Consider the following 138,038-nt stretch of genomic DNA (forward strand, 5'->3'; position numbering starts at 1 on the left):
AAGAAAAGATGTGAGAGGAGAAAAAGAAAAAAATATGGGTCAGGAAAGTCTAGGAGTTTTGGAGAGAATGAAGGAATGATGAATTCCTTGAAGGTCTTTCAGGCAGAGACTGGACAACCATTTATGAGGTATGTTATAGTAGAGATTCCCTTCATGTATGACTAAATGTGGTACCTTCCAGTTCTCAAATTCTGGGATTTCTGTAGCATAGGGAACTTCTACACATCAGTTGGAACCCTTATGTCAGCTTTATGAGAGGACATTGAGTAGAGTATCACAAAATAGACAGGCATGGAGGAGTCTTATTAGGGGTGTGCTAGAGTCAGCTTGAACCAACTCAAGCAAGACAATTATTACATTTTCGGGATGTGTTTACACCTCATAAATGGCAAATGCTAAACAAATAATTAAATAAATAAGGCATGATTGATGGCTTGTTGGTTGTCTAAAATTAAGAATGTGATAGGGGAAATATTCATAATTCTAATTAATTTTTTTTTAATTTTAATATTATTTTATTTGGTCGTTTTCATACATTATTCACTGAAAACAAAGATCGTTTTCTTTTCCTCCCCTCCCCCCCCCCCCCCCCCCCCCCCCCCCCGCCTTTCCCTCTCCCATAGCCGACGCATGATTCCACTGGTTATCACATGTGTTCTTGACTCGAACCCATTTCCCTGTTGTTGGAGTTTGCATTATAGTGTTCATTTAGAGTCTCTCCTCAGTCTTATCTCCTCCAACCCTGTGGTCAAGCAGTTGCTTTTCAGCGGTGTTTTTACTCCCACAGTTTATCCTCTGCTTGTGGGTAGTATTTTTTTTTAGATCCCTGCAGATTGTTCAGGGAAATTGCATTGATACTTATGGAGAAGTCCATCACCTTCGATTGTACCACAATGTATCAGTCTCTGTGTATAATGTTTTCCTTGTTCTGCTCCTTTCGCTCTGCATCACTTCCTGGAGGTTGTTCCAGTTCACATGGAATTCCTCCACTTTATTATTCCTTTTAGCACAATAGTATTCCATCACCAACATATACCACAATTTGTTCAGCCATTCCCCAATTGAGGGGCATCCCCTCATTTTCCAATTTTTGGCCACCACAAAGAGCGCAGCTATGAATATTTTTGTACAAGTCTTTTTGTCCATTATCTCTTTGGGGTACAAGCCCAGCAGTGCTATGGCTGGATCAAAGGGCAGACAGTCTTTTATCGCCCTTTGGGCATAGTTCCAAATTGCCCTCCAGAATGGTTGGATCAATTCACAACTCCACCAGCAATGAATTAATGTCCCCACTTTGCCACATCCCCTCCAGCATTCATTACTTTGCATAGCTGTCATGTTAGCCAATCTGCTAGGTGTGAGATGATACCTCAGAGTTGTTTTGATTTGCATCTCTCTGATTATAAGAGATGTAGAGCACTTTTTCATGTGCTTATTAATAGTTTTGATTTCTTTGGCTGAGAATTGCCTGTTCATGTCCCTTGCCCATTTGTCAATTGGAGAATGGCTTGATTTTTTGTACAATTGATTTAGTTCTTTATAAATTTTAGTAATTAAACCCTTGTCAGAGGTTTTTATGAAGATTGTTTCCCAATTTGTTGCTACCCTTCTGATTTTGGTTACATTGGTTTTGTTTGTACAAAAACTTTTTAATTTGATGTAATCCAGATTATTTATTTTGCATTTTGTAATTCTTTCTAATTCTTGCTTGGTTTTGAAGTATTTCCCTTCCCAAAGGTCTGACATGTATACTATTCTGTGTTCGCCTAATTTTCTTATAGTTTCCTTCTTTATGTTCAAGTCATTCATCCATTTTGAATTTATCTTGGTGTAGGGTGTGAGGTGTTGATCTAAGCCTAATCTTTCCCACACTGTCCTCCAATTTTCCCAACAGTTTTTATGAAATAGTGGGTTTTTGTCCCAAAAGCTGGGATCTTTGGGTGTGTCATATACTGTCTTGCTGAGGTTGCTTGCCCCCAGTCTATTCCACTGATCCTCCTTTCTGTCTCTTAGCCAGTACCAAATTGTTTTGATGACCGCTGCTTTATAATATAGTCTGAGATCTGGGACTGCAAGACCCCCTTCCTTTGTATTTTTTTTTTCATTAATTCCCTGGGTATCCTTGATCTTTTGTTCTTCCAAATGAACTTTGTTATGTTTTTTTCTAAATCAGTAAAAAAAATTTTTGGGAGTTCCATGGGTATGGCACTGAATAGATAGATGAGTTTGGGTAGGATGGTCATTTTTATTATATTGGCTCGTCCTACCCATGAGCAGTTAATGTTCTTCCAATTGTTCAAGTCTAGTTTTAGTTGTGTGGAAAGTGTTTTGTAGTTGTGTTCATATAGATCCTGTGTTTGTCTCGGGAGATAGATTCCTAAGTATTTTATTTTGTCTTGGGTAATTTTGAATGGGATTTCTCTTTCTAGTTCTTGCTGCTGAGCTGTGTTGGAATTATATAGAAATGCTGATGACTTATGTGGGTTTATTTTGTATCCTGCAACTTTGCTAAAGTTGTTGATTATTTCAATTAGCTTTTTTGTTGAATCTCTAGGATTCTTTAAGTAGACCATCATGTCATCTGCAAAGAGTGATAATTTGGTCTCCTCCTTGCCTATTTTGATGCCTTCAATTTCTTTTTCTTCTCTAATTGCTACTGCTAGTGTTTCTAATACAATGTCAAATAATAGAGGTGATAATGGGCATCCTTGTTTCACTCCTGATCTTAATGGGAATGCATCTAGTTTATCCCCATTGCAGATGATATTAGCTGATGGTTTTAGATATATACTGTTTATTATTTTTAGGAATGACCCTTCTATTCCTATGCTTTCTAGTGTTTTTAGTAGGAATGGGTGTTGTATTTTATCAAAGGCTTTTTCTGCATCTATTGAGATAATCATGTGATTCTTGTTGGTTTGCTTGTTGATGTGGTCAATTATGTGGATAGTTTTCCTAATGTTGAACCAGCCCTGCATCCCTGGTATGAATCCTACTTGATCATGGTGGATGACCCTTCTAATCACTTGCTGGAGTCTTTTTGCTAGTATCCTATTTAAGATTTTTGCATCTATATTCATTAGGGAGATTGGCCTATAGTTTTCTTTCTCTGTTTTTGGCCTGCCTGGCTTTGGAATTAGTACCATGCTTGTGTCATAAAAGGAGTTTGGTAGGACTCCCTCTTTGCTTATTATGTCGAATAGTTTGTATAATATTGGGGTTAACTGTTCTCTGAATGTTTGATAGAATTCACTGGTGAATCCATCAGGCCCTGGGGATTTTTTCTTAGGCAGTTCTTTGATGGCTTGATGGATTTCAATTTCTGATATGGGATTATTTAAGAAAACTATTTCTTCTTCTGTTAGTCTAGGCAATTTATATTTTTGTAAATATTCATCCATATCACCTAGATTGGTAAATTTATTGCCATATAGTTGGGCAAAGTAGTTTTTAATGATTGCCTTAATTTCCTCTTCATTTGAGGTGAGATCCCCCTTTTCATCCTTGATGCTATTAATTTGCCTTTCTTCTTTCCTTTTTTTAATTAAATTAACCAGTACTTTGTCTATTTTGTCTGTTTTTTCAAAGTACCAGCTTCTAGTCTTGTTTATTAGCTCAATAGTTCTGTCACTTTCTATTTTATTAATTTCTCCCTTAATTTTTAGGATCTCTAGTATGGTTTTCTTCTGGGGGTTTTTAATTTGTTCATTCTCAAGTTTTTTGATTTGCATTTCCAATTCCTTGGTCTCTGTCCTCCCTAATTTGTTAATATATGCACTCAGGGATATGAATTTTCCTCTAAGTACTGCCTTGGCTGCATCCCATAAGGTTTGAAAGGATGTTTCGCCGTTGTCATTTTCTTCAACGAAATTGTTAATTGTTTCTATGATTTCTTCTCTAACTATCTGATTTTGGAGTATCATGTTATTTAATTTCCAATTAATTTTTGATTTGGGTCTCCATGTACCCTTGCCGATCAATATTTTAATTGCCTTGTGATCTGAAAAGGCTGCAGTTAATATTTCTGCTTTTCTGCATTTAAGTGCCATGTTTCTATGACCTAGTGTATGATCTATTTTTGTGAATGTGCCATGTGGTGCTGAAAAGAAGGTGTATTCTTTTTTGTCCCTATTTATTTTTCTCCATATGTCTATTAATTCTAATTTTTCTAAGATTTCATTCACCTCTTTTACCTCTTTCTTATTTATTTTTTGATTTGATTTATCTAAATTTGATAGTGGTTGGTTCAAGTCTCCCACTAATATGGTTTTACTGTCTAATTCCTCCTTCAATTCTCCTAGTTTCTCTATTAAAAATTTGGATGCTATACCATTTGGTGCATACATGTTGATTAGTGATATTTCCTCATTGTCTATATTTCCTTTTAGCAGAATATATTTACCTTCCCTGTCCCTTTTGATCAGGTCTATTTGTACTTTGGCTTTGTCAGATATCATGATTGCAACTCCTGCCTTCTTTCTATCGGTTGAGGCCCAAAAGGTCTTACTCCAACCTTTAATTCTAACCTTGTGAGTGTCAACCCGTCTCATATGTGTTTCTTGAAGACAACATATGGTAGGGTTTTGTGTTCTAATCCATTCTGCTATTTGTCTACGTTTTATGGGTGAGTTCATCCCATTCACGTTCAAAGTTATGATTGTTATTTGTGGATTCGCTGGCATTTTGATGTCTTCCCCTAGTTCTGACCTTTCTTCTTTAGCTTTCTCCTTTTGAACCAGTGATTTACTTTAGGTCAGTCCCCCTAGTCCCCTCCCTTGAGATGCTTCCCTTTCTAGCCCCTCCCTTTTTATGCTCCCTTCCCCTCCCCCCTCTCCTTCCCTCCCTTTTTGTACTCCCTCCCCCCTCCCCCTCCTTAATTTTCCTTTCTTTCTTGCCCTAATGGATAAGATAGAATTCAGGATCCCACTGGATCTAGCTGTTCTTCCCTCTCAGATTTGATTTCACTGAGAGTAAGGTTTAAGTACTTCCACTTCACGCTCTCTTCCTCTCCTTCTCATATGAGAGTTCTTCCCCTCCCCTTCCCATGTGTATCTTTATATGGGAAAGTTTATTCTATTGATTCCCCCCCTATTTCTTGAAGTTAATCTTAGTATTATCACGGTTCCCCCCTCCCTTTTCCTTTTTTTGCCCCAACTTTCCCCAAATCTTCTTAATGCCCCAATCTTTCCCTATGCATGTTTCTTCTAACTACTCTTATGATGATACAATTTATGAGAGTTACACAAAACATTTTCCCCACATATTAATATATATAATTAGATGTAAATGTAGTCCTTATAGAAGAGAGTTTGACTTAAAGAGAAAGATAAGATTTATCTCCTTTTCCCTTTCTTTCATATTTACCTTTTCATGTTTCTCTTGCTTTCTGTGCTTGGATATCGAACTTTCCACAGAGCTCTGGTCTTTTCTTAGCAAATGCTTGGAAATCTTCTATTTTGTTGAATGCCCATACTTTCCCCTGGAAGTATATAGTCAGTTTTGCTGGGTAGTTGATTCTTGGTTGGAGACCCAGCTCTCTTGCCTTTCTAAATATCGTGTTCCATGCTTTGCGGTCTCTTAGTGTGTTAGCCGCTAAGTCGTGTGTGATCCTTATGGGAGCCCCCTTATATCTGAAGCTCTTCTTCTTGGCTTCTTGTAGGATTTTCTCCTTTACTTGGAAGCTCTTGAATTTGGCAATTACATTCCTAGGCGTTGTCTTTTGGGGATTTAGTATAGAAGGTGTTCTATGAATCCTTTCTATTTCTATTTTGCCCCCTTGCTCCAGAACGTGGGGGCAATTTTCTTTTATAATCTCCTCTAGAATAAAATCCAATTTGTTGTTTACCTCTGGTTTTTCTGGGAGACCGATGATACGGAGATTTTCTCGTCTTCCTCTGTTCTCCAGGTCCGTGACCTTCTCAGTGAGATATTTTATGTTTTCTTCCAATTCATTAATTGTTTGGGTTTGCTTTATTGATTCTTGCTGTTTTATCATCTCACTTTCTTCTAGGTGCTTGATTCTGGTCATTAGGGACTGGATTTGCTTTTCAGCCTTGTCTGCCCTTGTATTGGATGCTTCGAGTTCTTTTTCCAATTGAGCAGTCTTATCTGTCAGACAGCTGATCTCTTTCTCCCATTTTTCTTTCCAGAAGGTTTCCATCTTTTGGATAAGTTCCAGTTTGAGATCTTCCAGAGCTTGTTGATAGTTTCCATTTTGGGAGGCGTGTTCTGAATTTTTTTGGATTTCCTCCTGATTCTCCTCTTTTCCTTGGGTACTTCCACCATAAAAGTTTTCAATAGTCACTTTTTTCCCTTTCTTCCTGGAGGCTTGATTTTGGGCCATGTGAGCCATCCCTTTGGTGGTTTTATTTCCCTTTCCTTTTTGGTCTGGGGTCTGGGTTATAAGAGTGGTTTTTCTGTGAATTTAGGTTGCTTCAGACTAGTTCTTCCCAGCCTCCGAGCCCAGGTATTCAGCTGAGCCCAGGTATTCAGCTCCGCCCAGATAATCAGCGCGCCTTGTTCAGCGCAGCCCGCCCGAAGTCCGCTGGCTTCTCCAGTGAAAGCGCCCTGAGACGTTTTTTCCTGGCAGTCCCTAGATCCCAAGGACCCTGGAGTGCCCCCCCAGACAGAGACGCTCCCCACTCACTCGCTGTCCCGGTAAGCGCTCAGGTAGCTCACTCTGGTTTAGTGGGGGAGGTGGGGTGGGGGAAGGGCGGCTCAGTTCACTTTTCTGTGCAAGCTTTTCCTTCTTATTTTAGTGTGGAAATGTTCAAGCCCCACGTACCTTTGCCTCTGTGGGGTACTGGGGAGTCCTTCTGTTCCTCCAAAGGTGATTTTATGCTCCTTTGATGTAGTCTATTTCGTTCGGTGCTGGGGAGAGAAAGCGTGCCGCGTCTAGATTGCAGCCATGATTACCCGGAAGTCAATTCTAATTAAATTTAAAAGTACATTTTTGTTAAATTTTTACCAATTCATGGGTTGTCTTGATCTGTATTATTTGAAGAGGCATTAGCATCAATGAGATCATGGATCCTTTGAAATTTGAGAGGGAACTCTCTACATCATTGGATGTCTTGGGTCTAGAAAGATGCCTAACAAATAAAAATGGTAAGATACTCATCACAGGTCATATAAGCTGTCAAATCAACAAATATTTGTTAAACTAGTAAATGTTAGAAGCAAGATTTTAGCCTGGGTCTTCCTAACTCAAAAGACCAACATGTTATCCACTACCCCTCACTGCCTCCAACATTTAATAGAAAATTTACAATGTTTTACATCCTTTATCTCACTTGGACTCACAAGAACCCTATGAGGTGCATTTTTTTTATTTTATTTAGTCAATTTAGAACATTATTCCTTGGTTACAAGAATCATATTCTTTCCCTCCCTCCCCTCCTCCACCCCTTCCCATAGCTCACGCGCAATTCCACTGGGTTTTATATGTATCCTTAATCAGAACATGTTGTTGATGTTTGCACTGGGGTGATCATTTAGAGTCTACATCCCCAGCCATATCCCCACCAACCTTCTGTGTTTCTATTCCCACAGTGTTTCCTCTGGATGTGGATAGTGTTCTTTCTCATAAGTCCCTCAGAATAGTCCTGGATCATTGCATTGCTGCTAGTAGAGAAGTCCATTACATTCAATTGTACCACAGTGTATTAGTCTCTGTGTACAATGTTCTCCTGGTTCTGCTCCTTTCACTCTGCATCAATTCCTGGAGGTTGTTCCAATTCACATGAAATTCCTCCTGTTCATTATTCCTTTGAGCACAATAATATTCCATCACCAATATATACCACAATTTGTTCAGTCATTCCCCAGTCGAAGGGCACTATGAGGTACATTATACAGTACAGGAGAGTTTAGGTGTAAAATACCTGGGAAACTGAGACAGCTTGAACAAACTTCATTGCTACTCCAAAAGAGGAAGAGGAACAACTGCTAGTCTTGAATAGTCTCAGTGTGTGGTGATGCTCACAATGTGGGGAAGGCAGAGGTCAGGAAGGATGGGGTGGTGACCATCCTGCAGGCAAAAGCCCAGATCCCCTCACGGCTCATCTCCATATGGAATATGAAGCAAAAACCCAGTAAGACACCAATGAGAGACTGGCTGCCCTATTATCTACAGGACCAGTAAAATGAGAGTTTTTCTAAATTATCTAAGATGGAGGAGTCTCATCCTCTATCCTCAGGTACCATCAAAATTAATTCATATTAGTGTTGCTGTCATTTACTTTATTATAGTTGTAGCTATGGTTTCCTGGGTTCCCAGTGCATAAAGCATTGCTTTGGAGATAATGAGCAGATGGTACCCCTAGAATTCACTAGTTGATGATATCTTTTAAACTTGACCTAAAGATATCATCTTTTAAACTTGACCTTGGGAGAATTATAGGAGAGAGAAATCAGAAGAAAATTTTGTTTTCCATCTTGTGTCCCATGGGTGGTGCAAGGTCAAGAGCTACATCTGGTACTACTATGCCTGCTGCCCTGAGCTGCCCCACCTTCTAAGCTTCTGGTGGGCTGCTGTTATGAGAAAGAACAATTGGAGGTGTCAAAGTCAAATGAAAAGAGACTGCTGAGAGCTAAGAATGATGATTGGTGAGACACTGGAAACACATGAAAAAGAGGCAACAGTTCATTGGATAGGAAGAAGTCAGTTAATTATGCTGCCAACAGATCACCTTAATTCTCTCTCCCCTTTTGGGAAAGAGAAAGGAAATCGAATTCAGATGAGCTGGACAGCAAATAGATATCTATTTCCTCACCTAGAATGGATTCAGGAAGATAGGGAAATGACCTGGCTCAGGCCAGGTCCCACCACCCTTCACTCATGGCTCATGATGCTATCTGTCTGATACCTCACCTCTGATTGTTCTGTTTAGTAATAGCTGTCCACCCAGGTAGATAGAGCATCAGGCCTAGAGTCAGGAGGATGGGGTTCAAATCTGGTCTCACATACTTCCAAGCTGTATGACCCTGGGAAAGTCACTTAATCCTGTTTGCCTAGCCCTTGTCCTTCTGTCTTAAAGTAGTTACTTGGACAGAAAGTAAAAAATAATAGCCCACCAAAGACTCAGTTGGAAGGATCAGAGGAAGAAGCATTCAGGAGATCTGGTGTACCCCTTTGACCCAAGTTATTTTTGTGTCACGAGAGGGAGAACAAATTCCCTTCCCCCCAACTTTCTCTCCCAATAAATCAAATACAAAAGATGTCACCAACTAACTTATGAACTGTAGGATAGTTTCTCTTTGGATCTATTGTCATCAAAGCAATGTTATACAAGGAACTAGGATGCCCAGATCTACATTATTCCAGGGACCAAAAATTTTGAAATCTCTTGCAAAATCAGCCCAAGATCCTTGAAATCTATAATTTTATCGTATAAATCAAAAGAACCAGCTATGCTTAAAAACACCAAGGTAATAAATTATCCCTGAGTCTCAGGTAGTCATCCCACAATAACAGCGATGAACTGTACCTATCTTCTAACAGGTCTCCCCACCTCTACCCCTAATTATCTACCCCTTCTAATCCATTATTTTTTAACTGTCTAACAGGTCTCCCCACCTCTACCCCTAATTATCTACCCCCTCTAATCCATTATTTTTTAAACCAATACCTGCCATCTTAGAATCAATAATGTGTATTGATTCCAAGGCAAAAGAACAATAAGGGCTAGTGTCTTAGTATCACTTCTAAGACAAAAGAACAGCAAGGACTAGACAGTTGGGGTTAAGAGACTTGCCTCTGAGGCCAAATTTGAACACAGGATCTCCCATTTCTAGGCCTGGTTTTCAATCCATTGAGCCAACTATCTACCCCTAATCCACTACTTTTAAAGCCACCAGAAAAAGCTACCTTCATAATTAATCATGTCATGTCGCTCCTCTGCCTCTCAATCTTCTGTTGTTCCCAACCAAGTAAAATTCAAATTTCTTTGCCTGGCATTCAAGCCTCTACAGAGTATGGCACCATAGCCCTTTCCTGCCTTATTACTATCATACACAATCTTGTTTAGGCAAACTAGATTACTCCCTTGCCCCTCCAGCCCAGAACATGCTTTATAGTAAATCCTTGAATCCTTCCTTCTCCTTCACCTGTTGAGTTTCTATCCATACTTTAAAATCCAAGTCAAAATGGAGCCTCTTCTATGAAAACTTCTCTATCCCTCCCCCACCCTACCCTTGGTTGGCAATAACCTTCTTTCTGAGAATTTGCATGGCATGTTTTGCAATCCACTGATGTCCCTCTGGGGTGGACTAGGTGAGCCAAGGCAAATCTTAATGTGCCAGGAGCCCTCTCCCGCTGATGGGGCTGCCCACGATCTAGTCTCTCATGGCCAGGAGTGGATGTCCCTTCTCTGGGTACTCCCAGGTGCCAGATCTGTGCCTGCTACTCCTCCCCCCTCCTGTTTCTCATTTTCTTGCCACTTACTCTCCCTATGCAACTTCCAAAAGACTCCAGTGCTGGAAGATGGAAAGCTGTCTAATTTAGTGGATTGATCACCAGGCGATTTGGGACTACTCTACAAGACCCTCTTCCATATTTCTCCTGACCCTTTCTGTTTAATGGAGCCCTGTTCCTGTTAGGGTTAGGCAGACTGTCTGCCCTCCTCCTGCCTGCTCCCAAGAGCCCTCTCCAGAGCCTGTCCGTCCATTCCTTCCTGGAAATTCCGGCAAATTGAAGTCGAGTAAAGGAAAAATTAATTAGACATTTTTCCCCTTTGACTCCTCTGTCCATTTTGTTTTCTCTGGATCTGTCAGTAGCACATGACGTGGGGATCTGGTTAATACGAGCAAGGAAAACAAAAAAGCAAGTTTAAATTTTAAAAGGCTGTGCCTCTGATTGCCAGTCCTTAAACTCCACCCCCAGGCCTTCATGTTGAAATGCAGGATGAGGAGAACAAATTCCAATTAAGAAGATGTTTTTTTAGCTAAGAAGACAAGGCTGAAAAGATTATTCTGCAGATCGGCTAACAAGAAATAAAAGGAAAATGAAAAATGGTAAAGATGTGGAAAAATAGAAACACTAAAGTACTGTTGGTGGAGTTGGGAACTGGTACAACCATTCTAAAGAACCATTTGGAACCCTTCCCAAAGTGCTATAAAACTGTATATACCCCTTGACCCAGAAACACACTACTAGGTCCATATATTTCCCAAAGAGATAAGAGGAAAAGGATCCATATATACAAAAATATTTGTATTTGGAGACAAAGAATTATAAAGTGAGATGATATCCATCAGTTGGGGAATGACTAAACAAGTTAAGTTGTGATGAGATACCATTATGCTGTAAGAAATTGTAAACCTCAAAATTTCTCAGACTTATGAACGTTAGGGGTTTCCCCCATTGGGGAATCTTCTACTTAAAAAAATTCCCTAGCAAATGATGAGAACTCTACTTAAGTGTGAGGGCTCCTAGCTATGGGAGTGTCCCTGCTCCACCCTACTTAAGACTGCTTTAGGACAGAAAAACGGCTTGCTAAACAATGAAAGTACTTTGATCCATGCTTATGGAAGGGGCAGGAAGTTCTTTGAGTCATGACTGTTTTAGAATTGATACAATGGGATACTAAGTACCTATAAAGGTGGGGCAACTTGTAAACTACTTAAACCTAAAAGGGTGATAACTTATTCAGAGGTTTTTTCTAATGAAATTTGTGGACACAGCAGCATTTTTTTCTGACTTACTAAAGAGATTAAAACTACTCAGCTGTGAATTCAAAATGGGCAGTCTTTTGGAAACATCTACAGTGACTGTTAGATGTAAGGACTTAGGGGAGGTGATAGAGGAAATTTTGCCCTTAAAAATAAGAGCTTGGATCTCATTCAAGATCTCAATTTCTGACTCTCATTCTGAAGGAGAGTTTCTTGAGGAGCTCCTCTGAGGAGCTCTGTCCCTCTGGGGTAGGAGCTCTGGAGGCTCTTGAGAGAGGCCCTTTGAAACAATCTCTGGCTGGAAGACTCTTTGAGGAAGGATGCTGGCCTGGTGTCACTAGTGTCCTTGTTTAGTCAGACCTTGTGGTGAGTGTTAAAAAACTGACTGATTTCTCTTTTAAGACTCAGGTCTAGGCCATATTGGCTTGAGGCCCTTCATACTTATTCCTTTCTTACTCTCTCTCTCTTTCTTTGATTACTCATTGTATTGTTAATTAAAATCTCTATAAAACCCAATTGACTTGGGTATTTGAATAATTGGGAATATTTCCCTGGTGACCACCTTATATTTGATTTTAAAACCCAAGACACTGTAGTGAAACATATTTCTGTGGTCAAATTTATTCACCCTCTCTTATATCTATCACAATTTATATCTTCCACTATTTTAATCACTACAGTTTAAGACCTTAACCATTTTAAATCTCACAAAATGACAAAGGGGATGCTTTCAGAAAAACTTGGGAAGACTTATATAAGCTGATGCAAAGTCAGCAGAACTAGGAGAATGTGGAATACAGTAACAGTAACATTGCAACTATAAAAGACTTAATTAACTACTTTGATCAATAAAATTCCAAAGGACTAATGTTGAAAAATGCTAACTACTTCCATAAAAAGAAATGATGAACTCCAAGTGAAGATTAAAGCTTTTTTTTCCACTTTATTTTCTTGGATTTTTTTTCTGCAACATGGCTAATATAGAAATGTTTTGCATGACTTCCTTTGTAAAATGAATATCATAGTTCTTGCTTTCTAGTAGGTGGAGAAAAGGAAAGCATTGGGAACTAAAAGTTGATTAGGTAGGTAGATAGATAGATAGATAGATAGATAGATAGATAGATAGATGGATAGATGGACAGATGATGACAGATAGATGGCTAGACAAATAGAGGTAGATAGGTAGATAAACAATAGGCAGATGACAGACAGATAGATAGATAGATAGATAGATAGATAGATAGATAGATAGGTAGGTAGGTAGGTAGGTAGGTAGGTAGATTAACAGGTTTATTCTGTATTTTAGAATAAGGGGAAGGGTTTGACTAAAAGAAATTCTTCACACTCCTGAAGGACTTATGGGAAAGAAAACTAACCACATTGAGAGAAATAACTATGGGAGTAGAAATGCAAAAGAACTTATGACATCACTTATCACATGTATATATGGGTATGTGATTTGAGGATTAGGCTTTAAAAAAATCACTCCATAGCAAAAATGAATAATATGGAAATAGGTATCAAGTGATAACATTTGTACAACCCAGTGAAATTGCTTGTCAACTCTGGGATGAGGGAGGGAAGAGGTGAGGGAAAGAAAATGAATTGTGTAAACTTGGAAAAATATTTTAAAATAAAATTAAAAAAAAATTTAAATAAAAAAATTCCTTCACAAAATTTTAATGTTCTGAGTAATGTTTAGTTGTGATTTTTTTTGTTGTTAAGTTTTAGTTTCTTTAGTATGATGAATGAAAATAATGTCCTTTATAATTAAATATAAGAAATGTACACTCTTTTAAAATAAAAAAATTAAAAGCCTATGGTGCATGCCCTATCAAAATACATATTACATATTTGTTCATTTATATTTAAAATTATCTTTTTGTGTCTTGTGCCCTACTAAACTATAAGAGACAGAAGAACAAGAATTCTCTTATTCCAATTTTGCATAGCTGCCAGTGCTTAGCACAGTACTCTGCACACAGTAGGCAAATTATTACATATTCTATAAATTAATGAAATTATAAATTATAATTGTTGTTGTTCAGCCATGTCCAACTCTTCATAATCCCATTTGAGGTTTTCTTAGCAAAGATACTGGGTGCTCATTTTACATATGAGAAAACTAAGGCAAACAGGGTTAAGTGACTCACCAGGATCACACAGCAAGTGAGTATCTGAAGCAGGATTTGAACTGTGTTCTATCCACTGTGCCACCTAGCTGCCCCAAAGCACTCCCTAAGTAGAAGTGGCTATTGCTACTGTTATACTCTGCAGATAGTCCAGCTTACACTTGGTTTGGAACCCAGAAGATCAAGTGAAATCCCTCATCTGACACTTACTCGACTGGACCCAAGCTAGTCACAATCTCAGCAGAACTCAGGTAACTTCTTTGGATCAATCTACTAAGTCACAGATGAGAATAATGGTGATGGAAATTTCCATCAGGAACCAAAGCATAGATCTTAAATATGTATTCCTTAGTAAGCAACTCACCAGCAGCAGATAGCCTGAGAAAGCATTGTAAGCAAATGTTGGATAATAAAAAGGAAAATGTCCTGTACAAAAAAATTATCAGAAATGATCTCCAAAAGGAATAATTTACCCAGATAATTAAGAGAAGGAATTCTCCCATTTCTCTCCTCCTCCACTACCCTTTTCTGCTCATAAAACTGCTCCCTGGTTTTTCCTCTGCCCTCCCAAGAGAAATGGTGATGGGAGGCAAATATTGACCCTGCTCAGACATTGTGGGGCCATCTGACGTTGTTCAGGCTCCCTGCCAGTTTTTCCCAGAAGCCTTGGCTGTGTTTGGTGTAAATAAAGGTGGGACATATATTGTGAACTCTGACAGGACCTGTGAGTTGAGTTGAATTCTGATCTTTTGAAGTAATGAGATGAACATATTTTCTATTTCCTTCTTTCCCCCTTGGTTTTAGAGGGGAAGAAGTGAGGTAACCAAATATTGTGGAAAGATCACACCCAATTAATTGAAAGACAGTCAAGAATTGAAAAAATGGACCAGAGAATCCAGATGGTAGCATCCAAAAATCAGGCATAGGCCTAGGAGTATTCTGAGAAAGAAGCCTGTGTTCTCCCACAAAGGCCATCACATGGGTGCTTTCTAGATTAATAATTATGATCACATAAGAAAATTGAGTTGCCATTTGGTCTGGGACCAGTTAAAATGATTTTACACAAACTCCTAATATAACTTTAACCTGCTATGTCATTCATGAGTTCATATATTCTCTTTAAACTTGTGAATAATCTCTTAAAATGCACTCTTGTGCTCTGGTGTATATAGAAACAGAGTAGAAGGGAAAGAAGGAAATGAGGGCTAGGATTGAGAACCCTGATTTACTGGAGGCAAGTGGAGATGTACAGTAAAGAGTAAATAAGACGCCAGAATGGCAGGTCTCCAACCTTCCTTGAGAGAGACTGATAGAATGTGGTGTCACACTTCTGTTCCGGCAGGTATACAAAAAAGGGAAATGCCAATCAGAGATGCCAGAGCCAAGGCTAACTCTTCAGCCTTCCCATTGTACTTCTTGTCTTCCTCCAGCCTCAGCCTCAGGGAATAAGCTAATAATACTTTCCTCTCTACGCCAGCCCCAACCAGTACATCTCTGAAGATGATATTGAAGTGGAGAGAGTGGGGAGTACTGGAAAGCAGGAGAAAGTAAATATGATCAGTAACTTTTGCCCACTGTGCCAAGGCCCCTCCCTGCAAGCCCTCTGGGACACCTCTTACTTCTTCCTAATCTCCAGCCTTTTCTCTCTCACACATAGCCTCACCCCTCTCTCCCCAATAGGACAGGAAGGTCTGGGAGAAGTTCCCAAACATACATTAGCTCTGGGCCTAAAGGAAGAGAGGAACAGCTCCATCCAGACCTTCACTGTGAATAATTCATGAGCCTCTGCCTAAGGGCCCTAGTCTGGGAATCAGCTTTCCCTAGGATGTGGAAGGAGTCACCTCCATCCTTCTGCCACATCCCTTAGAAAAAGGTGAAGGGTCCAAGATCAAAGATGGGGAGCAGCTGTAGCTGCTGAAGTGGGGAAAAGTCAAAATTTATTTTATACGATTTTTAATATAGAATTTGCCTCCCCCAAGTTTCTAAGAAGACTTCCTGAGTCCTTTTTTCAGCTAATGTTTGTTAGGGAAGATGACTACCATCAATTAAACCTGTTAAAATGGTCTGCTATCGATCAGGGCCTTTTCATTAGGGTACCATTTCCAATTGAATTCTAACAACACCCAATAGGAAGAGAATCTAAGCTCCACTTTGTTGAAAGGCAGACCAAGTCCTCTCTTAAAATATAAAACTGAATAGATCCCTGGAGGTAATTTTACAAATGAGGAAAGTATCCAAGGGACAATAAGTTAGGATAAGAACCTAAATCAAATAGCAACCCTCCTCACCTCTACTTTTTGGATTTCCAGGCTTCCTTCTAGACCCAGCTCAACTACTACCTTCTCCATGGAGTCTTTTCACTGCTCTCCCCCAAACCCAGCACCCCATTATTAATCCTCACCTTGCCCTTTGATTACTTTGTATATACCACCAAAAGAATGTAAGTTCCTTGATGGCAGGAAATATTTTATTTTTTGTCTAACTCCAGTGCCTAACACAATGCCTGGCACATAGTAGGCATATAATAGATGCTAAATGAATTGGTGAATATATGGATAAAATTGTGCATTATTTCTCAACATACATTAATTAGTATCAGTAATCTTAGACTGGCAACTTCCTATAGAAAAATGAGAGCAAGTTAAATGCCCTTCATAAGAAAGATATTAATCTCTCCTTATGGAAACTAGAGAAATCTCCCTCCCCAAGCAACTTTATATACATTATACATAAATATACCTTTAATTCACTCTTTTCTAATGTGGCCAAAACCCCCCTTTTTCTCCCCTTTTTCTAATTCCCATGGAATAGTTTCCCATTTCCCACAGGAAAGGTCTTAAAACTTACAGTTATAATTTTGACTCCCTGTCCCAAATGTTTCAGCCTAAAAGGCCTTGGACTTGTCTAAATTCTGACTCAACTTCGAAACTGCAAACTTAAGAAATGCTCCCATGGGTTTGAGAGCACTGGGAAATTTAAGGAGGATGGGACAAGATAAAGAAAATATAACATCTACAGACATTGTATTACATACAGGTGGTGGGCAACAAGAAGAGAAGCATTGTGTTACATTCCTATAAATTCGTATTTCATGTGAATATCTTTGAACCCTGGCTTTGGACCAACCACTCAGAGCAGTGCCCCCCCTCCCCTCCCTAATAAAGGCCACATTTTCTCTGCAAGCATCTAACTAAGTCTTCTGTCTGCTCATTAGAGTGATTTCTGGGGGTGCTAGACCCTCCCAAAATTCCACTCCACACAGAAGGAATCCCAAGGATTCTGGAGTTCAACCTGGTTCCTTGTTCTCAAGTGGATGTGCCTTCTGTCAAAAAGAGGGATGTATTTTTGGGTAAATGAATACATAGAGTATGGCTCAAGGGTACCAGCCTGGGCAACCATTATCATTGGTCCATCCTTGAGATCACCTGGTACAAATCTCTTTTTTTTTTTTAGATAAGAAAACAGAACCCCAGAGCAGTTGACCTGTCCAAGGTCACTTTTCCCTATGGGAAAGTACCAGTGTGGTAAGGTTCACCCCAAGGTGTTCACGCACACCCAGCTTTTATGTCCATCTGTGGGTGGGTGTGCTGTGAGGGTATCCGAGGTCCTGGCCAGAGCCTCTGAGGGCAGGTGCCAGGGAGAAATAAGGGCTTATGATTCAGTACTTTCATTCTGATGCGCTGGTTACCATGGCAACAGGACTACATCCCCTCCAGCTGCCTGTGAGGATAAGTGGAAACATGAGCAAGGGAGCAAAGAAGTCAGGGAAACAGGGCACGCCAGGCTTCTCCAAACACATTTCTCTTCTGATCAAAAATAGTAAGTCAGGGCTTCCTCCCACCCTCACTTGTGCTGAGTAGTTGGGGGCCCCAGAGCTTCCTGGGGGCTCCCAGGTCTCACCTCAGAAGGACATCTAGGGAAATTTGCCCATTTCCCCTCTTTTGATTTGATGAATGCAGACACATGTTATTTGAAATAAATCAGTGTCAAACGCCTGTATCTAACTAAAGCTGTCATCTTGCCATTCCAAGCAACAAAATAAAATCCTTGTCATTTACACACGCATACACACTCACACACTCTCACAAGGTACCAGCCACTCAAATGCCCTGGGAACTCCAAATTCAGCATTTGTACTATGAGGGCATGTAAGGTCCTCCCCAGAGCTTCCCTTGGAAAGACATAAGACTATGAGATTTAATAAATCTTCTGGACTGGGGCAGGGAGTCCTTCATGCCTGGAATATACTCCATCCTCATCTGTGAGGGCTCAGGTCAGATGCCTCCTCTTCTGTGTAATGTTTTCCCTGATCCCTCTTTCTTGCCCCCCGTGTCTTCTCCCTCCTTAAAATCTTCCTCAAGAACTTTGATGAGATCTCTCCCTTTACCCCCCCATCACTTACTTACTCCACCCCACCCCTTCCTAAAGGAATTTAAACTCCTTGAGGGCAAGAATTATGTTTTTATTTTTTTCTTTCTATCCTGGTACCTAGGAGCCCTTAATAAATGGAACTTTTTTTTAAAGAATTATAACTTTTTGTTTTTTCTATCTTCAGAAACTGGCTAGTGGCCGTTAATAATTTTTTTAAGAAACATCTTTTTTTTTTTCATTTCCATTCTCAGTTACCTAGGAGCCCTTAATAATTTTTTTTTTAGAATTATATCTTTTTTTTTTACTAACCTCAACCTGGTACCTAATAGGCCTTAATAATTTGTTTTAGAAATATATATTTTTTTTCTTTCTATCCTCAGTACCTGGTACCTAGTAGGCCTTAATAAAAATTTTTTAGAATTATACCTTTTTGTTCTTTTCTATCCTCAGTACCTGGTATCCAGTAACCCTTAATTTTTTTTTAAGAATTATATCTTTTTTTTCTCTTTCTGTCCTCAGGACCTGGTGCCTAGTAGGCCTTAATTTTTTTTTTAAGAATTATACCTTTTTGTTCTTTCTGTCCTCAGTACCTGGTACCTTAGTACCTTAATAAATGGTTTTGTTTTTTTAAATCCTTACCTTCCATCTTAGAATCAATCCTACACATTGTTTCCAAAGCAAAAGAGCAGTAAGGGCTAGGCAATGAGGTTTCAGTGACTTGCTCAGGCACACAACTAGGAAGTGTCTAAGGCCAAATTTGAACCCAGGACCTCTAGTGTCTGGGCCTGACTCTCAATATACTGAGCCATGTAATTGCCCCCAATATATGCTTTTTGCAACAAAATGAATTGAACTGGGTTAGGTCGGGTTGAATGTGGAAGTGTAGACACTCCTACTCCAGAGCAGAGCTAGGGATAGAGCGAATTGCCAGGACACGGGTACAGAGAGAGGGTAGGGCGGGCCAAGGAAGAAGTAGCAAGAGCCCACCTGGGTGCGCGGCCTGCCAGCAGAGGGAGCCCATGCATGGCCCACACTCCATTGCCATGCCACTTCCGGGAAAATAACACCTCCTCCCCCACTACTTCTCTGAGACTTTAACTTTGAAGCCTGGAAGTTGGGGAGGGGCCTAACCCCCAGGAGGTCAGCCCAGCTAGGAGGCTAGTATTTCCTTTGCTTAGTGAGAAAGGCCTTTCTTTCGCTCAAGGGATGCTTAGAACCCTCCTGAAAACCACCTGCGCTCAGACCCTGAAATCCATCAGAACGAACGCCAGCACTACTACGATGTCCAGAAGCAATCGGCTCCTGTTACAAGACAAAGTGGCCCTGGTCACCGCCTCCACCGAAGGGTGAGTGAGCGCCTTCCAGGGCAATCCGGGGAAACCGAGGCCCAGAGTTGCTGGGGCCTCCTTCCGCAAGATGGCCTCTGGGTGGTGATCTTTCCCCTGCTGGCTGATAGCAGGGCTTAGATTGTTTGGGGGTCCCAGGCAGGAGGGGAGTGACCCACCGTAGGCAGGACCGTGATCACAGCTAGGAGGAGGACTGGGACTCAGGGCCTGGGGACCTTAGGTTCTGGCTCATCTGTGCCCCCTCCACGGCCTGCCCACGGGGCATTAGTAATTATGAGCCCTCCCTCCCCCTGTCAGGACCTTTTACCCATTTACTGTTCCTCGCCTTTAGGGACTTTGGCTCGCAGGTTCCTGCTGATTTTACATTTTTCCTGACTCAATCTGTCACTCCACAAGAAACGCCTTGGGGGCTGTTACTGACTCAATTTCCTCTTGGCACCCTCTGCACCCAGCAGAGTGGCTGGAGTCGGGGTTTCTTAAGTGTTTGTTGATTGCTTGATCTTTAACCCTAACCATAGGCACAACCCACTTTGAATCCTATAAACCAAATCCTACCCTATGCTCAATTTCTCAGGCTGCCTCTTTCTATGACAATTCTCCTGGTACCCCAATTTTATAAATGTATATAAATAAATAAAAGGCTACGTGACATAGAAGAATGTTGGACTTAAAATCAGGAAAACCTGAGTTTGAATACTGCCTGGGGAACTAACTGGGTGACCCTGGACAAATCATTTAATTATTGTCATCTTCGGTTGTGAGAAGATAACATATAGAGCTATTTCCAAGCCTTAAAGTGCTATATAAATGCTAATTATTATTATAGCCCCTCCATTTCTGTCCTTTATTGTCACCCCTGATTTAAGAAAATAATTTGCCTCCCTAAAATAAGTAACTAGTGCCAATACTGCCTGCAGTAAAATGTTCCTTTTGTGCCACCCCAAGTCAAGGAATTCAAGCATCTCCTTGGCAAGGCTTGAAAATTGTACCCCCATGGGTTACTGTCCCCCAGAAGCAGGCCTGCACTATAACAACACATTTAAAATATGTGCATATATAAAAATATCATTAAAAACTATTCCATATATTTTTTAAACTATCCCATATAAGACCTAGATTCAAATCTAGCCTCAAACTCTTCCTAGCTATGTGACCCTGCCCAAGTCACTTAACCCCAATGATCTAAGCTCTTCTTAATGTTTGTCTGCCTTGAAATCCACACTTATTATTGATTCTTTTTTATTTTTAATTTTTACCAGATTAAAAGTCTATACACTTTTTAAGTTTCATTTTCTGATTTTGTAATCCACGTTTTCTCTTTCTCTCCCACCCTTCTTCCCTCCCCAAGAAAAGGGAGTAATATGACATAGGTTGTACATATATTATCATATAACACATATTTCTCTGTTTATCATGTTGTGAAAAAAGACACATATTGCTTATTCTAGAGAAAAATTCATGGAGGAAATCAAGTGAAGAATAGTATTTGCAATCTGCCTTCAGACTTCATCTGCTCCTTCTTTGGCAGTGGGTTGCCTTTTCCATCATGAGTCTCTTGGAGTTTTCCTGGATCTTGCCTTGTTAATAATACTTACATCATTCACAATTGATCATCATATATAATTGCTGTTACTGTGTACAGTGTTCTCCTGGTTCTGCTTATTTCACTTTGCATCGCTTCATAGAAGTCTTTCCAGGGTTTTTTTTTTGTGTGTGTGATCATTTTGTTTGTTGTTTTTTATGGCACAATAGCATTCCAATACAATCATATACTACAACTTGTTCAGCCTAGTTGATGGACATCCTTCAGTTTCCAGTTCTTTGCCACCACAAAAAGAGCTGATATAAATATCTTAGAATATATAGTTTCTGTTCCTTTTTCCTTTATCACCTTAGAAAATAAACCTAATAGTGGTATTTCTGGGTCCAAAGGCATACATAGTTTTATAATTCTTTGAGAATAATTCTATTCTGCTCCAGAATGGCTGGCTCAGTTCACAGTTCCATGAACAATGTACAAATGTCCTCATTTTTCCACATCCCCTCCAACATTTGTCATTTTTAGTCTTTCATTATTTTAGTCAATTTGACAGATGTGAGATGATATCTTAGAGTTGTTTTGATTTGCATTTCTCTAATCAATAATGATTATTTTTCATATAATTATAATAGTTTTGATTTCTTTGATCCACAAACTGTTCATATCTTTTAACCATTTATCAATTAGTTGGAAAATTACTTATATTCTTATATATGTGACAAAGTTCTCTATATATTTTAGATAAAAGTTCTCTATCCAAGAAACTGTCAATAAAATTTTTTCCCAACTTTTTGCTTTCCTTCTAAACTTGGCTACATTAGTTTTATTTGTATCCAAAAATTTTAATTTAATATATTCAAAATTATCCATTTAATTTTCACAATACTTTTATCTTATTTATTAATAAGTATTAGTATTGATTCTAAGACAGAAAGCACAGATTTTTTAAAAAATTATCCCATATTGCAACATCCAAGAGAACATTATATACAGCTATAGAATTAATATTTGAAGAATAACTTGCCAATGTCCCTCTCTAGAGAATGAACCAAAAATGGAAACATGAAAGACACAATCTATATATATATGGATCTTTTTGTCACCTTCTGTGCTTTGGGGAGGAAATAGGGGTTGAGATATTTGGGAATAAATTCTATGAAATAACTAAAAAATTTTTAAAGTCCCTAAAGGTAGGGACCTTGACTACTCCTAGCATCAGAGATTCACTTCCCTTTGCCCCTCTCTTCTCCCCTTTCCTGTCTGAGTGACAGCAGTCCCGATTGTAATGCCCCATTTAATGGCTACCTGCTTCCCTCCCTTCCGGACTCCATGTTCCCAAACTATCAGACGCTACATCGACTCTCCTGGGGTTGTGGATGACATCAAAATTGAGCTAAAGGCTGATTTCATCTACATTTGGGAATTTAATGGATAAAACAAGCACTCTTAAGGGTTATTCAAGGGAATCTAAGAAAACAGTGAAGATGTCCCTACATCTTTCTGACTGGCCAGCCTCTAATGCTTTATTGATTTATTTATTATTATTGATGCTCCAATGAGTGGTGACTTATCTGTGGGGTTCCCAATTTCCTTCCATTTTTCTTCTACGTCTTCTCATGTGTTGGTCCTCGCTACTAACCCACGATAAGTGAGACTGAGGAGTCCCTGTGTTGGGATGTTTCCCAAGCATCTGTGTAGATTTTCATTCAAGTCCCAAGCATCCCCAGAGCCCAACTGGAAAGGAATCTGGGCAGTGATGATAGATGGTGCTGATTTCGATGGAAAGCTATGTACCTGACCTTCAACTATGGAGCTCAGACCTCCATTTCCCTTCCCTGCACAGCAGGTACAGAGATGATATATTAAACCTGTACAGAATAGGGGTTCTTAACATTTTTTGTGTCATGTATTCTTTTGGCAGTCTGCTGAAGCTGGTGAAGAAGAAGGATCCCATCTTCTCAAAATAATGTTTTAAGTATTTTTTTATTATTTTTATTTTTATAATATTATACATTTAAATATATTTAATTTAATTTAAATATATTTAAATAAAATAATTATTAAATTATTTTTAAAATAATTTCTAAATAATTAAGAGAAATGCTCATTTTTGTTACATTTAGTGGAAATAAAGATGTCCCCCCCCTTTTTTTTTCTCAAGAGATTCCCTGACCTTCTGAAATCTATCCATGGATGCCTTGGGCAGCCCATAGATTCCTGTGATGAAGGATCTCTGGTGTAGAAGGAAGAAGATTCCTGAAGGGCAAGCCTTAACCCAAAAAGTGAACGACATCTCAGGCTAGTTCAGAAGATATTGGGGAGAAAAAGGGTCTGTGTGACATCTCCTCAAAGGACACCAAAGCTGTGCCCTGCCCTCCACTTACTGCCTCTCTCCTTATTCCTGACTTCTCTGGGCTTTGGAGTCCTCTCTCTGGGCAGGATCCAATGAAACAGGATTCCAGTTCTTATCTCAGGCTCAAACTGGGACCAAGCCAAGGGACTTGGCCAGGCTGGATTGGAACTAGGACAGCATTTTCCTCTGTCTACCCTCAGGATCGGCTTTGCCATCGCTCAGCGTCTGGCCCGTGACGGGGCCCATGTGATTGTGAGCAGCCGAAAGCAACAGAATGTGGATCGTGCTGTGGCAGAGCTCCAGAAGGAAGGGCTGAGTGTGAGGGGCACCGTGTGCCACGTGGCAAAGGCCGAGGATCGTAAACGACTGGTAAACACGGTGAGCAAAGTAGGGACCAAGATCAGGGAGAGGGGGGAGTTCCCTTTTCCTAAAGGACTCCTTACTTCAAGTCCAACAGAGGATTACTGAAATGTGTAGTCCAAATCCTTTCCCCCATGTAAAGCCTATCAGTTTGAACCCCCTGGGTTCAAATATGAACATGGACATTTCCTAGCTGTGTGACCCTGGCCAAGTCACTTAACCTCAAATACCTACCCCTTACCAATCTTCTGCCTTGGAACCAATACTTAGTAATGATTCTAAGCCATAAAGTAAGAATTTTTTTAAAAAATCTGAAGTCTTTTAAGGCCATACTGTCTATTTATCTTAAGGAATTCAGGGTAGCTTGAAATCAACAACCCTCATTGGTAGTTTCTATTTAGCTTTTTTTTTTATTCCAGCAGAACACCTCTTTGATTTTAACTGCTTGCTTGTACCTTAGAGGAAAACATGCACACCTTTAAATTAATACTTCTAAAGAGGAATCTGAGCATTTGCTGTCATCCTCTCCACTTTTAGAAAAAAATAATGAGAAATCTGATCACAGCAACTGACATAGAGGATTATGATGATAGGAATTCACATTTCTATATCCCTAGACAGTTTTCCTTACAACACTGGGAGGTAGGAAGTATAAATATAATTATCCCATTTCACAGATGAGGAAACTAAGTCTCAGAGAAGCAACCAAAGTCTTGTACCATAACCAGTATAATTGGTCCCAAAATTCAACATTCAAAATCCAAAATGGATTTTCCTAATCAGCTATCTCCCTGATAGCCAGTTTTCAAGTTATTCCAACTCCTCCTCTGAACAGACCTCTAGAAATTAACTACTAATTTTTACAAGTCTTAAACTGTCCAAAAAGTTAAATGGCTGATTGAGAATAAATCAGCATGCCTTGCCATTAATATTTACTTTTTCTATAAAACATAAATCTTTAGCAGAATCAAAAGGCAACAGTTACTAATTACTGTATTTTAAAATGCTAGTTTTCCAGCCTGGCTTTTTCTAGACAATTCACTCAAAGCATCCTTATTTTTTCCCCTTGACATACATTTTAAACCACATTTAAACAATTGTATCACTGTCTTAAAGCCCAAGCTAAATAGTGGCCTTAGACATGTCAAGAGGATGTCAGATTCTGAGGGACTTATGAGAAATAACACCACACATATCCAGAGAAGGAAATGTGGGAATAGAAACACAGAAGAAAAACACATGATCGCATGGTTTGATGGAGATGTGATTGGGGATTTTGACTTTAAATGATCACTCTATTGCAAATATTAATAATATGGAAATAGGTCTTGATCAATGACACATGTAAAACCCAGTGGAATTGCTCATCAGCTCCAAGAGGGAGGAGGGAGAAGGGAAGGGAAAGAACATGAATCATGTAATGATGGAAAAATATTCTAAATTAATTAAATTTTTAAAGATTTTTTAATAACATAAATGTTTGATAGGATTCACCCTTGGAAAAAAGGAGGATGTCAGGACTTTGAAGTAAAAAAGTTCAGTAGGTCATTGAAGATCAATTGGTGAACAGGACTAGACACAGAAATGTGAGAATCTGTAGTATACTGATAGTTGAGCTTTAGAGAATGGATGAAATCTCAAGACAATAAAATATTAAGAGAAAAGAGCAGAAAGTCAGAGACTGAGTTTTTAAGGTCACAGGAGAAGAAAGGAAAAATTAATTAATTGATCTGGCCCCCTTTATGAGAGGCAGATTCCTACACTACCCTTTGTGGTCCTGAGGTATCTTGAGGGAATTGTGGGATATCTTTTCTCTGCTCCATTGGCTTAAACCTCCAGTGACTGTGTTGCCCTCATTGATGGAAGTCAGCAATTAGATTCCCAGCTACTTAAACATCTATTGGCCTTTACAAAAGGGTATTCACTTCAAAGATGTAGCAAGAACAAAAAAACATCACCACCATCACCATCATCATCAGGAAATTCTTGCCTATACCTTCTTAGTCTCTAGAGAGAATCTGCTCTAACTCAATTCCTATATAGCTTTGGTCCCACCTAATTCTCCACCAAAGGAAAATGTCAGCTATGACTGGGTTGAGGTCCCAAAGACCATTCCTTGGGTAATCAATGCTGCGCCAGACATTCAAACACTCTCCATATTCTAGAATGCTGGGGTGTTGGGTCGCCCTCTGGATCTCTCAAAATTCAAAAGTTCACAGACTCCACTTCCTTCACTTAGAATAAGAAAGAACAAACAGATCAAGGACCAACACTCTCATAGAGCATAACTACAGTTATATACTATTTCTGAGGGGGAAAGATTCCATAGCTTTTCCTACAACAGTAATTTTCCACTTGCCATGAACAAAGGAATCACCAAATGAGCAAAACAAAGCCTCCTCTTACCCCCCAGTTAACCCACCAGAACCAATTCTAGAATGTCTACAAGTGCTCCATCATTTGTCAAAGGTATTTAATAGGATCATGACTCCAGGAGGCAAATTAACCAGATTTTTCATGTGGGAAAAGTGGTACCACCTGAGCAAATTGATTGGATCTGCATACACACCAACCTCTGGCAATAAGTGAAACCCCCAAAATGTCAAGGAGGCAAAAGAAGCTAAAAAAAGTGATAATTTTGAACTCTTTATTATAGTTTGATGAAGTACTTTTGTGTAATTTTACAAAAACTAAGGGAAGAGTATTAAGAGCAAGGTAGTGTGGTACAGTAGATAAAGGACTGGCCTTGGAGTCAAGACTAACACATATTGACTGTAATCCTGGGAAAGTCATGTAACTTCTGGTTATGACAGTCAACTTACTAATACTCTAATGATAAGTAGCTGATCTCCATTCATGAAAGGAGTTTCCCACTGAACATCCCTAACTTTACTTTTTTTTTTTAACTTTTATTTACTTAGTTAATTTAGAATATTTTTCCATGGTTACAAGATCCTTGTTCTTTCCCTCTCCTCCCCCAACCCCCTCCCATAGCTGACCCACAATTCCACTTAGTTTTACATGTGTCATTGATCAAGACCTATTTCCATATTCTTGATATTTGCACTAAGGTGATCTTTTAGAGTCTACATCCCCAATCATATTCCCATCGGCCCATGAGATCAAGCAGTTGTTTTTCTTCTGTGTTTCTGTTCCCACAGTTCTTCCTCTGAATGTGGATAGTGTTCTTTCTCAAAAGTCCCTCAGAATTATCCTTGATCATTGCATTGCTACTAGTAGAGACGTCCATTACATTCGATTGTACCACAGTGTATCAATCTCTGTGTACAATGTTCTCTTGGTTCTGCTTCTTTCATTCTGCATCAATTCCTGGAGGTCATTCCAGTTCCCATGGAATTCCTCCAGTTCATTATTCCTTTGAGCACAATAATATTCCATCACCAACAGATACCACAATTTCTTCAGCCATTCCCCAATTGGAGGGCATCCTCTCATTTTCCAATTTTTTGCTATCACAAAAAGTGCAGCTATGAATTTCCTTGTACAAGTCCTTTTCCTTATTATCTCTTTGGGGTACAAACCCAGCAGTGCTATGAATGGATAAAAGGACAGACAGTCTTTTAGCACCTTTTCGGCATAGTTCCAAATTGCCTTCCAGAATGGTTGGATCAATTCATAACTCCACCAGCAATGTATTAATGTCCCAATTTTACCACATCCCCTCCAACATTCATTACTTTCCTTTGTTATCATGTTAGCTAGGTGTGAGGTGATACCTCAGAGTTGTTTTGATTTGCATTTCTCTGATTATAAGAAATTTAGAATACTTTTTCATGTGCTTATTAATAGTTTTGATTTATCTGAAAATTGCCTATTTATGTTCCTTGCCCATTTATCAATTGGGGAATGGCTTGATTTTTTGTACAATTGATTTGGCTCCTTATAAATTTGAGTAATTAGACCTTTGTCAGAGGTTTTTGTTGTAAAGATTGTTTCCCAATTTGTTGCTTCCCTTCTAATTTTGGTTGCATTGGTTTTGTTTGTACAAAAAAACTTTTTAATTTAATGTAATGAAAATTATTTATTTTACATTTTGTAATTTTTTTCTAACTCTTGCTTGGTCTTAAAATCTTTACTTTCCCAAAGATCTGATAAGTATACTATTCTGTGTTCACCTAATTTACTTATAGTTTCCTTCTTTATATTCAAGTTATTCACCCATTCTGAGTTTATCTTGGTAGAGGGTGTGAGATGTTGATCTCTCCCATACTGTTTTCCAAATTTCCCAGCAGTTTTTGTTAAATATTGTATTTTTGTCCCAAAAGCTGGGATCTTTGGGTTTATCATAGACTGTCTTGCTGAGGTCACTTACCCCAAGTCAATTCCACTGATCCTCCCTCCTGTCTCTTAGTGCCATATTGTTTTGATGACCACTGCTTTATAGTACATTTTAAGATCTGGTACTGCTAGGCCACCTTCCTTCACATATTTTTTCATTATTTCCCTTGATATTCCTGATCTTTTGTTCTTCCAAATGAACTTTGTTATGGTTTTTTTCTAATTCAGTAAAAAAAGTTTCCATGGAACTGAATAAGTAAATTAATTTGGGTAGGATTGTCATTTTTATTATGTTAGCTCATCCTACCCATGAGCAATTAATGTTTTTCCAATTATTTACATCTAGTTTTAATTGTGTGGAAAGTGTTTTGTAGTTGTGTTCTTATAGTTCCTGTGTTTGTCTTGGCAGATAGATTCCTAAGTATTTTATATTGTGTAGGGTGGTTTTAAATGGAATTTCTCTTGCTGCTGTGCTGGAAATATATAGAAATGGTGATGATTTATGTGGGTTTATTTTGTATCCTGCAACTTTGCTAAAATTGTTGATTATTTCCACTAGCTTTTTAGTTGATTCTCTAGGATTCTTTAAGTAGACCTAACTTGGTCTCCTCATTACCTATTTTAATACCCTCAATTTCTTTTTCTTCTCCAATTGCTACTGCTAGTGTTTCTAGTGCAATGTTAAATAATAGAGGTGATAAAAAAAAAATAATAGAGGTGATAATGGGCATCCTTGTTTCACTCCTGATCTTATTGAGAAGGCTTCTAATTTATCCCCATTGCAAGTGATACTTGCTGATGGTTTTAAATATATACTGTTTATTATTTTTAGGAAAGTCCCTTCTATTCCTATACGTTCTAGTGTTTTCAATAGGAATGGGTGTTGTATTTTGTCAAAGGCTTTTTCTGTATCTATTGAAATAATCATGTGGTTTTTGTTGGTCTGCTTGTTGATATGGTCAATTATGTGAATGGTTTTCCTAATATTAAACCATCCTTGCATTCCTGATATAAATCCCACCTGATCATAGTGAATAACCCTCATGATAACTTGCTGGAGTTTTTTTGCTAGTATTTTATTTAAGATTTTTGCATCTATGTTCATTAAGATTGGTCTGTAGTTTTCTTTCTCTGTTTTTGATCTACCTGGCTTTAGAATCAGTACCATATTTGTGTCATAAAATGAATTTGGTAAAATTCCTTCTTTGCTTATAATGTCAAATAGTTTATATAATATTGGGATTAGTTGTTCTTTGAATGTTTGATAGAATTCACTTGTGAATACATCAGGCCCTGGGGGTTTTTTCTTAGGGAATTCTTTGATGGCTTGTTCAATTTCTTTTTCTAGGCAATTTATATTTTTGTAAATATTCATCCATATCACCTAGACTGCCATATTTATTACCATATAATCCTAACTTTACCCTTATTGCTTACTTGTACCACATTGCTTTTCCAGGCTCTAGAGTACTATGGAGGTATTGATATTCTGGTCTCTAATGCTGCTGTTAATCCCTTCTTTGGAAAACTGTTGGATGCCACTGAAGAGGTGTGGGACAAGGTGAGAAAAGGACCAGAGAGGTGAGCCTTGAAAATGTTCTATTTTACCAAGGACAAGTTCAGTCCTTTTCAGAACAGGTAGTTCATCTAAAGATCAGGAGACTAAATATTATCCCAGAAGACCCCACTACCCCTGTCTGCCCTTGCGCTTATTTCTTTATATCACTCCTTAGTTTTTTCCCTTTTCAGTTATCTGTCCCTAACTTCTTGTGCCTTCCTCCCCAAACTTGACTTCAACATCCTTCTAAATAGCCAGCCTGCCTATGCTATAGACACATCAGAGACTTGTATTTGAGGCAATTACAAAATAAAGGAACTTTACATTTCATCAGAATAAGGATTTCCTCTTTAGGGAATCCTTCCAAAGGAGATCTATTGCCATGTTGGAGCAAAAAAAAAAAAATCCATTAGTATAAATGTATAAGCTAGTATAAAAACCCATTAGTATAAATCCCTACACAACTTTATTTAAATTGAACCTGTCAAAGATGCAGGGTTGACTTAGCAGATAAGTCCTGAGGAGATACCTGACAGACAGGCTCAGGGAGTGTCAGAGGGTAGATTGGAATCGAGATGGTCCTAGCCCAACACTCTATACAATACCCCAAATATATCATTTGGAAGATAATATAATCAGTGTATATAACATGTCATTCAGCTAACAGACCCACGGCTGTCCCCTTCCAGTACCAGAATTGAACATACTTTTTGATAACTTGTAAAATAATTCTTGATTCTGGTAAGATGATCCAAATTGTATCACTTTGGAATATCACATCATTTGTTAAAATAAATACATAGATAGATAGATAGATAGATAGATAGATAGATAGATAGATAGATAAATGAAACAAAAAAAAGAAAGAATGCTTTTTTTTAAACCTAGGGAAGTTAGTATATTCAAGGAGAGCACAGATAGATATATAGATATATAGATATAGATATATACCCAACCCACTGTGCCAGCAATATTTGTATAGTATACTAATGCATATAATTTCAATAATGTTTCCTCTGATAAATTCCATGTGCCTACTTTTCTGCAATTACAAGGTTGTTAATTAAAATATTGCTGTTTGTTTAGTCAAATTAGCATTCCCACCAGAATTAGGAATACTAAATTGTTCATAATCTCCCTTCTTGCTCTGAATTTCAGTGATTTTCTCTTGTTGTAGTCGAGGTAAACTAAAACACTGGTGTTTCATAAGTATGAAATTTTGTTTTTTCAATGGCTCAGCTCCTATATAATCTTCTTTGAGAAAAGGAGATTAATTTAATATGTAACACGTGTTCAAGACAGTTTTGAAATCAATTTGGAAGCCAAGTAGTTGTGCCAGACTTTCATAGGATCATAGATTTAGAGTTGAATGGGAACTTCAAGGTTATCTGGTCCAACCCCCTCATTTTATAGATGGAAAGATTAAGGTCTAGAGAGATTCTAACAACTTGCCCAAGGTCATTCCAGGAGTAAGAAAGAAAACTGAGATTTGATCCCAGATCCTCTAACTCCAAATTCAGCATTTCAACACCATACAGCCTATTACCTGTTTTTTTTTTAATAAATGGAATAGAAGCATTTGCCAGAATCTGTTATCACAATTCCTATCACTATGTTTTCCCTTCATAATCCCACTTTCCAGAAAATGTGGCCAGAAAAACATGAGAGTTACTCCACTTCCCATTCCCAAAGGTCACATAAGTGCTAGAATAACCTCAGGACACTGAGCCACCCCTGAGAAGTCCACTTTTCCTATATGGAGTCACCCGAGTGGCTCCACTCAGTCTACTCATTTCTACATCATGGTACAATGGAAAGAATAATGAATTTGGAGTCAGAGGACTTGGATTCAAGTCCCAACTCTTTCACTTACTACTTAGTTGACATTGGACAAGTCACTTAAATTCTCCTCTTCTGTAAAATAAAGGGTTTGGACTAGATGACCTCTACAGTTCTCTCTTGCTCCAAGTCTAAGAGCCTATAAACAAGGGCGCCATGATAGTCATTGGGCAATGGCAAAGACAAAAAACAACACAATCCCTTCCTACAAGATGCTTCCATTCTGCTGATTACATGGCATCCCCAATCAGAAGGCTCACAGAGATGCCAGGCAAATTCCCTGATAGTTTCGGCCACTCAGGTCTGCTCTGGTCAAAAACACCACCAACCCTGACCTTGTCTCTAGAGCCAGAGAGAGCAGGGTTTTATGCCCATTTTGCTGGCCCTAACCCTTATCCAGTGACCCATCACTCTGTCTTTCTTCACATTTCTTCCCAGCATTGATTCTCCCCATCTTGGTTTCAGATTCTGGATATTAATGTGAAGTCTGCAGCCTTGCTGGTGAATGTGGTGGTGCCGGAGATGGTGAAACGGGGGTACAAAGGGTCAAAGGGGACCTGTGTGGTGGTGGAGAATTGGAGTTGGAGTGGGAGTGAAGGACGCCCCTCATGCTTTTGAGAGGAAAAAAAATAAGGGTAGGCGTCTCTAACATGAGAATGCAACAACAGCCTCATTGTTTATTCCAGAGGTGGCTCAGTGGTGTTTGTGTCTTCCATTGCTGCCTACTCACCCTTTCAGGTAAGTCCCTTCTCTCTTTAGTATCTGGTCTCTATCTCCTGTTACCCAGCTTTTTTTTTTTTTTACGGAAACCCTTACTTTTTGTCTTGGAATTGATCCTAAGCGTCATTTCCAAGGCAGAAGAACACTAAGGCCTGTGTAATTGAGGCTAAGAGACTCATCTAGGGTCACACAACTAAGAAGTGTCTGAAGCCAGATTTGAATCCCAGACCTCCCATCTCCAGGCCTGGCCTTCTATCTACTACACCATGTACCTACCCCAATAATATTAAATTTTAAAACTAAGTCAATATGTAGCAAGTGGAATCTGAATGTACAGCTTAGTAACTTAAGTTTGAGTTTGATACCCCTGGTTCAGCCCACTCCTCTATCTTTTCTATAAGAATTGCAGGAGCTATTTTTTCAAATGCTTTGTTAAATTTCATTAAACTATACCTATAGCAGTCCTTTGATTTACCAATCTAGTAACCCTATCTTGAAGGAACTATTTCAATTTTACAGTTGAGGAGCTGAAGCAGACAGTGGCTAAGCAACTTGCCCAGGGTTACATATTTTTTAAGTGTCTGATGCTGGATTTGAACTCAGGCCTCGAGATGCCTAGAGAAGGAAAGTAGATTAGTCTAAATTGACTTGTTCTTGGTGAAAACATATTCTTCGTGTGACCTATACTTCCTATACTAGATACCATTCCTTTAATAATATGTTCTAGAAATTTCCAGTTATCAAAGTCAAGCCCACTGTCCTTATTTTTCAGACTCTTCCATCTTCTCTTTTTGAAAATTAGGACAATATGTGTCCTTTGTGAGTCTTATAACATCTCTTCTATTCTCCATGGCCTTTTTTTTGCTGTTGTTATTGATGACTTCTTTTTATTATGTCATCATAGTTATCTCAAGTATTCCTCTCACCTCCTCCTAGAAAACCATCCCATTAAAAAAATTGTGATGGCTTTTTTAAGAGAAAAAATAACCAGTATAACTGATTAATAAATTGGAAAAAGTTTTAAAACCTTTTTAATGTGCAATTTCTGTGGCCCTCCTACTTCTACCAACGGTAGAAGTTGGGAGGTATCTTCTATCTATCTCTTCATTCAAGTCCTGGTTGATCTTTAGAATTTTATTACATTCACTCTTTTGGTATATAGGTGTTCTTTCCATTATTGAGTGCAGTAGGACCTCATTTTAATTGAATTCAACACACATATGAATTCTGGTACCTACAATTATCAATCAGAAAAATATGTAAAATAAAAGTTTTTAATTACATGCTAAATCCACACTATTTTCTGAAGAGGCATAGTCTTAAAACAGTCCACCCATTCACACTCCATTCTCCTCTGAGAAGCATTAGTGTGAGTCATTGCATTGTTTTACATCAAACATACACGTCAGAACAGTGCTTCTCTGTTTCATTAATGCTATTTAGTTATTAATAATGGCCCCAAAGTATAAGAATAGTGATGCTGGTATCTCTGAAAAGCCTAAGAAAAGTTGTAAAGTGCCTTGATATGTTCATGTAAGAAGTATTTATCAAATAATGAGGTTTGCTATTCTGTACAATTTTCAGCTTACATGAAGGGTCTTGTTACTCATTGGTTATATAAAACAAGAACCTACTATATGCTGTTTTCTTGTCTCTGCTTACTTCATTCACTCTAAAGCTGTACCTAGAGATCTTTCCCTGCTTCTCCAAATTCATCACACATCATCTGTTATAACGCAGTAATATTCCATTACATTCATGTACCACAATTTATTTAACTGTTCCCAAATTGATGGGAATCTACTTTGTTTCCAATTCTTAGCTATCACAAGAAATGCTGCTATAAACATTTTGGGTATATGGGGATTATCTTCTTATCAATAGCTTCCTTGGGGTATAAGTTCAGTAATGGAGTTTCTGGTTCAAACAGACTGATTATTTAGTCACTTTATTTGCAAAATTCTGAATTGTTTTCCAAAATTGTTATACCACTTCATAGATCCTTCCTTTAATTGTTCTAATGATGATAATGTTCTGAGAGGTTTATATGTATCCTCCCCCTATAAGAATGTGAACAGATTAACTTTGTTTATTCCCTTATGTTTTCTCCTTTGTGTTTTTTTATGCTCTTTGAGGCTTCTATTTCAGTGTCAAATTTTCTATTAAGTTTGGTCTTTTTATCAGAATACTTGAAAATCTTCTATTTCATTTAATGTATTTTCCCCTGCGATATTATGCTCAGTTTTGCTGGATAAGTTATTCTTGGCTGTAATACTAAATCCTTTGCCTTCTGGAATATCATATTCCAAGCCCTCCACTTCTTTATTGTGATGGCTGCTAAATCTTGTGTGATCCTGACTATGGTTCCTTGGTATTTGAAGTCTTCCTTTCTGGATGCAACTGCTCCTCTCCAACCTGCAACTGAACAGTGGGCAAGAGCTGCCACTTAGTACCTGTTCCTTTTCCCAGAAGTAGTTCAGAGATTCCCTGGAGTGCCTTTTTGTCTTGGTATTCAGTTTTAGTCCCCTTATCATTTCTGGGCCCTATGTTCTCCACAGCTTGTAGGCACTGCTGAAGCCCCAATCTCTGTTTCTATTGTCTCTGCTACCCCTACACTGTACTGGCTAGCCTCCACCCCATTGTCCACAGACATCTCTCTGTCCTCATAAGCTGCTCTGGACTGGAAAAATCATTTGCTATGACCTTTTCTTGACTTTCTTAATCAGATTTCAGTATGGAACATTTCCTAGATTGTTACAGAAGTATCATGGGTGAGCTAGGCAAAAAAGACTGACTCTCTGCTATCTTGTTTCCACTTCCTTGCTTTTGATTTGAGTTAGACTTTTTTTTTATATTTTAAAAAAGATCTCTCTCTATGCCTCAACTTTATGAGGTTTTTAGTATAAAAGAACGTTGAATTTTGTTAAAGACTTTTTCTGGATCTGTTGAGATGATCATATGGTTTTGGATGTTTGGTATATGATTGTGTTGATTATTTTCCTAATGTTGAACCATCCTTACATCCATGGCATAAATTCTCCTCAGTCATAATGAATGATTACTTGGATAAATCATTACAGTTTGGCATGATTTGGCATGTTCAACTTTTTAGTCAATATTCACTAATGACATTGGCCTATAGTTTTCCTTTTGTGTTTTATCTTTCCCTATTTTAGGTGTTTTAACTATTTTTGTCTCAAAGGGATTTTGGTGGGGTTTCCCTTCTCAATTTTTGAGAATCATTTCAGAAGCATGAGTACCAACCGTTCTTTTAAAAGTCTGATACAATTCTACCTGAGGAATCATCAGGACCAAGAGTTTGTTTCATTTTGTTTTTTCTTTAGCAGTTCCTTTACAGATAGATCTATTTCCTTTTCTGAGACTGGCTTATTTAAAATCTCTATCTGGTCTCCAGATAGTCTGGATATTTTATATTTTTTAAGCTATTCCTCTATTTCTATTGTGTTCTTAGTTTTGTTAGCATGTAATTGTGCATAATATGTTCTGATTGTTCTTATTTTTTCTGGTCTTGTGCTTTCTTTACTCATTTGCTATTTTTTTAGTTGATTTTCTTTTCTCTTTTTAATTAAATTAGCTCAGAGTTTGTCAGTTTTATTAGAATTTTTCAAAGAACAGATTTTAGTTTTATTAATCATTTCTATAGTTTATGTTGCTATTTCCCTGGTTACCTCAAAACCTCCTTTTTGGATCCATGCCTTCCCCAGATACTTGTTGCCACCAGGAGTTCCACCTGCCTCCCTCCCAAGATAGGATAAGTGGATTTTTCAAGCACCAACTCTCCCAGATCACACCCAGACTCCTTTTACAGAAAATCTCTCTTCATTCATAGGAACATTTATCAGCAGGACCCCTTTCCACCACCAAAGCAAGTTCTCCTTCTTTTCCCTCTTTTTCAGTCCTTCCACAGTTCTCCCTATGCACTCCATTGCATGTTCTTTTTTTACTAAGACCACACAGGTCACCTTGCCCTCTTTGCTAGCTTTCATTTTGACCCAAGCACATCACGCATTCCTTTCTACCTTCCTACTTCCCTCCTCTCCTTTCATGCCTCCCAGGTTGTATGATAGACCCACAAAATCCTTGATTCACTGTAGGTAGGATGTCACCAGGTTCTGTCCATAATGCCCTACTTCTGCCTCTTCACTTTGATCTTCACCAGGCTCCCTCCTTCACCCCAGTACCTAAGTGTACATTTTGGGGGGGAAGGGGGAGAAGCTCTTACTAGTCTCTTTGCTATCATTGTTACTGTTGCTTTCATTAACTCCTCCTGAATTCCTGTTATCTGGGATGTTCAAGAAGCAACTAATCTCTTAAATTCTGATTTTCTTTCTAAAATGTTTCTCATATCTATGACTGAATGTCCATTCTCTTTGATTTATGGTTAAACTCAGATTTGCAGGGTAGGTTACCCTCCACTATAGCCTGGGTTCCATTGCTCCTTGGAACATTTTATTCCTTTCCCTCCTGCATTTTCCTGTGAGTCTTCATGAATGATTTTGTTATTCAGATTTCCTTTCTTTTGCATTTGAAAGTCTTTCTCCTGGATGCTTGTAGTTTCTGAATTGGCTTATTAAATTTAACTTATTTGTTTTAAGAGTCTGCAGCCTTGGGGATTTTCTGGAGGTGACCACTGAATTCTTTCAAATGGTATTTCATTTTCTCTATTCTGAAGTTCTGGGCTGTTCTCTTGAATTATTTTTTCTTTATGACCTTTAAGTTCTTTGTCTTATCTAAGAGACCTGTAATCCTTAAATTGTCTCTGTGTATCCTGTCTTCAAGATCAGTATGTTTTCCTTGCCTAGTGCACATATTTTCTTTTAACATTGTTGATGTTTTTATTTTCTTCTTCTGGATTGTCCTTCCCTTTTATATATTTGCATTCCCAATCTATTACTCTCTTACTTCTTCTGGTAGACTCTTTCTTTTTGAACCACTCAGGAACTGCGCGTTATATTCCTATGTTCTCCTCACGTTCCACAGAGCAGTAGTCTGTGTCATCTCGCCCATTTGGTTGCCGAGTACTTTCTTCTGGCCCAGTGGAGTACAGTAGAGTCCTCCTCCCCACCCCTCACTCTCCAACACACACACACACACACACACACACACACACACACACACACACACACACAATGTCTTGCCCTGCTTCCCCTGTTCCTCAGTTTTCACGATGTTGTTAAAGGGTTCACTGCCCATGAGCCTAAGCAGTTATCTGCTAAAGCCAATGTTGACCTGAAAAGCACAGAACTACCAATATAGTTATAATAAGGGTCTTTAATTGAAGCAGACAGATTAATCTGAGAAGACACACAGAACCACAGCCCCGGCACTTCCAATGAAATATAGAAATCGGGGAGCTTAAAACAGCTTTTAGGAGAGAAGGAAGGGCAGCAGCCTGGTAGCATGAACTCCCTGCCCAGCCAGAGACAGGTCATTGAGAGGTACTTGAGGGCCAATTGTCGGTGCCTGAGAGTGAATCTCCAGTTCTTCAGATTTGATTGTCTTCTTTCAAATTCAGTCCTCTGGTGCCAGGCAATTCAGCCAACTCAGTCTTTTGAGTTCCTTGTTTTAACCTTTGGGAGAGTCAGTAATGGGATTCACTAAAATTATGTAGTGACTTCCCTGGTGGTCAGAGAGATTCTGCCATTGACCCTAAGGAGGTGCTCTAGAGTCTTATAAATTTTAAAAATTAATATTCAATACTTCAAGTACTATATTTAATAAGATTTATTAATATTTAACTTGAAGCAAAAAGAAAATAAAAGGCTAGAGAAACAGATAGAGCTCACTAGCCTCCCACATGGAAAAAAGAGCAAAAGGGAGGAGCCCCCAACTATATACAAAGGACCATGTGATATGGTGGAGAGAGGAGAGGAATTCTGGGAAATACTGAAATGCTTCAGGGTGATGAAGTCCAAGGGTTCAAAATTCTAACTATACAGTCTGTTGTGCTGCTTTAGGTCCAGTGTCGCAGACCAAACAAGGAACAAAGGCAGTGTATCCGGGAGGGCCAAAGTAAGGCCATCTATCTGCTCACCAAAGGTGGGAGTTAGGGCCAATGTACAAATAACCTCCCAGGGCACTCCCCATGGCAAGTAGGCCTCACTAAGAATGGCTGGATTTGACAATCAGCTGCCTGGAGGCACTCTCCTTTCAGCAAACAGGTTTTACAAAAGAAAAAGATGCCCTGTTTTCCATAGTCCATCCTATAGTGATCAGTGCCCTCCAGAAAAATTTCCTTTGCAATAGGTGGACTCCTTGCTGGAAAAGAAAACTGGAGAAATCTATAACCAGATTCTCAAAAGGAACCATTGACTCTTTGGGGTTTTGTTATGCACACATATAAGCCTAGCCACAACCTGCTCACAATATTATGATCTGATAGTCTTTAAAATCATTCGATATTGGTGCTTAGAACAGCAGTGAAAGATAACTTCATTTGCCATCTTTTAACAGCAATTCTACACTACAATAAATACATAATAATTTCCCCACAAACTTAGAAAAGCACCCTGGACAATATGTTCTAAATCTCCAATTTAACAGATATTAAATTTAAATTACAATAGCCCTTACTACAACAACAACAAAAACATAACTGATTTGAAACTTTCCTACTGTAGTTAGATGAGCTTTTTCTCTTCTGACTTTCCTAGTTCTCAGGTTGAAGCATTTGCCAACCTTAAAAATGAATCTCATAGAGAAATCTCTCGGGAGAGGAGACCAGACACAAGGGAAACATTGGGCCAATTTCTATAGCTGGCCCATGCTGAAGGGCATCCAATGGACTAAGTAAGGAAGAGCAAAGAGGATAAATAGCCATGTTTGGCATCTTCTGAGACTTGGTAAAGTCCTTCCCATCTGGCTGCAAAGTGTCCCTGAACATGTGTCTTTTCCAATAGATTTGTTCTCCGAGTTCCAGCTGTAAGGCAGACTGGTGGAGTGGTCCCTAGAAAATAAGAGGAACAATACAAACCTGAGGATTGGGGGTGATAAGCTTGAATGGCTAACATGTTGCAGTGGATTTCACATAGTGGAACACTCATCTAAATCCTTACCCACATATATGGGCCAAAACTAGACAGTTTGTGACTTGACACTTAAATTGTCACCAAAAAATTTTCAGTCCTCTAAAGAAAAACTACAAAAGACTTCTAGAAACTCTTCTTTCTCAAATACAGCTTAAAATCCAATCCAACACATACAAAAAGAAGTCATTTGGGTTTAATAACCCTTAAAAGCAAAAAATATTTCTATGTAATGGTTGTACTCTGAAAAATTACATTAGAGGCTCCAAAGAATTAAGGCACAAGGTATAGCCGTTGTTTCTCAGAAGAGCAGAATCCTCCAGGATTCCCACAAAACACAAAGAGTAAAAAGGATTATTAAGGAAAGATTAAGATCATCTCTAAACCAGAATAGAGTAGTCAAAAATAGGATAGCTAACATTTATGAAACAGGGTGAATACAACTATCAGATGGCCATCTAACTTTATTTACAAACAAGCTAATCAGTTAGGCCTTCAAACCCCTTCTGTTGTGTTTAAAATAATGGGAATCTCCCTGGAACCCTCAGTTATTGTAATGGAAAAAATTTGATAACTGAGGAACAATTTGGTTATAAATGACTTACTGGAGAGGTAGTTAAAAAGTATCAGTCAATGGACTCCCCAGTTAGTCCAAAAACCCTGAATACAAAGTAAAGCAAACTATGCCCCCCAAAATTTATCTAATATGTTGAAAAGATCAGTTAGTTAAAACAAAAACAATTAGCCAGGATACAAAATTAAGTAGTCTAATTTCTCTTAAAGTGAAAGGATGCTGGTTAATTATAACCTCCTATGCATATGGAACAATCAATAATTTGTATAGTCTAGTTTCTCATTGGTGAAAAACAATAAGATGGAGGAGAGTACAAGTGGCAGCACAAGATGAAGTCTGTGCTTTCAAAATAAATCTAGTGGGTGCTCCTAATTCTTTCACTAAATTAACTGCATTTTATACATAATCTTTATTTTCCCTCAACTGTTCTCAACTAAAATTAAATCACCATCAATAGAAGTTCTTATTTCTCTGCTTTTTGGACATTTAAAAAAAATCAAAATTACAGTGAAAATGTTGATTTTTTACAAGGGCCACTAACAGCATTCTCTCATCTATAACCCAAAAGTATCTAGGTTTAAAAGAATTTACTATTTTAACAACAGGTATCAAATTCAAGTTAAGTATTTCCATTCACTGTACAAATCAATTAACTAAAGACAATTTAAAACAATGTACTTTAGAGCTACATCATAATTTTCAGTTATTCAACATTATTCTTTACAAAGTCTAATTATCTCAAGTACTTCCTAGGGGCCTACAATTTTCAGCTCTTTGAAGGCATAATGCCTTGCTTTTGGGTTCCACACTATTCTAATTTTATTCATCAGGGACATCTTTGAAATCACATTCTGATTTAGATTTATGACATACTTCACCCAAATCAAAACTGGATTTTACAACTACTAACATCATTGTGTAAAATATTGTAAATTTTCACTTAGCTCCGTCTCACTCTACTGACTTTCCCATAATTTTTCTCTATCTTCAAATCCTTCTCTTTATTTCCTCAAGGGGGATATACTGGGAGTTCAGGAAGGACAGAGAGAGAGACCTGGGATGTGAGGGTCTGCCAAGCTCTTTTCAAAGCTGGTCATTCTCATTTCTCACCTTTCCTCCACTCTCACCTATAGCTCCAAGAAAAGGTCGGATGTGTATCAGCCATGCCCCAAACTTCTCTCACTTTTCCTGAGGCAGAAGCTGCTTACAAGATCATTCAATTAACACCCAAAGTCTTTTATATTCATCACAATTTCTAGTCATTGTAAACAATCTAAAACATATACCTGTTAATCAGAAACACACTGTTTTCTAGACAAGTGATAGCTTAAAAATGTTTAAATGACAGCATTCAGCTCAAAAGAGGAACCATCACTAGTGAGAGCGAGTTTTGTGGTGGGAGAGTGAATGCTGGTTCTTACCCAAAGAATTCCAGCTCGGACCCCTTCATTTTAAGGCATGAAAGTGTTTATTTAAAGATTTACAGATAGTGTAGCCTGCATGATGAAAAAGTCCAAAACATTATTATTATTATTGTTAATAATAATAATATTATAATTTTTATAATTATAATATAATATTATATATTATTATTAATGGGTCTTAGGAATTGCCTTTGACAATTCTCTTCTGTCCCTCAGATTATTCTTCCTATGAATGATGGGGGGCGGGGGGGGTTTCTAAGAAAAGGGGCAGGAAAAGAGGAAGGAGACATTCTCAGGGATTGAAGTATTTCCCTAATCATAAAGATCTTTTCTTTAAAGATCCCCAGCATATATGGGTGATGTGTCCTCCCATGTTCTGTTTACTGGACTTTCAAGGTTGTTTGGATGCTTTAGTGTCTTTTCTCATCCTAGCAAACTTATCAAAGGGAATAAAGTCATAACATCCTTCAAGTTAGCTCCTTATGTCAGACAAGTCATTATCATCTGAGAGTAGCTAGAAAAGCAGCACAGTGATATATACTTTTCTGTTAACTAGTAAAAAGCATAAGATCTAAAAGCACCATTAAAGAAAAAGGATTTCAAAGCGTTTCTGATTTAAAGCACCATTTCCCACTGCCAAACTACATCAATTCTAAAAATGAACAGCACTGTATACAATATTTTCCCCATTCACCAGGTCAGAAACTATAAAGAAAATGCTTAACTATGAGGTTATGAATGTAAGACATATATCTTAGGGCTTTTTTTGACTTTTGAGAATTCTGATACCCTGATAACAAGTTCTATTGTTCTCTGCTGTTGAGGCATCAACAGTTGGTACAATTTTAAACATCAGTGGCTTAACACTTAAAATAGATGGCATTTTAGGTTGCTTTAGAGAAACCTCCATCTAAGTTGATCTTAGAAATACAATAGGAACAAAATCCAGAACTTAAATTCTTTTTTTTTTTTTACCTTCTGTCTTGGAGTCAATACTGTGTATTGGCTCCAAGGCAGAAGAGTGGTAAGGGCTAGGCAATGGGGGTTAAGTGACTTGCCCAGGGTCACACAGCTGGGAAGTGTCTGAGACCAGATTTGAACCTAGGACCTCCCATCTCCAGAACTTAAATTCTTAAACTTTTCTAAACAGACGCTTTATGCAAACCATTATCCCAAAAAAATCTTTAAGTTATACCATTTCATATTATGGGGAACTATCTTTCTATTTATTCTAATTGGGTTTCTTGACTGGGGCCCCTCAAAAGAGGAGGAAGATGGCAGTTGGCGACATATGACTTATATTGTAGCTTAATGCAATTTTGCTTTAGAAAATTAATATTGAATTGTGAAGTCATTTGGAGGTGGGGGAGCAGGTAGGGAGTAGGGGCAAGGTCAGAATGAAACAGCCTGATTCCAAGCTGAGGATACACCAAGTTTCTCCCCCAGACTATCAAAACTGGGTTTGGATCTTGTGTCTTTGTTAAGGAAAAAAGGATTTAGGGCAGGGCTGTCCAGCCATGGTGAACCCTGATTGAGGATAAAATGAGCAGCCATGTAGAACTTACTTAAAAGTACAGTGGTCTTGTCACTTGACAGAATGTGCTGACATTTTCCAGGTCCCAGCAAGGACACATCCTTTTTGTAATGAAATAATAAGGGAGGAATTAGAGTCTCTAAGTCCATCTCTTCAGTGGCTATTTACCAATTAGATGTCTGGGATGTCCAGGGGTGGGACTAAGTGGTGAATTCACCAGGGGGTTATAGACAGGGGGTTTGGGGGATCTCTTTTTTTATTGTAGAGAGTCAACTGACTAGTAAAGGATGTCTTGACCAGTCAATTAATAAATTTAAAATTAAGAAATACCACCTCCTGAGAATTTCAAGTCTTATAGTCACCAAACCTCAAAAGGGATTTGAACTTCATTTTTTTCCCCCCACTATACATTTCACTCCAAGATATTGGGCCCAGGAGTAGGCCATTTTTTCCAGAAGAAGTGACTTTTCTATGGGGTAAAAAAACAAATTGGAAGTTTCCAGTTCCTGATGACTATGATTAAGTGTGCAGCAACTTTGGGTGGGGTTCATATTCAGTGCATCATTTTATATGTCATTTCTTTGTGAGCAAGCTTCTTACATGTTTATATGTTTTTCAGTAACTTGGTTTTTCTTTTCATTAGAAAGGAAAAAGTATGTTTAAAAAAAAAGAGTATAAACTTAGTTTTAACCCTCATTTACTAAACAAACCAAGCACTGGGTCTCTGGATAGCTGTCCAGCCAAATCACATAATCCCTTGGTAGGGACCAGGAAAGGAGATTGAAAATCTTTTAAAAAGGGGGATTTCCCGAGACTATAACTCAAAAGAAAAGCAGTTGTTTGACGGTTTTTTGTTTTGTTTTGTTTTGTTTTTAAGGGCAATGGGAGTAGTACATAGTAAGAATTCTGTTCCATGAAGAACACTGTTTTTTTTTTTTTTTGCAGTAGTGACATATATTCTTGTCCAGTGGACTTAGGACTTGGTGCCTAAAGGAGAGCTAAGGGCTAAAGAGCACATGAAAGTCTCTCTTTCCTGTACAGTTCTTATAGCTAGCTTTTTATTTATTCTTACTCCTTTAATTTGGCAGCTTCCTTTTGGAGATCATGGATTTTATTCTCAGCCTCCCAATCTACTGTTTTCAAATTTTTACCATTCTCTGGAAGAAAGGATAGCTCTAACTCAGATTGTCAGCTGGTTAACTCAAGGAGCCATTGGTTAAAGGCTTCCCATTCAAGGCTCTCAATCTTGAAGCCAGTGGAGTTTAGAATGGAAGTCCAAAAAGGCAATTTTTTTCATGATCAAAAGAACTCCATTTTGGCCAACAGTATCCGGGGTCAGACTTGGTTAAATTCTGCCAATTACCTAAGCATGTGCCAGCATCTGGTTTGTAATCTAAAAACATATATCAGACAGCTATCTTCTCAGCATGACAGACCCTGAAATTACCTGTGGGTCTTTTAACAGACCTCAAATTAAAGAACCAATCAAAACTCCAGCCAAATAGACTTTCTGAGTTCAGAATTCCAGAGTTCACTCACCTACCCAAGCTGACTTGCCAAGTGGGATCTGTACTGGAATTCCATGAGTTCCTGCCTGCCATGAATCCAATGGTCAATCCAGTAGGCAGCCTGGTGAGACTTTGAAATCTTGCTGGAACTCCCAAATATATCAATCTGAAAAACACAGAACTAGCAAATTATAATAAGGGTCTTTAATGAAAGCAGACTGAGTAACCTGGGATAACACACAGAACTACAGTCCTGGGTATTTCAATAAATTATGGAAAGCAGAGTGTTTAAATAGATTTTAGGAAAGGGGGGAGACCAAAATCCTGACAGTTTAAGTTCACTGACTAGTTCAAGGCTAGGGTGATTGAAAGGTATTTAAGAGCTGGTTGTTTTTTTGAGGCTAGAAGATTGACAGGTATTTGAGAGTTGGTTGTCTTTACCTAGGGTGATTAAGAGTGGATGTCCAAGTCACTCAGATTTGATTTTTTTTTAAATCAGTCCTCTGGGGCAGAAGGGTATTTGGCCGAGCTAGGTGAAACTGATTCATAATTACTTCAGCCAATTCAGTCTTTTGAGTTCTTTGTTTTAACCTTCAGTGGGACAGTCAGTAATGGGATTAAATAAAATATCACCTAATAAAAAATTGAGCAGCCTTACCTTCTCTCCAATTGTTATCATCATCTCCCTTCTTTGGTCATCTTTTCGCCAATGTAACTAAAAAATTAGAATAAAAAAACTTTTCTTCATTTTTAGTTTTCCTCACCAGCCTAAGTTCATTTTATGTTCTAGTGCACCTAAGCACTGTTCTCACAAGGATATCTTACTTTTGCATTCATCCTCCATTACCTCTCTAGCTTAAATTTTCTCTACATGCCTTCTTTTTAAAATCTAAATTGGTCAGGGAGTTCCCTGTGCATCCACATTGGTCTCCTTAGACAACTAATCCCTCCTCCTCAGAGAACTTATTTCTTTTTATATCTTCAGGATTTCATTCCTGAGTTTCTTAGCCTTCCTCAGCTATCTTCTCCTATAGAATTTGAGTATATGTAATTCTAAAAATGGTTCTCTGAATACTTTTAGAATCCACTGTCTAAAAATTTGGGAAATATGCTATGTAAGTCTGACTCTCTCTTCTTTCTTTATCACAACTATATAAATGAAGTGGTCATTTCTCCACAAAGTTCCCATCCCTATTACTTAGCAGTCAGTTCCTCCATGTTGGCAAAAATTAATTCCAGAATAGCAGTTCTATTCATGGATTCCTCCAAATTAGTTATTTCCCTGCTTGCTGCAGAGATAGAGCTCTCAGATAATTGGTAGATATCCAAAAAAAAGTGAAATCTTTTATCCATACTATACAATGCCTCTATGTCAAGCTTATGTTATATTTCCCAAGTTCCTCATCTGTTTATTCCTTCTGTCCAATTGGCCTACATATGCCAATATGCCAACAACAATATCATTTCAGGGGGGCAGCTAGGTAGCTCAGTGGATTGAGAGCCAGGCCTAGAGATGGGAGGTCCTGGGTTCAAATGTGGCCTAACTGTGTGAGCAAGTCACTTAACCCCCATTGCCTAGGCCCTTACCACTTTTTTGCCTTGGAGACAATACACAGTATTGACTCCAAGATTTTGGAAGGTAAGGGTTTTAAAAAAGAAGAAGAAGAAGCTAGGGGAGAGGGAGTGTCTCAGCTCAGCTCAGCTCAAAGTCACCTTCCTTCAGCACTATAGGAATACAAGGGGGAAAGGCCTGGGGTGTCCAGAGGAAACCCTGAATCCCATGCCAACAGGAGCATACATTATCTTAATATTTATTACAGGTATCTCCCACATCTCAGGGGTGAGGGGCGTGGTACCTCCACAATCTGGAAAAAACACGTAAAATTTTTGGCCCTCCATCGTACTGGAGAATGTCTGATTTATTTTTATGGAGTGTTTACAGTAAAAGAAATTAGTTTATATTTAAGGTATTAAAAGATAAAATATGTTGACATTACATAATACTATACATATATTTTATGCATTTCTGAGTTTCTAAACTTTTTTTGTCATCTACTGACCTTCTCATTTTACCTGTGACTTTCACAAAACTCCAAAAAAATCCCATTTAATTTCTTATGCTGTCTCATGATATATCAAAACTGAGATGGGAAAAGTCATGGTGTGGAAGGAATACCTATACTTCACCACTACCACCTCTGTTGCCTGTCATGGTCCTTTTGAATAAGAGAAGACCTACCAGAGTCATATTTCAGTCATGATATCTCTCCCAGCAAGTCTCAAAGATCTCAGTTTAACACAAAGGTTATTATGTTAAAAGAGTGTAAGGATCCCATTCCCCCCTCCCTCAGAAAACTCAGAAATGAAAAACAACAACCAACCACCACATTTTCCCCTTCTATCCTTCTAGTACCTGGGCTCCTATAATGTCAGCAAAACAGCCCTTCTGGGACTCACCAAGAATTATGCTTCTGAGTTGGAACCAAAAGGCATTCGGGTGAACTGCCTAGCACCAGGCCTCATCAAGACCAACTTCAGTTCTCTTGTAAGGATGGGTAAGATGGAGGGAAAGGAGAGGTGCAGAGTTCCTAACGAGGTTCTTCCTCCTTTCTAGAGCAATGGTCATTTTCTTGTATGAGGAGATGGGAGAGGAGAGCCAATGTGTTGTTTTTTTTTTAAGTTCCTCAATTTCTTGCCTAATAGCCTGGCTTTCCCAATATACTTTTCCTATACTATCCCTCCCCTGCCTCTCTAGTGTGGTATATGGGGTGAAAACAGCGATCAAAGACTCCATCCCCATCTCTTTTGTGTCCCCTTTAGGAATAACACCTGTAACTGTGTTTGTTTCCTCAAATGGAGTGACTAGCTAGAAAGTGGGCCGGAGAAATGAATTTAAAATAGGAGAGCAAAAAAAAAGCCAGGTGCAACAAATAGAAAAGGGGAGAAAAAGGTTCGGGTAATGTTGCACCCCATTTCTAATCCCAACTCAATTTGGTAAAAACCAAAGCCTTTCCCTCTGTGGCCTTCATTTCCTTCTCTTGGAAAAAAGCAATGTCAGCGAATGTCTCATTTCCCAACAGCTCTGGAAAGATGAATCTAGTGAGAACACCTCTAAGAATGTCATGAAGATATCCAGGTGAGGATCTTCATTTGGTGTGTGAGGAGAAGTCCTGCAAGGGGCTGCTCACCCAGACAACCCAGATGTATCACAGAGTATCAAGAAAGTGCTGACACTATTCCCATTGGGCTACTGCAAACAGGCCCGGTAGAGATGTTTGATAAAAAAATTTGATAAATGGTTGTTGAACTCCTTTTATGCCATGACCAAACAAATTTCTATTATATTTAGCTAGGTATGTTTCTTATTCGCTCCCTCCCACTGGATTGTAAGATCCTTGAGGGCAGGAATCACATCATATGTACCTTTAGCTCTACCTTACCTATTATAATTAAGAAATGTTTACTAAATGAAACATTTTGGGAGCAGATAAATATATAGTAACGGCAGAGGTTATTGGTGTGTCATTCTATGAACAATAAATTAGTTTCTTTTTTTCTTTCTTTTTTGTTTTTAAAAACCCTTATCTTACATCTTACAATCGATACTATGTACTGGTTCCAAAGCAGAAGAGTAGTAAGGGCTAGGCAATGGGGGTAAAGTGATTTGCCCAGGGTCATACAGTTAGGAAGCATCTGAGGTCAAAATTCAAACCCAAGACCTTCTATCTATAGGACATGATTCCCAATCCATTGAGTCACCTAAGTGAATTTCTATAGGAAAAAAAAACTGCTTATAAACTAAATTGAATCAAATCAAAACATATTTTGAGCATATAGGGGAATTCTACTACTTGAAGGAAGCTCTCAGTATAACCTTATAATGAAGAGAAGAAGATTTTTGGATTACAAGTAATTACCACCACTACTCTCCTAATTTATAGGTCATGTAACTTTAAGTTTTTTCATATTGAGTTTTCTTAAAGAATCATCATCATTTTCTAGCAGCAAGGCAGTGTGGTAGAATAGTAAAATGTCAGAAAACATGGGTTTAAGTCCCACCTCGACCCCATATTCACTTACTTGCTTCTGAGCAAGAAATTTGGCCTCTTAATTCCTTAAGCCACCCTCTAAAACTTTAAGTTACAAGGTGTTTGCTCTCTGTGTTGGGAGAGGGGATTTCCTCACTTACAACTTGTATTCACCAATAAATTCACAGAACAGGTCTGAACACAATCCAAATAATTTTATCATATTACTCCAATAATTCTTCAGTAGCTTATGATTTCATCAGTGTGAGTTCACCCTCCACATTGCCTATTATAATTTCTCTATGACATAGTAGGTGGTCTCTGAGAGTTACTGTGACCAAAATATTCATCACTTTTAGGCCAATCTGCTGAGGAGCCTGAATTTAGTTAGGCTGGTTCTCAGGGGACAGATGCACCGTCTGCCACCTAGTCTGTACTTGAATCTTATTCCAGCTTGGTAAGACCTCCTGGAGTTTGTATTCCTTTTAAAGAACTCTGGCACTTCCAGCTATATGGCCCTTGGCAACTCATTTAACCCCACTTGCTTAGCCCTTGCCCTTCTGTCTTAGTTCTTACTAGGACAGAAAGTAAGGGTTTAAAAAAAAAGAAAAGGAAAGAAAAACTCAGGGTCACCAGGATGAAGAATCCACTTTAGCAGAATTGTTATTGCTATTATTATTATTATATAAACACATAAAAAACCTATGATTTCATCAATATAGGAATATTCCTGGCGTGAAGCCTCTCTGCACCAAAAAAGATGGTCATCTTGTCCATATAATTTAGTATATAAATCCTACGGAGTTGCTCAAAACAAGAAGAGATTATGACATGATCAATATCCTATAACTATTGTCACATTGGTTCTGAATCTAGATCTTCCAAATTGGAAATCTGCATATATCATAGTGTCTTCAATAGTATAGTAGAATATTGTTCCCTAAGTGTTTCTTTTTTTTTCTGAACCCTTTCAGATAGTTATGGGGGAGGGAACAAGGTGGGCTGGTATCTAGAGTATATTTGCTACCTGTTCATAACAAATGTTATTTGCTTTGGGCAATTGACCAGAAATAGTTGAGTCAAAGCTCCCAGCCCACTTTGATTATGTAAGATGCTAATATTTGAATTGTAATTACTCTTATTATAATTATGTTCATGATTATTCCCCAGGCTGGGTGAGCCACATGAATGTGCAGGCATTGTGTCCTTCCTGTGCTCACCGGATGCTGGCTACATCACAGGGGAAACAATAGTTGTGGCTGGAGGTTCTCCTTCTCGTCTTTGATCAGCCTGGAGAGAATCCCTTTAGAAGCCAGCAGCTATCTAGAATGAAGAGGGGACTCAAGGTTGCAACTGGAATCTGTGTTCAGAGGCTCCTCTCCTCTTACTCTGCCCAACCCACTGACTTCCGTGGACTAAAAAAAAAAAAATTAAAATTAGCCTGTGTGAAGAGGCAACTAGGGATCTCTGTTTGCCAAGCATGGGAATAAAAGCCATCCCTAAGGATGTCTGTCCTGTATAAAAACTACGTGAAACACAAAGGTAGAACTGAACTACTCATTTTTCTAGCCTTAATTGACAAATCTACTTTTTACAAAACTTAGCCCAGCTGGAGGGAAGAGGGGTGAGGACTGAAACCAGGACCCGGCCAAGCAAGAGAAGGGAGACAGAAACACAGAAGGGAGGGAGGGAGGAGGGAAAGGCCCAGGGCAGATCTCCAGTTTCTGTGCCATTAGAAATAAAATTAACTTGCAAATAACATGCAAATGACCCTGTTGGTTTTTTAGCTGGTTGATTCGTCTTTTGGGGAATAAAAGAAAGGAATGCTTTTTTTCCCCCTTGGGCAAGGCAGAGAGCCTCCCAATGGCAGTTACACCTCCTTACTGGAAGGTGGGGGGGGGGGGGGGTGCCTCTCAGGCAAGTGTGATGCTAAAGCGGTGGAAGTGCCAAGCTGAGAGCCAGGGAAGACGAAGGTGCCACGGGAATTTCCTGGGGCGCTACTCTTAGCAGGCACACACAGGTGGGGATGTGTCGGATCAGTCCAAAAGAGAGAAAAAGGGAAGACGGAAACCCCTTCCCACTCTCTACTCCCCAGCGATGAGAGGCTGGGAGCTTTACTAGTTCATACTGAAACCTGAGCCTGGCCCGGCCCTAAGGCTCCCACGTGGGTCAATGTGGGATGAGTTGGAGGGGTGGCCCACCCATGGCGTCAGTCTTGGGGGAGGGGTACAGGAAGAATGACCTGGGAAGAAATAGAGACAGTCCAGGCCCAGAGAACAAAAGAAAGAGTGTTGAGCTTGCAACCCAGAAGAAGGGGGCTGGGACTGGCGGCCAGCAGCAGACGGTAGGCGGTGCAAGGTCCGAGGTCTGCAGCCGACCCCAAACCCGGCGAGCTCTGGGCATTGTATTAAAGAGATCCGCGGAAGCTAGACACGCGCCTGGACCGACCGCTCGCCCGCGAAGACCCTGTGCGCATGCTCAATCCGGCTCCTCGTGGGGCTGGGAGGGAGACCCGGCATCGTCGAGGGGGAGGGGGAAAGGAGGAGGGAGGAGGGCTGTTCTGCTCGCGCAGCCGCCCCTGACTGTGAGCGAGGCTCAGCGGCTGCTGCAGCGCTAGCTGCCGGGGCCCTGCCGGAGCCGAGTCTAGCATGTGCCGCGGCTCCCGGGCAGCGGCGGCGGCGGCGGCGGCGGCGGCGGCAGCGGCAGCGGCGGCTCCTCTGCAGCAGCAGCAGCCGCCATGGCCAAGCCCAGCGCAGAGCTCACCCGCGAGCTGCAAGGTACGAGGGCGGGCGCTGCGGGCTCAGGAAAAGCCCCGTCCTGGAGCATCCCCGTCCCGGTGCATTTATCTCCCCAGTACATCCCTGCCCCGGGTGCATCCCCTCCCGCGTGCATCCCTCTCTTCCGTGCATCCTAGTTCTGGTGCAACCCGCAGCTCCATGCATTGCAACCCCAGTGCATCGCTGTTTCCAGTGCATCCTCTCCCCCCGCCTCCCCATCTTCCCTCCTCCCCGACCGACCGGTGTTTCACCCCAGTCTGTACCTCCTTGTCCCCGGGCCGCCCAGCCCCGCCCCGCCCCTCCGTGACAGGTGCAGCTCCTTGCGTTCCCCTATTGGGCCCATCCAGAGCTCTGGTGGTTGACCGGTCCCTCGGTCCATCCCTGGGGTTTTCTAGCTTTAAAACTCCCCTTCTCAGCCGCCCCGGCCGGGTCCGCCTGGGCTGATAGAGGGAGCTGCCCCTGGTGCTGACTGCTGCGTCTACCTCTACATCCTTTGCCCTGCCCCACCCGGACTCCAGTAGAGCCCCTGGGATCGGTGTGGGAGGGGGCAGTGCCGGGGCGGAGAGGGTCGTAGAAGAGAAAGCAGAGAAGAGGCACGGTTGAATTAAATTCTACTTCCTCAGCGACCACAGTGCCCACCACCAATTTCCTGTCCCCTGCCCTTCCCCCACATGAAGCCCTTCCTTGTGAGTATGATTTCCCAGATTGCCCCCAAAGTGAACAGCAGCCTTCCGTCCCGTCCCTCAACCCTCTGGATCACCGGCCCAAGGATAGGACATGTGCGGGGAGATCCAACCAGGGTCATGTATACCCCTGGCAAAACACTGAAGGCTAACCCAAACAGGAAGGCATAGAGACCCACCGTACCCATGCACACTCGCCCCCACCTACACACGCACGCAGAGCGGAAAGGCATGGGACTTGGATGTGCACTCACACAGGCACTGCCTTACTTTGTAGCTTCCTCTATGGAGTAACCCAAACTGATTTCCTTTTTTTGTATCTCCATAATATTTCCCTAGCACATACTCATACCCACCACCCACTGTCAAGCAGTCACACTGACACCTTCAGTTAACATGCACTGGTGCTAACACAAATGTGAAGCAGTGGCTGTATCCTCATACCAGAGCCGTCCTAGGGACACACTACCCCCTCATAGACACAGAGTAACATTGACTCATTGTTGTATGCCATGAATACTGTTTAACACTGGTTGGAAAAAGCTTCACACCCTCAGAAGTGCACAGACACACACCCCCACACACTGACAGTCTCACTCTCTCTCTCTCTCTCTCTCACACACACACACACACACACACACACACACACACACACACACACACACATGCACGCACACACACACGCGCACACATATACGCACCCCTCAAGGATCTCCAGTTGCCCAAGTTTGCTGGGAGATACAGGCCAATCCTGATACCAAAGAAAAGAGTTACTCAGGGAAGGAGTCAGTTCTTTGCCTCTCTCTGTCTCTGGGGTTTCCGGTCTCAGGTCTTCTTTCTCCCTCTCATCTGCTGCCTTTGTCTTTGTTTCACTTTTTCTGAGAGCCCAAGGGAAGGGGACGTGTGCCACCCCAAGCAGCACTCTCACCCCATCTCTCTCCTGTCACCACCACCGCCACAGAAAGCATCCGGAGGTGCCTGAGTCGAGGAGCTGTGCACCAGCAGCACCGGGTGAAACTGGAGACCAAGCCCAAGAAGTATGAAGACCGAGTGCTGGTGAGAGGGCAAGGCTGGTCACACGGGGTCCAGGATGGGTGAAGAAGGATCAGGGACAAGACTAAACTTAGGGGGCAACTGGGTTGCTCAGTGGATTGAGAGCCAGGCCTAGAGATGGGAGGTCCTAGGTTCAAATCTGGCCTCAGACACTTCCCAGCTGGGTGACCCTGGGCAAGTCACTTAACCCCCATTGCCTAGCCCTTACCACTCCTCTGGCTTGGAACCAATACACAGTATTGATTCCAAAACAAGAAGAAGGAGGAGGAGGAGGAGAAGAAGACTAAACTTACATTTAATAACAAGAATCTCCACCTTCCCCTCTGCTACTAGAATGGTCCTGTAAGCCTACAGACGATAAACCTACATCCCAGATTTTTACTCAGTTACAAAAAGCAGTTCTTTTATCCATTTGTACAGTAGTCCTCAGAATACTAAATATGAAGTAAAAGCAACATCATATCAACTTGCCCAGGAGTGTTTCTACCTGAACTCAATAGACAAAGATCAGAAGGAAAAGATTAGTTTAAAAGATGAAAGGGAAAAGGCTAGTTCAATTAATGACAATGATAATAAAGGAAATGGGGAGCTGGAACTCATGAGAAGTGAGGGAGACCAGAACTCAGGGAGGATTGTAGGGGTGGCTTCCTTCAACAAACCAACCCTCTCATCTCTCCTTTCTAGGCCCTGACTGCCTGGAGACTTCATCTCTTCCCTCTGAAAGTCCCAGCTAAGGTGAGTCGGAAGAGCTGAGCAGAATAGGGCCAGATCCCAAAGCTCTCCTTCTAGACCAGCCCATATCTTTGACCTGAACTGAGCTGCATCCATCCTTCCCCCCATCCCAGGTGGAGAGCTCTTTCAATGTCCTAGAGATCCGAACCTTTAGCACCCTCAACCAGAATCAGGTAAGAGCAGGGAATAAAATTCACTGGGGCTGTGGAAGCATAAGGAGTATTTTTGTTACCCTTAGTATTCAAATAGGCAATAGATATTTTCTAAACACCTACAATGTACCAGGATCTGTGCTAAACTCTGAGAATACAAAGAAAAGCACAAACACAATACCCAGCCTTGGAGGCCCCCAATCTAATGGGGGAAGACAACATGACAACCACCTTGTGTGCATAAGATGTATTCACCAGGGGGCAGCTGGGTAGCTCAGTGGATTGAGAGCCAGGCCTAGAGATGGGAGGTCCTGGGTTCAAATCTGGCCTCAGACACTTCTCAGCTGGGTGACCCTGAGCAAGTCACTTGACCCCATTGCCTAGCCCTTACCACTCTTCTGCCTTGGAGCCAATACACAGTATTCATTCCAAGACGTAAGGTAAGAGTTTAAAAAAAAAGTGTATTCACACCGCATAGTGTGTCATGGGAGAGACTAGGAAAATCATCTTACAGAAAGTAGAATTTGACCTGAGCCTTGAAAGATACTTGGGAGAAGGGAAAGCATTACCCCACGGGGGACAGTCAGTGAAAAGGAGCCAGGAGATGGAGCGTAGCATTTGTACAGTATGTAGAGGGAAGTAAGGTCTAAAAAGAAGACCTGACCAGGTTGTGAAGGGCTTTAAAATCCAACCTAGGAGTTTCTGTTTGATCCTGGAGATCCTGAAATACAAAGCAGGGTGCCCTGAGGTGGGAGCTGAATTTGAGGGTCTGCCACCGTGTCTCTCTCCACAGATCCTAGTGGAGACAGAGCGCGGTACGGTGAGCATGCGACTACCATCAGCAGAGAGCGTGGAGCAGGTGACCCGGCATGTGAGCACAGCCCTAGCCAAGGTCTGCCCGGGCCCTGGGTGAGTCACAGCGCCAAGAAGGCTCCCATGCTGTCAGGACAAAGCAGAGGGATGTGGATCACAGGGGAAAGTGGGGATGGGAGACTTCTTTCCTATAGTAGGGATGCTAAAGCTGGGGTTTGCAAGGAATTAAAGAAAACTCTCTCAACTGGGCTGTGCACATCACTTCCCCAGGTGCCTGATCCGGCGTGGAAACCCTGAGACCCCTGAGGGGCCCCGGGACACATCCCCCAACTCTGAGACCTCCACGTCCACCACCCACAGTGTCTGTGGTGAGCATGAGACACCCTCCCCCCCAACCAAAGAGACCACTGACCCTAAACCCAGCTTTGTCCCTGATCTTAGGCATCCCAGCCCATCCCTGGCAGCAGCAGGACTGCACGCAGAACACTGTGCAGGGCCCAAAGACGAGGAGACTCGATCACTCACTGCCCTTGAGGGGTCATCAGTTTTTAATTTTGGCTCATTATTATGGATCACGTTACAGAATAATTTTCTTATAATGAGCAGCTTCTTATATAACTCAACAAATATTTATTAAGGGCCTACATGATGCTAAGCTGTTGTTCAGTCTTTTTTTCAGTCGTGTTTGATTCTTCTTTACCCAATTTGGAGTTTTCTTGACAGAGTGGAGTCATTTTCCATTTCTTTCTCCAGCTCATTTTACAGATGAGGAAACTGAGGCCAACACGGTTAAGTGATTTGCCCAGGGTTACACAGCTAGAGTCTGAGGCTCGATATGACCTCAGGAAGAGGAGTCTTCCTGACTCCCAGGCCAGCACTATCGACTCCACCATACTATGTTACGTGCTGGGAATAAAAAGACAAAAATCAAAGTATTTTGATTGTATTGGCCTTCAGGGAACTTACATCCTACTGATGTAATGGAAAAGACTGAGGAGAGACTTGGGCTAGATTCCTGTCTCTGGTATGTATTCCCTGTGAGTTGCTAGGCAAATCACTTACCTTCATATAAGCCTCAATTTCTTTATCTAAAAAATTAGAATCATATTGGTAATAGAACATACTTCATGAAAGGCAGCACATCAGAATAGAGTCATCCTTAGATTCAAGAAGACCTGGGTTCAAGTTTTAATTCTGGGACATACTGGCTATGTGATTGAGGATAAATCAGTTAATCTCTTGGTGCCCCAGATGACTAAGACTATTAAGGCATTCAGTTAACAAGCATTTATTAAGGGGCAGCTGGGTGGCACAGTGGATAGAGCACCAGGTTGGAGTCAAGAAGGCCTGGGTGGCCCTGGACAAGTCATTTAACCCTGATTGCCCAGTCCTTGCTACTCTTCTGTCTTAGAACTAGATACTAAGACAGAAAGTAAGGATTTTAAAAATAATGATAATAAGCATTTATTAAGTGCCAAGCACTGTACTAATCCAGGGAAATACAAAGAAAAGCAAAAGACAGAGCCTGTACCAGGGTGGTGGCAGTATCAGAAGAAAGGGGATGTATTAAAGAGATTACAAAGTTGAAATCGAGGTCTTGAAAACAGCTTGAATATGAGGAGTGAGAGATAGTGTCAGGAGTCCAGAATGATACCCAAGTTGTGAGCCTTGAGGATGGAGGGGATGGTGGCATCCTCCACTGTACTAGAGGAGTTTGGGACAGGGAAGCACTTAAGAGTAAGGACTGAAGAGTTCAGCTTTGGACATCTTCAATTCACTCTACATGCAGTCTGAGTCAATAACAGTTGGAGATGTAAGACTGGAGGTCAGCAGAGAGATGGGGGCTGGATAGATAGATCTGAGAATCATCAGCATAAAGAGATAATAAGAAGTCCATGGGAGCTGATGTGATCACCAAATTAAATAGTATGAACGAAGGAGAGAAGGTTCAATACAAAATGCTGCAGGACACCCAGTTAGTGGGCATGACTTGGATAGAGAATTCCACAAAGGAAATTGAAGAGTGGTCAGAAAAGTAGCAGGGGAATCAGGTGGAGAGTGGTGTCCCAAAAACCTAGAGAGAAAAGAGCATTAAGGAGAGGAGGGCGATCACACGGGTGAAAGGCAAAAGAGGAGCCAAGAAGAATGAGGTTTGAGAAAAGGCCATTCACTAGATTTGACCTTAGGAGATCATTGGTAAATTCTGAGAGAGCTGCTTTGGTTGAGTGATGAGGTCAGAAGCCAGATTTGCAGAGAATTAAGAAGAGAGAGGAAAGGAAGTGGAGATACTTGTAGTAGAAGGCCTCAAATAGTTGCCACATAATTATCACTACTGGGAACTGACTACACCAGTGAAATCATAGCCCTATGCAAAAGCAAACAAGGGATGAGGTCGAAATAATATAATAGAGAGAGAGTGCTTGGCAAGCCAGTAGTATCAACCATTATTACTTTCATGATCCTATAAGGTATGGAGGGAGGTACACATTTTAATATTTAATATAAATAGTATATTAATGGCAAACTGAGGCTCTTCAAGATTAAATAATTTCCCCAAGGTCACCAGCTGGAGAGATGAGGCATAGACATGACTTTAGAGCTGAAAGGGGCCTTAGACGTTATCTCATCAGCCTCACCTTAGAGTGGAGAGGATTGAAACTTGGGCGTGTAGAATAGATTGGTCAGTTTCCTGCCTATGTAGTGGGGTGTATAGGATATTCAGAGAGGTCTAGTGCCCCTTTTCAGGGCTGCTCATCTACTTTTAGCATCCATCCGTCACCCAACTCTCACCTGTGGCTCTAAGAAGCAGTAGAATGCATAGCAGCTTCACCTCAGTAAACCTGTCTCGGCAGATGGGTGGAACCACATTGAGGGTAACAACAAGCCTCAAACCCCTCAATAAATTAGGGGCATGTCTGTCCTGAGCATAAGAAGACTTCCATCAGGGCAGAAGAGGCAGATGAGAACAGTTTATTCCAATGACCATGAAGGCAGTTGAAGTAGGGAGCTGTGAAGTACTTAGAGCTTAGTCACTCATCGAAAATACCAAGATCATCTCCTGCATCCTGGACAATCGCCCTGACTTTTGTCTTGACATTGGACTTCAATGACCTAATTTATACTCCAGTCAAGACATCATTCTGTGATATCATTGGCCCTCTTCAAATTAAAAGAAAAGGGGGGCAGGTGGGTAGCTCAGATTGAGATCCAGGCCTAGGGATGGGAGGTCCTAGGTTCAAATCTGGCCTCAGACACTTCCCAGCTGTGTGACCCTGGGCAAGTCACTTGACCCCCATTGCCTAGCCCTTCCCATTCTTCTGCCTTGGAACCAATACACAGTATTGACTCCAAGAAGGAAGGTAAGGGTTTTTTTTTTTTTTAATGAAAAGAAAAGGAAGGCCTATATATTAAATAGGCATAGGATGGGTACTCACTCTATCCCTACACCAGGGTGATGGCAGCACCAAGGGAGAGAAGAGAATTCATGCACTTTGGGTAAGCTTCAGGTGAGGAACTTCCTTGGTCCATAGAGGTCTGCATTTTTCTTGTAGTATTAAATCTGTCCGAGTTGCCTTCCTCTGTCAGTATTTGTTGTTGTTCAATCACATCTGAATCCCAATTGTCCATGGGGTTTTCTTGGCAAAGATACTAGAACTATCTACCATTTCCTTCTCCAAAGGATTAAGATAAATAGTGACTTACCTAGGGTTACCTAGCTAGTAAGTGTCCAAAGTCAGATTTGAACTCAGGTCTTCCTTACTCTGGGCCCAGCACTCTATTCACTGAGCTTCCTATCTGCATCCTCTCTTGGCATTTTTCCTGCAATTTAGAAACTGTCAGATTTGCCTAGAGCTCCCCCAGCCAGTAAAAAGAGTCAGGACTGGAATAAGTCTTTCTGGCTTTGAGACCAGTTGTCTGTATTCAAACCTTTTCCGATTTGTATTCCAAATGCATCGTTCTTTCCTTTACATCACGCTGCTGTCCTTGACCTTGACCCCTGACTCCACTTCTCATCGGGAACCAACAAACCTCCCACTCCCCGAAGGTGGCTTCTCCGAGACCTACGCGGCTCTGTGTGACTACAACGGACTGCACTGCCGAGAGGAGGTGCAGTGGGTAAGTTGGGCTCCACTGGTTTCCAGATGTAAGAAGGTTTGGTGTGTTGATGGGATCGAGGAACTAAGAAGGAGGGAAAGGGAAAGGAACTGGGAGGCTGAGACAGGAATCGAGAGAGAGTCAGGGTCCGTCTCTTTTAGGATGTGGACACGATCTACCATGCAGAGGACAACCGTGAGTTCAATCTTTTGGACTTCAGCCACTTGGAGAGCCGGTAAGCAGGTGGGGCAGCAGGGGGCGAGAATGGCCAGCCCCCATCTCTACATCCATTCCCCCTTTCCTCCTTAAGCTTTGCTGCTTCTCCCTGCCTGTGTCTTCTTCCTAGAAATTCAAAACCTGCCTCCGCCTTGACTCCAACATTTCCAGTTACCCCCTTCCATCCCATCCAGGCTTCCTGCATTTCTCTAATTCCCCAGCCAACTTCTCCTGCCACCTTCTCCAGCCAGTCTATCCATCTCCCCCACTAGGGATCTGGCCCTGATGGTGGCAGCTCTCGCTTACAACCAGTGGTTTACCAAACTCCACTGCAAGGATCTACGCTTGGTAGGCACCAGGAGGGGCCAATAGGCGGGAGGGGAAAGGGAAAACTGTCCCTCCCAGGCCTTACCCTGGCATCCTCCTCTTTCAGGGCTCAGAGGTTCTGGAACAGGTGCTACACACCCTGAGCAAGTCGGGGAGCCTAGAAGAGCTGGTGCTAGACAATGCTGGCCTCAAGACGTGAGTCTCTGGAGGCTGGGAGCAGCTTCCTCCAAGCAGGAGCACTCCCAGAGCTCTAATTCTAGAACTGTGGAATGTGGGATCTGGAGGGGTCTATCCTCCGGTGGTGCGGCCCCTTCCCATTTTACAAATGAAGAAACTAAGCCCCAAGGAGGCTGAGTGACTGTTGACTGGTCACACACCTAGCCAGTGAAACTCACATCTCCCGATTCCCAGTCCAATGCTATTCCTGCTATGCTCTGGCAGCAGACTGCTCTCTTGCATATGATTTGCATATAATTAATGCCAAATTGAGTGGCTGTGTCCCTGCCGGGCTCCTTTGTGCCTAACCTTTATTGTGTCTGATTACACTCCTTGTTTAGTCACTTTTAACTCTTGGTGACCCCGTTTGGGGTTTTCTTGACAAAGATACTAGAGTCGTTTGCTGTTTCCTTCTCCCGCTCATTTTACAGATGAGGGAACTGAGACAAACACGTTAAATGGCTTGCCCCAGGTCACCCAGCTAGTAAGTGGCTGAGACCAGATTTGAACTCAGGAAGATAACTCCTGACTCAAGCTTAGGACTATCCACTACCCTACCTGGCTGCCCCTGGTTGCTCTCTCCCAGACAAACATTCCTAGTTGGGTTTTATGTTGGTATTTGCAGCCTGAACTGCAGCCCTGCAAGGCACTGTGCCCGGGCTAAGCCTCCTGTGGGGCCCTGCTCCTTCTCGGATACCCAGATTTTCCAAGACGGACCCCTGGTGGGAAGCCCTCAGCCCCAGAAGGCAGGATCAGTGATCCAGCCTGTACCAGAAGCAGCGAGGTCACCAGGAGGGTTGGGAACCAGGATCAGGGAGGGGACAGGAGATGCCGTTAGGGAAGGGGTCAGAGTGAGCCATGAGTAATCCCAGCACAAGATAAAACCTTTCTTCTTTTTTCCCTGAAGGGACTTTGCCCAGAAACTGGCTGGGGTCTTTGGGGAGAATGGGAACTGTGTGCTACATGCCCTGACTCTATCCCACAATCCCATCGAGGACAAAGGTGAGAGTGGGAAAGCTGAATCCCCTTGGAAATCCCCAAATCAGACCCTAGTCCCAGCCCAGATCCTCATTCTAACTCAGTTTGAGCCCTAATTCTAATGCTAACCACTATATCCTTGACCCTAGCCCTAAATCCACCCTCCATCCTCATGCATCCGATCCTCAAGGGGATCCTTTGTCTCCTCTCTTAGGTCTTCTCAGTCTAAGCCAGCAGCTCCTTTGCTTCCCCACAGGCCTTACCAAATTGTGCCTGTCTAAGACTGCCATCTCCCCTCGAGGTACTGACTCTCTGAGGTCGTTACAGGGCTGGGGGGAGTGGGTTCCTCAAGTTACTAAGCCCCCAAGACCTTTATGAGACTAACTCAGCACCCCCCCAACCCCTGCTTCTTGGAGTATTAAATCTCTGGTCCCTCGGAAGAAGAAGAAAAGGAAACATGGCCACCTTTACAGTTAGGGAGGTGGCATGAAGCTAGCACTCATTTGGGGAGGATAGAGAAGGGGAAAGAGGATGGGAAGGAAAGAGGGAAAATGTACCTGTTGCCTACTGCCCAATGTGCCCAGGGCTCCTAGCGCTGGGCCAGACCTTCGGTGCCAACCCAGCCTTTGCCAGCTCCCTACGCCACCTGGACCTGAGCAAGAACCCAGGGCTGCTCGCTACTGATGAAGCCAATGTGAGTTAAGGTCTAGCCACCCCTCCCCAAGTCCTTTCCTATTTTAATAATAATCACTCACATTGACGTTTATAGGTTTACAAAAGTGCCTTCCTCAAAACAGTTCTGTAAGGTGGGTAGTACAAGTCACAGTATCCCCATTTTGCAAATGAGGACACAGAAGTCCAGCAAGATTACTTGTCTTGCTCCAAGTCACCCAGCTATTAAATGTCATCTCTAGAACTTGAATACAGGTCTTCTGACTCGAAGACCAGAGCTCGAGGTATGCTGGGAGCCAATCCCTCCACATACACACACAAAGAAGATAAATCTCTATGCCCAGACCCTTCAGGAAGAGCCTAAAGTGTCTCCCCGCCCACCAGAGATCCGTCACTCACCAAACCGGTCAGGTGGCAGAGATGGACCCTCCTCTGTGCTGTGGTCCCTGGGAAAGGGGGAGCTTGAAGTCTCACGCCAACACCCCTTACCCCTACCTTCCCTCCTTTGCTCGTGTCCCAGGTCCTGTACAGTTTCCTGGCTCAGCCTAATGCCCTGGTCCATGTAGATCTGTCTGCGACCGACTGCGCCATTGACTTGGTGAGGAGGACGGCCCGAGAAGGGATTGGGGAGAGTGGAGCCAAGCTAAAGATGGGGAGGGGGAAAGGGTGTGGTTGTGGGAGGGCAGATGAGGAGACCAAGGCTGAGGCCGGCTACCCCAAGGCTCCCTGCTGCTGGAATGAGGGGGCTGGGGAGAGAAATGGGGATAGAGAGTGAATTACGGGGGAGATTGGTGTTTATAAGGGTCTGAAGAGAAGAATGAGGCATAGCAGAAACTATTTTGTAAACATTCCAGGCTCCGTTCTGCGTCAACCTCTCTAGACCTCAGTTTCCTTAGCGTGTAAAATGAGGGACTTGGGCAAAATGACCTTGTAGATCCTTCCCCTTCTACAGCTGTCATTTTATGTTGGAGAGGAGGCCTACAACCAGAGGGCCGGTGGATTCAGTGGGGTTTGGGGACCAGTGAACCAGTAGATTACAGATGGTGGATGAAAGGATTAAAGCTGGGCTCATTTCAAGGGTGCAAGGGCTCCCACGCTAAACTGAGATATCAAGAGAGCCCGGGAATTGGGAGAGGGGCCGGGAAAGAGGCGAGGGTGTGTGCAAGGAAATGGAAAGCAAAACCAGGAACCATTCTGTACTGTGCCCCTCTCCTAGCTGCTGGGTGCCCTGCTCCATGGCTGCTGTTCTCACTTAACCTACCTCAACCTGGCGCGCAACAGCTGCTCCCACAGGTGTCCTCTGGAATAGGGCAGGGTGAAGTCGTGGGGGGTCTGATGGAGGGAAATGTGGGGGCCGGGAGGGGGGGACGTGCCCCCAGCTTGCACACTTATCCGTGCCTCTTTGTTCCTGTCTTCTTGCTGTCCCCGGCTGCCTGCCTTGGTTTTCTAAGCTGCATAATGGGGATAATAATAATACTTATCTCAGGGTTATTGTGAGGATCAAAGGATATAATATTTGTAAAGAGCTTAGAACAGTGCCTGGTGTATATATATACACACACACACACACACACACACACACACACACACAGTAGGTGCTTAGTAAATGCTTGTTCTTTCCCTTCCCCAGCAGGAAGGGCCGAGAGGCTCCGCCAGCCTTCAAGCAGTTTTTCAGCAGCGCTTACACACTGAGCCACGTCAACCTGTCGGCTACACGTCTGCCTCTGGAGGCCCTCAGGTTGGGGCTCTTGGCGTGGGGATCCGGAGCCCCCCTGCCTCCCACCCCCACCCCCCTGACAGCCATTGTTCCCTCGCACACAGGGCACTCCTCCAGGGCCTCTCTCTCAACAGCCACCTCAGTGATCTTCATCTGGACCTGAGCAGCTGCGAGGTGAGCGCCCCAAAGCCCCCGCTCCCCCCTCCCTTCTCTCTGCCCCACTTCTCAGTGATGTCCTGGGACGGATACCCAGAAGCCAGAATACCCAGGTTTGACCACTGGCTCCATGGCTTATTCACCTGGTGACTTACCTCTGACAAATCACTGGATTTCTTGGTGCATCCGTTTCCTCGTCTGTTAAAAAATATATAAAAATAAATTTAAAAAGAGCAGTTTAGGGGGCAGCTGGGTAGCTCAGTGGATGGAGAGCCAGGCCTAGAGATGGGAGGTCCTGGGTTCAAATCTGACCTCAGACACTTCCCAGCTGTGTGACCCTGGGCAAGTCACTTAACCCCCATTGCCTAGCCCTTACCACTCTTCTGCCTTGGAGCCAATACACAGTATTGACTCCAAGATGGAAGGTAAGGGTTTAAAAAAAAAAAAAGAGCAGTTTGGGCAGGCCAGCTTCTATCCCTTGCTGCGGTCCGGGAGACTTTGGTCCCCTTCCTTCTGTCTCACCCTCCATGAGTCCGTCGGCAAACCTTTATTAAGTGACTTTGGTGATGATGGAGCTCTCCTCTCCGACGCGTCCTAGGACTGCCTGTCTAGCCCCGTATCCTCCCCCACCACCGCCGGGCCTTCCCGGTGTCTGCGCCCTTTTCCTGTGGGGTCATTTCTCCGACGCCACTTACTAACTCTTCCCTCGTGGCTCTGAGAGTCTCAGGCTTCCCACCAGGGGGCCGAAGGGGCTGTAGCTTGGGATGCTCCGCTCCCAGTCTGGGGACAGAAGGGGCCTTGGGGCAGCAGGCTGGGTGGGCATGACTCCTTTGGGGCATTGCCCCCGCTCCCCATGATGGAGGCCCAGGCCTCACACACAGGGCTTGGGGACTCATCTTGGTGAGGCCGGTGCTTCCTCCTCCGAGGCTGGCCCGGGCTGGGCCGGGTGGAAGGACCTCGATTCTGCAGGCGGACCCCGAGCCGACAGTCCCGGGACAGCCGTCCCCCGTCCCCTCTCTCCTCCTGCCCCCATGCTTGTTCCTCCGCAGCTCCGGTCGGCAGGAGCCCAGGTCCTCCAGGAGCAGCTCGGGGCCGTCAGCGCCGTGGGGAGCTTGGACCTGTCCGACAATGGTGAGAGGGATCGAGGGCCCACCGAGGCGGTGGAAGGGGCTGGCCCGGCGAGGCAGAGAAATCCCAGAGGCGGAGGGCGCCGTAGTCCCTTCCGCTGACTAGGTCGAGCCAGACACCCAAGCGCCTCCTTGTGATTCTGGCCCAGGGTTCGACTCTGATCTCCTGACATTAGTGCCCGCACTTGGCAAGAACAAGTCCCTCAAGCACTTATTCTTGGGCAAGAACTTCAATGTCAAGGCTAAGTGAGTCATTCGTCCCTTCCCCCTTCCCCAACCCGTGCGCCCCAGTCTAGCCCCTGCTTCTCTGGACCCAGGCATTCCCCAGCCGGCGGGCCGCGCCTCCCCCCAAGACTGCCACGTCGATCTCACCTCCACTTTCTCCCCTCTAGCCTGTGAGGAACTAGAGTAGCGTCATCTATGTATAGCGGTTTGTATACGTCCCACCCCATGTAGTCCTCCCAAGGCCCTTCTCACAGGAGTCGAGGGGTGGCGGCCTCATTTTTATAGATTTGCTGCCAGTCCTACCCCCTCCCTCCTCTGCCCCTCCTCATGGGATTCCCTCCCCCCTTACCCTCTGAGCCCTGATTCTCTCCAGGACCCTGGAAGAAATCCTCCACAAACTGGTGCAGCTGATTCAGGAAGAGGACTGTGTGAGTGACTGGCCCTTGTGGGGGCAGGGGGCCCGGAAGTGGGGGGGGATGGGCGAGAATCTGCCACCAAATCTCCGCACTCACCCCCATACAGTCCCTGCAGTCCCTGTCCGTGGCCGACTCGAGGCTGAAGCTTCGAACCAGCATTCTCATCAACGCCCTGGGCAGCAACACGTGTCTGGCCAAGGTGGATCTGAGTGGCAATGGCATGGAGGACATCGGGGCCAAGATGCTGTCCAAGGCCCTGCAGATCAACTCTTCCCTCCGGTGAGGGCCCCTGACCCTGTGCCTTTGGCACCCCGCTTCTCCCTGCTGCCTTCCCATAAACCCATGTCCCAGACACCCCAGATTCTAGGGCGCCTCATCCCTAGAGCTGCTGAAGAACCTTTGGGGGGAGGAGGGGTTTAACCCTTATCTTCTGTCTTAAAATTAGTACTAAGTATGGATTCCAAGGCAGAAGAGCGGTAAGGGCTAGGCAATGGGGGTTAAGTGACTTGCCCAGGGTCACCCAGCTAGGAAGGGTCTGAGATCAGATTTGAACACAGGTCTTCCCAGCTCCAGGCCTGGCTCTCTATGACAGAATCTTTTTGGATTTATTAAAATCTTATCTTCTATCTTAGAATCAATGCTAAGTATTGGTTCCAAGGCAGAAGAGTGGTAAGGGCTAGGCAATGGGGGTTAAGTGACTTACCCAGGGTCACCCAGCTAGGAAGTGTCTTAAGGCCGGATTTAAACCTACAAACTCCCATCTCTAGGCCTGGCTCTCCATGACAGAATCTTTTCTTCCCAACCCTTAGAGAATCGATTAGTCGGGAATAGGGAACTCCCAAAGGCTTGCAGTGTATCCTCAATATCTACAGCTGAGCCCTGATCACCCTCCCAGAAGCAGGATGACACCCAAACCAGGCCCCCAGAAGTAGGAATGATGAACCCGGTTCCCCACTTCCTCCTCCCCCTATCTCCTACCCCAGGACTATCTTGTGGGACCGGAACAACACTTCAGCCCTGGGTTTTCTGGACATTGCAAGGGCCCTGGAGAGGTGAGTGTGTGCTGACCCCAGACCCCGGGCCTTTCACTTGCTGCTCCTTTGCAGCCTTCCCTGGGTGTCTGAGGATGGGGATGAAGGCAGGGCACTTGGATGGAGAGAAGGAGGGGAGGCCCACAGCGCTTCCCTCCCGGCTCTCCCTACAGCAATCACACACTTCGCTTCATGTCCTTCCCCGTGAGTGACATCTCCCAGGCGTATCGCAATGCCCCAGAGCGCACCGAGGATGTCTGGCAGAAGGTGGGGGACAGGGAGGGTCCTGGGCCAGGAGGCTGGAGTGGGGTGGGCTACAGGAGCCTACCTGCTTAGGTGGCCTCTGCCGCCCACCCCGGGCATCTCTAGATCCAATGGTGCCTTGTCCGGAACAACCACTCACAGACCTGTCCGCAGGAGCAGGCGTTCCGACTGCAGCAAGGCCTCGTCACCAGCAGTGCTGAGCAAGTAAATGCTTCTCTCTGCGGGGCCCAGAGCATGAGGGGGTGCACGAGAGAAGACAAAAGCCTGGGAGGGGAGTACCCACTGAGGTCCCCCAGAGACCTCCAGGCTCCCCTCTCCTAGCTTCATGAATGAGTGATAAGAGCCCTGTTATAGCAGAGCCCTGCAACATGCCCCAGAGGGAGGGCAGAGGCCTCCTGGTCCCTGTGGAGTTGGGGGGCCAGCCAGGGGTTCACTGTGGCTCACTCACTCCCCCCGTCCTACCCTATGCCTCCCTGACACCCCCCTGCTGGGCCCTGGCCCAGATGCTACAGCGGCTATGCGGGCGAGTCCAGGAGGAGGTACGGGCACTGCGGTTATGCCCCCTGGAGCCAGTACAAGATGAGCTGCTCTACGCCAGAGACCTCATCAAGGATGCCAAGAACTCCCGGGCTGTGAGCAACCCTATTCTGCACTCCACACCTGGGCCTTTGCCAACTAGCACCAAGCCCCAGACGCTACCATCCACCCCTTCCCCACAGCCCTGGCTCCCAACCCCAGCCTCTTCCAGACCCCACCGGCCCCTCCCCCCCAAAATTGCCAGAGATGGACAGTCAAACCAAAGCCCAAGGAAACATCCGGAGCCAGAAGGTCAGAGACTTCCCCTGTATCCCAGCGATGCCCCCAGCGTCGCTCCCCTCAGAATGTCCTCTCAACCCCGAGTGCTGCTGATGGGAGCAGAGCCAGTTTCTGACCTCCTAACCACATTCGCCTCCCCCAGCTCTTCCCAAGCCTTTATGAGTTGGGCCATGTCCTAGCCAGTGATGGGCCTGTTCGTCAGAGACTGGAGTCAGTGGCCAGTGAGGTATCCAAGGCTGTGGACAAGGAGCTGCAGGTAAGAACTGAGGGAACAAACCATCTAGGACAAAAACTGAGCCTGTTGGAAGGTAGAGCAGGTGTCGTGCTTGCCCGAGGACAGGAAACCCCAGAAATACCCCAGGGGGGCCCCACCATTGAACAAGAAGGTATCCGTCCGGACAACAACAAATATCAGTTGGGAGACCCCGCTGTAAAACTGTATCTGAGACCCTTTCCTGAGCTCTCAGGTCTACACTGTCCACCCTGTCCCTTCTGGGCTTTAGCTTTACACACCCTTCTGAACTCTGAAGTGTTTGGAGGAGGAAGAATAATCAGGTCATCGATTTAGAGCTGGAAGGGACCTTGGAAGTCTTCTAGTCCATCCCACCAGCACCACTGAAAGACTGAGTCATTTATCCATGGTCCCTTGAGTAATTAATATCAAGATTTGAACCCATGTACTCTGATTCCAGAGGTATTTTTCCAGTGTATCATGCAGTTTTCCTCCTTCCTCTCCATCTCTGTCTCTGACTCCTTTCCTCATTTCTCCTATCTCTCCCTTTCTCTCCCCTCTCCTCTCTCCCTGTCTTCTTGACTGACTCTCTCTGTCTCTGGGTCCCTCTCCTCTTCATCTCTGTCTCTGTTTCTCTTCTTCCCTTTCCCTCCTTCTTCCTCCCTCTTCCCTGTCTCCCTCCCTCTCTTCATCTTTGTCTCTCTCTTCCCCCTCTCCCTGTCTGTCTCTTTCTCCCTCCCTCTCTCTTATTCTGCCTCTTTCCCTGTCTCTCCCTCTCCTCTTCATCTCTCTCTGTTTCTCTTCTTCCCTTTCCCTCCTTCTTCCTCCCTCTTCCCTCTCTCCCTCCCTCCCTTTCTCTGTCTTTTGACTCTCCCTCTCTGTCTCCATCTCTCTCCCTCCCTCCTCCTTCCCTCTTTCTCTCTCTATGTCTCTCTCTTTCTCCCTCCTTCCTCCTACTGTCTCCCTTTCTCTGTATCCCTCCCTCCCTCTCTTCATCTTTGTCTCTTTCTTCCCCCTCTCCCTGTCTCTCTTTCTTCCTCCCTCTCTCTTATTCTGCCTCTTTCCCTGTCTCTCCCTCTATTCATTTTTCTCTGTCCCTGTCTCCTCCCCTCTTTCATTGTCTCTTTTCCTGTGTCTCTCTCTCCCTCTATTCATCTCTCTCTTTGTCTCCTCTCTTCTCCTGTCCCTTTCTCTGTCCCCCCTTGTTTCTTTGTCTCTCTCCCTCTTTCTTTCTCCCTCCCTCTCTCTTCCCTCTCTCCCCATCTTCTCTCTAGCCCACACACGAGTAGAGTATCACAGTATTATGTAGTAAAAAGAGCACGGTCCTGAGCTATAGAAGATATATAACCATAGGCGAGTTGCAGCCTAGCTGAGCTGCAGTTTCCCCTCTGTGGACTCTGGCCCTCCTGTCTCCCCACCCCAGGTGATCCTGGAGTCAATGGTCAGCCTGACTCAGGAGCTGTGCCCAGTGGCGATGCGAGTGGCTGAAGGCCACAACAAGATGCTGAGCAGTGTGGCAGAGCGGGTCACCGTGCCCAGGAACTTCATCCGGGGGGCCCTGCTAGAGCAGGCAGGGCAGGACATTCAGAATAAACTGGAGTAAGCTCCTTCGGGGCTTGGGTGAGGGGCTGGGGCAAGGGAGACAAGCACAGCGGGATTAAATAACCAGAACGGAGTACTTAGGGGAGAGGGGGCCCTGGGCTGCTCTTAACAATGAATAATGAATGAGTAAAATCTCCATTAAAAATAATAAATCATTAACTGATTTTAATGTTCCTACCTAAGGCTGGACAGACATTCTAAAAAAAAATGGGCCTGGAAGTTCTAGTGCTGGGTTTTTAGAGCCAGGATCAGTTTCTGTCTTGGCATCTCCCCCTCCATCTACCACCAACTAATTTGACCTTTATCTCCGTAAGGGGTTCAGGGCTAGGGAGACCCCAAGGGGGTCAGAGTGAGGGGAAAGTGGGTGGCTGTGCTGATCTCCCAAGCGTGTCCACAGTGAGGTGAAGCTCTCGGTCGTCACCTACTTGACCAACTCCATTGTGGATGAGATCTTACAGGAGCTGTACCACTCCCATAAGAGCCTGGTAAGGATCTGTGCCCTGGTGGGGGACACCTAGCCTACGTCGTGTCCTGGCCCTGGCCCTATCCCTGCCCTACAATGCCCCATTCACGAACCCCCCACTTCCCTCCCCAGACTTGCTGCCCGCCAACAAGGATCATGGGTAGTGGACTGGTCCCTTGAGATTGACATTCAGAAAAGAACATTTCCCCAGTAAAGGGGGGTCAGCCCTCTGCCTCCCATTCTTCTCCTCCTCAGGCCCGTCATCTGGCCCAGTTGAGGACCCTCTCAGAGCCACCAGGCGGAGGAGGCCCAGGACAAGAAGTGTCCTCCCAGGCCCGGGGCCGGGGCCGCCACGACCATGAAGAGACCACAGACGATGAGCTCGGGACCAACATCGTGAGGCTTCCACAGAACCCTGTGCATCCCCGCCGCCTCTTCTGCCCCTACCAGCTTTGCTCATTTCATCTGGGTGGCTTGCGCCTCCCTCTGGTTCCACTCCCCGTCCATACCAGCAGTTCTCACCTCATCCCATAGCCCCGTCTTTCCCAGGCCCTGGTTTCTGCCCCTAACACACCTCGGACTTGTAGGGAGCGGGGCGGTGGGCAGAGCTCCAAGGAGGCCACGCTTCTGTTCCTACCAGGAGTGGGGGCTCTGAGCGAGGTTTCCCAAGGACCCCAGGACTAACCCTGCCCTTACCCTCAGGATACCATGGCTATCAAAAAACAGAAACGTTGCCGCAAGATCCGGCCAGTCTCTGCCTTCATCAGTGAGTCACTCCCTGCCCTAAGCCGCTTCTTCCCTTCCTGCCCACCACCCTTGTGAGCCCTTTTCTCAAGACCGTCTCTTTCTCTGACCCCTTTTCTTTGGATCTCCACTTTTTTTTGTTTCTTCCTTTCTCCCTAACCATCCAATCTGATTCCCCAACCCCTAGCCTTTCTAACACAGCTATTCCCACAGGTGGGAGTCCGCAGGACATGGAGGGCCAGCTGGGGGGGCTGGGGGTACCCCCAGGCTGGTTCTCAGCCCTAGGGGGCAATCAACCCGCCCCCAGTGGCTCCTGGGAGGGCCTGTCAGAGCTGCCTACCCATGGCTACAAACTGAGGCATCAGACACAAGGACGGCCCAGGCCCCCCAGGACCACCCCCCCAGGGCCTGGCAGGCCCAGCGTGAGTCCCTGGGAGCCTTTCAGGGGAACATGATAGTCTTTAGCAATTTAGTAACTCCAGGCCTAAGCGTTCTGGCATTAAGGCCCCAAATTCCAGAGCCCCCAGCCTCTCTATTTGAAGCCCCCAAGTAATAACCAGAGTAGAAAGTACTCATTCTAACAGATAAGTGTGAGCTACAAGGACCCAAAGATGGAAAACTATTGCCTAGCAGCTAGTAGAAGAAACCAGTTGGGTTGTTTGTTTGTTTTTTCACTTGAAGCAAAAGACAAATAGTAGAATATAGAAATACAGTAGAATACAATAGAATAGAAGATAGTAATATGGTAGAAAGAGCAGTGTATTTAGAGCTGGACCTGGGTTCAGATCCTGGCCCTGCTCCTTCCTGCTTGTGACCTGAGGCATCCCCTCATCCTTCAGGGTCCTCACTGGTAAAATAAAGAAACTGGATTAGATGTTCTTTGAGGTCCCTTCCAGCTTTAGATCTAAAGGCCCTATATCCCATAAACAGGGTGGGGGTGGGGTATGTAGACAAGCTTCCTGGTTTCTTTGGCGCCCAAGAAAGGAGGTTCCTGTGTGAAATGGAAGGCAGGAACTCCTGTTCAAGCTAAGATGATGGTCCCTTTCCCAGCAGGCACCAGGACCTGGGACCCGACAGGAGAATGGGACAGCCACTCGCCTGGATGAGGGGCTTGAGGATTTCTTTAGTCGGAGGGTCATGGATGAAAGTTCCAGGTGTGCCCCCCATGTGGGAAGGGTTAAACTGTCCACGCCATGCCCATAGGCCACTCTGCTCTTCCAAGGCCCCCTCCTAGAGCAGTGCTTTCATACCCGAGCCGTACTATAGGTAACTGAGACGTGTTGGACTAATTTCCCAAAGTCCGAAAGCTAGAATGTGAATTCTGAGAATTATAGTCTCAGGAAGAATTATACATATACATACACACACAGAGAGAAATGAAGTATCAAAATTCTCTATGCCTCAGAACTTCATTGATGGCAAGGGCAGCTGAGCAGCTCAGTGGATAGGTCTCCAGGCCCAGAGACAGGAGATCCTGGGTTCAAATTTGACTTCAGACACTTCTAGTTGTGTGGCCCTGGACAAGTCACTTAGCCCCCATTACCTAGCCCCTACCACTCTTCCACCTTGGAACCAATACTTAGTGATTGTAAGGGATTAAAAAAAAAAAGTTAATTGGCAAGAGCTGGGGCCAAGAAGGAGGGAGAAAGGATCAGGGAAGATGAAGCCATTTTAAAGAAGTCTAGTCTATAAGAAGTATAAAATCTTTGGTAGTAAAAGTTCTGAGGCCTGATTGTTAAAATGCTCTAGAACTTGGTCGGTCACATCCCCCGTGGCTCTTGGGGAGCCATTCCTTACAATTCTCTCAAAATGATTCCCCTCAGAGCCCCCAGCTCTGGGGTAGTTCAGCTCTGTTCTCCTCCCTCCCCCTACTTTCATTCTTTCCCTGAAGCCTTATTCACATTCCCCAGAAGGCTCACAAGCTTAACTGAAAAAGCCTCTACTCAGAAGCCAGAAACAATGAGCAGCCGGACACAGGTAGAGAGCTAAGCAGGAAGTCAGGCCCACAGCATGGGTGGCAGATGACGGTGGAGCGGACCAATAGCTGTCTAATAGAAATACCAGCCAGGCACTTGGGAGTGCTTCAAGGTTTCCCAGGCCCTGGACTCCCCAGCAAAGCCAGTGATACTTGCCTTAAAGGCCTTACGGCGCCCCCCCACAGGTCAGATCACTTCCGGAGGCCTAGGCCAGCTCCTCAGAGAAGACAAGGCCTGAAAACTTGGAGCTGGCTAAGAGGAGTGTCAGAGGAAAATGAAGCCTATTAAGAATAGTCAGTGGGAAGCTAAGAAGCCAAAGGGTCATTTAGTCTCAGGTTCTCTTAAAGGTTATGCTCCCGAGAAAGTCATTCATTACAAGAGGCAAGAAACTACCCAGAGACCTTTAAGTCGCATAGCAGGAAGAACTTCCCAGCAGTAAGGATTTTCAGAGGCCAGACTTAGTACTTGTGAACATTTCATCTGAGAGGCTTGTCTCCCAGATGGTGGGAGTTTGTGGGGTCATTAAATCGACCCACCCATATCTAAGTCCTCCCCTCTCTCCAGCTATCCCCGGACCTTGAGGACAGTGCGCCCTGGCCCGGGTCCTGCAGAGGCCCCGCTGCCCCCTCTCCAGAAGAAGAGACGGCGAGGCCTGTTTCACTTCCGTCGCCCCCGGAGCTTCAAGGGGGAACGGGGACCAGGATCCCCCACCCCTGAGCTCTTCTTGCCCCCACCTCCTCCCCCACCCCCAACTCAGGAGAGCCCTCCTACCCCAGATCCCCCAAGCCTTGGCGATAATTCCACCCCCTGCTGGAGTCCCGAGGAGGAAAGCGGCCCCCTCCCAGGGTTGGGGGGGAGCCGGGGACCCTCCTTCCGAAGAAAGCAGGTAAGATAGAAAGTCCAACCTCTCCCTGCCCTATATACCCATTTGAGAGGCTTTTAACGGAAGAATTCCAGGGACAAAAGGGGGGAGGGGGCAAATGAATGATTCCCTTTTAAGGTAAAAACCAGGGACCTGCTGGGATTGACCAAAGGGCTAGTGAGGAGGGAGGGAACGAAAGAGAGGAGAGAAGGGAAGGGAGAGGAAGAAGGAGAGAGAGGAAAGGGGGGGGAGAGAGAAGGAGGGAGGGACATGGGGAGAGAGAACGACAGGGAAGAGGAAGAGAGAGAGATCTCTGAGGATGCTGATGGACAGCTCCTCCTGGAGAAGTTGGAGTCTAATCCAGAATCAGTGTTGGCAACAAGGGTCTCCCGTACGTAACGGGGCTGGGTTCTTATTCCAGGGCATGGAAGGGGCAGAGCCAGGAGAGGGAGTCCCAGTGTCTGCAGTGATGCAGTCAGCAAGAGTTCATGGTATCGCCCTCCCTGGGATGGGCCGAGCCAAGGGCTGGAGCTTTGATGGGAAGCAGGAGGTAAGAGAGGAATAGGGAACTGGATGGAGGGAAGGGGAGGAATCGTCTCTCTTCTTTCCCTACAGAGTTTGGTGGTCGCCCTGGTGCTGTCCCACTTCTTGTTACCGCTCCCACTCCCTAGCTCTCATTTCAGGGTACAGACACCGACCTGGAGAGCAGCATCCAGCCTTGGCAGAGGCGGAGAGCTTCTGATGATGCAGGTGAAAGAAGAGTTAGCACCACCACCTTTCTCCCCCTCTCCCACACTACCCAGCCTCTTCTGACCCTACCACCTCCTTCCCCCTCCCCGCTGCAGGGCCCGGGGCCTGGAAGCCCCCTCCACCTGCCCAGAGCACCAAGCCGAGTTTCAGCGCCATGCGTCGAGCTGAGGCTACGTGGCACATAGGTACTGGCAGCTTCCTTAGTCGGTCAGCAACATTGGCTGAGCTAGGTGCCAGCCTATGGGTTGGGGAGAAAGCGGAAAACAAAAATTCAAAAAGAATAAAGGGGGCAGCTGGGTGACTCAATGGATTGAAAGCCAGACCTAGAGGCAGGAGGACTTAGATTAAAATTTGAGTTCAGACACTTCCTAGCAGTATGACCCTGGTCAAGTCACTTGACCCCCATTGCCACTCTCTTACTGCTCTTCTGCCTTGGAACCAATAAGCGGTATTGATTCTAAAACAGAAAGTAAGAGTTTAAAAAATTAAAACTAAAAGACATGCCCTTGAAGAGTTTATATAGTCCATAGAGAGGAGGAGGCATAAACACACTCAAAAGACCAGGTCATTTATAAAATACCATATGCACAAAGGTATAAAATTATCTTTACAGAGGGGATATTATAGGGGGCAGCTGGGTAGCTCAGTGGATTGAGAGCCAGGCCCAGAGGTGGGAGGTCCTAGGTTCAAATCTGGCCTCAGACACTTCCCAGCTGGGTGACCCTGGGCAAGTCACTTGACCCCCATTGCCTAGCCCTTACCACTCTTCTGCCTTGGAGCCAATACACAGCATTGATTCCAAGACAGAAGGTCTTTAAAAACAACAACAACAAAGTGGATATTCTAGAACAGAGAGCTTTGGAGATTGAACCATAACACATTCAATACAACAAACAACCTCATATAGCAAACATTTTCTTTGGTCCTTATCCATGCTCTGGTCCCTACAAAGAAAACACTTGATTGGAAGTTTTTGTATGAGAGTTGGAGGAAAGAGAGCCAGAGCCCAGCCTTTGGTCCTCCACACCACTGAGCACCCTTGGGTTTTCCCCACCTCAGACATTTCTCCCAAACCTGCCACCGGAGCTACACCCCTCCCAAGATCCCAGAGTTGGTGTAGTAATTGAGGCAGTCCCCACCTTGGTTCTAGTCCCAGCTCCATCACCCACAATGTTGTTGTCCTTGTTTAGTCATTCTTCTGTTCTGTCTGATTCTTTGTGACCCTGTTTGGGATGGTCTTGGCAAGATACTGGAATAGTTTGCTATTTTCTTCTCCAGCTCATCTGACAGATGAGGAAACAGAGGTGAAATGAAATGACTTGTCCAGGGTCACTCAGCTAGTACATGTCCCAGGGCAGATTTGAACCCAGAAAACAAGTCATTCAGGCACAAATGTTTTATCCACTGCCCCACTAACAGTGTTATCTTTGGCAATGGACTACCTCTGGTCCTCAGGTTTCTCATCTGAGGAGACAGAAGATATCTCATGCCCTTTCCAGTTCCAAAGTCTTATATTTCTGTACTACTTGGGCAGGAAAAGTGGAGGTGGGGCCTTAGATATTGGGAAGGTCAGAGAAGAGGGAATGGTGTGTGATATCCTCCCTCCTTCCCCTACAGGATTCAAAGGGCTTTTGTTCATTGCCTATTTAACTAGTAACTTCGTGGATAATGCATCACCTTCAGCTCCTATGAGCTTGGGCATGATTCCAATGAGGTATTCATTTGAACAGAATTCCACTCTAAGAAAAGGATGCACCTGTCCTAGGGACTTCATTAGAAGAGTCAGGAAGGGTGGTTTTTTTCTGTAATATAAATGCAACTCCATATGTGTATATATATATTTATCCATATCTATATATACATATAGACTGAAGGAATGCAAAGCAAAGAGAGGGACTGATCTAGTCCCACAAATATTTAAGGGTTTACTTAAATGATCTGTAAGATTCCAGGACAATATAGCAAACATTTATTAAAGTGCCTTCTGTGCATAGGCTACTGGACTAGATGTGAAGTTTAGAAAAAATATGGGAGCAGCTGGGTAGCTCAATGGGCTAAGAACCAGGCCTAGAGACAGGAAGTCCTAAGTTCAAATTTGGCCTCAGCCACTTCCTAGCTGTGTGACCTTGGGCAAGTCACTTAACCCCCATTGCCTAGCCCTTATCATTCTTTTGCCTTGGAATCAATATATACTATTGATTCCAAGAGGAAAAGTAAGGGTTTAAAACAAATAAAAATTTAAAAATATATGCAGCTTGTCCTCAAAGATTTTGCAACCTTGTAAGGAGATAAGATGCAAAATAAACAATAATAATATATTACATATACACATAATAAACTAAATTATAAAAATAAACATACAATAGTATATGATAGGGTGCAGCTAGGTGGCTCAGTGGATTGAGAGCTGGGCCTAGCAATGGGAGGCCCTAGGTTCAAATATGACCGAAGATACTTCCTAGCTGTGTGACCCTGGGCAAGTCACTTCAACTCCATTATCTGCCCTTTACCACTCTTCTGCCTTAGAAGCAATACTCAATATTGATTCTAAGACAGAAGATAAGGACTTTATATATATATATATATATATATACATATATATGAATTATAGATGCATTAGAATGATTCAAAACTAAATGCTATGGATCATTTAAGAGGAAAGGTCAGAAACAGCTCCAGGAGATCAGGGAAGGCTTCCTGAAGGAGGGGTCTATGGAAGCAAATCACTGACCACTGCCATATGTTTGATTTGCATCTGTTGAATTCCATAAGAACATCCTTCTTTGGCGTTCCCCATTCCACCATTCCTGCCTTTCATGTGCTCCACCACCATCAGTGACACACAAAGAGGTTAGTGCTCAGAGAGTCATAGACTTAGGGATAGATTTGGGAACTAGAAATGACCTAGCCTAGACCTAATGGCACTGTGCTTGAAGCCAAAAAACCTGGGCTCAGATATTTAGAGATTATAACTCCTCCTGCTAGACTGGAGATCCCTTAAAGGCAAAGTCTTCCTCACTAAAGTTGTTTGTTTCCCAGAGCTAGAACAGTGGATGGCAAAGACAGGCTTTGTTTTACATTTCATTTCTATAACTGTGCAAGTAATTTCATCTTTTTAAACCTCAATTGTTTAATCTGTAGAATAGGAGTAAAAATACTTACCTTATTTTTCCTACACATAGTAGTTATAAGAAAAATGCTTTGGAAGCTATATAAAGCCATAAAAATGTGAGTTGTTAGTATCAGCATCAGCATCGCCATTATTCTATTATGTACCCTTTCCTCTCTCCCACAAACACAGTAGACTAAGATGAGACCAAATTCTTCTGAGTCTGTGATAGAGCTGTATTCCCAACACTCTACCTAGAGGAACAGTCTCCATCCCAGGGATCGGATCGTTTGAAAGTATTTCCAGTTAAGCATCTAAAATAAATCTTTGCACATATTTCTCGAAAGCCCCTGAGGCTGTTCTCCTTCCCTGACCCACATCACTTGTCTTAGGATCAGAAACTGACTAAATCTACCCACAGGGTGTTGACACCCACTGACGTAGAGCGGGCAAGTCCCTCTAGGAAAACCTTACCCCCCACCCACCCCAACCTGGAGGAAGAAAAGGGACAGGAACAATACCAGACTCTCCGTCATTAAGCTGCCCTCCACCACCACCATTACAGCCATTCTCCATGCCTGTTCCTAGGCAGAGCATAAAGCCACTGTGGGAGGAAGGGAAGGCAAGAGAAAAGAGAGAGAAGCAGGGAGAGAGAGAAAGAGCACACTTGAAGCACCTTTCCATAGGCTGTAAACTGGACAGAGGCAAAATGAACAGAACTGCTTGGTATATGTGGTTCTAGAACCAGCAGCCTGGCCAATGGCCCATAGAATTAATAGGAGCTATTTACCTTCTTGAGGGTCTCCCAGTGGTTTCCAGGCTCTCTGGATTTTCCTTGGTAGGTTCTGCCCTGCTAGATTCTGGGGTCCTGACTGAGCCCTGATAGGCTCTGGGGTTCCTGACTGGTTCTAGAGTTTGTGGCTCCAGTGGGAAGGTTATGCACGTGGCCAGTTCCCTTCCTTCCCACTGCATCCAGAATTGGCATATTCCACATAGCCCTTGAGCAGGCACAGGCCCAGGAATGGGGGACTTTGGAGGCAAGGCAAGTAACAGGATGATGCCAGGAGGAAACAGAAGGAATTGGGGGCTGGGGGGTTGGCAAGCTAAATTCCTTAGACCATCTCTGTGTGGAACACGTGTGGGCTTTGAGGAAGCAGCAGGAGTAAATGAATGGCTAAGGAGGAGGGAGAACTAACAGATTCTACCGGCTTCCTCTCTTCTTCCTGTACTCTCCCCGCCCCCCAGCTGAGGAGAGTGCCCCCAGCAACAGCCGGCAGAGCCCCAGCCCAGCCCCCATTGATGTGGAGGGAGAAGAGGGGGTCTTACACTCAGAGAGGGAGATTCCAGCCAGAAGCACCAAGGTATGAGGTGGGGGGACAGAAGATAGTGAGGAACCACCTTGGGATGAATGGGACTGAGGTGTCCCCTGCCTCTCCAGGATCTCCTTGTAGCTCCACGGCCCCCCAAACCTATAGCTGTGCCCCGGGGCCGGAGGCCTCCAGTGGAGGCAGGGAACAGAGAGGAGGCTGAGGCCCCAACTGCCACAAAGCCCAGACAGAGGCTGGGTTCTCATCGAGATCAAGAGGAACCAGAGACCCAAGGTGAAGTATGAACTTAGGGGCAATGGGATCAGCTAAGAGGAGGTGGGAAGATGGAGGGCTGACTCCAACTGGGGGGCCTAGAGGCTCCTTCCCATCTGCTCCAAGAACCTCAAACCTAAAAGAGGAGGAGGGGAGCTCTCGACTTCCATCTTCTGAAGTAGCTGGTTTCTGGCAGGGGGCACCAAGCTAAAGTGGCCTTGAATGGCATTGGGAATGAACCCAGTACCCCTCTGGGGTTTGAACTCTTAATTCAGGACTCCCCACTGTGGGACGAAGAGCAGCCCCATTGAAACCCAAGAGGACTCGGAGAGCACAGTCCTGCGACAAGCTGGAGCCCGACCGGAGCAGGCCCCCTGACCCTCCAGGTTCAGGGGGAGAGGGTGAGTGGGACATGGGAATATCCCTCGGCCCCACGAGCCCTTCTCCTCTACCCTGATCCGGTTGTGCCCATTCTGCCCACCTCTTACCTCGTCTCCCTACCCCTTCCCTCCCAGAAAACTACCCGACCTGTGGCTTGTCTCCCACAGGAACCAGTGAACTCGGAACAGACTGATACTGCCCTCCATGAACCTTCTCCCCCACCCCGACCCTCCCCCTAGCCATGTGCCTAACAGAGACTCAGATGCCCCCTTCCCCCAGCATCCCCAAGCTCCTCCTTCCTGACCCCATAGGGGCAGGGGAGGATGGGGACAGTTGAGGAGAGATCTCCTTAGTGGGAGGGGGATTGTCTCTGTCTCTCCTCCTTTGGTGGTGGGGGGAGGGAGAAGCTTTTTCTCCCTCCTCATGGGTGGGGTTGGGGGGTGGATCTTCGTCCCTCTACCCTGAGGGGGATCTCTCTTCACTTGTACAGAATAAAGAAACCAAAATGACTACCCGCCTCTGAATCTCTCTGCCACCCACTGCCCCCATCACCCTGCTGTCTCATCCCCCTCCCCACAGACACAGTCACCCCAGCTCTGCAGCTGCCCAGCTCTCATCACCATCTCCCTGCTGAGAGAAGACATGGCAAATCAGACAGCCCCTCTCCAATGAGGGGGAAACTTCTGGTGGGGAGGGAGAAAATGGGAAGGATTCAACACCATTACCTGGTACCCTAGCCAATAGGGGCAGGAATCATGCACCATCTGTGCCCTCCCCAAATGGGGGTTTGACAGGAACAGAGGGAGCAGGACTGCTCAACGACAGCCAGACCCACAGGGTGTGGGACAGACAAAGGAAGATAGACGGGCAGAAGCTGTGCCTAATGTGTGGTCTTGGGTACACAGTTGTGGCATCCGAGTGGGGGAAGGATGTAGGGCATGGCCATGCCTGGAGATGTACTGAGTGAGAGGAAGTTGTGTTTTCATGACCTTGTGTGTGTGGCCCATTGGCTGCCATGTTGAAAGCTGGCCTATCCTGGGCCCCTCTACACCTTCAGCAGCAGAGGGTTCTATATTTGGAGCAATATGGGACCTTTAGAGCATTCTAGTCCAGGAATTGGCAAACTACGGCCCCAAACCCATGCCACCACCTGTTTTTTGTACTGCACTAGAGCAAGAATGGTTTTTACTTTTTTAAATAAAGTTCTGGGAAGGAGAAAGATTTGGCCAGTGTCATTGTCTGCTGACCTCTAATCATCCAAACCCCTTGTTTTATAGGTGAGGAAACAGGCTTAGAGAAATTTAAATGACTTGCCCAATGTCTTATAGGTAACAAAGGCTCTTTCCCAAACCAAAGCTCTTTCCCACTATGCTATAGAAGATTCAGTAATTTGGGGCATAAGTTCTGACTGTGTACATATCAGATTCCATTTTGGTTAAATGATAGGTTAGACTAGATAACCTTTAAAGCTCCTTTGGGCTCTGAACCTATTCTCTTCTGCTTCTAAATGGCTCCAGAACAGGCCATTTACCACATTACACTATGCTAGGCTGTGTCACTGAATGAAAGAAAATCACTCATTAAATAATTACTATGTGCCAGGCACTGTGCTGTTATTGAAAATTTGGGGGCTTATCCTGCAGAGGCTTGTCCCTTTATCAATCAATCACAAACTTAAGTTCCATTTCTGCATGTATCAAAGACTTTTCCTTCCTTCCTGTCTTTTTCTTCCTTTTTTCTTTCTTTTTCTTCTCTCTCTTTTTCTTTCTCTCTTTCTCTTTTTCTTTCCTTCCTTCTTCCTTTCTCTTTTAAAATAATTCTAAGACAGAAGGGCAAGGGCTAAGCAAATGGGATTAAGTTGACTTCCCTGTGCCACACAGCTAAGAAGTGTCTAAGTTCATATTTGAACCCAGCTCCTCCTGACTCCATCCACCGTGCCACCTACTGCCCCCAGAGGCTTTCTATGCCCCTGATGGTGTGTAATGAGTGCCTCCATTGATTAGGGATCTATGTTCCCTGGAGTTTTATAGCCCATAGATGTTTCCTCAAACTCTTTGATAGATGGTGGTGGTTATGGGACCTCCCAGGCCCGAAGCCTTCCCCATCCCTGAAATTTACTTCTCTGTATGTAAGGTCTATGTGATGGGAGTCAGAAAGAGAAGGAAGGGAATTTATCAGATGGGTCCGTGGGTCCTCCAGCGTTCCTTCCCATTTTGTGAGCCTGGCCCTTGGTTTTCCATGTCTCCAGCTGGCATCACTATGGGTCCTAGAGTGACTGTATCAACAGATGTACCCTGTACAAAAGTGACCGGGGGGCCGTCACTCATCTATAAAATTGAATTGGTGTGTCATCTGAGGGAGGGCATGTAATCGATCAAAGTCACACGTTGGCCCCTGGAACAAAATAAGGAAAGCACTCTGCAAATCTTAAAATGGTCTCCAAATGGCAGTTCTTCTTCCTGAATGGGCTGTCCGGAGCCTCTCTTATTTATTGCTTGGAGGGTCCCACGGGTGCCCGGGGGATTCTAGGGGTGGCACTCTCTCTGTGGGCCTTGCCTGCGCTCGTCTGTCTGTCCATCCCTGCCTCCGTGCGCCTGCCCCACAGGGTTGAACTGTCATCTGTTCCATCGTGTTTAAGCGAGGGTGACCGTGTGTGTCAGAATATGTGTAAGCTTGAGCGCCGCTGTGCTGATTTCTGTCTCGTTTTATGTGTTTGTCCCTGTGTGTGCCTGCAAATGTCACTGTGATGGGATGTCTAGCTGTGATTGTGTGAGTGTGTGTGTGTGTGTGTGTCCATGTACCCATGGGAGTCCTGGGCTCTCATCAACCCCAGCCCACCCTCCTCCCCAAGCACTGCAGCTCCCTGGGCGGAGGCCCTGCCCCTCCCCTCCCTGTCTGTGGGGGGGGAGCCTGTGCTGCCGGCCCCCCCCCACCCCTCCCCATCCAGGCCCCATAAATAGCAGCAGAGACTGAGCTGGAGCTTCAGCCGGCGCCAGCGGCTGGAGCGGCGAGGGAGCTGGCCGAGCTGCTGAACGGCAAGGCAAGCGAGAGCGAGGGAGGCCCCCCATTATCCAAGACCCCCACAGGTGAGCACCACCCGCACAGGGCCCCCCTGTCCTGATCCAGTCTCCATGGCAATACCTCCCAACCCTCAAAAGGAAGGTTGCCCATCCCTGATTTCATCCTGCTCCATTCCTCCTCCCACCCCACACCCCCTACCTGGAGGGTTAGGTCTGGGGACCCCTCAGAGAGAAGAAACCACAGCCTGGGGAGCAGAAGACCCCAGAGATGGTGGGGAGGTTCAGGCCACCCTGTGCTGGAGCCCAACAACACACCCAGACACTCACACACACACACACACACCCAGGGAGGGAAACACAATCAGGGAGATGGGCGCACGACTGGAAAGTGGGGGGATAGGGAAGAGGGGCTCCCAGCCTTTTATGCCTTACAGAAGATAGACATAGACAGTCCAAAGGGCAGATAGCCCTGGAGTCACCAAGCCATGTGCACCCACAAGAAAATATGCTCAGACACACTCACTTTCTGATACTCTAGTAGAGAGGCACAAAGGAGTGGGGGTGTCACAGGCATCATTGCCCGGAGGCACAAACAGACACAAAAATCATGCACTTCCTCGGTCCCCCACCCCACCCCCTCCTCAGGCCCTGGCATACACCTACCCACTGCCACCCAAAGGTTTGGCACCAGAAGTGGGGAGGTGGGAGAGAGCCGGAGTCCGAGACTGAGTATCAGTGCTGGATAGCAGAGCCTAACTAGTCAGAGCCTAGTGGGCAGGGAGGAGGGGAACCATGGCTCCCCCAAAACCTTGTCGCTAAGAGACAGTGCCAAGGCTGCTGGGAAGTGTGAGAACATCTTGGGGTGGGGGGGTTGGGGAGAGAGAGTTTGTCATAGTAGAAGCTCCTGCCAGGGACAAAGAGAGAGCTTTTTCAATGTGTGTATGTATGGGGCGGGGGGAGATTGGGACCCCAACTTTCCCAATTCACTACTCCCCAGTCCCCCCGAAGGACCCTTGTGAGCTGATATAGGGTTCAGGGGCACAAAAGAAGGGGAAGATCCCCAGATCAAACCTCAGAGCTCAGCCTTGTTCTTTTCCCAGCCATCTGACCCTAGCTCCCCTGAGGACCCTGCCCTTTTTCTTCCCCAACTCTCAGCTCTCCACAAGCGTCAGTAGCCCATTCACTGCCTCTGGCCCAGAACACCCCACCCCAGCTCACTCCTGCCAAGGCTGAGTGCAGCCTCTGGCTCAGAGTCGGGAAATGATCAGAAGGTGCTGAGGCAGCAAAAAGGAGAAATCGATGACCCCACTATCCACCACAGCTGCCAGGACTCCCTTCCCCCTAACAAGGGACACCCAGACCCAGAGGAAGACAAACATAGATGCCTCTGCTCTTAGAGGTAACTGGGAACAAGGGAGTCCTGTCTGTTCCTCAGTTTCCCTTCTTTCCTCTCTCTCTAGGTTCTTATCAGCACCCTGGTTTCAAGAGAGGCTCTGGGACTTGACCTAACTGAGTAAGGATTTGGGGAGCAGGAGGGATGAGAGGCAGAGGGGTTCCCCGTGTTTCCCTGAAACTCAGGAAGGGGTGATGAGGGGCAGTGGGAGGTAGGGCTTGAGAATTCTGCAGAGATGTTCTCTCTCCTCCAAGACCAGAAGAGGGAGGGACAGTCCCGGCTCCGAGCTGGGATCTCTAGATTCCATTCCCCTGAGGATGTGAGTATCCCCTCTGCAGTTTCATGCATGGGGGGCATGGAGAGAGGAGAGATGGCGATATACCCTACGAGCAAGAAAGGGTTTTATATGCCAGGCCATGTGAGGAATAGATAGCAATGTTCAAGACCTTTTTTGAGGGGATGAGAGCTCATTGGAAAATGGGGACCATCCAGTCCAGCACCTGAGAGCCAACATTCAGATGTCTCTGTGATCCCCTGTCCACTTCCCTGGCTCATGCTCCCCATAGGATCATGTCGGAATCTGAGCTTGAATGGGTGCCCGAGCCCCCAGCCATGACCCTAGGGGCTTCCCGAGTGGAACTTCGAGTGTCCTGCCATGGGCTTCTGGACCGAGACACCCTCAGCAAGCCCCACCCCTGTGTCTTGCTCAAGCTCTACTCTGATGAACAGTGGGCAGAGGTAAGAGCTCATCACCCTTGCCCCTACTAGTCTCACATGGCCAGTGGGACTGGCTGGGGTGGTCATCATTTCAGAGAAGTATATAATAACCAAGGAAACTGATAACCATGGAGGCCCATGAAAAACCCCAGAAGGGAATTGGGGAGTGGACAAGATTGCCTCAATAAACTCATAGGATTTTTTTTAGAAATGACATATCTATGACATAACCCCAAAGAGCTATGTGAGAAACCCAGGTGGTTTTCTTTAGAACCCTAACACTAGAAAGCTTTGTGATTACTCTAAAGAATGTATGATAAGGCGAGAACTGAGTGCCCCAGAGAAGATGGGGGTGGGAGAAGTTAGTAATCGCCCAGAAAGATTTATAATAATCCCAAATGACTTTTAAAAATCTGTATTATATAGGATGTCCCAGAAGCCTGAGATGATATGACAACCTCAGAGGATTCTGTGGTTTTTTTAAAGGGTTTTAATCTAATCCATCCTTTTCCCCTTAGAAGCTGTGTGTTTTAACCCTAGGAGTTTTGTGATAACTTTGCAGGGGAGTAACATAACCTGGGAGGTTCAGAGGGCTAGGTGCACAGATGAAAAGTAGGGAAGGTGTGTGATAAACTCGAGAAGATATATAATAAGCCAAAATGACCTTTCTAGAAGTAGAGCAGGGAAATAGTGGGATCCATATGGTCCTTGAACTTTCGTATCCAGCCTAGAGGCAGAGAAGAGACCTGAAAGAAGAAAAACCTTTAGGAATGGGATCGAGCACAAGGAATAGGACAGGGTCTTCAATAGGAGGATGCATTCTGCTGAGGTAACCCCAAGGGTGGAGTTCATTTGCCAGAGAGCTATGTCCTTTTCCCCAGTGCCTCCCTTTCATTTCTTCTTGCCCCCAGATGGAACACACAGAAGTAATAAGGTCTTGCTCCAGCCCAGTCTTCTCCCGAGTGCTGGCCCTGGAATATTTCTTTGAGGAAAAGCAACCACTGCAATTCCATGTCTTTGATGCTGAAGATGGTGCCACCAGCCCTACAAATGACACCTTCCTTGGCTCTGCTGAGTGCACCCTGGGCCAGGTCAGATCCATCACCACCAAGCATCAGCCATTATCATTCCCCAGACCCCCCACCATTCTCCAATCCTAGCCCAACCCCAGATACTCTGATCCTCACTATGTTCCCAACCACATTCTTATTCATGTTATCTCCCCCCCCCACACCTGTGCCCTCCTTCCCATCTTCCTCACTTCCATTCTCCCTGGGATTTCTCTCCTCCCCACTCCCTTACTGCCTGAGTGGGGGAGACCCAGGGGGAGCAGGTTACAGGTGAGGTCCTTGCTTCTCTTCCTAGATTGTATCTCAGACCAAGGTCACCAAGCCACTACTGCTAAAGAATGGAAAGAATGCTGGCAAATCTACCATCACGGTAGGCATCAGCCCCCAACCTTATGAAGTGCCCCCCCAAACCAACCAAGACCCGAAACTCTAGTACCCTGCCTAGAGCAGAGCAGAGCAAAGGACAGTCGTCTTGCCCAACCATCCCCAACTTGGCAAAAACATATCCCAAATAGGAAAGGAAGAAGAGACTATGGTGGGGAGTGGGTGGTCAAGGGGCCCGTTATAAGAGCTGAAATGTCCTGGATGCCTTTTCCTTCATACGCCCAGATCGTGGCAGAAGAGGTATCTGGCACCAATGACTACGTGCAGCTCACCTTCCGAGCCCAGAAGCTGGACAACAAGGTCAGAACTCCCAATACCCCCAGCCCCACCAGACACTTCTCTGCCCAGACAGACCCTGGGATCCTGACTCCCAGCCCCTATCCCTTCTTGCACAGACATAGGCAAGAGTCCCACTCTGCCTTCAAGCTCTGTTTTATTTTTGTCCCTTATCTCCTGCCAACCCTCACACTGGTTCCTACGGGGGGTTCTGCAGGTCAGCTTGTTTCCCTGCTCCCCTAGGATCTGTTCAGCAAGTCGGACCCCTTCATGGAGATCTACAAAACCAACGGGGATCAGAGTGATCAACTGGTCTGGAGGACTGAGGTGATGGAGAGGACAGGGAAGGGTGGGAGGGAAAAGAGAGAGCTTGACCCTGACTTCCCTGGCCTGGATCCCACAGGTGGTGAAGAATAACCTGAGTCCAAGCTGGGAACCCTTCCGCCTGTCCCTCCACTCTCTATGCAGCTGTGATATTCACCGACCTCTCAAAGTAAGGCCAACTTCCTCCATCCCCATCACTGATGGTGTACACACACACACACACACACACACACACACACACACACACACGGCTACTGAGAGGACTTTTTCACAGGCAAAATAGTGAATTAGGTGAAGTGCGCCTTTAGATAACATCTCTTCCCTATCTGCACTTTTTCTTACCCTTCGGTAGCCAACGTTGAGTGTCTTCATGGTCTCTCTTCTTTCCTGTGATCAAAGTTCTCTAGAAAAAGCTTATTGACTAACTAACATGTCAGTGATAAAATGGGAATGTCTGCTATCACAGTTTAAGGCAGTTGCATTTCACGGAGGGAGGTGTTTGCATTTACTCAAAGGAGTGAAGCTCTTTTGGTAGAATTTCAGGCAAGCTGAAACAGGAAATAGAGCACTAGCCTCTGAACCTGGATGATTCTAGGATCAAGTCCTGTCTCGGACAAACACTGGCTCTTTGATATTGGGCAAGCCCAAAGCAATAATTAGCAGGGTTGATGCTGTCCTGAATCAGTAGAGGGAATTCCCTTCCTGGGAGTTCTCTCTGTTAATGAAATCACAGGTCCAGTCCCATCAGGAGTTACTGAGCTGGGAGATGGATGGGGATAGTTTTCATTCAGGAAGGTTTTTCTGTGTCCCAGAAATCTTAGCACACAAACACTAAGGTGAGGCCAGCCCTATCTGGCCTCTAATCCTGTGTACCCCTCTTTCACCAGTTTATGATCTACGACTATGATTCAAATGGGAAGCATGACTTTATTGGAGAGTTCACTAGCACCTTCAACGAGATGCAGGAGGGTACCACCGGGACAGGGCAGGAGGTGATGTGCCAAGATCTATTTCCCAACCACCCTTCCTAGAGATCCCCTCACAGACCTCCCTAAGGTCCTCATGTTTACCTTTCTTGAGAACAGACTCTATGACTGATACAGAGAGCTGAAAGGAGTCACTAGGCATGAATAGTGGAGGGTTTGGAAGGGCAGGATGGGACATCACCAAGAGTTTCATCCTGGGGTCTGGGTTAAAGATAGGGAACATCTCACCCTAAAAGGCTCTCCTGGAGGGAGGCTGGTAACTCTATGGGGATGTAACACTGAGTTGGGGACATTTGCGGGCCCTAGATGCAGTGGGACTGTATCAACCCCAAGTATCGGGACAAGAAGAAGAATTACAAGAACTCTGGGACAGTGACTCTGACTCAGTGCACGGTAAGCCCTGCACCTCAGCCCCAGCTGCACTCCAATCCTGCCTCTTCCCCTGAGCCCAGTATCTCTCTCTGCCATGATCCATACTCTTTTCTCCTCAAACATAGCTTCTTCCTCAGGTTCTTCTCTCCTTGCTCTATGTGACCCTGAGTCAACCCTCCCTAACAGGGTGTTCTCTCCAACTCTGCCCCTATCAGGTGGAGAAGGTGCACACTTTCCTGGACTACATCATGGGTGGCTGCCAGATCAGCTTCACGGTAAGGGGACCCCTCACTAGGTGGACTTGGGAATCTCAGGAGAATAAAGTAAGGGAACACTGAATAGGATCAACTGTTCCAGGGTTCTGGGGAAGGGTAACAAGGGCTGAGCATGGCTAGAGTTCAATCCTGGCCAACATGCAGGGAGTTGGGGATACTAAGGAGGGAGAATCAGAATTGGTGTAAATCAAGAAGAGTGATGACCCATATACAAAGAGACATAAAATCCCTGTAAGAGTACCAGTTGGAGAAAGGCTCCAGGGAGAGGGGCTCCTGTCCTCTGCATACTCCTGCCCTGGAATACTTGTAGGGTAGGGATTAAACTAGATAACTTCTGGATTCACTTCCAACTCTGAAGCTTCTAAATTTAAGAAGACTGGCTACTGGGATAGAGTAAAAAAAAAAAGTTGGATGAGGTGAAAATTTCAAAGCAGATTCCCTTTGGGAAGAAGGGAAATCTCCTAACAAGTAAAGTTGTCCCAAAGTGGAATGGGTTGCTTACAGAAATCTGGAATTCCCCTTTTCAAGACATCTTCAAGAATAAGCAATATTGGGGCAGCTAGGTGGCTTAAAGGATAGAGAGCCAGGTCTAGAGATGGGAGGTACTGGGTTCAAATTTGACCTCAGACACTTCCTAACTGACTAAGTCACTTAATTCCAATTGCCTGGCTCTGACTGCTCTTCTGCCTTAGAACCAATACTTAGTACTTATTCTAAGATGGAAAGTAAAGGTTAAAAAAAAAACAAGCTAGATAAACTCAGAGATTTCTGTACTCAGAGCAGCTCTCTAAGATACCAATTAGCAGAGAAGATGCTGTCCTGAATTAGTTGAGGGAATTTCCTCTTCTGGGAGTTCCCTCTATCAATGAAATCACAGGTCCAGTCCCATCAGGAATTACTGAGCTAGGGGGTAAATGGGGATAGTTTTCATTCAGGAAGGTTTTTCTGTGTCCCCTGAAATCTTAGCCCACAAACACTAAGGTGAGGCCAGCTGTAATTGACCCCTAATCCTATGTACCCCTCACCTTAGGCATTTCTGTTGTGGACCTCTGAAATTCCATGATCATCTTCTCAATCAACTAGACAATAAGGCCCCTGAGGTCAAGAATGTTTTACATTTCTATATCCCTCTCCTGGATCTAGAACTGCCCTAGGCACATAGTAGGTGTTCAATAAATACTTGTTTATTGAGTAAATGTTAAGAGAACATTTATTCCTTTGTTGACACCCCCCAGGTGGCTATTGATTTCACAGCCTCCAATGGGGACCCAAGGAGCAGCCAATCTTTACATTGCCTTAGCCCTAGACAGCCCAACCACTACCTTCAAGCCCTCCGGGCAGTTGGGGGTATCTGCCAGGACTATGACAGGTATGAGAGGGACAGGGGATGGGCAAGGCATGGGGGGGGGGGGGAAGTGTTCAGTCTTTGATGACAGAACTTCCTCTCCATTTGTTACTTCTTTCTCATCTCTCAGTGACAAACGGTTCCCAGCATTTGGTTTTGGGGCCAGGATCCCCCCAAATTTTGAGGTCAGTACCTGGCAAGAAAAGCCGTGTGGGGAGGAACAAAAGGGGATCATGGTGTGTTGGAAATGACATTGTACTTAAGAGTTAGGAGATAGGGATTAAAATTCCAACTTCAGCCAGGTGACCCCAAGCAATTAATCTCTCTGAGCCCTGGTATCTGAATCTTCAAAGTGAGGATAATGAGACTTTTTCACCTAATTCACTTGGGGTTACTCTGAAGAAAATGTTGTGTACAACTTAAACTGCCATGGAAGTAGGGATTACTATTACTATTATTGTCATCACCCTCATGGGCCACCATGTCCTCCACAGGTGTCCCATGACTTTGCCATCAACTTTGATCCTGAAAATGCTGAGTGTGAAGGTAAGAAAGAATTGCTTTGTCCTTGAGTACCCCCAACACATTCCTGTACCCACATATATATACATTCACACATACTGTACTACACTCAGTTTACACATCTGAGTGGCCCCAAATTTCCCCCACTACCAACCTATCTTACCATATGGAAGAATATCAGTCCATATGTTGGAGCTCCATCCTGAGACAAGGGAAACTCTATTTTATCTGGCTATCTGGAAAAACACTCCCCACCACCACCACCTGAGTTCTGACTAACACAACCTCTCAAACCATTTCACTCCAAAATCCCTTCTTATTTCTCTACTCTATCTCTTTCCTTTCTCTCTACCCTGCCCATATGACCCACAGAGATCTCTGGGGTCATTGATTCCTACCGTCGATGTCTACCCCAAATCCAGCTGTATGGCCCTACCAATGTGGCTCCCATCATTAACCGTGTAGCTGGTCCAGCCCAAAAGGAACAAAGCAGCGGAAAGGCTACGGTGAGGAGGATGAGGGGGAGGAATAATTGGGGAGGGAGTAATAGTTAAGAGAATCAATTCCTTTCTACTCTTGAGGGAAGGCTGGGGAAGTATAGGGCATAGATCCCTTCAGGTTATGGAACTGAGAAACATTTGGGGCTAAGGTAGAGAAGGAAGATAATTCTGAATATATCTCTCTCCTTTTCCACTAAGAAATATTCAGTGCTGCTAGTGCTGACAGATGGAGTGGTCACTGACATGGCAGAGACCAGGACAGCCATTGTCAGGGCTTCTCGTCTACCCATGTCCATTATCATTGTGGGTGTGGGGAATGCTGATTTTTCTGACATGCGAATGCTGGATGGCGATGATGGTACTCTCCGATGCCCTCGTGGGGTCCCTGCTGCCCGGGACATTGTTCAGTTTGTGCCCTTTCGTGACTTCAAAGATGTAAGAAAATCATCTTATCCCTTGCCCTCCCTGAATTCTACCTTCCCCACAATAGCTCCTCCCCTAAAAAAAAACTTAGACCCAGTTCTATCATCCCAATCCAAATGCCTCTTAAATTTACTGACCCATCTCCTCCTTCCCTTCATTCCAATTCTAACCCCCTAGATTACACTGTCTTCCCCTCTCCAACACACATGAATTCTCTTGAGTTAGCTCATTCCTCTAGGATGACTTTTAATGCTCACTAGAGTTCTGTGTGGTATCACCCTAACCCCTTTTGCTATCTCAGATCCTTTTTCCATCTTTAGATTCAACATTTATTTATGACTTATTAGGCATAGATCATCCAACCTCCCCCTCTTTCTTTCTCTAAATCTACTAACTAGCTTCCCACACTTTGCTTCTCTCTCCCTTTGACCCCACCTCCTCAGGCACCACCATCAGCTCTAGCTAAATGTGTCCTAGCTGAGGTACCCAAGCAGGTGGTTGAATACTATGCCAGTCAAGGCATTGCTCCTGGAGCACCAAGATCCTGCACCCCAGCAACCACCCCAAGTCCATGACCCTGAGGCCAGAGACTCTGGATACCCCCTTCAACCTCTCAGTGAGTCACAAACATAGTATTGAAAGGGGTAACTTGGGAATGGGGCAAAGTGATCAGACCTTGAGTGGGAGGTCAGGTACATGGAAGAGATTTACAATTGCCCCTATCTCCTGCCAGGTGCCTGTTCTGTCCCCTGTGACTAGAGTGACCAGTGCCTCTACCTTTTGGATCTACTGTGCCCCAGGAAGACCTGCAAGTGAGATGTGGGGATCCTGCATCCCACTTCCATTCAGGCCCTCCAGGTCTCCATTTCATTGCTTCTCAGTCCTTTTATGAGTGTCCCCCAAGTTCCCAAGTCTCTGTTAATAAAGTGACCCATTACTAGTCATTCTGCCTTTTCTCATTACTTTGTCCTCTAGAATCTGGAGGAGAAAATATTGGAGAACGGGTGGTCAAGCAAGGATAAGAGGGAAGCAATTTGCAAGAAAAAAGCAAAACCAACCCCTCAGGAACAGAAAGGAACCCAAATACCCTTGTTCCCTTATAGGCTCTATTCAGGGTCTCCCTCAACCTCTAATCCCCTAAATTGATTCTTTTCCAATTCTTATTCTAACCCTGCACCTGTGGTATACAGAAAAATTCCTGCCCCTCATTCTGATCTTGCCTCCTATTCCCAGGGGGTCATGGGATGGGGGTGGGGCAGTTGGAGAGGAGGAGTATTAACTATGGAGGTTAACTTTATGAGATAGAGAGAGTAATGAGAGGCTGTCAGAGGGGTTGGCTGATCCCCTCACTGAGCTGTCTCTGGGGGGAAACCCAGCTGTGCTTCCCCAGGGACTAAGCCCCCAGCCCCCACACAGCTGTGAAACAGACTAGTGGAGGGAGAGAAAGGAGATGGGGTCTATAGGGAAAGCTTACAGAAGAACATCGAGATCTAGAGTTTCTTAGAATCAAGAGCAGTGATTTGGTATCCAAGGTCTGAGAATAGCTGTGTCCCATAGCCTAGTTCCTATACTGTGTCCAAACTTACATGTGTATATCTCCATATCATTACATTTTGGGTCTTTAGGTAGGGGTATGTGCCTTTGTCTGTGTAAGTTTGAAAAGTCATTCTGTCTGTCCTTCCAGGAAGTGCATTAGAAACAAGAATTGTGAGATAGATTAGATAGATAGATAGATAGATAGATAGATAGATAGATAGATCTTCATGGAAAAAAATCATAGACGCCATTGTCCAGTTATAGGTGTGTGTCTCATGTGATTCATCAGGCAATGTTAAGAGGGAGTGGATTAAGAGTAGCCCTGGATCCTGTTCTCAGTCTACATCATATGCCTCCAAGTCAGTGTGACAAAACAAAAAAGCAGTAAGAAGAAAAGCCCATGATTGAGACACAGGGAGGGTGTCTGTCACAGAGAACAGAGGAATGCTACCATTGTGGTGAAGGATTCTGTGCCCCTCAGTAGCTGTCTACATTCTCCAGACCATGAAGGTGGAACCAGCAAAGGAGGTAATAAGTCCCTATTCATATACATTAGCTGGAAAGGATGGAGAGCAACAGATACGGCCAGGAAAGTAGGGGGAAAGCAAAAAAGATGAACAAGCAAGAGAAAAACACAGAGATAGAGATGGAGAAAAATACATCGGCAGAGAAATACAAGGGGAGAGAAACAAAGAGAGAAAGGGATACAAGGAAGGAAAGCACAGGGATAGAGAGAGGGACAGATGAAGAGGGGGAAGAGAGGAAAAGAGACATATGTGAGCCTCTCCTTGCCTCTCCCTGTTCTGTCCCCAAAGCAAACACTGGTGAGGTAACTAGCTCTCTGGGGTATGCACTGATCCATTCTGTCCTCTCATATTCCTCATATTTTCTGGTTTATAGAGTAGTGATCCAGGCTTTGAGGGGCACTTTTTAAAAAACCTTCCCAGAGTAAAGACAAATATAAAAGCCTACCCCAACCCAGGGATGCTTAGACTGAGATTCAGATCATCATCACACCTGAGGTCACTTTGGACCACGTGTTTCTCCTTGTTCACAGACAATGGTTGTCCCTAATCTATAACTGAGTGCTCCCACATGGACCTAGGGGATGGAATCACCCTAGCAATCTCAATAGCTCCTCAGCACAAATAACACACATCTTACATGCGTCATTCTCCAACATAGATAGACAGAAGACAGACTCAATGCAGGTGCAAAGAATAGAAATGTGTTTCATTTCAATGGTTTTTGATCAATGGTATTAAAATACCCACCTTTCATTTTAAATTTACTTCCTTCTCCCTCCCCACCCCTGGAGGAGTCTCACCTTAAAAAAAAAAAGGCAAGGGTATCTGAGGATGTCCCAGATAGTCACATGATAGAAGATAGAGCTCTAAAAGAGGAATTCTGGAAGGAACACCCTCAAAATGTCCAGGGCTCCTCCCTAATGAAAGACCTCCCTTATTCAGTATGTTTGGAGGCCAGATCTGCCCAACATACTTTCTGGGTTCTGAGTCAGGATGCTGGAGGTAGGGAGCTTCCCTCTGTAAATTCCTCTTGGTCATCTTTTGAGCTACAGAGCTTGTCTAACCCTAACCCTCTTGATCTCCTGGGCTGGCTGAGGTTGCCAGTTTCAAGGGGTGAGGAGGGGAACATCTTGGATATGGATTCCTGTTGAACTTTGCTTGGGGAGGGGAGGTTCCCAGGAGAGAAATCACTCAAACTAGGATCCTCAGATTTGGCCAACAGTTTATTCCTCAAGACCTCAAAATGCCATAAATCAGCAGCAAAATGGAAGCCAAGATAAATGAGGTGGAGGAAATGGAAGGGCATACCCTCTATGTTACATGCTACATATACCCCTGGTGCATAGAAATCCTATGCTCCTCTGCAGGAAGTCTGTCAATGTTGTTCGTGGTCCCGGCATAAGGATTCTGAGCTCTAGAGGGTTTCTATATACATGCCCTGGAACCTGGGGCCTGAGGACAGAAGGGGGAGAAAAGCTGGGGGACGCTGACTCCCAAGGAATGGGTCGAGAGAGTTCCCTCACTTCTCTTGTGGGAGAGATCAGGAATCCTAAGTGGAAGACCTTTAAAGGTATATTTCAGGGTCAAACAAAAACGAATAAAGCTCCCTCTTAAGTGATGCACCAAGGGGCACACGTCAGGCCAGGGAGAGATACCCATCGTTGAAGCGATAATGCCCCGTGGGCTCCTCCGGTGTGCAGGCCCCAAAGAGATGGGGTTCAGAGGAAGAAATGACCGTGGTCCCCTGGGCGCGGGGACCGGACGGGGTCAGGGACAAGGCCAAGGCTAGGGCGGGGGCCAGGGGCGCCGGCTGACATCTTGTCACAGCGGGCTTTGTAGAGGTCACGCTCCCGAGCCAGGCGCGCCAACTCGCCCCGCAACGCGTCCAGCTGGGCGGCCAGACGGGCCCTCTCTGCCTCCAGGCCCCGCCGCTGCTGCAGCCGCTTGGAGCGGCAGGCTTGGGCGTAGCCGCGGTTCTTCAAGGTGCGACGTCTCTGCTTGAGCCGCAGAGCCTCGTCTCTCCCGCAACCCCGCAGCTGCCGGTTCAGCTCACGCACGGACATGGACACCAGCGCAGCATCGGAAAACCGCTCAGCCAGTACCGGGAGCTGGAGAGGGGACGGGGAGGATTAAGACTCCAAGGACAAGTCCTTTTATACCCCAACTCCACCATCGTAAACCGCTCCGGAACCCTCCTGGCAGCAGCCATCAATCCATCGCAGCCCCTGTTTACTGGGCGAATCTTGGATCCCTCCCCATTCACAATGGCAGAAACTGTCCCCTCATTCAGCCCCAGTCCTTCTTGCAAGCCTTCTCCCAAGCCCCATCCAGCTACTTTTCCCTTGCAGCACCCTACTCATTCTTCCCACAGCCCCTCTTTCTCTCCACAATCCTACTTGGCTGGCTAGTGCCCTCGAGAACTCGAAGTCCTTCCCATATCTCTTGCCCTTAGCCACCCAGAAAACACCCATCGCTACACCTCCCACTCTCCCACTCCCCATCAGTCGTTAGGGTCATAATCCTACGGAAATGTGGAAGAAAGATCAGGTCAGTTGAGATCCTCCGCGCAGAACGGGGAATGAGGCTGCCTTCCTGTGACCCCTGAAGGATTTAGATTACACCTTAATCCCCTTGACACCCCCATTGTGTCTATAATTAATAGGATGAGTCCCAATCCTTCCAGAGGGAGTGGGCAGGGGGAGGGAATTAAAGTCTTAGGTCAACCTCGTGGCGCGTCCACCAGCCAGTAAACCTCCGTCTTTTTGCCATCTCCGTCCTTCCTCCCTTCCAGGGTATCTTTTCTTCCTTGACGCTGTACTCCTCCCCGTGCTCCTTCCCATTTCTGCTCTCTCAGACCGCTCCATCTCTATCTTTTCCCCTAAACCAACTATTCATTTCTCTCCCTTTCGAGAAACTTTAAGAGAGACTGAAGGCTACTTTAAAAAAAAAAAATCTAGCTGCTCTTTCTCCCTTGACGCGTTTCTCTCCTGTGCAACAACTCCCGTTGTCTTGTCCCAATCTTTTTCACCCTCTTTATTCGATTTCCACTCTTTCTCCTCCCTAGCCTCCTTTTCCTTCTCTCAGCACTGACCGCCCACCGGGACCCCAACATCCCATATACCCTCTCACCTGGGGGTTCGGGCCACCCATCTCTTCTGCACTTCCTGGGTAGTGGGAGAGAGGACCCTCAGGAGGGGCTGGTCCCTGGACCTGCAGGAACTCCACAGCCTCATCAGGACTCAACCCCAGCCCCTCTCCAGCCCCCAGCTGCTGCTGCAGAGCAGCCAGCCAGTACAGCTCTTCCAGACCCTGCCGAACCCCTTCAGTGGCCCCTACTACACCCGGATCACTGAAGGTGGGTGAGGGGGGCACTGAGCTGTAGGGTGTGGAGCCCATCGAGGCTGTGGAGGGCCCAGATCGGCCCTCAGGGGGCTCTCTTTTTACCTCAAACTTCATCAGATCAAAGTCATTGACATACTCCATAGCCAGGGGACTGGGGGGCAGCGCCATTGCTGGGGTTAGGTGACAAGGATCCACCTAGAAGAGAGAAGGAGTTGAGGTGAGGCCAGTGGAGGAGGAGGCCCAAAAAGAGCCTGCCCTGAGGGGTATCATTGAGGAAAGAGGACTAAGGGGCTTGATTTTTGTCCTAGAAAAGTCATAACAAGTTTGGCAAGCCACTCAACTTTTCTGAGCCTTAGTTTCAGGTGAGTGTGGGTCTATATAGTCCCTAAGATTTCTTTCTAGTTTAAAAAACCTGTGATTTTACAATGTAAAAGTAAAGAACAACTACACTCCAGAAAAGAAAAATAAATAGAACAAAATCATAAAATCAAGCAAGACTAGAATGAATAGATGAGAGGACTCCTAACTCACCCCTACATGAAGATGGGAGGTTTATTGGTGTTATATCTTGCATATGTTTTCAGACCTTTTCAGCATATGGATCAGTTGTACTGTGTTGTTTGGGGTTTTTTTCTTCCTCTAAAAAATACTATTTGTTATAGGAGATAGCTCTCTGGGGGGAAGGAGAGGAAGAGGGAAGGATACTTGGAATAACTATAATAATGTAAGAAACAGGAGATATCAATAAAAAAAATTTTTAAGACTATAGGGGTGGGGCAGCTAGGTGTCTCAGTTAATTGAGACCCAGGCTTAGAGATGAGAGGTTCTGGGTTCAGATTTGACCTCTGATACTTCCTAGTTGTGTGATCCTAGGCAAGTCACTTAATCCCCATTACCTAGCCCTTATCACTCTTCTGCCTTGGAACCAATCAATACACAGTAGTGATTCTAATAGAGAAAGTAAGGATTTTTTTAAAAATTCTATGGGGGCAGTTAGGTAGCATATGGCTAGAGTAACAGGACTGAAGTTGGGAGGACCTGGATTCAAATCTGAAATCAGACACAAACTAGCTAATATGACCCTGGGCAAGTCACTTAACCCTAATTGCCTAGCCCTTGCTGCCCTTCTGTTTTAAAACTGCTACTAAGACAGATGGTAAAGGTTTTAAAAAAGTAGAAGGAAAAAGTCTATAATTCTCAGCCTAATCTCCCAGGTAACCCAGGGTCTCCATAAGGAGCAGGTGCTGATGGAGTGTGTCAGCAGTCTAAAAAGAAGAGGACAAGGTATCCCTAGCTCCAGGCCATAGCCAGCTCAGTGCTCTTGCCTCTAAGTTTTTAAAGGACCAACTCTAAGGAGAAACAATTTTTTCCTATGGCAGTAATTCCTAATTCTGAGTTGGTGACATGTCAGCATCTCTAGCTATCCCAAGAGATGTTCTGAAGTTCTCAATCAATTCTCAAAATCAAATAAAGCTTAATTTGCTGTCATTTAAAAATGTGTACATGCATTTAGGTATGTTGTACAGAATACCTTTAGGATAGGGGTGGTAACTGTATCTATCTATGTCCTACAGTCAAGAAATCAAGAACTCTTAAGTGGGTTGAGAATTCCTACTGAATGAAGAAGTTATCCAAGAAGAAAATAAGGACTTCAGGAACAGTTCCAAAAAGGATCAGGGCCCAGTATGAACCACCCACACTTCCATTTCATCCAATCTCTTGCCTAGCTTGTATGGATTGACAAATTAATCCTTCCTTCACTCAAGCCCTGCTATGACTGGAGGTAACTAGATTGTCTGACCTTGAACAAAACATGAATTTCCTCATTTGCAAAATGAGGGTCAGAAGAAATGAAAAGCTTTCCAGCCCTAAAATGCTATGGTTTTGTGACGTTTGAGCTGAATTTGCTTTGGCTGCTGACCCTCTCCTAGAATGTCCACTGCTCTCTCACCATACCCCAGAAAGGGCAGATGGAGTTGAGCCTCATATCTAGATTCTAATGCATAAAGTCAGGCTCCATTTTACTGCTCCAGGCAGCTCCTTTCCACAATCCAATTTTACCCAATACTAAATCCCTGCATTATTGGAAAAAAGATAGGAAGAGGGAGGAGAAAAGTAGGGGCCTCACTCTCCTTGTTCCATAGGTGGGTCATTGATCACTTTCTTGAGCCCTTCAAACAATCTTCTCTGGGAAACACTGAGATAGACGTAAAATTGATTTGAGAAATTAGACCCAGAAATGAGAGAGAGAGAAGAAAGGGAGAGATGGAGAGAAGAGGAGAGAAGAATGATAGAAAGAGACAAAAGTTCAGAAAGGAAAGAGAGCAATGCTTAGGTCAACCCCAGAAAACACTTACTTTGGGAATGGATGAAGAATATGCAGTCAAAGTTATAGACAGGCAGGTACCACTTTCCTAAAGATAATTGGCCCCATTGAACAGAAATTAGGAATTCTGGTCCTCAGCATGGATGGGGCTGTGGACACAGAACTCAGGATGGTGCTCTTAAAGAGTCTGCCTTGTGAGGTCATCCCCTCCTCTTCTACTTCTAGCCAATGATATAATAGCAGGATCATTTGCATAACCCCTAGTCTGAGAGGATGAAGAGTGAACTGTCATCCAGAGAAGATTTTTAGGGGGTTTTGCTCCCCCCCAGTTAAGTCCCTCATGGCTGGCCAGCAAGTCTCTCTCCAGCACTAGAATCTTCCCCTTCCCCTCACTATCGCCCTATTAGCTGCACAGGCCCTGGGGGCTACTTGAAGTCCTAAAGTGGAAACTTCTGGTCAATATGCTCCCTTCCTCTTCTCTTTCTCTCTTTCCCACAAATTTCTCCAGCTTTCTGGAATCTGCTGCCCTCTCTTACTGACACACCCTTTCTAACCTCATTGTCTTGATGTAGAATAAGTTTGGTCCACCCAACATCATCAGGCTCTCTGGTTTTGCTTCCTTTTTTTCAGGAATTCTCTCCCTTCTTCTTTCCAATTGATTTGTCCATCTACAGCTGGACAGTAAAGTCAGCCCTCGAAGCAGATGATCTTGAAGCACATCAGAAAAATAACCACTACCCTTTATGAGGGATGGAGAAGAAATTGCCACCCCAATACTCCAGACAAGTACTCAGGACAACAAAGTATATATACTTTGGAGGGGGAAAAAAGGAGATGGTAAATGAAGTAGAGATGTCTCTTTAGTGAGCTAAGGGACCTAGAGATCTACTATCAATAAAGATGGAAAATGAAAAGGTCTATTTCCTTCTTTCCTCTTTATCTATCTACCTACCCATTCCTCTCTCCTCATTCCCAGATGGCCACATCCCTCCTTTCCTATCATGGGCCAGAGAGGATTGGAGGAAGGGGAGGGAGGTGACCTACATTCTTTGACTAATCCTATAACACCTCTTAGGGCTATCATCCCAAAGTAAAAGATTGGCAAGGGGGCACCAGGAATTAGTCAGGGAACTGTTTAAACCTGTCAGGCATTGTTTAAATGAATCCTTACAAGTGTGAAACACCAGGGGTTAATGTTTCCTCTTTGCAACCAGGTGACCCCCTACATACTCTCCCCAATGGAGTTTACCACACCTAGTCCCAGACATATGTGTGGGCTCCACTCAATGCCTGGGGTTCATCAGTCTACAACCTAAGGTATGTTGACAATGGCAGTTTGCAGGGATGAGTACTTTGAAGTACTTTGGTAGAGGAGGAAGAGAGAGGAGGATTCTGTCCCTTCACTTGGTCTCTAGGTTCTAGGCTACGCACACCTATATTAGGTGACCCTCAGTTTTGGTTCCTACTACATGGGGCCCAGTTTCTCTTTGTGTCTAACAGTGTGTATAACTAACTTTGCTTTTCTTAATTCCTCCCATTTCTTTGAACCTGTCTCCATCACTCTCTTTAACTGCTCTCTATCTCTGACTCTCTAATGGCATCATTCAGAATATATAGGTACATTCAAATTCAAGTGCAATGAATATTTAAGCCCTTCAGTCCACCATGCTAGGCACACAGAATCAGTGAGCTTGCTAGGTTCAAGAATATGCAGGACCCAGCTAACTACAAATCATGGGGTGCAAGGATGTATCTCTATGTACAACAAAGATTATAGTTTTAAAGATCATAGCTTTAGAACTAGAAAGGATCTTAGAAGTCATCTAGTTCTCCTAAGTCCTTTTTTATAGATGAGGAAACTAAGACTGAAAGATTAGATGACATACAAAGTCACAGGAAGCAAGTGGAAAAGCCAAGATTTGAATCTAGGTCTTTTGATTCCAAATCCAATTCTTTCTGCAATGCTCAGGAGACTTTGAAGGAACATCCCACATGAAATATGAAGCTAGGAAACACACGGAACACACTTTTATGGACATCTCTTTATTGAGGATACTCAGGACCAAGATCCAGGAGCACAATTCAGGATGAGAGGAGGCTCTCAGGTCAAGCCCTTTCTCCTGGCCCAGGCATCTGTCAGGTCGACCCTGATCCTGTTGTTTACTATTGGGATGAAAGGGGATGTAGAGGGTTGGTGGGGGGAAGTGATAAGCTGCTAATGGACTGAAGGAGCCATACTAAACAAGCTCAGAAGGATTGATTAGCTCAGAGTCTCATACCAGCCACCTTTAACAAGGGAAAGGAGTGTATGGGGGGAAATACAGGCTAACCCAGGACTGGGGAAGGAAAATGGGAACAAGAACAGAATTGGAGATGAGGATGCAGAAAAGAGACTAGATGAAGGTAGCAGGAACCTGAGATATGAAAGTTAGAAGAGTTCTAACTGCTGAATACACAGTTATCATTTAGTGACTCTCCCATTCATTGATCCAGTCATCCTACTCTACTAACAGGCAAGAGAAATGGGGAAAAGAATATTAAGTTCAAGCCTGGGGATAATGAAACAAAGGAAAGAAGAAAAAGATGTAAAATACTTAAGAAAGCTAAACAGTGTCAAACTGGGATGGAGATGAGTCTGAGAATATTTAGGTATTTAGGTGGCTCAGTGGATAGAGAGCCAATCCTAGAGATGGGAAGTCCTGTGTTCAAATTTGACCTCAGATATTTCCTAGCTATGTGACCCCAGGCAAGTCACTTAACTCTGGTTGCCTAGACCTTATCATTCTTCTGCCTTGGAACAAATACACAGAGTTGAGTCTAAGATGAAAGGCAAGAGGAGAGAGAGACAGAGAGACAGAAGAGAGACAGAGACAGAGAGACTGAGGAAAAGAAGATCAGATGAAGAGAAGAGAACCTAGGTAACAGGAGAAGAAAGGAGAGTGGGAAAGATGAATGAAGAGGGGAAATGTGGGGTTTTCCTTAATGGACCTCCCTGACCAGCAGGGTCCCACAAGGGAAGGGGCTCACCTTTCTAATGGGACCGAGGAGAGGTAGGAACCGAGAACCAGGGTGGAAATGAAAGACACGGACAAGTCAGTGTTTGAATAGGGCAGGCAATCCCTATGATACTCCCTTTGATAGGAAAGTATGAGTACAAAGGAACACGAGGTGGAGGAGGAGATTAAGGTAGGGAACGCAGGCTGAGATGGTTACAGCCTCGGGGAAGGAGAAGGTCAAGAGGAGAGAGAGACAGAGTCATTGAGGAGCCCAGTGGAGCTCCATGAAAGGGGAGAGAAAGCCAAGAGGAAGTTCATGGGTTTGTCTCTGAATTTATTCCTGTCCTGCTTAGGCGGTACTCCCAAGCACGTAGTAACCACATCACAAAGTATAGACACTTAAGATTGGGTGGCAAGGTAGAGGGAACACCTTTGGGCGTGTAGATTGCAAACCTTGGTGCTTTCCCCGGGAATTGAGTCAGAGCATGTTAATGACTTTGTCTTAGCCAAGGGCCGCATGGCCAGTTCAAGGTTACATTCACAAGCCTCATTGGTATAACCTTATGCTTGGAGACACAGTAATCATACAGTCATTTATATTTCATAGATGTGAATATGCTTGGCATGCTACAGGAAAAGAAGAGAATGAAGAAGAATAAGGTAGAGCGATAGAGAGGGACAGAAGAAAGAGTATAGGAACTAGATTACAAGACAGGAAAATAGAGAACAGAAGATGATAGTAAATGGGAGACCTGAGTTCCAAGCCTTGGCTCTGAAATTAACTAACTACATGGCCTTGGGCAAATGATTTAAGCCGAGAATCTCACTATTTTAGATCTGGAACTTTAGCAGCCTTTAAGTCCATTCTTTGCCCCAAAGGCATCTCCACTATCACATACATAACCAGGGGTCACCCAGTCCCTGTTTGAAGACCTCCACCACTCCAAAGATCAGCAACTGTCTTCTCCCAAAGCAGTCCATTCCATTTGGGGGCAGCTCTAATTAAGAGGAAGTGTTTCCTGTAACATCAAAGCCTAAATTGGCCTCTGCAAAGAGTTCTACATCTAGTTCTACTTCCTGGAGTCAATAGAACAAGGCAAACAATTCATCCTCATGGCTGTGCTTCAAATACTTGAAGTCAGTGGTGATGTCCCATTGAGTCTTCTTTCTCTAGGTTAAGCATCACAGTTCCTTCAATTTATCCTTATATGGTCTGGACTCAGACCCTCCATTGTCCTGATTGTCCTCAAGGGATGCTCTCCTGCTTAACAATGAATGTTCTTATTAAACTATGGCGCCCAGAACTGAACACAATATTTCATATCACAATCTCTTACCATTCCACTCCTCCCCATGCTTCATCCTCCTATCACTTGTCCTTGGCCCTTAGAGAGACCTACATTTTCTCCCTTCCTTAGTGTTTTCTCTCTTGCCCTGAATTCACTTTCCTCCCTCTCCAGGTTCAACCCAATGGTTGGCCATTTCAACTTGACCTGCTCTTGAATATCTAGCCCCTTTGTCTTACTGCTGCTCCTTTTTTTTTTAAACCCTTACCTTCCATCTTGGAATGAATACTGTGTATTGGTTCCAAGGCAGAAGTGTCTGAGATCAGATTTGAACCTGGGACCTCCCATCTCCAAGTCTGGCTTTCAATCCACTGAGCTACCTAGCTGCCCCCTTGCTGCTTCTTTCTTGCCAAATTTCATCCTGGTTTGTTCCCACCATTGATCTCTTCAACTCCTACTCACAAGTTGCTGAATGAAGCAGGAGGAAGTCTCACAACTGTGTTAAGTGTATACGTTGCAATTAGCAATAATTGTGCTTCAGTTAAACCTCATTGGCTAGGATACTGCCACTGCACAAAGCTAATTACAGTACATTTCAGATATGTGTTATGAAACCTCAACTGAGCCCTCACTACAGCATGGCAGTCTTTTCATTCCTCCTTTTTTTCCTATTGATTCCCTCTCTCAATCTATGGAAGTGATTTGGACCAACTCTAAGGCAGTTTGGGGAAAGGCTGAACAAATAGTATACAAATATGATGGGATGCTATTGTGCTGTAAGAAATTATAGATGGTTTCAGAAAAACCTATAGGACCTGGTGTGAAGTAGGCAGAACCAGAACGATCTGCACAGTAACAGCAATATTCTAAAAATAATCTTTGTAAGACTTAGTAACTCTGATCACCACAATGACCAATCATAATTCCAAAAGACTCATAATGAAACATACTCTTCCTCCAGATAGAGAACTGATGGATTGAGAATGCAGGTTGAAGTATTTTTTTCTCTTTCTTGCTTTAAAAAAATAGCTAAAGTATAAATTTGTTTTGCATGACTACACCTTTTTTAAACCCTTACTTTCTGCCTTTGCATCAGTACTAAATATGGGTTCCAAAGCAAAATAGTAGGGGATGGACAACTGGGGCTAAGTGACTTGCCCAGGACCTCCCATCTCTTAGGCTTGGCTCTCTATTCCCTGAACCATCTAGCTGCCCTGACTATAGATATTTTTAATGAGTTTGGGTTTTCTTTCCTTCTTGATAAATCAGAGAAGGGGAAGAGAGAGAAGTTCTGAGAGTCAGAGGAGAGGGATTTCCCCTCTCCTTCAGGCCTGAGATCAGAGGTACTTCAGGCCTGAGATCATAGCCTGTGGAAGGACATGGAGGCAAGAAACTGAATGCCATGTTTAGGAACTAAAAAGTAAACCAATTTGGCTAAAACATATAATACCTGCAGGTTGGTAACATGAAAAAAAAAACAGTAAGAGACAGTTAGGTGTCTCAGTGGATTAAAAACCAAACCTAGAGACTGGAGTTCTGGGTTCAAATCTAATCTCAAACATTTCCTAACCTTGTGACCCTGAGCAAATTATTTCCCTCCAATTGCCTAGCCTTTACCATTCTTCTGCCTTGAAACCAATACACAGTATTGATTCCAAGACAGAAGGTAAGGGTTTATTTTAATCTGGAAAGGCAGGTTGGAGGTGGATTATAGGAGATATATGTCAAATTTAATTGGTATTTTATCATGGAGCTAACAAGGAAATGCAAAAGATTAAGGAGGGAAGGGAGAGTTGTAACCCATACTTTTTAAATTTAAATTTTAATTTTTAAAAATATTTTTCCATGATTCCATGATTCAAGTTCTCTCCCTCCCCCTTTCCAAAGCTGACAAGCAATTCCACTGGTAACCCATACTTTAGAAAGATGATTTTAGCAACTGTGTGGGAGATGGGCTGGAGAAAGAAAAGATTGGAAGAAAGGAGATAAGTCAGAAGGTTATTACCATAATCTCCCTAATAGGTAATAAGGACAGAGACTGAGGCTCTGGCTGGGTGGGGGAAGAGGAGGAGAAGGAAATGAAAGATGACATAAAGGTGGAATCTACAAGACTTAGACCAGATTGGCTACAGACAGGAGGAAAAGCAAAGAGTAAGAGCTGCCCACCTGAGTAACAGAAAGAACGGGGGTACCCCTAACAGACGAGAGAAACTTAAACGAGGGACATGTTTGGGGAGGAATTCTATATTAAGCATTTTAAGTTTGAGGTGCAATGAGCTGTCCTAGTTTGCTGGCCCGTAGAGTTCATGGAAGGAAGTAAAATCCTCATTATTGTAGAGCATAAATATGAGGATAATAATAATCCTTCGATTTATAGAGAGCATGAAGGTTTTTGAAGTGCTTTGCATTTCATTTAGTATAAAATAAAGCTAGAAAGATAGGGTGGCTCCAGGCTGTCAAGGACCTTGAGATTCCAAGAGATCACAGCTCAGTCTGAAATTTGAAGGAAGAACAGAGCCAGGGCACCACTAGGGAATCCCATTCTTGGGTCTTTGGACCCAGATCCCAAGATTGAAAACCAAGCTGGGTCAGAGCCCAGCTTTTGGTCACTCATCCAAGGTCAAGAGTGAGGCAGGCTCCAAAACCCCAAACTCGTTGCTGGCTGGCCCCTGTCCATCGGTCCAGAGCCCTAAGAATGTGAGACAAAAGATGAGGGAGTTAAGTCCAATGGCATCCTGCCCCCTGGTGGCCTTTCTTTTTCAGACTTATTTAATGTACCTGGCATCCTGGGTGGTAGCTGGTGGGCAGAGATCCAGGGGATGAGGTGGAGTCTAAAAAATGGGGGAGTTGAGGCTTTGGTTCTTTTTTCTTTATTCTACATATTTTTTTAATAAGGAAGGGTTCTGTTTTCTAGTTGGAATGGGGCAGGGGGAAAGGAAGTGACCATGATAAAAAAAAAAGAATATTAAGGTTTTTGGTTTAGATTTTGTTTTGTTTTTAAGTGGAGTAGAGAGAGATGACTAGAGAAAACAAGAGTGCTGGAAGGTGACTCCCCACTCTGCCTGAACCTCACCCAATCTACCCAAGGAATATGACTGACATTTAAAGACAGTCAGGAACTGAGTTTACTAAAAGTTAAGCCATCTGAACTGTCTTCAGTTAATGCTTCAGTGACTCTTGTGGGCTCATAAATGTGAGTATTCTCTCCACGGATACAAATCTTAGCTCATCTCTGCCTCTCATCTTGTGTGATTCTGATCCATGTCCTTTCATAAATCCTCCAGAGAATCTACCCAATATATTAAAAGGATTTCTCTATTGACATTCCATGTTTACTTCTCCAGCTGATGAAAGGTCAAAAGATATGAACAGGCAACTTTCAGAGCAAGAAATCCAAGCTATTAATAGCCTTATAAAAATGTTCCAAATGACTAATAATTAGAAAAATGCTAACTAAAATGCCTTTGGAGTTCTACCTATCAGATTGGTAATGACCAAAATAAGGAAATTAACAAGGGCTGCTAGGTAGGTGGTTCAGTAGCTAGAGAGCCAGGCCTAGAAGAGAGATCTTGGGTTCAAATTTGAACTCAGACACTTTCTACTGTGTGACCCTGAGCAAGTCACTTAACTCCAGTTGCCTAATCCTTACCCCTCTTCTGCCTTGGAAACAATACTTAATATTGATTTAATGATAGAAGGTAAGGATTTAAAAAAATAAAATGGCAATTAAATGTTCTTGTTTCATTAGAGTCCTATTGATGGAGCTGTGACTTGATCTAGCTTTTCTAGAAAGCAAGTTGGAACTATGCCCCTAAAGTTACTAAACTATACCCCTGCAAAAAAAAAGGATAGAAGAAAAAAAAGACCCATTTATACAAAAATATTAGCCCTTTTTGTAGTGGCAAAGAATTGGAAACTAAGGGCATGATCAACTGGGGAATGGCTAAATAAATTATAGTATGTGAATGGTATATATGCCCCAATAAATAGCAAAAGGAATAGTTTCAAAGAACTCTGGAAAGACCTATGAACTGATGCAGAGTGAAGTGAGTAGAATGAGAACAACTTATATAACAAAAACATTATAAAGAAAAACAACTTTTAAAGACTTGAAAACTCTTATGGCATAATTCATGACAAAGCAAGATTTCAAAAGACTAATAATAAAGCATGCTACCCACCTCCTGATAGAGAGGTGATGGAGGCAAGATTCAGAATTAGCCATACACTTTTAATAGGCCAATTCATAAATTAGTTTTACTTAACTATGCATATTTGTTCCAAGGGTTTTGGCTTCCTTTTTTCCCCACTTCAATGCCAGGGAAGATGGTAAAGACAGAACATAAAAAAATTAATTGGAAATAAAATAATTGCTAAAAACATATATATGTACGTGTATATATATATATATATATATATATATATATATCCTGTATATATACATATATATATATATATATATATATATATATCCTGTTAGCACAGCACTCACATATTTGGTTTCTTAATCCAGACTTTCTCTACAGGACTAACTTCCCTTCATCTTTGACCTTTGTTGTTGTTTTGTTTCAGTTATGTCTAACTCTGTGAAACCCCATTCAGGAGTTATTGGCAAAGATCCTGGAATAGTTTGCCATTTCTTTCTTCAGCTTATTTTGTAGATGAGAAAACTGAGGCAAACAAACTTAAGTAACTGGATCACACAGCTAGTGAGTGTCTGAGGCTAGATTTGAAATAAGCCCCGTCCTCAAGGTACTATCATTCTATCAGACAACATATATACATATATATGTATGTATGTATACATGCATAAGATATACAAAATTGATAAAAATGTTTACCAGAGGAAAGGTGCTAGCAGCAGCTCCAGAGATAAGGAATTGCCTCATGTAGAAGGACTAGCATGAATATTGAGCTGAGTAGTATGAAACTGGGGATTCTAAAAGACAGAGATGAGAAAGGAATGCCTTACAGGCAGCGGGTCTAGACAGTGCATAACTGGAAATTGATTCATTTGTAATAAGGCTGGAAAAATAGATTAGGGTCCAGTAGGAGAAAGGTCATGCAAGAGTTTGTTTTTAATTCAAGAGGTAATAGGGAGCTGTTGGAGTTTATCCAGATCCAGAAGGGAGGAAGGAAGAAAGGAGAGAATCAATTTGGATCAAATAACTTTGGAAATCTTATGTGGAAATTTGTCATTAAAAAAAAAAAAACACTTTTTTTAAGTAGCTGGAGGGGGTTCCTGACTGGTTGGTTCTCAAAGGAAGTTGGCACTTGAGTGGAGTTTGGAGAAAGGTCACACAGGAGTTTGTTTTTTAATTCAAGAGGTATGCAAGGAGCCATTGGAATTTATTGAGCAAAAAAAGCGATGTGGTCAAACTTGTGTTTAAGAAAAGCACTGTGTAAACTGGAAGGGAGAGAGATGTGCAACAGGAAAGTTAATCAGGAGCCTATAATCCAGGCAGTAGGCAGTGAGGGTCTGAACTGGAGTAGGAGCTGGGTGAAAAGGTGGTGGAGAGAAGGGAACAAATGTAAGGGATTTGTAAAGGTGAGAATTACACGATTTGTTAACGATTATATAATTTGGTGAATACCTGTGAGGATTTGAAAAAGACACCTAGAAGAATGACGGTATCCTTGCAGGAAAGAGAGAGATTTGGGAAAGGAGTGAGCTAATGTGTTGGGTTTGAAATGCCCACTGGACCTCCAGATTGTTAGGGTTCTTTTTTAATCCTACAGCATCTGGTATTCCCAGGCATTCTTCCATCCAAGTACTGAACAAACTCAATCCTACCTAGCTTCCAAGATCAGGTGAGATGACTGTAGTCAAAACATCCAGTTTTAAATGTCCCAAATTTGGCTAGTAATGTGGGACTAGAGGGCAAGAGAGATATAGGTTAAATATATAGATGTGGGCTTCACCTACAAGATGACGACTCTGTGAGAGTGGATAAGGTCACACCAAGTGAGAGAATGTAAAGAGAAAAAAGAAGGGACCTCAGGTCAGAGCTTTGGGGTGCAGCCACAGGCAGGGGCCACGATATGGGTGAGGAATGAGACCGGAAGGAGGCTGAAAGGTACAGGTCAGATAAAAAGGAGAACTAAGAAGAGCAGTATCAAAAGTTCCCAGAGAGAATATTTACAAAGTTTGCTCCAAGTAACTGGAGGGGATTGAATTGCTTGCCAGCTCTGAGAGTGGGGAGAGAAGAAGGGAGGGAGACAATGTGGATCATATAACTTCGGGAAACTTGTGTGGAGATTTATTATTAAAAATTTAAAAACCAAAGTAACTGGAGGGCGTTCCTGACTGGTTGGTTCTCAATGGAAGTTGGCACCTGAGTAAATTTTAGAAGAAAGCTAAGGTCTCAGAGGAGCTGTCCAAAAACTCTCCAAAGACCCAGAGACAGGAGATGGAAGCGGGCCTAGCAAAGAACTCATTTTGGGGCTGGAATGTATATTGTGTGGAGTGTAAAATGCAATAATCCTGTAAAAGCAGCTGGGAATCCGATTTGTGAGATGCTTTAAAAGTCTAGTGGAAGTAAGCACCCTGAAAACCTTAGGAGCCTGAAGCTAGCGGGGAGGGAAGACTGTGGTGTGCAGAAGAGCCAGAGCTCCTTTAAACCTGGTAACCTGAATCTCCCCGTGCCTCACTTTCCTTATGTGTGACATAAAGGAATTAGACAAAGTTCTTTTTAAGATCGCTTCGAACTCTGAATCTTCGAGGGGACACTGAAGGGTCTCCCTGGAGGCCAGGATGTCCACTTGTGTAGACTTGCTCAACCCTTATCTTCGTGCTTCCCTAGTCGCTATCTACCGGGAGCAAGAGGTCCCCCGAGTTACATCATGCGGAGAAGGGCGTGGCCTGGAGGCAGGGGGTGGCTCCAGGCCCAGGAGCCTGGGCTGGGGCTGGCTATCCAATGGGAGAGATGCGAGGCTGGGAGCGCCGGGGACGCCCCTTGTAGAAGGGCGCTACTGGGGGAGGGGGGCGGACCTAGGGGGATGAAGCTGGGTGTCCGGGTCAGGGTACCCGCCAGGTAACGGGGAAGGGGTAGGGTCCCAGCTGTCCCTCCCAGGTTTCGTCCCCAGCCCCGCCTTCCCGGTCTCCTTCTTAAGCGGCTCCCGCCCTCGTCTGTGCTCCCGCCACCTCTGGCCGTTGTTGGTCGGGTCCCTTCCGCCCCCTCCATCCTTCCTCCCCGTCTCGGCCCCCCCGCAGCCCCAGTTTCGTGTTCTGCGTGCGCTCCGGTCAGGTCCCATGGCCTCGCTGTATCGCCCCTGTCTGCGGTGAGTGAAGCGTGGCCCGGGGCCGCCCCCCACCCCAACCACCCCCTCTCTCCGCTTCGGCTCGAGTCCTCTGCTCTACAACTGCCCTTGTCTCCGAGGCACCTCATTCTGCCCTTGTGCCCCGGGCTGTTTGTGCATCAGTGTCCCGGGTCCTCTGTACCAACTTATCCCTCGTCTGTCCACCCCTTGGTCCGGCTGTCCGCCTCTTGTCGGCCACCACTCCATTCAATGAACTTCCTTCCCCCCTTCCCCTGCCTGACATGCTGGCTTTTTTCGCCATCGCTGGGGAGCTTAGACTCTTCTAACTTCCTTCTCCTTCCTCCCCGCGCTCTTCACGTGTCTGCCTCTGCACGCTCTTCTCGCCCTCTCTGCGTGAACTCCCAGAAGCTTGGAAGGGTCTCTGAAAAAGTTGTGAGGGACAGGAAGGGAGCTGGCTGGGGGGTGGGGGGAGGGGAGGGTCTTGGCGAGGCTGGGATAGTAAGAAAGAACTCTTGTGGAGATGAGGAGCAGAGCTTCTTTGAAGGAGGCAAGAGGTAAACATCCATTCCGCCGGATTCCCAGGGAATGGAGCCTGGCAGGGAGCCCAGCCCAACCATGGGGACCTCTGGGAGCCGTGTAAGGAAAGCAGGGTGAAGTGGGGGTGGGGAGGAAGGACCATTGCATTTCTATAGGCTGCTTCCTCCCCTTCCTCGATCTGGGCCCTTAGCCCAGACAGATCTCTTCTGGTTCATCTACTCCCTCTCTCTGGTTCTCATCTCTCCCCTGCAGCCTGCGCCCTTCTCTCTACCAGCCTGTCTCTGGTCCCCCATCTAGTCACGACCTATCCTGGTCCACAGTCCATGCACAGACAGCCTCAACCAGCCCCTGTGAGTGGAGAAGGAAGATAAAAAAACAAAATTAAGGACATTTGGCGGGGCTTCATCATAACCCCCCTAATATAAGGCCACCCACCCACAAAATAAATAGTATTCAATTCGATTTGCACTGACTTCTATCCAGAAAGAAAGATACCTTCCATAGAGAGTGGCAGGAATCTGGAGGCTGAGACTCTCCCTCCCTTCCCCCTGGATTTCTCTGGTTTTGTGCCTGTTCTGGCAGTAGCACAGCCTGGTCTGAAACCCTTCTCAGAGAGTAAGGGCAGAGGGGACCTTCCTGGGAGCTATTTGTCAGTTCCTTCCAGAATGCCACTCTCACTTCCAGCTATCATTTCTGAGTACCTCTCCCAGACAATAAAGGGGAAGGAAGCTGATAGATGGGGACCAGGTTACTTGTATTGGGAGATTTGGTGGGTGACTTCTTTCCAAGTCTGGGGGAGGAGGGCAGCTCTTTTCTCTTGGCCTTTGTTCTCTAGGTAGCCCCACCCTGGGTTCAGGCCAATCACAGCATCCCCTTTCTCTTTTCTCCCCCACCCCCCAGAACCTGGAAGGCCAGGGCCAGGGCCAGAGGTGGTGTCCATGAACTAGGCTGAGGCACTGACTCTCACCCCAATCAGCCTTGTAAATAATTCTCTGAGACCTGCCAGATGGCAGAACTTCTTTCTTTCCCTCTTGTTGAGGCAAGTAGCAGTGGCTGGAATGACCAGTGTGGTCCTCCTACTGTAGGTAGGGCCATCTTTAAGGAGCAGTGTAGAGTAATAGCCCCCCAGTTATTTCCTGCAGTTCTGGGAGCCAGTCTGGAAACACTCTTCTAGAGGATCTGTGGTGCCTGAGGGAATTCTGTAGGTAATGGCAAAAGTTACCTACAGTTTAGTTTTGAAGGCAGCATATAGGAGCTTGGAAAAATCTAACATTTAAAAAGAAACAAATATATTAAAGTTAGGTAAATTATAAACATACAACTGGCATCTTGAGCACCATTCTGGCTAGTGCCATAAAGTTATCAAACAGCTTATATCAAATTTATAGGCACAGTGGGATGCTACAAATCAATGAGGTGAGGGAGAAAGTTTTGTGGTTGTTGAGTCATTTTAGTCATGTCTAACTCTATGATCTCATTTGGGTTTTGGGGGGCAGAGATATTGCCATTTCTTTCTCCAGCTCATTTTACAGATGAGGAAACAGAGGCAAACAAATTAAGTGACTAACTCAGGGTCACACAGCTCGTTAAGTGTCTGAGGCTAGATTTGAACTCTGTTCTTCCTGACTCTAAGCCCTGTGCTCTATCCACACCACCTAAGTTCACATCCAGCCTTAGATAGTAACTGTATGAGCATTAGGCAAATCATTTAACTACTGTCTGCTTCTATGTCCTCATCTGTAAAATGAGAATGAAAATGGCACCTTCCTCCCAGAGTTGTTGCGAAGATAAAGGAAATATTGTAAAGCACTCCGACTCTGGCACTAAATAGCTATGGGACCTCCGGCAATTTCTGGTCCCAGGGTCCTCATATGCAAAGTAAAGGACTTCTATTGGGTGATCCCTATGTTTCTTACAGCTTCTCATATTCTGTTTGTTTCTATATGTTTAATAATATTCTCTTATTTAATAATAATAATAATAATAACTGACATTTATATAACACTGACCACTCATTTATCCAGCAAATATTTATTGACACTTACAATTATCTGTGAGGCACTGTATTAGGTCCTGGGGGATACACAGATAAGTTACAAACTCTGCCCTCGGTGTACTTGAGTGATAGGGTGCATTCACAGATGAGTGGAAGGTGGAGTGTGATAGGGGAAAGAAGAGATCCAAAAAGCATGATCTTAGAGAAGGAAAGGAGGCAGAAAACCCTTTCATGTAGGGGCTTTGAAGGAAGGGAAGGATTCTGGGATTAGAGAGGAGGAAGTTCATGCCCAGTGTGGGGGACCACCTGGGTAAAGCCAGGGAGGTGTGAGAATATAGTCTGGAGATGGCCAGTAAATTGCAGATCCACTGTGTGATGGGTGGAGAAGGATGCAACGTAGGGCTGCAAACAAACTTAGTGGGAATCTTCCCGGGAGGGTGGGGTGGGGATTGCTGAATGCCAGTTTAAGGAGTTTGCTTTTTATAGTATAGGCACTGGAGCCAGCTAGGTGCCAGGAAGACAAGGGCTTCCAGTCCTGCTTCTGACACAAACTGGCCTGTAGCTCTGGGCGAGTCATTAACCCTCTCCATCCTGGGATGTCTTACCTCTGGGACTATATACAAATTGAAGAGAGTTTCTTCCCCAAGGAATGCCCTGTGCCAGGGAAATGACAGGTCCAAGCCCAGGCCCAGGCAAGAGAGAAACACTGGAGGTTTCTGAGAAAAGGAATGACGTGATCTGACCTACAGATTAGGAGGGTAGTTTTGGCAGCTGTGCCTTCATCGAAAAGGGAGAAACTGGAGTTAGGGAAACTAGTGAGAAGGCTTTTAGAATAAAGCCAGGAGGTAAAGAGGGGGCAGCTAGGTGGCACAATGGAGAGAGCAACAGGCCTCCAGTGAGAAGGGCCCAGGTTCAAAAAATCTGGCCTCAGATACCTGCTAGCTGTGCAGCCCTGGGCAAGTCTCTTAACCCTGTTTGCCCAGCTCTTGCCCTTCTGCCTTAGAGTAGACACTAAGATAGAAAGTATGGGTTAAAGAAAGTAAAGGGTAATGAGGGTCTACTAGGGTAGCGATTGGAGAGAAGGAAGGGGATGTGCTCTTAAATGCCCTCATCCAACTGACCAAAGATGCCCAATAAGCAAATATCCCAGACACTCACGTGTCTAGTCTCACATGATACTTGCACATGACTCTCTTACTACTGGTATAGATTCTCTCTATATTTCTCCAATTCCATTTAAAAAATGCATTTATACATGGAAATAGGCTTTGAGCAATGATACATGGATAACCCACTCGAACTTCTTGTTAGCTCCAGGGGGCAGGAGGAGGGAAGGAGAATCATGAATCATGGAACCATGGAAAGATATTCTAAATAAAATACATTTATTGGGGGCAGCTAGGTGACAGAATGGATAGAGTACCAAGGCTGGAGGACCTGGGTTCAGATCTGGCCTCAGGACTTCCCAGCTGTGTGACCCTGATCATGTCACTTAACCCTAATTGTCTAGTCCTTGCCAATCTTCTATTTTAGATTTGATACTAAGACAGAAGGTAAGAGTTTAAAAAAAAAAAAGAAATACCTTTATTATATAAAGATAAAACATGGCTGCCTCAGGGAGCTTACAACATAGTGGTAATAATGATTTAGATTTACATAGCATTTCAGATTATATATCATCTTATTTACTGGGTTGGGTGGTTTTTTTTTGTTTTGTTTTTTTTTGACATGTAATTTCACTGGTTTAAGGAACTTTCCTCTACCAACAAACTCTAGCTTATAATCTGAGAGAGTTACCTGAGCAGGTTAAGGAACTTGGCCAAAGCCACATGATCAGTATGTTCCAAACCAGCTTTCCACTCATCCTTCCTGCCTTTCTTTTCATTTGATTCCTACAACCACCCTTCTGGCTAGATAGTTCAAGTAGCATCCCCACTTTACAGCAACAGAAACAGAGATTCAGAAAGCCTCAGTGACTTATCCAACATCACAAAGTTGGTACATGCGAGAGAACCTTGTCTGAAACCCAATCTTTTGATTTGTGATGAAGGTAAAAACCCACAACTCCCACACGGCCTATCCCTATGCCCGGTCACCCTCTGGGCAACACAGCTACGCTCTCTGTGGCCCGACATGTTCAGATCTGCTCCCGTCCCCTCTCGTGTGCTGATTGCCCTCTCCCCCAAATCTCCCAGCACAGTCTGCACCGGCTCATCGCTCTCACTCCCGTCTCTCCTAGGCTGGGCTGGCATGGTTTGTGCCCCTGGGGTTATGCCCCAAGTCGTGCTAACCATACATTACGGGTAATCAGCGGTGATTTGGGTCAGCTTCCAGCCAAGGTGAGGGACTTTGTGGAACGCAGTGCCCGCCTGTGCCAACCAGAAGGCATCCACATCTGTGATGGCAGTGAGGCGGAGAATGATGCCACACTGGCCCTGCTGGAACGGGAAGGCCTTGTCCGGAAGCTCTCCAAGTATGACAACTGGTGAGTCTAATGGTAAAGGATAGACCAGAAGCCAAACAGCTGCAGTGCTAAGACAAGACAATCTGGGTACATAAAAGCAGAGTTCTTTCATGGCTGAACCCACCCAATGAGAGCTAGTAGATGAGGAATCGTGGGGGAAAGAATCATGGGCTGGAGGAATAGCTACAGTTTTATATTTAAATGAAGAACATGCCACCAAGACCTTTGAGTCCAACATCACTAACTTGGTACTTTTTGCTTAGAACAGACGCAGCCCCAGTCCTGGGGGCACAAAAAACTAACCCAAAGATTAGAGATAGTCTGTTCTTCACCCGGGGTCTATAAACCTGACTGATTTCAGGGAGTCTGTGAACTTGGATGGGGAACATTTATATCTCTATTTCAATATAATTGGTTTTCTTGGTAGTCCTATGTATTTTATTTCATGTATTTAAAGTAATTAACTGAGAAAGGGTCCATAGGCTTTGCCAGACTGCCAAAGGGATCCAATGCACAGAAAAAGGTCAAGAACCCCCTAATCTAGAGAGACTAAGCTCCTATGGGAAGAGGAAAAACAGGGCCCAGGAACAGAACTGCCTTACGCCATGGACCCTGAATAAATGGGAAAAGGAGAGGAATACTTCAAGACTGCCTGACTCCCAGGCCCTGAATAACCACTCTTCCTGGTACCCTCTTCCTAGTTGGCTTGCTCGAACGGATCCCAAGGATGTGGCCCGAGTAGAGAGCAAGACCGTGATCGTGACAGAGTCTCAGAGGGAGACGGTGCCCATCCCAGCTGATGGAGCCACTGGACAGCTGGGCAACTGGATGTCACCAGCCCAATTTCAGAAAGCTATAGATGAGAGATTTCCTGGCTGCATGCGCGGTAACTCTGGGCGAGGGGCACAGACATGATGGAAATGGGGTGATGGGGAAGGCTAAAGCCAGGATCTCTGACCTCGCTTTCCTCCCCTAGGCCGCACCATGTATGTACTTCCGTTCAGCATGGGCCCCGTGGGGTCCCCCCTGTCTCGAGTGGGTATTCAGCTCACTGACTCCCCCTATGTGGTAGCCAGCATGAGAATCATGACCCGACTTGGGAAGCCTGTGCTTCAGGCTCTGGGGGATAATGACTTTGTCAAGTGTCTGCACTCTGTGGGCAGACCTTTGCCCCTGGAAGGTAAGAACAAAGACCTAGAAACTCCCGACCCGGCCCCCACTCTGAAGGAAGAAATTCCCTAAGCACTACCTATTAAAAGGAGAAACTGAAATTTTATCCTAGCGGAGAGATTCTCTCCACTGCTTCCTTTCTGAGAACCTTCCCGCCATCATGACCCCTTCTGCCCAAAGGGAGAGAATGTTCCTCAGGGAAGCCTCCTATCCCCAAACCCCTGGAGGCTTCACATTCCTGCCAGATGTCCCCATAAACCCTTGTCCCCAGGGGAGCTGGTGAACCAGTGGCCGTGCAACCCTGAGAAAACCCTGATTGGTCATGTGCCTGACCAGCGGGAGATCATCTCCTTTGGCAGCGGCTATGGTGGCAATTCCCTGCTGGGCAAGAAGTGCTTCGCCCTGCGCATCGCTTCCAGGCTTGCCCGGGATGAGGGCTGGCTGGCTGAGCACATGCTGGTGAGGGAAGGGCCCAGCCATGACACTGAACCAGGGATGAGGAGGGCTGGCTGCCGAGGGTGGGACAAACCAAAGCCACCCCCAGGCCCCTTCTTGTTGGCTAGGCTGCCTTGTGGATGGTTCATGACTTTGGTTGCTCTCAGGCCTCTCTCTCCCTGCCTACCCAAAATCCAGGTGACAGGAAGGGGCACCTGTTTGTTTAATGAGCAAACTCTCTTAATCGTCCACTGCCTCTCAGTTCTACAGACTACCAAACCTTCCTGCTTCTGCAGAACTTCCAGAACATGGGCAGTGTGTCTATGATTATTGCCCCTATTCCCCCTTCAGATCCTGGGCATCACAAATCCTGCAGGGAAGAAACGATATGTAGCAGCTGCCTTCCCCAGTGCCTGTGGTAAGACTAATCTTGCCATGATGCGGCCAACGCTGCCCGGTTGGAAGGTGGAATGTGTAGGTGATGACATTGCCTGGATGAAGTTTGACAGCGATGGTGAGAAACAACACACACACACACACATTCTCTCTCTCCCTCTCTCTTCTCTATTCTTCAGGTTAGTCATCTCTTCCCTTTCTGCCACTTCTAGGGATCTCCCCTGCCCTATATAGCGCACATTTGCCCAGCATTGCTCAGGAGGTACAAGAGCCCTCTCTCTTGCAGTTATTTTATTTGGCTTTGGGCCAAGGAGGGAGGCAGGGTATGGAGCTTGGAACTTCCTTTCCTGGTCTCCTCTTCCAATTTTTCTCTCTCTACCTTTCTCTCTTCCTACCTACGCTCCTCATTTTCTTTTCCCCCAGGCCGCCTTCGAGCCATCAATCCTGAAAATGGCTTTTTTGGTGTGGCACCTGGAACTTCTGCAACCACAAATCCCAATGCTATGGCCACAATCCAAAGCAATACAATCTTCACCAATGTAGCTGAGACTAGTGATGGTGGCGTGTACTGGGAAGGCATTGACCAGACCCTCCCACCTGGTGTCACTGTCACTTCCTGGTTGGGCAAGGCCTGGAAATCTGGTAAGTGAAGAAGACCAAGTCAAAGGGCAGAAGTTTAGAGTACAGTATCAGTGAATGAGGGAAAAGGGGGTGGAAATGTTCTTTTCTACTTCAACCCCTCCTAGATACCTGGAATTCTAGCCTCCTCCAATATCACTGAATTATAAAAGCCTTTTCCACCAGAACTCCTAGATTCAGGCATCACCAACAGTCCCTGCAATCCAGCAAGAATTTTTTTCTTTTTTATACATTGAGATCCAGTTGTAGAAGGAAACATTTATTTTACTTGGTCCTCAGCCTCCCCTTTCTGCAGCCTAACTCTAACATTATATAAATACTATTATTAAGCTCACTTGTCTTTATCTCCCCTCACCTTTTTCCTTGAGCTAAATAATCTCATGTCCCTTAGTATTTCCCCATAAGTCAGTTTTTCAACCCTTTCATCATCTTTGGGTCCTTCTTTTGACCCCTCCCTTGGTTTTCTCCGTCCCTCTGAAGTTAAAAAGTACAGAACTCTTGTGTGGGACATAGCAGGGAGGAAATAATAGCAGGATGGCCTCCTTTTGTGGTTCCTACAGCCTGTATTCATACTTTCAGGGTCTATTATCACAGTCATCCTCCTCTGTGTAATCACTCTTCATCTTTTGGAAGACCATTATTAAGCTCTAAACCACACCCTCCACCCCATGGAGGAGGCCCAGAAAATTAAGTCTTTCTCTATAGGTCAGTTTCCCAAACCTTTCATCATATTTGGATCCAGTGGTATAACTGTCTAGTGCCAGTTCCCAAATAAATGCCCTATAGCACGTCCTGAGGGAGGAGTAATTGGGAGAGGACAGAGCTGTTGGTGGCTCAGAGGAGATAAGTTGGCCAGGTGCCTCTCTCCCCAGAATCTGACCTGTGATTCCCAGGTTAGAAAGAACAGTGATTCTACACTCATTAAAGATTGAGGAGGATTCCCATTGGGACATCTCCCCACCTTTGGTGTGCGCCTTTTCTGAGGTATCCCTAAGTTACTGTATTATCTACCTATTGTCAATCAGTTCAGCCAGCTAAGCTAAAAACTGTCCTTCCTACTCCAGTCAGGGTCTGAGCGGGGCAGGTAAAAAAATCTTCTAATATTACATTAGGGACAAATTTCTACTCCTTGGAACCCTCGTCATTTACTAGGAAGAGCTGTCACATCAATCTCCAGCTCCTTGAGGATTCCAAGTACCCTCACATCTCTTCCCCATATAAATAGTAAGCCCTAGCACCAAAGGAGAAAGAGCATTCACTTCTTGGGGAGTGAGCCTGAGTCTAGAGCCGGGGAAGGAGCCCATTTACCGTGTTCTGATTTGCAAGAAGTCTACCCAAAGAATTAAGGACAAATAGGAGGGTATATAAAGTAAAAGTATGCTCAAAGTAAAGGTGTCTATTTGTGGCAGGCAACAAGGAGCCCTGCGCACATCCCAACTCCCGATTCTGTGCCCCGGCCCGCCAGTGCCCCATCATGGACCCTGCGTGGGAGGCCTCTGAGGGTGTGCCCATCGATGCCATCATCTTTGGAGGACGACGGCCCAAAGGTATAGTCTCTACAGGCCTGGTGAATCTGCCCTCTGGGTCAATGGTCCCCTCCCTGTGCATAGAGGTTGAGACCCTTCAGTCCAGACTCCTATTTGAAGGAGCCCTTCATCAAAGTTCCCATCTCCCCTTCCCCTGGGATATCAGACTAGAGACTGAGAAGAAGACAGCAGGTCCAAGCTAATCCATAGGGCATTGAAACGAGCATCACGAGCAGGGGGAATCAGGAAAAGGGTTGTCTGAAATCCTCTTACTTGGCTTCCCAGGAGTACCCCTAGTCTATGAGGCTTTCAACTGGCGCCATGGTGTCTTTGTGGGCAGCATCATGCGCTCTGAGTCCACTGCTGCAGCTGAACACAAAGGTGAGTCCCGGCACCCATGCCCTTTGCTGGCCTTGCCCCTTAGGCAGACCCCAGTTCCTGACCATTGCTTCAGCCTCCTCGAGCCTCAGCTTGCCCCTGCCCCTACCTGCCTTCTTCATATCAGCCCCAAGAGCCTCAGGACAGTGGTCACCATCCTACTCCTTCGTCATGTACTAGGTGTATCTGTTACATAGCTCCTCCGGTCCTGCTTCAGAGGTATCCCTTCCCCTTCCAGCAAGCAAGATAACCTGTCACCCTGTTCCACTCTCCCAGGGAAAACTATCATGCATGATCCATTTGCAATGCGGCCCTTCTTTGGCTACAATTTTGGGCGTTACTTGGAACACTGGCTGAGTATGGAGGGGCGGCAGGGGGTCCAGCTTCCCCGGATCTTCCATGTCAACTGGTTCCGGCGGGATGCGGCAGGCCGATTCCTATGGCCAGGCTTTGGGGAGAATTCTCGTGTGCTGGACTGGATCTGCCGAAGGCTGGAGGGTGAGGAGAGTGCCCAAAAGACACCCATAGGGCTAGTGCCAAAGGAAGGGGCACTGAATCTGAGTGGCTTAGGGTCTGTGGACTTGGCTGAGCTGTTCTCATTGCCTAAAGAGTTCTGGGAGCAGGAGGTCCGTGAAGTAAGAAGCTACCTGAGGGAGCAGGTCAACCAAGACCTGCCCCGGGAAGTGCTGGCTGAGTTAGAGTCACTGGAGAAGAGAGTACGACAAATGTAACTGGGAACGCAGGGGCAGAGATACATACACGAAAAAAGAGTGTATGAGTTACCTCCTTTCGACAGGGGAACTACAGAGAAAGTGGCAAGAAATAAGAGCCACTTTGATTTGACTAACACCTTTATACAATCACAAACCAGGCTGTAGCCCTATTATAGATCATCGAAGCTGTCGATTTAATAAGAAGTTATCATTTATTTTCCATAACATTTGTACAGGTTTCATTCACTTTCAATGCAAATAGGTATTACTATCTCCAGCATTCCTCCACCAGTTTTATGATCCTCTTCCCCCAACCCCTCAATTTATCCCCATTGAAGTCTCTATTCTATTAAACGGAGCTGATCCAGCCTGCAGAAAGCTCCTGCCTGGTTGCATGAATGATATCTAGCATTCCACACTACTGCTGGGGAGTTTAAGTGGGAAGGAGGGGAGAGTATACTGTCCAACCTTCCTCCTTCCAACACAGAAGTTGCACATACAGAGATAGCTAGATTTAGATTTGGAAGACTCAGGTTTGAATCCCCGTGTGACCTTCAACAAGTCACTTAAGTCCTCATCAGTAAAATGAGGGCTAGGACTTTGGGGACCTCTTAAGGTCCCTTCCAACTCTAAATCTATGATCCTAAGTTATAGAACCCACAGTCAGCCCCCAAAACTGAACCCTTGGCTTCTAAGGCTGAGCCATATAAACCCTTAAGACTTCTTCCTCTGACACTCTTCCCCAGTACCCCACCTTTTCTTCCAACCTCCCATTCTTTTCTATCTTAAGACAGAAGTGTCCAGAACCTCACACTCAACAAAATTCTGATTCCCCTTGCAATGATCTTTAAACTAGTCCTCTTCCACTTCCTATGGAGAAGACTCAGAGGCAGTATGTTCCAGGGGAAAGAGTGCAACATTTGAAGGCATAAGAACTAGGTTCAAATTCATGACTCCAATCCTTAGCACAGGTATGACAACCTCTCAACCTCCCTCTCCTTGACAATGAAAAAAGAGGGCTGGACAAGATAACTCACTAGGTCTCCTCAAGCTCTAAATGTATAATTCTATGATCTCTTCCTGTTCATGTCTCAAGTCTCTTCTCCATTACATAAATATCTCTAACATCTCCATTAACTTCTTGCAAATAAGTTCAGCAAATTTATAGATGATGCTGAGGTGAGTGTCATTGGTAGTTTGTACAAGGAAATAAAGCCAAGATCTAATTATTAAATGGAGTTGAAAGAGAACTCTTTAGGAAAGGGGCTGGGGGAATGAATAGTTTTGAAGACTGGCTATACAAATAAAACAGATTTATGAGTCATAATGGGTCACGTGCTGAAAGTCAACAAAACAGTATAGATAGACAGATGGAAAGATATGAGCATAATCCCACTCCAGGAATATCTAGTGGATCTCTGATCTCATCAATGTCCAGTGTGACAAATGAAAGCCATACATTCCTGTGACCCAACATGCCTTGGATCTGTGTCCTCCTGTAATTCTGACACAGGAGGTTCACCCAGTATACTGAGAACCTTCATTTTTCTTCTTTTGACATTGTAAGATATCCATACTAGCTGACCCATTGGTTATTCCTCATTGTCAGAGAACTATAGCTGAAAGGGACCACAGAGGCCATATATTCCAGTGCCTTAATTTTACAGTCACTAAATGACAAGCTCAACATTTTTTTGACCATGCATTTCTACACTTCTCTGATGGCATCCTTTATATTGCCTTCTCCTGTACAATTCTTCATTTATAATATATTGTTAGCCTGCTCACACCCACTCCACTGGCTTCTCCATTGCCCTTTGAGTGATTCTCAACTTTACTTCTTCAGAAATTGTGTTAATCATCGATTGCAGTCATACAACACTACCAAAAGAACCTCCAAATTAAATCAACATTTACTTTGATATCGCCAAGTAGGTAGTACAATGGATAGAGCACCAGGCCTGGAGTTGAGAGGACCTGGGTTAAAATCTGGCTTCAGACACCGCTTAGCTGTGTGAACCTAGGCAAGTCATTTAACCCTGAATTTCTAGACCCCAGTTAGTGCAGTCAGGGCATGCATGCCCCAGGGACATGGGAGTGCTGCTCTATTCTCCCTCTCTACTACTGAGGACATTTTTTTCATGCCCTGCCTCTCTGCCTGGCAGTCCAATGCAAACACTGCATGCAGTCTCTAAGAGGTTGGCCAATGCTGGCCTAGACTACTGTGTTAGAATTGATACTAAGACAGAAGGTAGGTTGTTTTTTTTAAGTAGCAAAACAAAAATATTCTTTGATACTTGGTGACTTCAGTGCAATGGTGAGCAGGGCACAATGGTGGAAAAATGTTTCAAAATAAGAAATAAGAAAAACCGAATAGTGAATGTATAGAACTTTCAAGTCTATCTAAATGAATATTTTCTTCAAGAAGATTTAGGAGGTAATAGACATGGAAATAATGTAAAAAAAAATTTAATTCTATTTTGAAAGGAAATAACTCATTACTGATGTGGAAGATAACTCCTGAATCAGCTATCTATGTAGTCAGACCAACTTAAAGCAGAGTTCAAGATGAATATAAAACTAGAAAAAATAAAAATGAGGGGGGAAAATATGGCATTCAAGAGGATCAATCACAATTACCCAAATTGTTTACTATTTAAAATCACAATCATGGGCTTCATAAATATCACATAATTGTGAGGTAAAATTCTATTCAATGCTGGTCAAGTTGCAGTCTTGAGTCCCATCTTAGTGTGCACAGTAAGTGAGATTCAAAAGCATGTTTAGAAATACATTATCTGAGCAAAAGGAGCAAGTATCCCCCTGCCTTCTAGTCATTCTGGGGAGTAGTAACAATACCTGACGGCCAATGATAGTATCTCACTGTTTATACAGCACCATGCACAACTGGGCCTCAACAAATGATTTTAATGAAGACTAAGATTGGTCTAGATCACTTCAAGCCAAAGATATCTGGGAGAAAATGTACTTCTTCCTCATGGCCAGGACTGGGCATGAATTAAACAACATAAGCAGCCACAGTGGTGTTTCTCACTGCATGAAAGCTCATCAAGTTGCTCCAAAGCAGAGAGAACTGCACTTGCCCAATAATTCAGTGCAGTAGGTAGGCTGACTTGCTGGTGGGGAGCCAGGACTCTAATGGGTGGACAGCCAAAAGACTGTCTTGGCTTACCCCCATCTGCCCTCTGGTGGAGATGCAAGTGAGCAGGAAAAGTGACCTAACACCAGGCACGGAGAAGCTATTCAGTGGAGGATGGGGAAAACGCTGGAGAGGGGGTGGGGAGAAATAGAAGAGACAAGACAATGGCCCTTTCCTTTCGCACAGCTGGGAAGAGATAGCACATGAGCATATTAAAAAGAACGATCCCCAAGCCAAGAGAAAAGAACAATAGTGTTTTGCCTCCCTGATTAAGAGGAGTGAGAGGGGGAAGAAATTTGATTTTAAAAGCCTGAATTATGAAATGGGTTTCAATAATACAATTTTATTACTTCGAATAATAATAACACCTTGTTATAACTAGCTTTTTAAAGGACTCTTACTGGTTTTTTCCTACAATGCTGTGAAGTAGGTAAGAAAAGTATTTTCCCCATTTTGCAGATAAAGAAACTGAGGCCTAGAAAATTTAGGTGACTTGCCCAGGGTCATTTGGCTAATTAGTAATGTGGGGCTACACAGTCTTATGCTGTGTAGGTCCTGATTTATGTCTGCAATGAGACATTTTGGGTAAGAAAGCTAACTTGGTCTCAGGCTGCATTAAGAGGTCCAGTGGTGCAGCCTAGAGTCTGAAAGACCTGAGTTCAAATCCAGTCGCAGCCACTTACTAGTTGTGAGATGTTGGGCAAGTCACTTAATCCTGTTGGACTCAGTTTCCTCATCTATAAAATGATCTGGATAAGGAAATGGTAAACCACTCTAGTATCTTTGAGGCAGCTAGGTGGCTCAGGGGTAGAAAGTCAGGCCCAGACAAACAGGAGGTCCTGGATTCTAATATGACCTTGGACACTCCCTAGCTGTATGACCCTGGGCAAGTCACTTAAATCCAAATACCAGTCCTAATCACTCTTCTGACTTTAAAATCTGTACTTGATATCAGTTCCAAGATGGAAGGTAAAGGTTAAAAAAGGAGAGAGACAGGCAGAAGAGTCATGGGATTGGGCCCTAAGGAGGCCATTCCTGGAATACTGTTCACATTTGGGTGTGACATTTTAGGAGGGAAGCTGAAAGCTAGTATTGTCCAGAGACAAGTGATGGGCAAATCTGAAGCCACTCTGTACCAGGATCCATAAGGAAGGAAGGTTGTTTAGCCAGGGGAAGACAAAAATTTAGGGAGAAGGATGCATTATAGAAGTGAATAGATTTGTTGTTTAGTCCCACAGAGCAAAACTAGGAGCAAAAGATGGGAAGAGAAGAGAAGGATATTGGGTATAAGGAAAAGAAGGAAATCCCCATCCCAGGGAGTCTTCAAGTAAAAAGCTACCTCTAGATGGTCCTTGTCAGGGACATCCCAGAAAGGAGTAAGTTCCAGGAGTGAGTAAGGCCTCTGAAGTCCTTCCTCATTGACACTATATGTATCCTTCCTCCCAGTCCACATCTTTTCCCATCACACTGCCTTACTTCATATTCAGGGGGAGCAAGGTAGGGCAGTGGATAGAGCACTGTGCTTGGAGTCAGGAAGAACTAAGTTCAAATCCAGCCTCAGTCACTTTCTAGTTGTATGACTCTGGGCAAGTCACTTAGCCTGTTTGCCTTGATTTCCCCAACTATATAATGGGGATAATTGTAGCACTCTCAGAGTTGTTGTGAGGATCAAATAAGATTTTTATAAATCACTTAATACAGTGCCTGGCACATAATAAGTACTTTATCAGATATACTGCATACTACAGTATATGTTCATACTATATAATCTACATAGCAAAACCACAAAACAAATGGGAACAATATAAAATGAAACACTTGAAAAATTATAGAGGAGGGGTAGCTAGGTAGCAGAGTAGAAAAGTACCAGGCCTGGAATCTAGAAGATCTGAGTTCAAATTTGACCTCAGATCTTTCCTAGGTATGTGTCTTGCACAAGTCCCCTACTCCCGTCAACACTGAAAAACACTAAAGTAGTTAGAAAAAAAGGTTTTTATTCAGGACAAGGAAGACAATGCTCTGGTGGATCACTACAGAGTCAAGCACTAGACACTACACGGAGCGTCTTCTAAGAAAAAAAAAACACCTCAAAAAGAGATTTTCAAATGAGCTGAAGAACTTGTGGTCTTATATACCTTTTAGAGAATATAGGACTGGAAGGTTCAATTGATTGGTTTTAAAATGGGCAGAAGGAAAGGACCAGGGAGAAGCTGATGCTTTACAATGAATACAAGAGGATTCCAGCCAATGACCTGAGAGAGGCCTCTGATACAATGGGAGAAACTTCTAAGACAAAGGGGTACTTAAGATTTGATTATATCTACTAATTCTAAGATGAGATCACTGGGTTCTTTAAAGTTTATTGTTCAGTCTAAAACAAGGTTAGTTAAGACTTCTCTTGAGGCAAGTTCTGAAAGGACTGGGGCAAATTTGGGGATCCATAAATACAACTGACACTCCCATTTGCCTACCTCTTGCCCTTCTATCTTAAAAGTTGTTACTAAAACAAAAAGTAAGGGTTTAAAGTTGGAATAGGCTTCCTTAAGAGGTGGTGGGCTTGCTCTTTTGGAAGGCCTTCAAGTCTGGCAGCCAATGGTGAGGATTCCTTTTGTTTATGGACAGAACTGTATGCCACCCCAACCAACTCCCTTCCAAATCTCCAGTTCTTTGATTCTATGAAGAATACTCTAATGTGTCATAAATGTGATAAGAGAAATGGGTTACAAAAACAAGGCCAGGTACCTACAAGTAGGGTAGGGAGTGAGGGTCCTGAGAGTTGCCCTCTGGTTTAGAGGAAAGACTGCTAGCTCAGCACAACAATGGGACTTTGCCTCCCCACACCTTCAATCTGGGGTGGGCTCCCCCAGGCGTGGCAGTTACAGTTCTCCACCTTGGACCCAAATCTTAGTTACATATTAACCAGGAGAAAGAGGGGAGGGTGGGAGCTGGGGTCTCTGGTCAGGAGAGGGAGGATTTGGGGGTAAGAGGGATTGAGCAAGACCTTTGACCCTGCACTCAACCCTTGGGGGTGATGGGGGAGGGGGGTGCTGTTTTTAGAGGAGATCTGCAAACCTCTGGGCAGTGCAAAGAGAGAAGATACACAAACACACCAACATCAGGGAAAGGGGCGGAGAAGCAGATCAACAGCAAAAGCTCAAGGTCAAATGCGTTCTAGAGTGGTGGGGGAAGGAGCGGAGCGACCATGTTTAGGCCCGAAGAGGCCGATTTAGGGGCGCCTCTCATAGGAGTTAGGTGAGGGGTAGTTGGTCATAAAGCGGTCTGGAGGAGCAAGTCCAGACAGGGCGGTGTACTCCGAACCCGAGGCGGGTCTGAGGTTTTGGCCGGGCTCCAGCTTTGGAGGCGGTCTTTTGGGGCTCGAGGTTCCCCCGACGCATACGATGACACCCCAAGAGCGCAAGTAGCAAGGTACAATAGCCACAAAAGCTCTAGGGCCCCAGTGGAGACTAGGGAGGGTAAGGTGCGGGTAGAGAGGCTTTGGGATCATCTGAAAAGGGTGGATCACGAAGAACTTGCAATTTTAGGGACCGTCTTCAAATAGGGCCGTGAAGCCTCGATGAAGGCCAACCCCAAGGCGCCTAACTAGCCAATCCAAGGCTAGTAATTAGCATATCCTGCCTCTGTTTAACTAGCCAATCCAAGGCTAGTAATTAGCATATCCTGCCTCTCCCTTTCTTCCCCAAAAAGCACAACCCCGGAAGAATCCGCGGCCGCGCCCACCCTCTGGGTTCCCCACCTATTCCTACCCTCGGAAACAAGCCTCAACAACATTTCGCTCCGCTCCCCTTCAGTGCCCTTCGGTTTCCCCCTCTCCGCCCCCGTCCTTCCACCAGACCTTCGAACACACACGCACACGCGCTCCTCCTCCAACAACTGCTTTCCCCGCCTCCTCCCCTCCATAACAAACCCACTTAGTCCCGCCCACTTGTCAATCACTCAGACCCGCCATCCAGTGATCGGACTAAAGGTGGGCGGGGACAGATATGGCCGATCGCGTGACGCAAGCGGGAGGCGAGCCCGGGAATTGGAGAGGTTCGTGACGGAGCCGCGCGAAGCTGGTAGAGCCGTTGGGGGAAACGCCGTGGATATATATCACTAGGCCTCGCGCGCCGCCCTCTACGCCGCTGGGGTTTTTGTGCTACCCTTGTTGGGGTGGGGGGTTGCGGGCTAGACATTAACCGCTCTCTTGGGCGGGAGGAACCCTGATTGCCCCCCCCAACTCCGCGTACACACCCCGGACATACCACGTGGCCGTGAGTGGGGGGGGGGGGAGTTAGGGTGGGGGAGGGCTGTTAAGCCGGATTCTAACTTCATTGGCTTTCACCTCTGCCGGCTGTAGCAAGAGAGCTCTCTGATTGGTGGATAAAATTCTTCCTCCAGGAGAGTTCTGATTGGTGGTCTCCTGGGGATCTCCCCCTTCTCTCTTCCCCTCCCCCTAGGGCTTTGCTAGGTGAGCTCGGAGGTGAACCTACAGGAATCTCCCCACCAAGGGCTGTGATTGGTAGGTGAGGGTGTCACTTGGTGGTACGGGAGTGATCGTCGACCCTCCCCCCGGCTTTTTTGGCCTTTCCAGGCTGCAGGTCCATCCCGGTTCCTGGAGTCCTGAGAGCTGTCACTGACCAAGGAGAAGGGACCCCTAACCCTGAAGAGGAGCAGTTGCCTCTCTTCTCCACATATACACCCCATCCAGGAGTCTCCGAGGTAGCACCCCACCAGACCCAGGAAGAGGACAGGCCCCAGCACTCGTGTGGAGGATGCTGTGACCAGAAGATGGACTCTCCAGGCAACAGCAGTGCCTCAGAGGCCTCCCCGTATGGGAGATATGAGCCTTGGTACAGGGAAGAAGATGACGATGTGGATCTGGCCTATTTCCTCCCCAGGTAACTCACTCTCTAATGTATTACCCCCCCCCCCCACCTCAGAACGGGGAGCAGCACCTCAGCACCTGGCCTCAGAGAGAGGAGAGAAAATTGTCCTTGCTTGATGGTCCCCAAGTTTGTTGATCTCCAGTCTCTTCCTATTGAGACTAGCAGTGTTGTACTTGGGGTCAGATGGGCTTACCCCTGGCCATGCCCTGCTCTAGTAGGTGAGAGAGCTATTCTTTTAGTAGCATTCACATTGGTTGCATAAATGTCCCTGAGTTCCCAAGTAAGTAAACAAAGAGATAAGGGGGAGAGAAGATGGGTGAACGATGTAGTGGACCTAAGTATGTGATAAGGACCCTATATGGACGTAAAAAAGAAACAAACTTAAATTGACCTGGCTCCAACACTAAAGGGAAGAATTGGTAAAGCAAGTGACCCCTAGGAAAGAAACAGTGGAGCAGGACTGTGCCTAGTTTTAGATCTTGGTGGAAAAGACTTTTGCCTAAAGATGGCCTGAGATTATAGAATTTAGGAAGATGAGATCTGGAAGATCCCTTCAGAATTCTTTGTACAGTGTAGAATTCTTCTGGTAAATCTAAAAAAATCCATAGCTTTGGGCTCTAAAATCTAAGCTTAATATTTCCAGAAATCTCAAATACAGTTCCCTAAGATTTTACTCCTAGCCCAGCTTCCAAGAATAGACTTCTACAACCTGATAGTGCCCCCAAAGCTAGTTATCTCGGGGTCCCTAAAAATAGAGATGGGAATGTGAGATTCTGAGTTTGAGTTGGTTCGTATTGAGGGATCATCCCCTGCCATGAGGTCTCTCCACAGGGGCCAGGTGAGACTGGTACAGGAAGTTGGTGCCACCAGCCTACAGCTCATCCATACGCTCTCTGACTCAGATGATGACAATGACAGCACTTGGGAGGGTCGTCTCGGTGACAGATACAATCCACCTGGTAAGAAGAAAGGGTACTTAGCTCCTAGAATTGTAGAACAGCAGCCTGCAAAACAAAATTTAGGTACAAAAGATTGGAGTCAAAAGAAGAGGGGAGGAAGATCAGTTATGGGGATGAAGAAAATCTTTTGAACCTCATTCCCTCCCTTCTTGGTTGGGCCCTGCTATCCTTGTCCCCTTCTCGACAATTTATCCTCTTCTGTCTTCTGTGACTTAAAAGACTGAGGCAAGGCTTGGTCTTCTTATAGTGGACTCAAATCCCGACACCCGAGAGCTAGAATGCAATGAGATCAAGACCCAAGTAGAACTGGCCACAGGACAGCTGGGATCAAATAAGCTAACACAAGAGTACAGCTTTCCTCGAATGCTGCACCAGGTAAGCTTCCTTACCTGCCCTTCATGGATAGAGAGCTGGATTTGGAGTCAAGGAGACCTGGGTTTAAATCTTGTCTCCAACATCTTTGGTTAGCAAGTATTTGACCCTGGGCAAATCACTTAACCTCTGTAATCTTCAGTTTCCCCATCTGGAAAATGTGAGTATCTGCCTCCAAAATTGTGAAACTTGATCAAGTAATGAAAACCTTATGTAAGTATTAGCTATTTGTGTAGTCAGAAGTTTGCCAACCAAACTTTGTATGAGGAGAATGCAAAAAAAAAAAGCGTTTAAAGCTGGCAGTAAAAGTTCCCTGTGTGTGATGGTCTTACTCTCTTGTCTTTTCTCTACAGAGAGAACGGGGGCTCTGCCATCATGGCAGTTTTTCTCCTGGGGAGCGGTCTCGAGTAATGTCTCAGTAAGTTAAGGGCTGGAGTACTATCAGTTTGAATTTGGTGGAATCATATTTGAGAAAGATCCAGAGGGATGAGAATTGCTGCTGTTGGAGGAAATAAGAGTTACTGCTGTTGGGTGAAGAATGTAAAACTTGTTAAAAGCCTTGGCAGATGGGTAGCTCAGTGGATAGAGAGCCAGGCCTAGAGACAGAAGGTCCTGGGTTCAAATATGGCCTTTGACACTTCCTAGCTGTGTGATCCTGGACAAATCACTTAACCCCCATTGCCTAGCCCTTACTCTTCTGCCTTAGAATCAATACATAGCATTGATTCTAAGGCAGAAGTTAAGGGTTTAGGGGGGGAAAAACCTTCATGGTATGGATAAAAAAAAAATTACAAGCCAAGAGGAGGGGCCCTTATATACTGGTCTGCTTGGGGTGCTGTTGACATTGATACCTCCTTAGTTTTGATATCTCCTTACTACAATTTTTCTCCTTTTTCTAAGCTTCTTGCCCAACTACTTGGGCTTCACTGACTCCTATTTCCATAAGGCTTTCTGTGGCATCTACAGCAAAGATGGTCAGATCTTCTTATCTGCTTGCCAAGGTACCTGGACCCAGACACTATTGCTTAAATAGGCAACTGTGAACCCATCCTCAGAATAGAGAATAATTTCAATCAGCCCATAGATTAGGGAAGCCTCTGTTCTAGCTGCCTTCTGATACTAATGTTGGGAGATACCAACAGGATGTAATTCTGATTGCCCTGCAACAAAAGGAAAATCCCATAACTGTACTAGGTGGCCAAGGGTGAAGGGAGAAATTTTCCTGAAACTTGTCTATTCCCAATCCCCAGACCAGACAATTCGGCTATATGACTGCCGCTATGGCTGCTTCCATAAGTTCAAGAGCATCAAGGCCCGGGATGTAGGTTGGAGTGTTCTAGATGTAGCCTTTACTCCTGATGGGAACCACTTCCTCTATTCCAGCTGGTCTGATTATAGTGAGTATACCTACCACCCCTATCATTTCTCCATTTTGGTCCCTGTATCCTACATCTTTCAATCTCTTTTCTCTGGGCAAGATTCTTATGCTACATTATAGGAGGCCCATACTCTCAGATGATCTGACACCCCTAACTTTTGCATGGAATTTGCCTTGTATTCCTTCTCTTTCCTTTGTTGTTCTAACTTCATTTATAAAGTAGAGAAGGGACAACTAGGTGGCTTAGTGTATTGAGAGCCAGGCTTAGAGATGAGAGTCCTGGGTTCAAATTTGGCCTCAAATGCTGCCTAGCAGATTACTTAATCCCAATTATCCACCCCTTACTGCTCCTCTGCCTTGGAACCAATACTCAGTATTGATTTTAAGAAAAACAATGAAGATTTTGTGTCATATAGGCCTTCTCTATTCTATGAAGAAACCCTCTTTATAATATCTCTAATAGATGCATTTGCTTATAGACTTCCAGTGAGGGGAAACTCATTATTTTTATAAGGCTTTCCCTTTCATTTTTGGATAGCCACTATTTATTAGAAAATCTTTTCCTTATATTGAACTCAAATCTGCTTCTAAAACATAACTCTTATGTCTGATTCAACTTCTATCTCTTGAGTCTGATTCTGCCCTCTGAAACTACACAGGGGCCCATCCCCAAACTCTTGAGTGACTCTTGTCTCTCTTGCTTCTTAGTTCATATCTGCAACATCTACGGGGAGGGAGACACACACACTGCCCTGGATTTGAGGTACTGGCTTCCCTCTTCAGCTAGAACCATCAGAAACTTAACTGCAATGAATTTCTCTGAAACTGAGATACACATTGATAGGGGAAGGTGCAGGAAAAAAAAAAATCTGTTCCTCTGAGTAGGAGATGCCCTGGGTGGGAGCTACAGATAATTTCTCATTAGGTAGAATAGAATGCAGTATATGGATGCAGCCTAGCTCTCTGAGACAGCTCTTACTCTGACACATATAAGCAGAACCCTCTGTTTTTCTCCAGAAATGGGGTGCATGGCTTTCTTTGGATCTGAAGTGGATTATATAGACTTAAAGAGAAGTCTTCCTGTCTAACAAATTTGTTACTCTCTTTTAGGCCAGATCAACATAGTTTTATTGTCTTCTCCATTGCAGTCTCCTCAGATGGACGAGAGGTGCTAGGAGGGTGAGTATTTAGATATCTCTCCACAATTAAGCAGTTCTAATCTTAGAAGTTGGACATGGTTTTGAGATCTGTATTGCAAATCCCCAACCCAGTTGTTCATAGGTCTTTAACTAGGCTTACTTTCACATAGGTGTTTCCCACACCTGCTTTGTAGTCCACTCCCAACAAAGGATTTGAGGCCTTAAATTTTTTCTCATCCTCAAACCAATTTTTCTCTATTGTATTGGAGGGAGACTCTATGTGATTAGGGACTTGAGTTTAAACATAAAATCTTGAGTTCTGGGGGCAGCTGAGTAGTCCAGTGGATTGAGAGTCAAGCCTAGAGATGGAAGGTCCTAGGTTCAAATCTGACCGCAGACACTTCCCGGCTGTGTGACCCTGGGCAAGTCACTAGACCCCCACTGCCTAGCCCTTACCACTCTTCTGTCTTGGAGCCAATATACAGTATTGACTCCAAGACGGAAGGTAAGGGTTTAAAAAAATAAAATAAAATCTTAAGTTCTCAGAACCTTCAAAGAAACCACTTTCAGAATATTGGTCAGTTGCTAACCCAACCCAAAATCTCTTTTCTTTCAGTGCCAATAATGGATGCCTCTATATCTTTGATAGAGAACAGAACCGCCGTGTATTGCAGGTACTGTTTCTGAGACCTAAACATCATGCTTTCTATCTCCTGTTGGCAGGAATGCTAGAAAGAGGAAAACTTAGGGTAATCTGTCTTCTTGCTCTAGATGGAATCTCATGACAATGATGTGAATGCGGTGGCTTTTGCTGACTCAAGTTCCCACATCCTGTTCTCTGGAGGGGATGATGCCATTTGTAAAGTTTGGGACCGTCGCACCATGCGTGAAGATGATCCCAAGCCTGTGGGTGCACTGGCTGGGCACCGAGATGGCATCACTTTCATTGACAGCAAGGTGAATAGGAGAGGGTGGACTACACAGCTGAGATGCTAAGACCATGGCTTCTAAGAGGGCCCGAAAGCAGGACTGGCATAGGAATTTGTCTTTCAGACTAGCCAAGGTCTTCACAAAAAAAGAATTCCAACCAGTCATAAGGGAAAGGAGTAAAAACCACAGGGTATAAAACCCACCTCTACCCACAAGTCCTCAAGGATCAGGGTTTCTTTCCTGTACTAGTTCTGGTCCTAAGCCACAATTGGTGGTTTGATTTAGCCAATGCCTGAGAAAGTAGAAACACCTGGCCATGAGGAAGAGTCTGAGGCAAACACCAGGAAGTGAAATTGACTCAGTATATTTACATTATTACAGATAATCACAGATTACAGATTACAGAGTCTCATAGTTCTAGCTCTTGCCAGTCAACCAGAAAAATAAGGCAGGGCCCAAGACTGAGATTGACAATTGGCATTATTCTTAAGAAAGACCTGATATAATTTTGTGTTCTGCTACCTTGAATGTTGCATTTTAATTTGTGGCCCTGGGTTCGTTCACAGGGTGATGCCCGGTACCTCATCACCAACTCCAAAGACCAGACTATAAAGCTCTGGGATATCCGGCGCTTCTCAGGCCGGGAAGGCATGGAGGCCTCACGACATGCAGCCATTCAAGAATACTGGGACTATCGCTGGCAACAGGTGCCTAAGAAAGGTCAGAGTTGATCCTTCCTTTTTTTTTTAAGATTTTATTGATGCTTTTTTACGTTGCTATCACTTCCCAAGACACTCATTATTTTTGTTCCCCAAAGCCAAACCCTTTTAACAGAAAAGCACAATTAAGCAAATCAGACCAATGCATTGTCTATATTTGGCAATATATGCCTCATTCCTTACCCCTAGTTACCACATCTCTGCCAAGAAGTATGCATATTTCATCATTAGTTCTCTTGAAGTCAAAATTGGTGACCCTATTTAATCAGAGTTCTGATCTTTTTTTTGTCAAAAAGGGAAAAAATGTGACTTGATGTTTTCCTTTGCATTGTTTACCTCAGGGTTTAAATTGTTTTTCTAGCTATACTTTTCATCAGGCCATACAAGTTTCCCCAATTTTCTCTGAATTTCTCATATTCATAATTTTTTACAGCACAATAATTTTCCATTGTTTTATATACCACATTTTTTTCAGATGTTTCCAGTTCACTCATTTTGCTCCCAGTGCTCTGTTATTATAGTGCTGCTAGAAGTACTTTTACATATACATGTCCTTTTCTTCTGTCTTTAATAGCTTTCCCTAGTGGTGATATCATTAGGTCAAAGATAGTACCCAGTTTGGTGACTCCATTATTCTATATCTTCTACCAGGAACTTTCTAAGTCATGCAGGAGCTTGGCTGCATCCTAGAAGAGCCCACTAATAGAGTGTGTGCCATTTTTCCCCCTCCCCCTTGTCTCCATATAGCCTGGCAGAAACTGAAGCTCCCTGGGGATAGCTCCGTTATGACATACCGAGGTCATGGTGTACTCCACACCCTTATCCGCTGCCGATTCTCCCCTGCCCACAGCACTGGCCAACGATATATCTACAGTGGCTGCTCTACTGGCAAGGTGGTCAGTAAGTATCGCTGGAGAAACAAAGGGTCACCATAAGATGGGAGACCATTTCTCCACTGAAGGCCAAGTCACAAGAGAAAGAAAAATTTGAAGTACATAAGAAGTAATCTGTTGTAGGGGTTGGGGAGGTTAATAGAAACCTATAAAATATTCTGAGTTAATTTTGTCATTAAAAACAGATCCTATAAGACAAGAAATAATGAAAAATGTTCTTCGGTTCCATATTTTGGCTAAAGCATATAGATAGAAGATGGAGGGAAAGAAGGAAATGAAATTTGTACTTTTCCCTGGTTTATGGAAAGAAAAGATACAAATGAGTAGAGTGAGTCAGAGTGAGACAAAGAGATCCCTACATAATACACAGATACAGATACAGAAAAACAAAAGATAAATACTGAAAGCAAAACATATACATTCATAGAAAAACCTGAGGGGAACAGGAGGGTGGAACACACAGACACACAAAGGGAGATGCAGTGGTATCCATGAACATCTCTGGCTTATAGCATTCTAAGATACTGCTCTTAAAAGCATATTAAATTTTCTGGACTGCAGACCAAGTGAAACTGAGCTAAGGTCTAAAATTCCCCATCCTATCATTAGAACATCCTTTCAGAGTAGGACATAGTCAAGGTTATAATGAAAAAGAGACTTTAAAAGAACCCTTGTATACTATGAGAGGTTTTGCTTCATTGGGAAAATAAGTCTGGAACAAGTTGCTAACAAGAGGCTAAGCTGATGAAAGGTTCCCATAAAGCAGGAGTTCTTAACCCAGGAATTTGGTTTTCTTAAATAACCTTTTCAGTAGAATCAATATCTCTTGTAATTCTGGGTAGTGTTGTGTTTTTTTTTTATGCATTTAAAAAGTTATTCTGAGATGGGGTCCAAAGACTTCTTCAGACTGCCAAAGGAGCCACAACACTAAACTTGAGGACCTCTGCCATAGAGTAAGATATGGATGGACAGAGACCTTTCTCTATTCTTTCCTTTCCTGTATAGTATATGACCTCCTCAGTGGCCAAATTGTGAAGAAGCTGACCAGCCACAAGGCCTGCGTACGGGACGTCAGTTGGCATCCATTTGAGCAGAAGATTGTCAGCAGCTCGGTGAGATTGGCAGGGTCATGGAAGGAAATGGGAACTGGAGGGTTGGAGTGATCCATGGATTTAGGCTTACAGTTCAGAAGAGACCTCCTCTAATGCTGTCCTCTTTGGCCCCCATAGTGGGATGGAAACCTGCGCCTGTGGCAGTACCGTCCACTTGAGTACTTCAGGAGTGACCCACTGGATTCTGAGGATTGTCGCACTGCCACCTGCCTACCATACAACTCCTTTGCAGCCTATTCCTCTCCCCAGTAATTCTTTCCTGTCAATATGGACTGATCTGTGCAACCCCAAGAGGAATCACCTACTCTATCCTCTCTCTCTCCTCAGGGAGATGTATGGAGGAGCTCATAGGGTTAGAGGGTGAGGAGCAGAAACCCTAGCTTTTCTACCCTAACTGTACTCTGGGTGGGGGTATCCTGCCCTCTGAGGCTGGGTTAGGCTCTTAATCCAGTGCTGTGGCCCAGCCTCTATCCCCACCCCTAGGGCAGGCAGGCCAGACAACTCAAAAATAAAGAGAGGTCACCCACAACTAGTTATTTAGGTATGGTCCTAGCCAGCCAGGGAACGCTGATTTTTTATAATCATGTTTGGACTCTGAGGGTTGGTCAGTAGACTAGTGTTCCTGGGCTAGGTCTAAAAGGACTGACCAGTTGGAGTCTGATTACCCTTGCCTGGCCCAGTAGCATGAACCTTCAAGTTGAAGGCCAGACTGGCCATTCAAAAGGTCACTCTCCCTACCACTGCTCTCCTTTTTTCATGATGACCAGAATGTCATTCCTTCTTGGGGGGGAAAGGGGAGTGAAGCTTTTCCCATGGGCTAGGAATCTGCTCTCCCTCGTTGTGTCTTTGGAGTAGGAGGTGCTACAGTGTAGGAAGCCCCTATCTTAATCCTTGTGGAACTGACTCTTCAGCTTGTGTCCCCTCAGGACAGAAGAATAGGGGGACTAAGCAGGTTGAGGTAGAGGTCCTATCTGCTTTTACTTGCTTTAGCCCCCTCAATAAATATTCCTCAGAAATTTGACTTAGTCTGGTTTTTTGTACTCTTAAGACTTTGCACAAACTCTCCAACTTCATGACAAGCTGAAATGCATAACACATTGTGCAGGGACTTAACAGCTAGGACATGCTCCTTTGGGTTGAAAATAGCATCTACTTTCTCCTTTCTCTTATCCCCAGGAGACAAATAATTCCCCACTAAAAATAGGGAATTGGCGTGGAATGAAGTTGCTATCCACCCAAGAATCCAAAACTTTCTCCCCAGCAAGAGAAGTAAATCTAGACCCTTGTGTAAAAACATTTAGGTCCCAGGTATACATTAGTATCAGGTCTCTTTTCTAGGGAATAAGTAGGTCAGTATGGCGACCACTTTTACAGATAGTCTGCAAAGCATCTTGGTTAGGTTTAGAAAACCTGAGAGGAGGGACATTAGAGCTAGACCTGCTAATCCAAAACCACCGATTGTGAAAGCCTTTCGTGTCCAATAGGTGAGTTTACTTACCAAAGGTCATGCAATTTGTTAATGGCAAAGCTGAAGGCAGAACGATGGTCTTCTCTTATACCTTGTTGTCTCCTGATCTAGCTCAAAGCTAGACCAAATGTTTATAAAGAGACAGTGAAAAGAAAATAATGTATACAATAAGCAAGCCCCCCTCAGGCCAGTCCAGTGAGATAAGATGGAGCTTGTCCAAGGACTCCACTCTAATTTTAGTGGTCTGTTCCATCCCAAGTAGTAGTATTGCGGTTGTCATGTTCGATTCCATGACCCCATTGAGGTTTTCATGGCAAAGATTATACTAGAACATTTTGCCATTTCCTTCTTAGTTCATTTTACAGATGAACTGAAGCAAATAGGGTTAAATGACTTGCCCAGAGTCACACAGTTAGTGTCTGGAGCCACATTTGAACTCAGGAAGATGTCTTCCTCCTTGTAAGTCCAGTGCTCTATCCACTGTGCCACTTGGTTGCCCAATTATTAGTACAAGATACAAATTTGAAGTTTGAAGTGGTTTCCCAAGACAGCTCTCTGCTCCTCCCATCCCAACTTCCAAGGACTTCAGCCCAGACGTTCCTTGCATCAAGGTAGACCCCAAAGTCTCCCTCCCAGGCCCATGTCCAAGGTATATGGGCAGGAGTATTTGCCTTACTCCACCTGCTTTAGGAAATCCAAACTAGCAGAAGTTACTTGTGGAAGGTGACTGTAGATATATTCTTTTAAACTTCTCATAAAAAGTCAGATTGTTTCCCCTGACCATCGGACCCCTTCCCTTCCTATTAAAAGTGTATGGTGGAGTGGCGTGTTGGGTGGAGGCACTGGCCCGTAAATGTAAATTGGGACGAGATGCGGTGGGGAGAACTGTGAGGACACAAGGACATCCATGTTGTGGAAGGACATACAGCCTGCTCTTGCTGACGCACTCGGCCCCAGCCCCTCACTGCCCCCCGCCCCTCTCCCTCACCAGCTGCCAGTCTAGCTCTGCCCCGTATCGCCAGCACCTGTCACTGTCTGTCCTCGGCCAGGGGGCCCTAGGAGCCCCTCCTCAGCTGCCCAGCAGAACCAGCAGTCAGAGGGGAGGGAACATGGAGCGGGGGTTAGGGGTGGGGGCAGGGACAGGCCTGGGGGCCCGGCTGCGCGTGGTGCTGGGCTGCTTGTGGAGGGTACTGCTCTGGCTGGCATCCGCTCTGCTGTACTTCGGAAGCGAGCAGGCTGCCCGGCTGCTGGGGAGCCCCTGCCTCCAGCGCCTTTACCACGCCTGGCTAGCTGCGGTTGTCATCTTCGGACCCCTGCTGCAATTCCACGTCAACCCCCGCACCATTTTCGCCAGTCACGGCAACTTCTTCAACATGTAAGTCTCTCTGGGCAGACCCTTTAATGCTAGTTCTATCCACTCC

At 44.6% G+C, this 138,038-nt stretch overlaps 7 protein-coding genes, 3 long non-coding RNA genes and 1 other non-coding gene across 32 annotated transcripts in view; 7 read left to right on the plus strand and 4 right to left on the minus strand.

The window, feature by feature from the left end:
• Window positions 1–15,013: 15,013 nt before the first annotated feature.
• On the minus strand, window positions 15,014–17,730 carry LOC130456261 (uncharacterized). Its single transcript, XR_008914856.1, has 2 exons — window positions 17,320–17,730; window positions 15,014–15,332 (listed from the first exon to the last, which is right to left on the minus strand). It is a non-coding gene; the product is annotated as an uncharacterized LOC130456261 (long non-coding RNA).
• DHRS4 (dehydrogenase/reductase SDR family member 4) lies at window positions 17,477–50,061 on the plus strand. 2 transcript variants are annotated; one of them, XM_001380071.5, is made up of 9 exons: window positions 17,477–17,621; window positions 19,378–19,519; window positions 23,613–23,790; window positions 29,531–29,632; window positions 31,934–32,004; window positions 32,155–32,206; window positions 46,685–46,819; window positions 47,355–47,410; window positions 49,473–50,061. In XM_001380071.5, exons 1-9 carry the CDS (start codon window positions 17,492–17,494, stop codon window positions 49,585–49,587), a joined length of 981 nt encoding a protein of 326 aa, XP_001380108.5. In that variant the 5' UTR covers window positions 17,477–17,491; the 3' UTR covers window positions 49,588–50,061. The 2 variants fall into 2 exon arrangements, with proteins under 2 accessions (XP_001380108.5, XP_016283399.2); XM_016427913.2 differs by lacking the exon at window positions 17,477–17,621 and adding an exon at window positions 17,964–18,075.
• A 128-nt stretch (window positions 50,062–50,189) lies between these two features.
• Window positions 50,190–78,977, plus strand: CARMIL3 (capping protein regulator and myosin 1 linker 3). Of its 10 annotated transcripts, none has more exons than XM_056810085.1 (40): window positions 50,190–51,079; window positions 52,724–52,818; window positions 53,500–53,550; window positions 53,661–53,720; window positions 54,493–54,608; window positions 54,783–54,880; window positions 58,558–58,628; window positions 58,769–58,842; window positions 59,096–59,171; window positions 59,257–59,345; window positions 60,274–60,368; window positions 60,559–60,645; window positions 60,929–61,038; window positions 61,537–61,614; window positions 62,233–62,309; window positions 62,647–62,754; window positions 62,838–62,907; window positions 63,939–64,020; window positions 64,166–64,262; window positions 64,615–64,669; window positions 64,764–64,936; window positions 65,641–65,709; window positions 65,862–65,955; window positions 66,058–66,156; window positions 66,456–66,584; window positions 66,911–67,024; window positions 68,424–68,599; window positions 69,000–69,087; window positions 69,321–69,461; window positions 69,768–69,831; window positions 70,023–70,231; window positions 70,860–70,963; window positions 72,350–72,671; window positions 73,069–73,197; window positions 73,319–73,397; window positions 73,493–73,582; window positions 77,752–77,867; window positions 77,945–78,107; window positions 78,362–78,487; window positions 78,602–78,977. In XM_056810085.1, the coding sequence occupies exons 1-40, from the start codon at window positions 51,040–51,042 to the stop codon at window positions 78,658–78,660; spliced, it is 4,173 nt and encodes a 1,390-aa protein (XP_056666063.1). In that variant the 5' UTR covers window positions 50,190–51,039; the 3' UTR covers window positions 78,661–78,977. The 10 variants fall into 10 exon arrangements, with proteins under 10 accessions (XP_056666063.1, XP_056666069.1, XP_056666066.1 ...); XM_056810091.1 differs by having other exon boundaries at window positions 78,635–78,977; XM_056810088.1 differs by having other exon boundaries at window positions 73,331–73,397.
• A 2,072-nt stretch (window positions 78,978–81,049) lies between these two features.
• CPNE6 (copine 6) lies at window positions 81,050–91,018 on the plus strand. Its single transcript, XM_056810095.1, has 18 exons — window positions 81,050–81,553; window positions 82,948–83,000; window positions 83,447–83,618; window positions 84,509–84,688; window positions 84,963–85,037; window positions 85,277–85,351; window positions 85,571–85,654; window positions 85,731–85,820; window positions 86,539–86,643; window positions 86,944–87,030; window positions 87,225–87,284; window positions 88,520–88,653; window positions 88,760–88,814; window positions 89,124–89,175; window positions 89,524–89,657; window positions 89,850–90,086; window positions 90,518–90,690; window positions 90,808–91,018. Exons 3-17 carry the CDS (start codon window positions 83,451–83,453, stop codon window positions 90,647–90,649), a joined length of 1,668 nt encoding a protein of 555 aa, XP_056666073.1. The 5' UTR covers window positions 81,050–81,553; window positions 82,948–83,000; window positions 83,447–83,450; the 3' UTR covers window positions 90,650–90,690; window positions 90,808–91,018.
• A 2,340-nt stretch (window positions 91,019–93,358) lies between these two features.
• On the minus strand, window positions 93,359–95,829 carry NRL (neural retina leucine zipper). Its single transcript, XM_056810096.1, has 2 exons — window positions 95,267–95,829; window positions 93,359–94,245 (listed from the first exon to the last, which is right to left on the minus strand). The coding sequence occupies exons 1-2, from the start codon at window positions 95,645–95,647 to the stop codon at window positions 93,856–93,858; spliced, it is 771 nt and encodes a 256-aa protein (XP_056666074.1). The 5' UTR covers window positions 95,648–95,829; the 3' UTR covers window positions 93,359–93,855.
• On the plus strand, window positions 93,929–98,719 carry LOC103097250 (uncharacterized). 2 transcript variants are annotated; one of them, XR_460752.2, is made up of 5 exons: window positions 93,929–94,684; window positions 95,202–95,492; window positions 95,788–95,841; window positions 97,054–97,262; window positions 98,436–98,719. It is a non-coding gene; the product is annotated as an uncharacterized LOC103097250 (long non-coding RNA). The 2 variants fall into 2 exon arrangements; XR_008914857.1 differs by lacking the exon at window positions 95,788–95,841 and having other exon boundaries at window positions 93,945–94,684.
• A 3,807-nt stretch (window positions 98,720–102,526) lies between these two features.
• On the minus strand, window positions 102,527–102,668 carry LOC130456807 (U4 spliceosomal RNA). Its single transcript, XR_008915831.1, has one exon. It is a non-coding gene; the product is annotated as a U4 spliceosomal RNA (small nuclear RNA).
• A 6,314-nt stretch (window positions 102,669–108,982) lies between these two features.
• On the plus strand, window positions 108,983–120,835 carry PCK2 (phosphoenolpyruvate carboxykinase 2, mitochondrial). Of its 2 annotated transcripts, none has more exons than XM_056810098.1 (10): window positions 108,983–109,368; window positions 114,120–114,365; window positions 115,046–115,230; window positions 115,321–115,524; window positions 115,786–115,973; window positions 116,301–116,463; window positions 116,769–116,987; window positions 118,394–118,531; window positions 118,796–118,891; window positions 119,165–120,835. In XM_056810098.1, the coding sequence occupies exons 1-10, from the start codon at window positions 109,340–109,342 to the stop codon at window positions 119,617–119,619; spliced, it is 1,923 nt and encodes a 640-aa protein (XP_056666076.1). In that variant the 5' UTR covers window positions 108,983–109,339; the 3' UTR covers window positions 119,620–120,835. The 2 variants fall into 2 exon arrangements, with proteins under 2 accessions (XP_056666076.1, XP_056666075.1); XM_056810097.1 differs by having other exon boundaries at window positions 109,051–109,121.
• On the minus strand, window positions 109,860–111,200 carry LOC103098117 (uncharacterized). Its single transcript, XR_460754.2, has 2 exons — window positions 110,380–111,200; window positions 109,860–110,232 (listed from the first exon to the last, which is right to left on the minus strand). It is a non-coding gene; the product is annotated as an uncharacterized LOC103098117 (long non-coding RNA).
• Window positions 120,836–126,431: 5,596 nt separating the features above from the next.
• DCAF11 (DDB1 and CUL4 associated factor 11) lies at window positions 126,432–136,170 on the plus strand. Of its 10 annotated transcripts, XM_016428235.2 has the most exons (16): window positions 126,771–126,811; window positions 127,219–127,280; window positions 127,353–127,659; window positions 128,467–128,606; window positions 128,854–128,981; window positions 129,332–129,396; window positions 129,879–129,979; window positions 130,229–130,375; window positions 131,065–131,119; window positions 131,467–131,535; window positions 132,112–132,169; window positions 132,267–132,452; window positions 132,992–133,145; window positions 133,892–134,044; window positions 135,043–135,149; window positions 135,267–136,170. In XM_016428235.2, the coding sequence occupies exons 3-16, from the start codon at window positions 127,550–127,552 to the stop codon at window positions 135,399–135,401; spliced, it is 1,608 nt and encodes a 535-aa protein (XP_016283721.1). In that variant the 5' UTR covers window positions 126,771–126,811; window positions 127,219–127,280; window positions 127,353–127,549; the 3' UTR covers window positions 135,402–136,170. The 10 variants fall into 10 exon arrangements, with proteins under 10 accessions (XP_007479918.1, XP_056666078.1, XP_007479917.1 ...); XM_007479856.2 differs by lacking the exon at window positions 127,219–127,280 and having other exon boundaries at window positions 126,432–126,837; XM_056810100.1 differs by lacking the exon at window positions 127,219–127,280 and having other exon boundaries at window positions 126,432–126,837; window positions 128,479–128,606.
• A 1,432-nt stretch (window positions 136,171–137,602) lies between these two features.
• FITM1 (fat storage inducing transmembrane protein 1) overlaps window positions 137,603–138,038 on the plus strand; it is a 1,477-nt gene continuing 1,041 nt past the window's right edge. Inside the window, exon 1 of the mRNA XM_001380119.3 lies at window positions 137,603–137,992. Coding sequence (XP_001380156.1) covers window positions 137,727–137,992 — 266 coding nt within the window. The 5' untranslated portion in view covers window positions 137,603–137,726. The remainder of the gene's footprint in view (window positions 137,993–138,038) is intronic.

This window comes from Monodelphis domestica, chromosome 1 (genome assembly GCF_027887165.1).
Source record: "Monodelphis domestica isolate mMonDom1 chromosome 1, mMonDom1.pri, whole genome shotgun sequence".
NCBI lineage: Eukaryota > Metazoa > Chordata > Mammalia > Didelphimorphia > Didelphidae > Monodelphis > Monodelphis domestica.

Coding starts and splice junctions, on each gene's coding strand:
- DCAF11 (XM_007479854.3), top strand. CDS start 126,763: ATGGCCGATCGCGTGACGCAAGCGGGAGGCGAGCCCGGGAATTGGAGA. Junction 126,812..127,352: donor CGAGCCCGGGAATTGGAGAG/GTTCGTGACGGA, acceptor TGGCCTTTCCAG/GCTGCAGGTCCATCCCGGTT. Junction 134,045..135,042: donor CTCTACTGGCAAGGTGGTCA/GTAAGTATCGCT, acceptor TTTCCTGTATAG/TATATGACCTCCTCAGTGGC.
- CPNE6 (XM_056810095.1), top strand. CDS start 83,451: ATGTCGGAATCTGAGCTTGAATGGGTGCCCGAGCCCCCAGCCATGACC. Junction 85,038..85,276: donor CTGGCAAATCTACCATCACG/GTAGGCATCAGC, acceptor TCATACGCCCAG/ATCGTGGCAGAAGAGGTATC. Junction 86,644..86,943: donor CCACCGGGACAGGGCAGGAG/GTGATGTGCCAA, acceptor TGCGGGCCCTAG/ATGCAGTGGGACTGTATCAA.
- NRL (XM_056810096.1), bottom strand. CDS start 95,647: ATGGCGCTGCCCCCCAGTCCCCTGGCTATGGAGTATGTCAATGACTTT. Junction 94,246..95,266: donor TGGGTGGCCCGAACCCCCAG/GTGAGAGGGTAT, acceptor TCCCCTCTCCAG/CTCCCGGTACTGGCTGAGCG.
- DHRS4 (XM_001380071.5), top strand. CDS start 17,492: ATGGCAACAGGACTACATCCCCTCCAGCTGCCTGTGAGGATAAGTGGA. Junction 23,791..29,530: donor GTAAACGACTGGTAAACACG/GTGAGCAAAGTA, acceptor TTGCTTTTCCAG/GCTCTAGAGTACTATGGAGG. Junction 32,207..46,684: donor CTGCCTACTCACCCTTTCAG/GTAAGTCCCTTC, acceptor CTATCCTTCTAG/TACCTGGGCTCCTATAATGT.
- CARMIL3 (XM_056810085.1), top strand. CDS start 51,040: ATGGCCAAGCCCAGCGCAGAGCTCACCCGCGAGCTGCAAG. Junction 60,646..60,928: donor GACTGCCATCTCCCCTCGAG/GTACTGACTCTC, acceptor CAATGTGCCCAG/GGCTCCTAGCGCTGGGCCAG. Junction 69,088..69,320: donor ACCACTCCCATAAGAGCCTG/GTAAGGATCTGT, acceptor TCTCCTCCTCAG/GCCCGTCATCTGGCCCAGTT.
- PCK2 (XM_056810097.1), top strand. CDS start 109,087: ATGAAGCTGGGTGTCCGGGTCAGGGTACCCGCCAG. Junction 109,122..114,119: donor CGGGTCAGGGTACCCGCCAG/GTAACGGGGAAG, acceptor CGTCTCTCCTAG/GCTGGGCTGGCATGGTTTGT. Junction 118,532..118,795: donor TGGAGGACGACGGCCCAAAG/GTATAGTCTCTA, acceptor TTGGCTTCCCAG/GAGTACCCCTAGTCTATGAG.